This window comes from Lynx canadensis, chromosome C1 (genome assembly GCF_007474595.2).
Source record: "Lynx canadensis isolate LIC74 chromosome C1, mLynCan4.pri.v2, whole genome shotgun sequence".
NCBI lineage: Eukaryota > Metazoa > Chordata > Mammalia > Carnivora > Felidae > Lynx > Lynx canadensis.
In genome coordinates this window covers 22,575,435-22,717,560 of record NC_044310.1, presented here as the reverse complement: position 1 = coordinate 22,717,560, position 142,126 = coordinate 22,575,435, and positions in this window count along the sequence as shown.

Genomic DNA, 142,126 nt, shown 5'->3' with positions numbered 1-142,126 from the left:
TGTTCCTTTCAACAGAGCAGAAGTAAAGAAAGAACACAGAGTGCCAATTACTTTTATTTGTTGGGGGAGGATGGTTTTTATTTTGCTTTTGTATTAACTCACCGCGAGCAGTCAGAACCGGTGATTACAGTTCCCATCTCTGGTTTTTGCATCCTTGCCTCTGCCCTTGACCAGAGGAACCATCTCCTAGCCAAGCAGTAGCGGAACCGAAATACTTTCAGGAGAGTAGGCTCGTGTTGGGGTGTAGAGTTTAATTATCCACACTGTTAAGAAGATTAGGGAGGCTGATCTGAGGGCGGGGCTGTGGTCTTCTGTTGACATGCCAGGGAGCCTGAGCCTTACCTGCCACACCCTTGTCCACACCTACTATATCTTGCCCACTCCCGTCTCTGCCCCCAGACTTTCCCTGGAAGGAATAACAGCGGCTGATCCCCAGAGATGTAATTAGCCAACCCCCGAGTCCTCCTCAAGGGAATTCAGAAGAGCCAGAGGCTTCCTGGGTTCTCTCCTGCAGAGCAGGTGATATGGCAGGAATACAGATTGTAGGGGACGGTTCACAACATCTGTGGATTGTCAGCCTCCTCTGCTTTCCCAGTGGGGACAAGATATGTCCCCCACCAGTGTTCTCCCCCCATTAAATCCGTTCAATTCAACCAGTGTTCGCTATTTTCATTACCATCCTCATCACTGTCACGACCATCATCGCCCTCGTTGCCCTGTTCTCATCCACTTTTGGGCTTCCTCCCACTTTCAAATTTTAGAATTTTAGAAACAGATCTGTGCTCTCCCCACTCACAGTTCATGGGTTTTCAATATCCCCTCCTAGCTCTCAGCCTGGATTTTTGACTAAATAGAAAGAGTGATGGGACTGAGGTTCATCCCACAAATCCTGGGGCCAGTACAGGGTGGAACAATGGACCATGAGGGCATCTCTGGCAAAAAGGGGGAAAGAATGAGGAAATCCTGGCCCCCGGGACCTGACTTTGGTTACAGTCTGCTTGGGCTGCCACAAGAAAATACCACAGGTGAGGAGGCTTAAACAACAGACATTTATTTTCTGTCAGTTCTGGAGGCTGGAAATTCAAGATCAAAGTGTTGGCAGGTTTGGTTTCTCCTGAGGCTTCTCTCCTTGGGTTGCAGGTGGCCATCTTGCTGTGTCCTCACATGGCCTTGTCTCTGTGTGCACACCCCCAGTATCGCTTCCTCTTCTTATAAGGACAGGAGTTGTGTTGGCCCCACCCTTATGGCCTCATTTAACCTTAATCACCTCTTTAAAGGTCTTACCTCCGAACACGGTCACATAGGGGATTAGAGCTTCAATCTAAGAATTTGGGGGGGGGGGCACAATTCACTCCATACCAGTCCCCATCATCTTCTTTACCATCACTACTCTCATCTCTATCATCATCATCATCATCATCATCATCTCCACCTCCACCATCATGCTTACCATCGTCTCTATCATCATCTCCACCATCCTCTCCACCATCATCCCTACCATCAACTCCACCATCATCTCCACCAACATCCCTACCATCATCTCCATCATCCTCTCCACCATCATCTCCAGCATCATTTCCATCATCATCTCCACCATCCTCTCCACCATCATCTTCACTGTCATCTCCACCAAAATCTCCATCATCTCCACCATCATCCCCACCATCATCTCTATTGTTCTTACCAGTATCCTGATCACCATCATCATCATGTTCAGCATCCCCACTCTCATCATCACCACCATCATTGCCATCAACTCCGTCATTATTGTCAAGGTCACCTTCATCCTCACCACCATAACTATCACCATCACCTCCATCATTACCATCACCACCTCCATTATCTAACTCGTGTTAAACACCCGCTTCATGCTGAGCACAGAGCTCTACACGGTCATCTCTCATTTCGCCCTCTTGACAACTGATGAGGCAGGAACAGCTGTTGTCCTCATTTTCATACGTGGAAACTGAGGCACAGAGAGGACAAGTCACCTTCCCAGGGTCATGTGTTGAATAAGAAGGGGAGATGGACTTCACACCTACCTTCTTAACCACTATACTGTCTCCAGGGTGAGAAAGTTCTTCTCTGTGTCTAACTGCTCACTCTCCTGCTGCAGCCACAGTCCAGTTCCCCCTTCTGACTTCAGAGGAGTCCGTGGGCAGAATCCAGCCAAGGATTCCAGGGCTCCCCTTGGTGAAACTTCCCCTCATCTCTTCTCCTCTAACACTCTTTCCTAGGGGACTCGTCCACTCTCGAGATTTCAATTATCACTTTCCTGTTGCTGATTCCCAGACTCTTCACACCCAGGACTCTGCCTGCTGCCAGGCCTTCCAACAACGGTCACGTGGACGCCTGCCCTGAGCTCCGGTGTTTTGCCAGTTTGTCACCGATGCTTCCGGCAGCCCTGCAAGGTGGGCCTGACCCCCACCCCGTCCCCCACTTACAGATGGGAAGCTGGGGCCCAGTGAGGGGGACTAGAGCCCAGTCAGGGCCACTGGCATCTGGGTTCAGAGCCTGTGCCCTCCCTGCCCCTGCCGTCATCCTACCCGCCGCCTCTGGGCTCTGTCCCCCGGATCACTAATGTCACCGAGCACTGGCTCTGGGCACCTGGAAGGGCACGCGGTGGGCTAACTCCCTCAGTCCCCACGCACCTTCTGGGCGGGGCCATCGGGGTCTACGGATGAGGTGTCACCCAGCACCGACCACCAGATGTCACCTCAACTGCTGACTCTGGCACCTGTGCTCCTGACCCTGAGCTTCAATGATGCACCTGCTGTGTCCTCTTCTCAGGGTGGCCTCCACCTGCCCCACGGCGTTTCCATCAGGGAAAGTACGCTCTTGGTTCAAGGGCCACACCAAGTGTCACCTGCTCTGGGAAGCCTTCCCTGATCTCTGCTCCCAGAGCCCCATCCCGGGGCAGAGTCCCTCTGTGAAAGCATCAGTCTCCCCCTTGCTTAGGGTGCATCCATGTGTCCTTCTCCCCCTCTAGACAATGGTCGCCAGGGAGTGGTTCATGGTGACATCAATCAGCCCCGATGGGGGAATCTCTTTGTGTAATAGACACTGCACTGCCCCAGGGAGGGGCTGGTTGGGGGCCTGTGGAAAGTGGGGAGAGTAAACACTGAGCTGCCTCCAGCTGGGTTATGGCAGGGCCTGGGGGATGTAAGTGATCTCCTGAGATCTCTTCCAACGTGGGGTTTACGATTCTGTTATTTCTACCAAGTGCCCGTTCGAGAGGAGCTGTGTGGGGGATATGGTTGGGGGTAGTGTGGAGGAGAAGGCTGGGGGTGGGGGTGGGGAGGAACGGTGGCTGCAAAGGTGGCGGGGCTGGACCTGGGAGGACCACTGATGTCAGGCTGCAGCCGCCAAGCCAGGCTGGGCTATTCTGGAACCGGGGCAGGCAGACGGCCACCCTCCCGTCTGCACCAGGGAGGCTGGGGATGAGCGGGGCGCCTCCGTGCCCTGTGGGCTGGCCCAGTGCTCAGGCCCCACAGCTAGGGGGAGGGCTGCTCTTGGGAACAGCTGGCGGGACCTGGCAGGGAGGCCCCAAGTGGAATCAGGCCTCAGGGCTCAGACCCCGACCCTGACCTGCCGTCTGCGGAGCCCTTTGCCGTGTCCCCTTCAGCCCTTGCCACACAGCGCGGTCAGAGGGGAGGGGACCGGGCCCACGAAGTCATGCCAGAGGTGTCCGGAAGGCCATGCATCAGGAGGGGTGAGCAGGACAGCGCTGGCCCGGAGGAGCGGCCTTGGGGTGTCTCCCACACGAGGAGCTGCGTCCCCAGGGTTTCTCCATCTGCACACTGCTCTGGCCACCTTCTCCTTGGGCGCTGGCAGGGCGGTGACGCCCAGGCTGGAGAAGGCTAGGCCCAGGGAGGCCCCAGGAGCCCTGGAGGGCACCGTGAGGACGGGCAGTGCCCACAGCAACCGGAAAAACACTCACCCCTTCTACCCACGCACCACGCACCAGGGAGAAACACGTGCTTTGAAAACGCAAGTTGCCTTGAAAACCAGATTAGTAGTGGTTATTGCCAGCAGTTTAATTAGGTGTCCTAAATACACTGGAACCTGGGCATTTAATTTAGATTTATAGGGATAATTTAGGTTTAGAAGACCAGTTATTATGCGTTAAGTATAGAAAAATGCTGTTTGAATTTCACAGGCGACATTCCTTGAAGTGTGAAAAGAACACTTTGTAAACTTAGATTCCCCCCCCCCGCCCCCGCGCGGAGGCTGAGAGCAGACAGGGAGTGTGGGAGGGGTGGGCACCCCCCATCTCCTGGCGCCCGCTTCTTTGGGGCATCCGGGTTTCCTCCCCTGGGTGGTTATGTAATCAAACACGGACACCGCGGAGGAGGCGCTCACTTTTGGGAGCTGACGGGCGGGGGTGGGCAGGCCGGCGGGAGCTCCCAGGATGGGAGTCTGGAGCCCTGTCTGCTCATTGCCCCTCTGCATTTTCTGGCCCGTGACCTTGGGGCGCTCACCTCTCTTCTGAGCCTCCAGAGCTCAGAACCAGGAGGGGGCAGGGGCCGGTGGTCCTGAAGCTCTCTGGCCCTGACGGTGGGTGGATCTGGCCCCACGTGCTCTTGGGGATGACCGTGTGGTTCCCATTGGCTGATGGATGCCGTGGCCATGACTTCCCGGGCCACCTCGCTCTGTCACACACACAGCCCCTGCAGTCCCGCGAGAGCTCTGTTCTCATGACACGGCCTCCGGCGACGCTGTGGGCTCTGGGTGGGGCAGGCCTCCCCGCAGGCAGGGTCAGGCCCAAGCTGCAGGGCAGGTGGACAGAAGGGAGGCGGGGAAGACGCCGGCCTGGGCTGGAGGCACCCCTGGCCTGGGGGGACGTGAGAGGCCAGCTCCCAGGAGAGCCCTGAACGTGTCGGAGACCACGAGGGATGCCAGGGAACCAGGGAGGAGGCCTTCGGGGTCCTTTACTCAAACTCCCTTCATTCCAGGTGGGGGCCCTGTGCGGGTTCACACGGCCTTCTAGTGACAGGTGGGGACAGCGGGAGCTGTCCTCACCTGCCAGAGGAGTGCCGCTCAGAACCACTCGAAGGTGTAGGCTTGGCTCCTGCCAGGGTCTCTCTCCTCACTCTCGGAATCCCAGAACCTCACACTCAGTTCCTAGCTGTCCCTGTGGCTTCTCACCCTGTACCGATTGTGCTAACGGATCCCGAGAGAGGCTGGGGCAGGACAGTCGGCTTCTGGAGTCCAGGAAGAAAGGCTCGTCCCAGACCTCGGGTGGTCACTTTGCCCGAAGATTGGGTACCCATCTGTTCCCTGTCTCACTTCCCGGTGCCCCTGCTAGGACTGCCTGCACCACCCGATAAGCACGTGTCCCTGTATCCTTCCCTCAAGTTCTGCTTCTGGGAGGGGGCCCACCCTGTCTTAGGCTGGGTGAAAACCAGACAGAGGGCACACGTGATGATAAGGGCTACAGAGGATAATAAAGCAGGACCAGATGGCCGACGGGAGGGAGGGGACGTGTTTTAGCCAGAGCGACAAGGGGAGGGCTGTCGGGGACAAGGGGAGGGTGGCCGGGGCGTCACATTTGAGCAGAGACCTGAACAGAGCAAGAAGTTGAGACAACGGAGATGTTGGGATGGGGTGGGGAGCATTCCAGGCTGAGGGAGGAGCAAGGGACGGGTAGGGGGCAGCGGTGTGTTTGGGGACCAGCAAAGAGCCCTGCAATGGTGCAGGTGGGCCAAGGGCACGGGTGACAGGCCAGGAGCAGGAGCACGATAGGCAGGGCTGGTGCGGAGACAGGCGTAGGGCTTGTAGGCGGTGACCTGAGACTCTAATCCGGGTTATGGAATGTAAGGGACTCAGTGGTGCCCTTGTCCAGAGGGTGACGTGGTCCCAAGGATAAGGGTCCAGGGCTTGAAGTCTGGCTCTGTCTCTGCCCCTTGGCTGCTGTCTGATGTCGGGCATCCTCTGAGCGTTGGTTTTCTCTTCTATAAAACAGAAATAAGGATACCCACTGGCCGAGCAGTGGTGAGGGAGGATGAGGGGCACATCACGAAGCCCCTGGCTCCCGGGCAGTATTCAGTAAGTGCTGATTCCTCCACTGCCAGCTGCACATGACTGGAGAGGTAAGGTAAGGAAGGGTCAAGTTCACCAGGCATCCGTGTGAAGGTCATTCTCACAGCCCCAGGAAATGTGCGGCGTGATCTCATTTCCCACATTTGCCATGGAAGCTGTGTACATGGGGCCTGGAGCCACATGGGAATGAATACCCCCCCCCCCCCCCCCCCCCCCCCGCGCCTCGGGAAACCCACTGAGCCTCCCTGGGCCTCAGTTTCTCCTTTGTGACATGACATCATTATGGAGGAATCACGCATGAGGATTGAATGAGATCATGCGTGAAAATGGAAATCTAGCTACTACTCGACATTTATCAGTTCCTGGAGGGTGAGGACGAGGTCGACCGTGTCCCCGACCAGCGTCCCTCCTAGAGCACTGCCAGGCCAAATCCATGTGTCCGGCGTTCTCAGTCGAGCTTGGTGGCCCCTCAGGGCAGCCGCATGTGAGGACATCCATACCTCCCCCGGTTTCCAATCCTGTTTTTTCCATGATCCTGATCGTATCTCCAATCTGCTGCCCTGGAACCAACGTAGACCTTCATCTCTGGCCATCTGTCTGCCCAGGCAGAGGGCACACACACATAGATGTGCCGCTCCAAGTAAGTTCTGACCGTGGGGAGGCCCTTCCTTCCTTGTGGTTTTTCAGGGACACTGCTGGGTGGGGCTGAAATGCTGCAGAGGGTCCGGCTGGTGCAGAGCGTCAGGGGCGACCATCTGAGCACTTTCCCTCATTTGACTTGGCATCGGGAGCCTCACATGAGGTCACCGGTGGGAGTGAAGGGAACAGCAGCGGGGAAGGGGTGGGGGCTGGCAGAGTGTGAGCCGTCTGCCCATGCGACTTCCTTGAGACTTCCAGGTCTGCTAGAGTATGAACCTGTCATGCATGTCCAGCTTTACGGCTGAGTGGGTCAGGTGACTCCTGTTTTCTGATAATCCTCCAGTGTCTCAGGGTCACCTGATGCCACACGCAGACTACCTTTTAAGGGTGCAAAGATTTACTCCAGTTCCCTGAGGACCTGGGCGATTGGGACCTGTTGCAGGTTCCATAGCTACCCCGTCTATCGTGGACACTTTGTGGCTTAGCCAAGGAAGACCGTGCCAGGAGGAGCAAGCTATCTCTCATCACAGAGGCGATATTCAAACATGCCCACCGCGTTGGACCCCAGCAGCTTCACCTAGGTGGCGGAGCCGTGAACTTGGTGGGGTTTGCTCCCACCAGCTGGTACGCGTGTGCCTTATTCAAGCTTCTGGGGGTGTTGTCCGCTTCCTGGCCAGCAGGTCCAGAATGCATGGCGTCATTGGCCGAGTCAGCATGACGTTGTGCGACATGCTGACCGTCGAGGCCCTCTGGTGTAGATCACGTCCTAGCAGGAGAGGTGACACAGTTGCAAGGCAAGACAGGGTGTTCTATTCTTGTTGAGCTGTAGCGAACTCCTTCTGCTATTGCGAGGACAACAGCCACCCGCGGGGTCGGGAGCAGTGTTGACTTTCTCCGCTGGAAGAAATACCACATCTGGACTAGCAGGTGCCTTCGGAAGCACCACCTGAGTGAGTTTATAATAATTCATGGTCATTCTCCAAGATCGATCTGCCTTCAGCACACGAGGCACAGGCGAGTCAGATGCAAAATGCAGAGTTGGAGTCACCACGTCAACGTCTTTTATCGTTACAGGGTCTTCAAGCCAGGGAAGGGTGTTTTCCTCGAAGAGGGAGCAGGGTCTACCGTAGATGGGGAAGGAGGCTTGGGGAGACTCGGGGTTCAAGGTCCTCAGATTCATCTGAGTTCTCGTTCCAGTCCTCAGGACGCCTTTCTTTTTCGATCAACGCCTGATTGATTTCACCTACGGGATTCGGCAAGGCTGGGGGTCGAGTTCGATTTACACCGTAATTCTGCCATCCGCGGGGCTGGACTCCAATGTGCTTGGATTAAATTTTGGGCCTGAGTTTCAGCTGTGTCTTCCCTGTGTCTGCAGAAGGTAAAACATTTCTTTAGGGCCTCATAAAAATCTCTGTTCTCCGAGGGTACTTTGATCTGAGAGTTCAGAGTCCTTAGCTTGTTATTTTCTTTCCACACTCTCCCTGGAACAGTCAGAAGTGGCCATCAAGCCCCAGGCTTCTTGTTGTGGGCAGCACTAACGGTCAAGTGCAGCGGTCACCCGGTGTAAAGCCGTGCCCTCAAGTGACATTTCACCCCGAGCAAACCCAAGGTTCATTCCGGAAAACAGAATCTCCGACCAGCCCACACAGAGAGGACGGTCCGCAGAGACACGGGTGGTGAAGGGTTGTCGGGGCCGACGGAGCAGGAAGGGAAGGGAAGGGCCCCCAGGGCTTAGGGACTCGGCACGCTGCCGCCCGGGGCTGGGGAACCCGGGACGAACCCTGCACCTGCTGTGGCCTCCGGTGGAGCTGAGCGCCACGGCCGCGGAGATCCCCGAGTCCCCGCTGCTGCTGGAGCCACAGGCCGCTGCTGAAAGGACGAGGGAGGCAGGAACAGATTCCTTACCTCTGCCTTCCCGGTCCTGGGCCAGCACCTCTCATCGTCCGAACCTGGCTGGAACCGGCAGTCAAGGGAGGCAGGGACACGTGACTTGCGGGTCCGGCATCGCACAGACAGTGGCCACCGAGCAGAGAGCCGAGACGACTGGACAAAGGACGAGCACATTGAGACTTGACTTTTGTACCAGCCAAATCTGTTCTGTGGCTTCCTGCTGGATCCTGAGAGGGGGGCGCTGAGACTCAGTTTCCCCATGAATCATCACAGATTGAAGACTGAATTAACTGAAGTGTGGACGTGCCATCACGGTGTTTGGAACAGAACACCCTCTTCCCTGGGGTTCCTTGCTTTGCCCTTAACTCACTCTCCGACCTCGCACGCGTGCCCGGGCCTCACCTGTAGACCGAATGGGGTTTGGACTGAGGTCCCGCTGTGCTGTGTCGTGCAACATCCCTTCAATGAAACCGGCAGGTTGGAACTGGAAGGAGAGGTCAGGGAGGCTCTGGAATGTTCTGAGCCGTGTGCTTCACTGGAGAACGTGTTCAAATATTAGCTCACACTTCAGCCACTGCCCCCTCTCCCCACCCCGTGCTACTGTCACCCCGGCCACACCACACTGGTCTCTGTTCCTTTCGATGTGCCCCCCTCGGCCCTGCCTGGCAGACAAGGAGCGGCCACCGGCAGCATGCTCTGTGCCCTGTGGGGGCGGCTGAGGGGTTATGGTGGGGACTTCAAAGCAAATCCGTCATGAAGATTAGGTCGGTAAGCTCCAGGACCTTCCAGGGGCTTGAGTGTCTGAACTTTGGGGATTGTCTTCTTTGGGCTGGAATTAATGAGTTTCAACCTTTCGGAACTCAGGTTTGGGAGGTGCTGGGGACGTGGTCCCAGCTGGGGTCCCTGGGAAGACTTGTAGCTTAGCAGTGAAGGGATTTTTGAGTTCCTGTTCTGCCAGCTACTTGCCTCATGGAGTCCCTGGGGCTCTTTAAGACTCAGTTTCCTCCTTTGTAAAGTGGGATTAATACTATCTACTGTAACTGACATGCGTTGCTTTGTCCCCTTGTCACCCCCTCCCCTGTCTGGGTATGGCACTCTCTCCCCTTCCTTTAGGAAACTAAGCCTCCTGCACCTGCCAGGCCATGGGATTCCAACAAGCCTCCTAACATACCTCCTGTCCACAGACACAGTGAAAGGTCCAGCCAGACCACTCCTAGTATCGCGACCCCTGGAAACAGTAACTGGTCCAAGGAGTCGGCCCTGGATCCAAATTAGGCCAAGAAGAATCCTTGCCTGGGTTTTTATATCTGGGTACTGGGAGGGAGCAGTGCTTTCTTCCCTAAGGAGTCCCAGACAGGGTGATGCAAGGTTACTGATGCCAATGGTTATGACTCCCTTTCCCCCTCCCTCCTTTGCCTGCCCCTTGACAGATTCCAGCAGTAAGGGGGAAGAAAGAGCCACCCCAATTCTCACCACAAGGGAAGGGAAGCACAGCAAAGAGATAGTAAGAAAAAACAGAGACCCAGTTTTCTAGTTTGAGCCCCTGGATCCAGCTATGCCTGAAGCAGGTGTATCTCTGCTCATTCTCGTTCTATGGAACACTCTTTAGTTTGACAACTTTGGATTTAGTCTGTGACAAAAGAATCCTAACCAACAGACCTACTTCTCTGGGGATGGTGGGGAGGTGATTAAACAGAATACGTAGTAAGGGGCTTAGCAGAATGCTTAGGAACACAGGTTTTTATGACTACCATTGTCGCAGTCATCTGTGTGTTTGTTTCGAGCACAGGAGTGGCTGCCACTCACCTCTGTGGTCCCTGTTCTTCACATCCCTTACCTGGGAAGAAAATAGGAGGCTTTCCAGGCGAGAGGAGCAGCTCGAGCAGAGGCGTGGCTGGCTGTGGGCAAGCAGAGACGAACCTGCAGGCCCTCGGAGCCACCGTTCCTTTCGCAGCCCCTCTCTGGGTCCCGACGGGTCCATGCATCCTGACCAAGCTTCTTCCCAGAGAATAGAATGACCTGTTTGTTCCAGCTGGCGTGCGAGGGGATCACAGCTGCGCCAACCACCTGCCAGCCTGGCCTTGCCCGGAGGTCCTGCTGCTCATGCCGTGCAGGTGCACTGAGCTCCACACCGTTTCCACCACAGGCGGTAGGCACCTGGCCCCCCTTGACCTCTGGAAGGTGCCCAGGCTGGTGGAACGAGCTGGGCTGGCTCAGCTCCTCCTCCTGCTTCAAATGCAAGAAGCTCAGTATGGTGAGTGACCGTGGACTTTCAGGACAGACTCGTTTGTTCTACAGAAGGGGAAAGGGGCTTGTCCAAGGTCACCCAGGGAGGTGGGGGCACTGCCATTAATGTTCTTAGCTTTCTTGTGGTCTCTTCCCCCTGGCGCAAGTCAGGATTTATCAATTTCTCCATCCATCCATCCATCCATCCATCCATCCATTCAGTTATAACTCAGCTTCTACTGAGAAGGTAGAGACTGAAAGGACCCTGCCCTCCTGGGGCTCCAGGCTGGTCCCCTGGGGTCTGCTGTCTTCCGTTGGATCATGCCTCACTGTCTGACCTGGGCTGTGTTGAGGAAATTTCGGCAGGTGTATCTCACACGACCGGGAGCGCCTTGCGGCCACACCCATATCACCCCTTGTGGCCCCGGAGCCAGTTCAGCTCTCAGTAAGAGCTGGTGAGCCAGGAATCCACATGGAACAGATTCTGGAGCAAAGCCATGGATTTTGGTATCAAGAGGCCTGAGCCTCAGTTCCCCCATCTGTCAGATGGAAACTATAAGCCCACCCCCAGGAATCATGATATGGAATACCACTTGTAAACCATCGGGACCCAGCCGGAGCCACTGTGAGTGTCACTGCTATGGCCTGTAGCTCCCTGATCCTACTGGTCCCCCTCACCTGGCCGCGGGCTTCTCTGCAGGGGCAGGGGTCTGATGGGCCCAGTGCTTAGTCCTGTCTCAGGGCCGGGTGCACAGGAGGTGCTCAGCAAACCTCTGACGGGCATGAAGGATGAAGCGAGGGGCCCGTGAGCTCCTTCTCTGCCATGCTGCCTTGGCCTCAAACCACCTGCGTCCTCAAACCACCCTGTAACCACAGGGAGGCCTTTGCCTCTCTTAACTCTCCCTATTGCCCCTCACTTGACTGGGAGATCTTCACATCCATCCATCCATCCATCCATCCATCCATCCACTCATTCCCGTCACGAAGTTTATTGTGTGCCTACTACATCCCAGTTTCTCTTCAAGGCACTATGGATACCAAAGGGAACAGAGTCACATCCAGAAAGTGTCCTGCCTCATGGCACTTTCAAACTAGAGGGTCAGATCGATGGCTAACCAAGCAGTCTAGCCCATAATGCCAGGGGGTGAGGGTGCAAGGGGGAAGGGGAGGGAGGTGGGAGGGGTTGGGGAGGAGCAGGTGAGTGGAAGAGACGCTGTCTTTGTCATCACCTCCTCGACCATGACCCCTGGCCCTGCACAAGCAAGCGGAGGCCTGGCCTGGGAAGCAGAGCCCCTCGCCGAGGTGAGGTGAGGTGGGAACAAGGGAGACAGCAGCAGCCCCCCTCCTGTGGTTGGGGCCCAGGCGGGGATGAGCATGAGGAGGGGAGGTGGGGAGGGTCAGGCTCCCTTGTAGGTGGAGCCCAAGCTGTGGCCAGGAGGGCAGCCAAGTCAGCCCACACTTCCTGGGGGTGCCTTTTCCAAGAACTGGCCTGGTCCCTGTCCCTGTCCCTGCCCTTCAAGGCGCAGGACATTGACATCCAGGGCCAACAGAGAATGCAGAGGGCAGGGCCTTGGAAAGTTGAGTCCCCACAGTCAGGAAGCAGCCCTGATGGTCTGTTGCAGGGTAATTAATTATTGAGTTACATTGCGAGGTGTGCCGGCCCTGCTGCCCCACTGATCAGGCTCACCTGGAAACACACGGTCAGGTTGGGGACAGGTCTGAGTCTGTCACGCGGACCAGGCAGAGCGTCATCAGTCCCACTGGTGACAAAGGCAGAGGCATACGGGACCAAAGAAAGAGCAAGCACAGGCCTGGGGGGCACACAGACTGGGCTTTAAATCCTGGCTTGGTCATTTACCGTGTGACCCTAAGACAAGAAGCCCGAGCCCCGAGCCCCAGTTTCCCCATTCGTAACGTACGGGTAACAAATGCACTCACCTCACAGGCTTGTCTTGAGGATGATACGGAATGGTTTGCTCCAAGTTATTTATGCTGACGCTCTTTGGCTCCTTCCTTTTGCCTGTAATGCCCATCCCCTTGGCTCTCTAAGGAGCTCCTATTCATCCTTCAAAACCCAACAAAGCTATCCCCTCCTCTGACAACATCCACTGTTTCAGTTTGGAGTATCCATTCCTCTTACGGCAACAGTATCTCGGTTTCTCCTGGGGAGTCACCTGTCGCCCCGCAGTGGTGGTCCTGAAGAAGCTGGAGCAAAAGTGCCCATTTGCTCCCGGGGAGACCCATGGGGCTGACACTCCCCAAGCTCTTCCCACGGGCCAGGCTCTGTGAGGAGTATGTTACATGCCATATGTAGGTGTGTATTAAATGACATATCTAAATGTCGCTAAAAGAGAGAGTGAATGGTAATATTTATCACGGAAAGACGGGTAGCAGGATCTCATCTGGATAAACCACAGTGATGGATATTTATGCTGAGGGCTGACGTAGCAGTCAGAGCTCCCGGCGGGAAGTGCATTGGCTCTGGGCGGTTCAAACACAGAGGCTTTCATGCCGGGGCTGCTTGTGGAGGTGACGGCGGGGTGAAGGGAGCAAGCGGGGAGGGCAGGCACCCCAAGAGCGGCGGCACCGGGCAGCTGTCAGCACCCGCGGATGAGGGGACGAGGACAGGGAGCACTGTTCCTGGGGCCCCGTGAGAGCTGGGGCCGTGGAGGGGCCGCCCCGGGAGCGGTGGTCGCAGGGAGGGCGCGGGCACTCAGGCTGTGGCCGCAGCAGGGAGGAGAGACCCTGACCTCCCTCTCCTTCCCCGCCCGGGCTCCTGGGGGCCTCCCGCTGGTCCGAGACCCAGAAAGCCCGTCTGCCAGGAACCCCCCCAGTGCAGCCCATGGGGGTGGGCTTCCTCCGGGCACAGAGCAGGACGGAGCGGGTGGAAATGGGTCAGGGACGGGGGCTAGTGCGGCGAAGCGCCAGGCATGGAATATTCCTGACCGGGTTAACGGTGTTACTTGGGTGTCTTGTAGGGATGTTAGATTCTTTGTATTTTGGTGTCATTTTTTGCAGCAAGAATGAACCACTTGAAAACGGTGAAGCTTTTTATTTTAAGGGATCAGAAGGAGGAAGCTGGGGAGCCATAGAGAAACCCTGTGATGCCTCCACAGTCGGGGCCAGAGTGTGGGTGAGGCACAGGTGAACCTGACTTCATGGCCCCCCTGGGAAACGGAGTCTCAAAAGCTCACGGTGGCTTGGCAGGTGCGATCATGCTGCAGGGACAAGTGGGAGGGAGCCCTGCGTGGCCTCGAGCAGGTCCCGCCCCTCTGGGCCTCAGTTTCCTTGTGACCAGAGACTAATGACTCTGAACCTGTTTATCATGGGGAAGAGAGAACAGACACACGGCCCCAGAAAGTGCTTGGGGTGCTTCCGGGATTATTTGAGCCTAATGGTAAAGGCTCAGAGTCAGCGTTCTTTGGGACAGGTCAGAGTCGAGGGCTAGGGCTACTGGATCGGTCTGGGAAGGGCAAGGGACGCCCCCGGGGCAGCAAGGAGGAGCCTGGCAGCTGGAGGTGATGCAGAGACCGGGACTGGGGCTGAGGCAGAGTACCCCCTGCCCTTACTTGGATGCGTGATCCCTGAGCCTCAGTTTCCCCGGCTATAAAACGAAGGGGTTGCAGAGATAATCCCCGTGGTCCGGTCTAACTCTGTGTCCGCATCGGGTGGGGAATCTGGCAACAGGTGAAACTCAGGGACAGAGGTTTCCATCGTTGCCCTCGTCACCAGGAGAAGCCATCTCAGGTCTCACTCACTAACAACAGCGTGAAGAGCTTTGGTCGCTTCCGTTCACTAAGTACTGTGGTCGTACCCAATTCATGGCTAAGGAAATGGAGGCTCAGAGAAACCAGATGGTTTGCCCAAGACGAAGCCACTGAGGGACCAAGCTGGCAGGGACTGGAATTAGGAGCGCCTGACTCCAGAGCTCATGACGTCATTTGTGCACGGCGTCCGCTCCTGTTTGTTTGTGTGACTTGCGTCGGGTCTCAGCAGAGTCCTACCCGTCGACAGCAGGGACCACTTCCAAGCCCATCGTGGTCCAGTGGGGGAAACTGAGGCAGAGAGGAGAAGGGACGTGCTCCAGGGCCCGGAGCCTAGTACCTGGTGGCTCACATGTCCCAACTCTGCCCCCTTGGAAGCAGAGTTGTCCTTGTCGAGGTCCGCAGCCTCCACCCGGGCTCAGCGGAGGGAGAGCAGCTGAGCTCATATCACGGTGGCCCCGGAACCCCAGGAGCTGAGCAGCCCAGGGGGCCCGGTGTCCCCTCCACAGACGCACGAAGGCCATTGGGACGGGTTTCGGAAGTAAACACACCACACTGAGGTCCCAGTAAGTACCTCCTGTCACTAGGAAGTGTGCCCCAGGCCCCCCAGCTCATCTTGCTGACCCTCCGCTTCCTATTTGTCAAGTGCACTCAAGACACCTGCCTCCTAGGCTGCCCTGAGGACAAAACAAAAAGACGTCATCTCCTCCATCCAGAACCGTCGTTTCTTGACACGCTGCTGATAATCCCAATCCTCCAGACAAGGTGGGCGCTGTGACTGTCCCCCTTTGCTGGCGGGGAAGCTGGGGCTCTGCCGGGTGAGTGGCACATCTCAAGTCCACGGCTACGGGCGGAAAGGCTAAGACACACAGCCAAGCTTCCCGCACTCCTGCCTGTGCGCCCCCCTGCCCTCGGCCGTGTCCTTCTGCAAAGACAAAACGCCTGTTGTTAAGGGACCTTATTTTCAGCAGAGCCAAAGGCAGAGCTTCTGGACAAGCCTTGAGCCAGGCACAGCTCGGTCACGTGCGGCTTTTATGACTGCCTTTGCTCGTCATGGCCACCGGGAGAGCCAGGTAATCTGGTTACATGCGTTGCAATTCTGCTTGATGTTGCTTGATGGTCCCTCTGCGAGGGGACAGATTGTCTTGACATGTTGTCGGTGGGAAGAGAGAGAGAGAGAGAGATACGGAAAAAGACTGGGACAGAGAGAGACAGAGACCAAGAGAGACACAGAGAGACAGACAAAGACGGAGAGGGACAGAGAGGATATGCGCAGACTGGCCTGTCAGGACATGGTAAATACTGAAATGAGGGGCTTTTTGCAAGACTAGACTATCCAAGGGATTTTTTAAACACAAGATCTCCCAGATCCGTCCCCCCAGCAGAGACAGGAGGGCACATGCAGGTGTAGGGCCCATGGAGCACGGGGCCTCCCTGCAGATGCTGTGGGCCGGGGACCCCATGAGGACCGGTCTGCAGAGACCAGGGTAAGACCCAGGTGACCCAGGTAAGTCAGTCCTGTGCAGAGGCAGGGGTTGGGCAGAGGGCGAGGAGATGGCCCCACTCTTCTGTCCCACGCGGGGGACTCTGGGATGGTCCTCCGAGCACGGAACAAGAGGGGACGCCTCTGTGAGCTGGCCGAGGGGTGGGGGGCCCCTGCCTGCCTTGCAGCTGTGAGCGATGGGACCTCCCTTTCAGAGGGGTGCCGGGCACACACCGCGCCCTCCTCCTGTGCGTCCGTGCAGGAAACGTCGTGCGGCGCGTGCTGGATGCTGAGGACGGGGAGAACTGTCACCGGGACAGTGCGGGAGCAGCGGGAGAGACGGGCGCACCCAGGGCAGTGTGACAGCGCGCCCGCCCAGCGCCGGCAGCTCTTTCCAGGGCACCTGCTGTGTGGCGGCCAAGGCTCTGACTCCCAGTGCACGACTTCTCCCGGCCCCACCACCCCGGGACGGTGCTCTGTGCCCTCCACCCGGCTGCAGGAAAACGGGGCTCAGGCAGGCTGCCGCAGCCGGGGAAAGGCTCGTCTACTGCCGTGTCACAAACCGCCCCCAAAAGCACAGCTTAGAAAACAACACTCCACGGTGCGTCAGGATTTGGCAAGGCTTCTGTGTGCTCCCTGCCACATCAGTGGGGTGGCTCACCTGGGACTGTAGATCGTTTTCTAAGTGACTCACTCGCCTGGCTGGTAGCTGGCAGCTAGGAGTTCCTGGGCTGCAGGGGTGGGGGGAGGGGTGCTCTGAGAGCTGCTCAGGAGTGAGGAATGCATTGTCTTTCAAGGTGTAGCCTGGGGAGTCACCCAGCATGGCTTCTGCTCTGGGGAGAGGGGGCCCGGAGACCCCACTTGTCACCCTGCACGCAGAGCACGCGGGAGGCAGCCATTGTTGGGGCCCTCGCGGGCGACACAAGGTGCCTCAGGGGCAGAGCCGGGACTCGAACCCAGATCTGCCTGGGCCCCGGTGGGACCCGAGTGGGAAAATCCTTAGACCTGGGTATCTCTGGACAAGCCTGGATGGCCTTTCTAAGGACCAGTTAAACCAGATTCCCCTTCCTGAGGCTGCTTCCTCATACCAGGTATGCAGAAGGATCGAGATCGAGGTGACCCCCAGGGTCCCGGGCTTCCCGAGGAGGCTGGAGCCAGCTGCCGGCACCACGGGCCTCTCTCGGGGGGCCGGCCCGTCTGCGCAAAACCTCTGCTTATTAGCCTTCCCCCTCCGGCCTCAGCGGCCCGTCCCATTCCCCACACCTGCCTTGCAGGACGTCTAGGGGTAAATAAAATGTTTCCAAAGAACTAGCATAGCCCGGGTCCGAGGTGGGGGCCTCTCGGACAAGGCAGCCTGTAGCACGAGAGGACGGAAGGTCCGGCCTGGCTCTGCCCCGGGGCCGCAGGCCTTGCAGGTGTGGGGTAGGAGCCCCCGCCCACCCAGATCCCCGCAGAAAGGGTTTCTAGAAGTGCAGACGGGCCGGCTGCCTAGTACTGCCAGTAGCTGAGTTTGCTTTTTTTTTTTTAATTTTTTTTTTTCAACGTTTATTTATTTTTGGGACAGAGAGAGACAGAGCATGAACGGGGGAGGGGCAGAGAGAGAGGGAGACACAGAATCGGAAACAGGCTCCAGGCTCCGAGCCATCAGCCCAGAGCCCGACGCGGGGCTCGAACTCACGGACCGCGAGATCGTGACCTGGCTGAAGTCGGACGCTTAACCGACTGCGCCACCCAGGCGCCCCGAGTTTGCTTTTTTATGTCCTAATCAATCTGGCCGTGGGAGCCGGCCCAGGCAACGATTACTTCTCACGACCTCTCTGCCGGCCCCTGAGTGGGACATGTTATACATCCCGGGCACCCAGAGGACGGAGCCGTGGCTTCGATGGATGCGAAAGCCGCTTGTGAGGCCCTAATTGAGAGCGGGGCCTGTCACTGGGCCTCTGCCCCCGCCCCTCCCCCCGCTGACCTCTGATGGAGAGGAGCTTAATAGACACCCCATGGCCAAGGGCCGCGCAGAAATGACGGGGCCGTTGCGTAGACAGAACCTACTTTGCCATGCGGTGGAGAGAGCGGGGACCGTGGTGTCAGGCCTCGGTCCGAGGGCCTCGTCCTCGCGGGGGCGCTGAGGCGTCCTGACCTTCCGCGAGCCTCAGTGCCATATCTGAGATGTGACAGGAGAAAAAGGCAAGGCGTGGTGGTGCCCCCGGGGCAGGGGAGCCTGGCTGGTGGGATGGGTTGCGGGGACCTATGGTTTCAACAGGTACGGGCCAAGCTGTGTCCTGTCGGTGGAGGACGAGGGCTGGGGACGTGGGGATCTGAACGAGGGAAGCCTTACTGGGCACTTACGGTGCCGGGGGCATATTGCCAAGAGCTCTGTGTGGACTGTCACGTGTCCGCTCTGTGAAGCCTGAGAGGTAGGTACTGTTATCCCCATTTTATAGATGGAGAGATCAAGGCTCAGGGAGCATAAGTGACTCGCCCAACGTCACAGAGCCCCCAGGTACCACACACACTGCAGCAGCCACAGTGACTGAAAGAAATACGCCAGGTCACATCACTTGCGGGCTCGGACCTTCCAGGGACCTCCTAGCGCTCTGTAAGTAAAGGCTGAGCTCCTGGCCGTGACCTCCAAGGCCCTGCCCGACGTGGCCTCTGCCCTGTCTCTGTCCATGTCCCTCCTGCCCGCTGTCACCTCATCAATCCGAGCTCTTTGGATGCCCTTCTCCAGCCTCTGCCTGGCCGGTCCTTCTTGGTGTGTAGGTCCAGCTCAGATGGTCCCTCCCTGAATGTTTGTCCCTTGTTGCCCTCTCACAGTGGGTGACTCGCTGGCTTTCCGTTGATTGGTTTTGACTGCCTCCCCCACCAGACTGTGAGAGGCCCGGGGCCATGTGGATCTGGTCCCCTGTGTCCCCTGCCCTGAGCCCAGTGCCTGGCACATGCCAGGCGCTCGAGGACTATTTGTTGAATGAATGAAAGATGCGGAGACAGGACTCAGACCCACATCTGTCTTCCCCCCAAAGCCCTTATTTAAATTTTTTTCCCCCAGCTTTCTTGAGATATAACTGACATAACATGGTGCAAGTTTAAGGCGTACAACGTGATGATCTGGGACATGCGTATATTATAAAGTGATTAGCACGCTAGGCTTAGTTAACACATCCCCCACCTCAGATAACGTCCATTGGTTTGGGATGATGAGAACACTTAAGATCTATTCTCCTAAGAACTTTGAGTCTGTAACACAGCATTGGCACCTGCAGTCACGATGCGGCACGTTAGGTCCTCAGAACTTTCTCATCTTACAGCTGGAAGTTTGCACCCTGTGATCAACCTTTCCTCGTTTCCCCGCCCTCCTGCCCTGACAACCTACAACCCTGACTCTCTGTTCCTATGAGTTCAGCTTCTTTAGATTCCACATGTAAGTGAGATTATGCAGCCTTTGTCTTTCTCTGTCTGACTTAATTTCGCTCAGCACGGTGCCCTCCAGGTTCACCTGTGCTGTCACAAGTGGCCGACTTCCCTTCTTTTTAGAGCTGAGTAATATTTCATTGTATGTACATTTCCCTTTTCCATTGATCCATTGATGGACACCATCTCCCCTCCGTGTCTCGGCTGCTGTAAATAATGCTGCCGTGAACGCGGGGCTCTCTCTTTGGGAGAACGATTCTGTTTCCTTAAGCCAGACACCTAAGGAGGTAGAATTGTTGGATCACATGGTGGTTCTATTTTTACTTTCTATTTTTCAGCAAACTCCATACCTTTGGCCACGGTGGCTGCACCAACGTATACTCCCACCGACACTGCACGAGGGCTCCCTTTTCTGCACGTCCTCGCCAGCCCTTGTTGCTTCCTGTTTGTTTGTTTTTTAATACTAACCATTCTGACAGGTGTGAGGTGATACCTCATCGTGGGTTTGATTTGCGTTTTCCTGATGATGAGTGACGTTGAGCATCTTTTCCTGCGTTGCGTCGGCCATCTGGATGTCTTCTTGGAGAAAAAAATGGCCATTCAGAGTCCCCTGCCTATTTTTAAATCAGATTATTTGGTCTTTTGCTGTTGACTTGTATGAATTCCTTATACCTTGTGGACGTTAACCCCTTATGGGTATACGGTGTACAGATATTTTCTCCCATCCCGTAGGCCGCCTGTGCATTTTGTTCGTTGTTTCTTTTGCTTCAGTTTGACGTAGTCCCACTTTTGATTTTTGCTTTTGCCGTTTGTGCTTTTGGCGTCATATCCAAGAAATCATTGTCAATTTTTTTTTTTTTTTGCCAAGATCAATGTCAAGGAGCCTTTCCCTTGTGTTTTCTTCTAGGGAGACCTGGTTTCAGGTCTTATGTTTAAGTCTTAAGTTGAATTTTTGTGAGTGGTGGAAGGTAGGGGCTAATTTTATTATTTTGCCCGTGAATATCCAGCTTTCCTAACAACGTTCATCAAGAGACCATCCTTTCCCCAGTGAGTGTTCTTGGCTCCCTTGTCAAATGTCAGTTTATTTCTGGGCTCTCTATTCTTCTTCTTCGTCTTCTTTTTAATGTTTATTTAGTTTTTGAGAGAGAGAGACAGACAGAGCGTGAGCAGGGGAGGGGCAGAGAGAGGGAGACACAGAATCCTAAGCAGGCTCCAGGCTCCGAGCTGTCAGCACAGAGCTCGACGCAGGGCTGGAACTCACCAGCTGTGAGATCATGACCTGAGCCGAAGTCAGATGCTTAACTGACCGAGCCACCCAGGCGCCCCATGGGCTGTCTATTCTGTCCCACTGGGCTATGTGCCTGTTATGCCACAGTCGTCCTGTTTCGAGCATGATAACTTTGTGATGTAGTTTGAACAGGAAGTGTGACCTCCAGCTTTGTTCTTTGTCAAGACCGCTTTTGCTATTTGGGGTCTTTTGTAGTTTCATATAAATTTTAAGAGTTTTTAAAAAAATTTCTGTGAAGAAAGCTATTGAAGTTTTGATAGGGATTGTATCGCGTCTATAGATAGCTTTGGGTCTGTGTGGACATTTTAACAATATTAACTGTTCTAATCAATGAACATGGAATTATATATATATAATATATATACATAATTATATATATTATATATGCATATATAATATACATACATGTGTATATATACTATATATGTATATATAAATGTATAAAATATATAATTACATATAATTTAATTATATATAATTTATTTATATATAAATTTATAAATATATTTATAATTTATTTCTGTCTTCAAATACTTTGATGAGTGTTTTATAGTTTTCAGTATATATATATACACACACACACACATATATATATATCTTTCACCTCCTGGGTTAAATTTATTCTTAAGTATTTTATTGTTTTTGGTGCTATTTTTTCATGTTTGTCTATTTATTTTGAGAGAGAGAGAGAGAGAGAGCACGCACATGTCATATGCAAGAGTGTGCTGAGTGGGGGAGGGGCAGAGCCTGATGTGGGGCTGGATCCCATGAACTGAACCATGAAATCATGACCTGAGCCGAAACCAAGAGTTGGATGCTCAACCAACAGAGCCACCCAGGCTACCTTTTATTTCTTTTTTAGATAGCTCATTGTTAGTATATAGAAATGCAACTGAATTTTGTATGCTGATTTTGCATCCTGAAGTTTTACTGAATTTGTTAATTGGTTCCCACGGAGGTTAATTTGTGATGAGGGGCCACTCTAATCAGCCTCCAAAGGACTTCTCCCATCAAAACATTAATTGATGTGATTCTCCTGGGGACCCCTGTGAAACTAGCTGGTCAGGTCTCGTCATCTCAATGAATAGATGTGGAAACTGAGAGGGGAACGGACTCACCCAAGGTCACGAAGCAAGTGCCAAGAGTCCAGTCCTCTAACTCCCAGGTGGGATTTGCCTACCCCCCCTTCCCCCATCTCCCTGGACCTCAGGTGGCAGAGGCGATGGGGAGCCAGCAAGATCCCGCCCCAGATCACTCACCCACCATTGGCCGGTGTCCTCTCTAGCTACCCATGTCCTTCCAAGCCCAGCAGAGGACCAACGTGACCATTTGCTTTCGCCTTTCTGGTCCTGGAATGTGGAGGGGGCTGCCTTGGAAACAACTGTGCTGCTGTGAAGGAGCAGATGCCGACCTCAGCTGGCACCGTCCCTACTCTGACCTTCCTGTGGGGGGTGTCCACCGCCCTACTCCTCAAATGCCATTTTTGGCCACCACCCTCTTGAAGCCCTCTGTCCAGTCATCGGCCCCCTCACTCTTGGCATTGGATCGGACGTCCTCCCCACGTGGAAAATAGCGCCCTGACGCGCCCATGCCCGTCTCTTCACCGATGAGTGGTTTCGCATTCTCAGACATCTCTGGACGAGACCCGCTTCCCCCGGTGGAAGGCCAACCATCCGTGGGTCAATCCGCTTCCCCCCTCTGTGGGGGCCTGTCCGTGCGGCCATCTCCTCTCTCCCATTCCCTCAGCTTGTCCAGCTCTACTCCCACGGCTTCTCTGCTTGACTTTCCCCACATGGAAGCCTGAAATAAATCCTTCCCTTCAAATCCCCTGGCCCCCTGAGTTCCTTCCATTTCCTCCCTGCCCACCCACTGGGTGTTCTCTCCAAGTGTAGGGGGCAGTTAGTGTCCTGGGAGTCAGCAGGTAAGTGCTGTTTCCCCCGCTCCAGGAGGGTGGCACTGGGGTGCTTTCCACATGGCCCTGGGTCCCGGGTGCCCATCGCTGTGACTCACTCACAGCTTTTCTCCCTTCCCTGCTCGGTCTCTCCATTCTCTTACCTGGGCTCATCTCCCAGGTAAACTATTGGTACCAGAGCCCTTGTTTCAGGGTTTGCTTTTGGGGACTTACCCTCAGACCCCCACCTGTCCTACCTACCCACACCTGCCCCCCCCACCTGTCCCACCTGCCCCCAAGGGAGTTCATGCTTCTCCTGCTCCCTGGTGTCTATTATTGTATTTCTTGAGGCAGAGTCTAACTTTTGTGACAGACCCTGAGCCCTTCGAGGGTAAAGAACAGCTCTCACCTCTGTGTCCCCCTTCACCTGCACATCCCTCGGCCATCCCTGACCACAAGTGTTTGTTGAGCGAGTGCGTGAGAAAGTGAATGGATGAACGACAGTCTCCAGGGCGCCCATCCAGGGTGACAGACCCTGCAGAGTTAGTCATCCCATCAGTGTGGCCCTTTCAACCAGCCTCTCCTCCCCCATCAGGCCTATCCCTTGCCCCCTGCCAGGCTCCGTGGCTCCTCACCCTGCTAGCATCACGGGTTCCATCCTCTGTAACACAGTGGGCTCCCAGGACCCCTCCTCCCAGAAAAAGTCCCAGACAAGGACGCGCGCCTCTCGAGGGGAGATTCCGACGCCGGTTAAATAAAGGTTACTGGAACTGAGGGAGAAGCTATTATGATGTGACAGAATTCAATGCCACCTTCCAGCAGATGTCGCTTTGGAGGGATAGATTTGTCCCAGCTGGACTCCGGGGCGCATTCAGAAGCACTCAGAGCACCCACCTGCTGCTTCTGATGTGAGCAGCCCCAGGAAAGGGTAATTTCTACAAATCAACTTATTCAGCCCAAATGCATGGAGCCAACTTTCCAGCAGGAGGAATGAAAATCGTTGCTGGGGAAGTGGAGCATTGTGCCAAGCCAAGCAGTGGTGTAGACCACGTCCGGCTTCGAGACCCCTGGGGGAACGGTGCGCTCGGAGCACATCCAGAAGGCCAGAGCCGCAGACTCAGCTCCTCGGTCCCGGGAGAGGTTTTACAGATGAGAAAAACGAGAAAACTGAGGCCTGTGGAGGCAAAGGAGGGGCCGTCCAAGGTCACACGCCCCAAGGCAGTGGCCGACGTGGATCTGAATCCAGGCAGATCTGCCCCCGCCCCCACCACCCCTTTCCGGCTTCTCAGGAGATCAGGCAGGCTGGGAACCTGCTGAAGCTAAAGAACAAAACCAAACAAAAACCCACCAACATCCGGGACTGGCCCGCGGGATGCCTGCCATTCTGTTTAGGCAACGGGCTGGGGACCGAGGGAGCCCGGGATCTGGTGCCAGCTCGGCCCCACACTCTCTGGTCACTGCTCTCTGGGTTTCAGCTTCTTTATCTGTCAACGAGAAGCTGAAGGAACTCTGGAGTCCTCTGGCTTCAAAAATCACTGTGAGCCTGTTTTCCCCGTTCAAGGGGCCTAAGTGAAGCTCTACTTCTCAGGATGCTGTGAGGGTCACAGACGCCCAGAAGAGATGCTCCTTGGAACAAACGTGTGACAGTAACCCCGGGCACAGCGTGATCGTCAGTCACACATCTGCAGCAGGTGATGCTCAGGGTTACCCTGGGTGCACGTCTGAGCTGCTAGAAGTGAAGGGAACACCCGTGTGTCATCCCCAGACAGGTGGTTCCCAAACCAGGGGTGGACTACGGATCCTGGGGGCGCAGGTGCATGAGGTCAGGGCATCTCCAAAGCCAGGTTCCTCTCACAGTCCCAGCAAGTGACACGGCATCTCAGATCCCCAGCTGCCTGTCCAAGGGGCGCTGGGGGTGCTGGGCTGTGGGCGAAGAGCTGGGGAGGAGACAGGAGGAACGGAAGAGGGAGCACTTCTGGCCCCATATGTCGGTGAAAAACGTGGGCTCTGGAATCGGAAAGACCCGAGGCCAACGGCTGGCTCGTCACTCAGTATTTGCAGGATTCTGGTCAAGTCGCTGGCCGGTCCGAACCCTGGGTTGCCGTGAACACTGTCCGGACGGTGATGTCGGCAAGTTCCCAGCATGCAGCAGCCAGGAAGGCAGCGGCAAAACCCACGCAGGGTTTCCCCTCCTTCAGGGAGGGGCTGTGGACCCCGCCCTGCGGACCGGACCGTGGGGACCGGAGGACAAAGGGGCTTGTGCGTGGGGTGCTGCAGCAGGACGGATTCCCAGACCACCGAGCCCGAACAGGTTGCATCTGTCTCCTTGTCACGGTGTTAGTGAGAACAGGAATTATTTGTAAGTAACAGCCGTTCCAGGGGAGAGTTCGGTCGGGGGTTCACAGTCCAATGGTGATGATAACGATTATCGTGACGATAAGTCGAAGGCGAGCGTTAGCGTCGATAGAACAATCTGGAAGAAATGTCAAGGTCAACCACGAGTAAACGACGGTCACATGTGGAGACGGGGGGGTGACCATTATTTAGATGGGCGAGGGGGCGACAGGCACTGGCCACGTGGGGTCATGAAGGATATTGTTCTGTAGTTTTCTTTACGGCAACTTTTGGTATCAGGTTAATACTGGCCTCGTAGAACGTTTCCCTTTCTATTTCATCAGCACCATATGTCCTCGTTGAGTAAAAATGGGCGCTCACACCAATGAGGGCCTTGCCCCCTCCCCCACCCTCCCCTTCTCTGCAGAATAAATACTCGCCCTTCTTCCTGTGATCCTGAACTTGGCTGCCTCGCCCACAGCTGACACTGGGGGCTAAACCCCCCCCCATGCAGACTGGACTCCTCCCTCCCCTATCCCTACAGTCCTCCCTCCCTAAGTGCAGAGGCTCTTCTACAGGATATCCTTCCCTCCCCTTTCCTGGGTCCCCTCTGTCCCCTCCTGCTCCCAGACCCTGCTCCTCCCTCACCCGTGTTATTGCCACAGCTTCCTGTTGGGTCTCTAGTGTCCCCACCTCCAGCCCCTCTTCGGGGACAGGTTTCTGAACCCTCCCCCCACCCCCACCCCCACCCCCACCCCCACCCCCACCCCCATTAGAGCAAATCACAGCCCTGCTCTTTTTCCTACTCCTTCATTTCCTGAAAAGCAGGGATTCCCAGATGATTCCCCTGGGGCACCCCTCACGCGGAGGGAGGGCTTCTGTGTCCCCAGAGTGTCAGGAGGCAGAGACTGAAGCCACCAGCCACCGGCATACTTGTTGTTCGAACTTCCCAATTGAATGATATTTCAAAACTAAGCAACTTTATCCTCTAGGACTTATCCATGGTATGTTGAATACAAAATAACGGGCATTTTCCTAGATCTTGGAGTAAAGGCAACGCCCTCGGAAAACGCCCCTCCTCGCTCCACCGCTCACGGCTCGGCATTCCCGGGTGAGGCCAGGAGGCAGAACAGAGGACTGAGACATCTTCTAGGGTGTCCACTTCGCTCCATGTTCAGGAAAAACAAAATGCCCTTTATTTCATATTACAACAATCGAGAAGGGGTGCCAGGCTCGGTCGGTCGAGTGTCCGCCTCTTTTTTTTTTTTTTTTTTTTTTTTCAACGTTTTTATTTATTTTTGGGACAGAGAGAGACAGAGCATGAACGGGGGAGGGGCAGAGAGAGAGGGAGACACAGAATGGGAAACAGGCTCCAGGCTCTGAGCCATCAGCCCAGAGCCTGACGCGGGGCTCGAACTCACGGACCGCGAGATCGTGACCTGGCTGAAGTCGGATGCTTAACCGACTGCGCCACCCAGGCGCCCCTCGAGTGTCCGACTCTTGATCTCAGCTCAGGTCTTGATCTCAGGGTCGTGAGTTCAAGCCCCTCGTTGGGCTCCATGCTGGGCGTGGAGCCTACTTAAAAAAATAAATAAAAAAAAACCATCACGAGGGGCACCTGGGTGGCTCAGTCGGTTAAGCAGCCGACTTCGGCTCATGATCTCGCGGTTCGTGGGTTCAAGCCCCGCGTCGGGCTCTGTGCTGATGGTTCGGAGCCTGGGCCCTGCTTCGGAGTCTGTGTCTCCCTCTCTCTCACTGAGGCTCCCCAGGGTTGCATAAGCCCCGGGCTTCTCTGAGCGTGCCCCTGACTCCCTTCCCCATGTCCCCACCTGCCCCCGGCACCCCCTTCCTCTCAGCCTCACCCTCAGATCTCAGACACCACAGAGGTACTCATAGTCCCTTCCCAGTTAGTTTTACAGATGAGGACACAGAGCAGAGCCCTCTCCGGAGATGCCTCCTAGCACACAATGTGGGTGGCTTGCACGGGATGGGGCCTCTGTCTTCTACCTCTACCCTTGACCCAGCCCCATTTTTTTTTTTTTTGCTGAAGAGAGATTATCAAAGGAGCAGAACCTTCTAATTATTAGCTTGACGAATGGAATGAGCGGTGAATGAAGCAGAGATGATCTCACCGCGGGAGAGGGGGCTTGGCCTCAGCTGGATGGAGAAGGAGGGGCAAAAGCTGCTTCCTGAGTTCTCTGGGTGGGAGCCCCCTCCCTCTCTCAGTGCCACCCCAGGCCCTCCTGCAGAGAGGGGAGGAGGGAGGCAGGGACGAAGGGAGGAAGGCCTAAGACCAGGCTTAGTGTGAGTCCCAGCTCTCCCTCACCGGCTGGGTGACCCGGGCAGGTTCTTCCTTCTCTGATCGTCAGTTCCCTCATCTGAAAAATGGGTTGGCAAGAGTCCCCTTCATTCACGGGTCACTGTGAGGAGATGAGGCTTACGGGAGGACAGGCTATGTTCCTGGCGCATACAACGTGTGGCTGTTGTTGTCACTTTTCTCTATAGGGTCTGATACCCCAGACTTTCTAAGCTGGACTCTGGCCACGGGTCCCAGGTGGTAGCTGGGGTCTGAGGGCTGCTTCAGAATCACGTGTGAGGCTCTCGGAACCGCAGGTCTCTGAGCCCCACCGCAGGAGAGGCTGGTTCCTTGTTCTGGGATGGGTTGGGGAGACTTGACTGTCGTCCTCCCCTCAGCAGGTTCAGGCTGGTCCCTGCCCCGGGGGGCCTGAGGACCAGCTCTGGGAAGGCCTTGATTGGGGGCCTTCCCCTGCCTCTGGCCCTTCTCCAAAGCGTTGGCCGGGCCGGAGGTTGGATGCCTGCCACAGCACGTCTGGCTCTGGCTGGGGCCCAGGCTTGGGCCTCTCTCCTCAGTCCCTCGCGTCTGGTGGTAGAGAGGGTGGGAGCTCTGGAGTCAGGCTGCCAGCGGTTCGAGCCCTGCTCCATCATTTACCAGCTTCTGAGGCAGCTTTGCTGCCCCTTGGCTGAAGCATCAGCTCTGACATCGGGTGGCCCCGGGGTTGATGCTCGGCTCTGTCACTGACAAGCTCTGTGACCTTGGGGCAGTCGCTGAACCTCCCTGTGCTGGTGTTTGCTCATCGGTACCATGGGGATCATGACAGTCCCTCCCGGATTAGGTGGCTGTGTGGACTGAGTTAACACACACAAGCCACACACCTGGCAGAGAGCCTGGCCTGAGCCAAGCACCCCAGCTCAGACAGGGAATCAGCTGGCTGGCCTCAGGCATGTCGCACAAGTGTCACGGGCCTCAGTTCCCTCATCTGCACGATAGTGAGGGCAATCCTCGCCTTTGGAGGCTGGTGCGAGGAGGGACAAGATGAGGTCTGTAATGCACTTGAACTCCCGGCTCCGCCGCCGGTGAAGCCGCGAGGTGGGGCTGTGAGTTTCACCTCCTCCTCCCCTTCAAAGACTCCGAGTCTGCCTGCCACTCACATCCGGCCTCAAACACCCTGTCGTCTCCACGCCCTTCCTGGCGGGTCAAAAGAGAACCCCGTGAGCAAATGCCAGCAAAACCCCCTAGTGCAGGGCTGAGTTCCCGGAAGCGCCCAGAGATGGGAGCTGGGAGTGTGGATCCCCCCCCCTTAGGAGGCTGCAGTGAGAGGTGGGGGCCCTCAGCTGCTGGTGCCAGCTCTGCCCCAACGGGGAGCACGGTCCGGGCGAGTCCTGTCCCCCTGCCGAGTCTCAGTTTCCCGATCTGTAAGATGGGGCTGGAGCTGGTAGGAAAGGTTGTCCGGCCTTGACCCTGTGGACACAACACTCAGCGAATCACCTCCAATCTGTCCCTTTCTTGACTTATCCTTCCCCTATCTCCCCACCCCTGCATTAGCCCAAACTGCGAATGCCATTTGGGTCCCCCAGCCCACAATGGGAATGAGCCTATCGTGTCCCCACGAGCATCCATGCAGGTTCCCAGGACAACTAGCTGGAGGTCCATCACTGTGGGGCCCCTCCCCACTCTCCAGTTAGTTTTGTCTCAGCCTGGATTCAGTTCACTGCTTTGACTCACCATGGGTACGGGCTCTAGAATGGCTCAGCAGAGGGGCAGAGATGGGAAAACCAGGCTCCACGGGGTCTAGCTGAAAGTGAAGGGGGCGGGGAAACCCGTGATGCTGTGCCCCATAGCCAGGCTCCACATTGGTGATGAGCGAGTCTTCACATAGGAGGGAAAAGAGGCTCAGAGAGGTTGGGTCATTTGCCCGAGATCACCCAGCTAGTAAGAGATAGAGGCAGGAGACAAACCCAACCACACTTTCTCTTCCTTGAAAGCCGTTCTGGGATTCGGCTACGGAAGGCTGACAATCTGCTCTTTGGAGGCTGGGCTCTACGATTTTCCTGCCTCCAGGGGACTGGTCACTGAGTGAGCCGCACGACTCCCCGCAGCCAGAAAGCAAAGCCTACCCTAACAGGCCCACCTTCTCTTGATTCTTTGGGGCTGCTGAGTTGGGACAATTTCTCTAGATGGCAAATACAGCTCCAGACTGGGTCTCATGCAGAAGAACATCACTCTCAGGGCCAAGTCAGAGTCCCCAGGTCCAATCCTGTTAGGAGGTACTGTGGACTTCTCCACCGCGGACTTACCCTCTCCTGGGGCGGGGGCTGGGGTGCAAGAGGGAGGGGCGCTCCTGTGTGCCCCTAGGAACACAGATCTAACTTGTCAGGGGTCCCAACATCGCCACTTGTAAGCTGGGTGGCCTTGGGCAAATTGCGAAACTTCTCTGAGCCTCAGCTTCCTGTGATCGCCCCTTTCTTGCTGGCTTACTGTGAGGCTTGAGATACACGCACAATAAATGTCGATTATGTCTGCCTTAACATCTTCCAATCCTCTATAATTGCTTTCATGATCCTTATTACAACTGGGCCATTATATATTTTCGTGGGATTCTCTGTTTGTGGTCACCTTCCTCACCAGCAACCGGAAATTTCTGTGCTGGTGAGGCGAGACAGTGAATAAACGAAGGAATGAGTAATGGAATGTTCCGTGACGACTCTTCTTACCCTTATAACCCTCCCAAGGCCACCGCACCCCGCTTGGAGCCCTCCCCCTCTGCGCTCTGCCTACTTCCTGCTGAGGCACCTGAGATGACCCAGAGCCACCGTCTCTCCGTGCCTGGCCTCTCTGCTCAGGCCTGTGAACGCAGACATGTGTCCCGCACTCTGATGCAGCCCATGCCCCCGACCAGGGCAGAGTGGTGGCTCTGCTATTTTAAGGGAAGAATTCTGGGTTGGCCTCCAATGATTTATTTCATTCTTTGAGTCTCGTCCCCAGGCATGGGCCCTCATTATGACTTCCTTCTCCACCCCCACTAATGAGTGGACCAAGCAGAGAATCCCAGAGCTTGGCTGCCCAGGTCAGCTGCAGCTAAAAAGTACATGGCTGAGCTCTGGGGGGTGGGTGGGGGGGGTGGGGGGGATTTTTCTCACCCTGCAGTATAATTGTGGCTCAGTGCGCCTTCCAAAGCACTAGAGACTCTATGTGAACTGAGGCCTCCTCCATGCAGCCTGCATGCTAATTCTCCTGTTACATCACTTCCTGCTGGGCCAACACGGGGCTGGGGGCTCCAGGAGGCTCTTGGGGGTGGACACAGGAAGAGCAGCTGGTCCCTCTCAGCGTCACACACGGTCCTGACCGTGGGAGGTTAGAGCAGGAAAATGCAACTGCCACACCGACTGGTCAACAGCCCCACTGACACCTGCTCTTAGGGGTGCAGGGCTGGCTTGGAAAACACCCTGCCCTTGGGGAGCTCCGTCTGGGGGCTGGCGGGTGAATCACCAATGGAGGCCTAGAGAGGGTGTGTGGTTCCACTGGGCCTTACAGTCCGACAGAGGATGCGTTAGAATAGAACCCAGGACTGCTGATGCTGGCCTGTCCCACCAGGACTTGCCATCCAAGTGCCCTGCCAGTGTTAGGGGTCAGGAGATGTTTCCTGGGGAAAGAGCTTCACTCATGATAAGAACTGTACCTGGAGGTGGAATCCAAAGGAAAGGATTTGGCCAACCCCGCCAACAACAAGCCTGGAGAGGTTGGGCTGCTTGACCAGGCCCTGTGAAGGAGGGAGTTTCCTTGAGGAGGGAGCTGTCAGGCCCAGAGAGGGTCAAGACCTCACCCAAAAGCCACACAGCACTGTTTCTAATGGCAGCTCTACCCCCGTCTCATGCAGTGGGGGGCTGAGCCTCTCTCCCCACCCCCATGCCCCTGGTCAGGGTGTAGGGCAAGGGAGGCTGAGTTTATAGAAGTCAGATCATATCACCCCTTGGTTAAAGGTCCCCAGAGCCTGCTGAGGGGGCGTGGCCTACAGTGCCGAGTCAGGTTCCTGACCGCCCCAGCCAGACCCATGGGGTACCAGGACAGCGGCAGCCTCACGGTGACCTGGAGGCCCTGGGAGGCAGGATGCCGATCCCCACGCCAGGTCCGGCTTCTTCGCAGCATCTCTGGTCGTCGACGACCCCTGCGGGGTGCACGGCCGGGACCCCTTTTACAGGGGAGCGGCTCCTGGCGGGGAAAGGGCCGCACCCAGGCTGCACGGCTGGGAACAGCAGTCCCTCGATCCATCACCGGGAGGCAGAGCTGGTGACGCACAGAGGCGGCCGAGGGGACAGCCTGGCAAGCATACGCGTGGAGGTTTGGCTTGGCGACAGGCTCTGCCGTCCTCCATGGTGAGAAATGGCGATGCTGGGGAGAGCTGCCCGGGCTAGAAACGGGATCCCCCCCACCCCCCTTTTTTTTTTTTTTTTTTGAGAGATGGAAATAAAAACTGAAATTCCTTCTAAGATCATTCTTGGCTGCTGGACTGTTTCTTCGAATTGGGCACCTCGCTGAGACTGGACTTGCTGGGCGACCAGTCGTAGTCAGGTTATCCTGCTCTTCGGGGACGCAGATGCTGTCAGTCCTCAAAGGGCTGGTGTGGGCCAGGACAGGGGAATGAGGGGATTCTCCAGCACAGGGGAATATAGGAAAAATATGCACTGCGTTAACGAAGAAGCGAAGAATAACGGCAAAGAACAGTGCTTACTTTGTGGGAGTTGAATCCGCACCAGAAATATCGTGGATGCCCCAGTAACAAAGGAGAAGGTGGTCTAAGAGGGGTAATCAAGTTAACATTTATTGAGAGTCCGGCTACCGGCTGGTCAGTGTGTGTCACCTCCTGCACCTCCCAGATGAGACTCAGAGAGGGGCAGCGGTTCGCCCAAGGTCACACAGCCAGGCAGGGCGGAACTGGGTGCAAACGCCACCTGCCTGGCTCTGCCTCCATGGTCTTTTCTCCCACCCCCTGGGCACCTGTGGCTTTGGGGAATGGTGTCGGGGGGGGGTTCTCCCCCTAGAAGCCAGAAGCCCCTCCAAAGTCATGGCTCTGCACAGCTCCCCCAGCCAACCGGAGCCCAATGTGTAGAATTCATTTGTATATTATGAGCCACCAGCGCAGAGGCGGGAGAAGAGAACAGGGGTGCAGGCTGAGGGGTGAAGGTCCAGCAGAGTCGGGTCCCTGAGAATCCCAGGAATGGAGCCACCCAAGGGCAGTGCAAAGCCGGGGCTGTTTACCCCGGCTGGAAGCCCACGCCCCCCCCCCCGACCCCTGACCGGCCACTGCCTCTGTCCCCCACCTCCCTACCACCCCAACCTTCATTCCAGAGCTTAACTCACCCTCCTGGATTCTCTCCACTCTTACTTCTGATTCTGCGCCCCTCCCCCCAATTCTGGAACCCCCTTGCAAAGGTAAGATTCTCCTAGGAGGGCAAAAGAAGGGAAGAGGCAAAGTGGGCAGAGGGGACATTCATCCTGGGCATGGGTGTGGATACGTGCACGATCATAAGCCTGGCCCCGACACAGCAGGTAATCAATCAGTCAATGCCAAGATTAAGGATCAAGGAGGGCCAGCCCCAAGATGCTGTGATTCTGTGGATTTTGAAACGCAGAGCTTGGTATTCCTCAAGAGGCCAGGGATGGGCCCCTGCCTTTCCTGAGAATGCCGTCAGTCCTGGGCAATTCCAGGCAGTTGGTCACCTGACTAAGGACGGAGTTGGCCAGGAAATGGGTCTGTGTTTAGACAGATGGGAATTAGGAAGGAGCCTCCAGGACTGAGGTCTCCATCAGCCTCCCACTCGTGCAGGTGACAGGGTCCAGGTGGGAGTTTACCTGAGTACCTTCCAGGGTCCAGTCAGGGCTGACAGGCCCAGCGAAACCCGCACCTCTTCCTTGAGCGGAACAGCCAGAAGCAGGTGCACGTGGGCAGACCTAAAATAAATTCAAAGCAAAATAATTCTGCCTGCTCTACAATGACCTCATGGTCGATGTCCTCACTTATGCTGAAAATAAGTATGCTTTACAGAGCCATAGCTTCTCAAGAGTTCGTGACTTTTCTAGATTCATCTCTCTTAATGAGTCTTCCGCACGAATGAACAAGAAACACTGTCACGAAAAAGAAAAGAAAGAGGAAAAGGTGACCAGCCATTCTGACGGGTGTGAGGCGACATCTCATCGTAGTTTTGATTTGCATTTTCCTGATGTTGAGCGATGCTGAGCATCTTTTCATGTGTCTGTTGGCCAACAGACGTCCAAGAGATCTGGACGTCCTCTTTGGAAAAGGGTCTCTTCAGGTCTTCTGTCCATTTTCTTTTTTTTATTTTTTTTAATTTTTTTTCTTTTTTTTTTCTTTTTTTTTCCTTTTTTTTTCTTTTTTTTCTTTTTTTTTCTTTTTTTTTTTCTGTCCATTTTCTAATTGGATGGTTTATTTTGTATTATTCAGCCGTGTAAGCTCTTTATATGTTTTGGATATTAACCCCTTATGGGGTATATCATTTGCAAATATTGTCTCCCATTCCGTAGATGGCTTTTTGTTTTGTTTTCACTTGGTGGTGGTTTGCCTCGCTGTGCAAAAGCTTTTTAGTTGGATGTGGTGCCGTTTGTTAATTTTTGCTTTTGTCGTCCTTGCCTGAGCAGACTGGTCCAAAATAAAAAAAAAAAATGTCACTCAGAGCCACGTCAAAGAGCTTACTGCCAGTTTTCTTCTACGAGTTTTATGGTTTCAAGCTTGCACTTGAGTCTCGAATCCCTTTCGAGTCTGTTTTTGTGGAAGGTAAGCAAGTGGTCCCAGTTTCATTCATTTGCATGTGGCCGTCCAGCGTTCCCAACACCATTTGTTGAAGGGACTGTCTCTTCCCCAGTGTATATTCTTGCCTCCTTTGCTGTAGATTAATCAATCACATACACATGGGTTTCTTTCTGGGGTCTCTATTCTTTTCTATTGATCTGTGTGTCTGTTTTTGTGCCGGGACCATACTGTTTTGATCACTATAGCTTTGTGGTATGGAGGTTCCTCAATACATTAAAAATAGAACATACTGCAAGATATTTATCTGAAGAAAATGAAAGCACTCACTTGAAAAGATATAAGCATCCTTATGTTTATGGCAACATGATTTACAGTCGCCAAGATAAGGAAGCAACCCCAGTGTCCATCAATAGATGAATGGAGAAAGGAGATGTGATATGATATATATATATGTGATATGTATGATATATAAGTGATGTATGTGATATATGGATATAACTCAGCCAGAAAAAGAATGAAATCTTGCCATTCGCAACAACATGGATGGAACTAGAAGGGTGTCATGGTAAGTGAAATAAGGCAGCCGAAGAAAGGCAAGCTCTGTATGATTTCCCTTTACATGTGTCATCTAAACAACAAACGAGACAAGCAAACGGAACAGAAACAGACTCTCATAGACAAAACAAACTGATGGTTGCCAGAGGGGATGGACGAAAGAGATGAAGGGGATTAAGAGGTACAATATTCAGTGATGAAATAAATAATTAACGGGGATATAACGCACAAGAGTAGGAAAAATATAATCAATCGTATTGTAACAACTTTGTGCGGTGACAGATGGCGGCTAGACTTATTGTGGTCACCACTTTGTAATGTATATAAAAATAGAATCACTGGGCCGCCTGGGTGGCTCAGTTGCTCAGGTGGCTGACTTCGGCTCAGGTCATGATCTCACTGTCCATGAGTCCATGGGTTCGAGCCCCGTGTCGGGCTCTGTGTTGACGGTTTGGAGCCTGGAGCCTGCTTTGGATTCTGTGTCTCCCTCTCCCTCTCCCTCCCTCCCTCTCTCTCTCTCTCTCAAAAATAAATAAACATTAAAAAAATATAAAAAATAGAATCACTATGTTGTACACCAGAAACTAATACAGTATTATGTGTCAATTATTATTCAATAAAAAACATGGAAAAAATAAAAGGCCCCTGCAGAGCCCCAGCTCGAAGGGACACCAGCTGCCTTTGATCCGTGCATCTTCTGTGCCCAGCCCTGTGCCAGGCACTCTGCGAGGATTATCTCACTGAGTCCTCACCATGACTTGGAGGGAGGTGCTGCCATGATTCCCATTTTGCAGATGAGGAAACTGAGGCCCAGGGAAGGGGAGGGGGCTTCCCATGCTTCCTATGGTCCCACAGCCAGGAAACAGTAGAGCAGGGCACAAGTCCCAGAAGTGTGACCATGGAGCACACACTCCTGCCCCGGGGGGTGGCCAGGAGGGAGCCCTGTCTCTCTGGGACCTTCAGTGCCAGGCTCTGGGCCGACGTGGTGCGTATTTCAGGGCACATCACTGGGTCCTGGGACTGCGGTCATCAGGGGCCGTTGTCGTTATCCCCTTCCCTGGCTCAGAGCAGTGAGACAGCTGGCTCAGGGCACAGAGAAGTGTGGGGTGAGCAGACCGCTCGCCCCACACCCGGCTCGTCCCCGCAGAAGAGTGGAAACTGGGGTGCCGCGTCCACCTGGCACCTGCACCTGTCTCCCTCGGGTAACCCCCCTCCTCCCGGGCTCACTGGGCCTCGCACTGCCTGCTGACCCTGCCCCCGTCACGCAGCGTCACTGCCTGGTCCCAGATGGACCCGCTGGGGGCTGATGGGGAGGGGCCGGCACAGCCCTTCCGGGGAGTGGGGAGCCGCTGGCAGGGGCCTCCTGAGACGACACACCCGGTGGGAGCGACTCCTCAGAGGGAGACCTGAGCTGTGATGTTGTCAGAGGCTGATGCCCCGGTGGGACGGAGGCACCAGAGGGTGTCCCTTGCTCTCTGCGGGCGGCCTGGGCTTTGGTCCGGCTCAGCCCTGACTCACGGTGTGAGCTGGGACAGGCCCCGGCCCCGTCTAGACCGCAGTATCTCTGCCTGCCAGGCTGTGGGGCCGGCTTCTGTGCAGGGGCTTCCTGAGCCCCAAGTCTCTGGGGGCCCCTGAGCCCTTGACAAGAGGTTCTGTCACATTTGCACCATCCAGGGTGGCCTGGACCCCGCAAGGTCAAGGAGCCCAGGACTCCTCCCGAGAGAGGCCTGCCTTCCGGCTGCCGGCACCCTACCCCCCATCCCCCTTGACCGTCACACACCTGACTCATCACCCAATGCCCATCGGCCTCACCGCCTCTTCTCCCTGAAGCTTCAGAGGCTGCGACCTGCGCTTGAGCCCGAGTCTGGCCCGGCCTTCCCAGCTCCCACACCCTGCCCGTGACTCCGGCCCTGGCTGTGACTCAGCTCTCTCTCCACTCTGCCGGGGACCCCAGGAGCACCACATCCCAAGCACAGGGGTCGGAGGGAGACCCAGCGCTCTCTCCTCCAACCGCACGCGAAGGAAGCGACCGCAGAGTCCGCCCTGGCAGGCCCGGCCACGGAGTCTCTGGACCGCGGTGATTTGCCGGGGACGCCCCGGCAACAAGCTGTGCCCGTGGCTCAGAGGACACACGCCTTGTCTCACTGATGACGCAAATCCTTGTGTGCACGGATGAAAAGCCTTTGTGCGCACAGGACCACTTTGTGCGCACAGGACGCAGATGCCCCTGTGTGCTCTAGAAACACCCTCCCGTGAACACAGCGAGTGCCTGATCTCAGCTGTTCCCAGACCCAGCCTGGAAGGGCAGCCTTTGGACTCTGCGACGGACCCTCTTGCAAATACACCCACTGACGCCCTTCACCCGTGCCCCACTCCAAGCCCCGGGGGTGTCTCGTGACACGGTCCTTGACGGAGATGTTCTTTGCGTACCCCCAAACCCCAACATAGCGACTGCGGGCACCAGGGGACCCGCAGACCTCTGCTCCTCCCTCCCCTTAATCTCGTTTGCCCTTTTACACACCTCGTCCTCACACGACTGCCAGCCTTCCGCAGTGCCAGAGGAGAGAAATAGACGGAAACTCTCAGGCTTAATCAGCTCTGGCGTGAGGCATCCAGGCATCCATCTGGCGTGTGGAGGGGGCACTGGGATGCGAATTACGAGCTCCCCTCGCTTCATCATCCTCCGATACTGTCCTATCTTTATTCAGTCTGGCAAATTAAATTAGCACTGTCTTCCCAACCTTGCTCCGCGCGGAGGATGAAACAACAGTGGCAAGAGACAATAGGCCGGAATGGGGGCGTTTGATATGCTTCCGGACCTTGACTCCCTGCGTTGGAAAGGCCCGCCGTGCTGGAAGAAGCCAGGCAGAGCTCTTGGGGATGCAGTTTGGGGTACTTGGGGTTGGCCCTTGGCCTCTTTCATTTTTTCCCTTTACCCTCAGAAGAGGAGGGGAGTCAGCAGCTCTCCTCCAATTCTGCTTACGCAGCTGTAGGAGCCCCTGTGAGAGGTAGCCACGATTATTCCCATTTCATGGAGGTGGGTGTTGAGGCTTGGAGAGGTCAGGTGACTCACCACAGTCGTGCGCAGGAAGGGGCATTGGAGCCGGGGGTGCCCGCCTCTCAGGTGGAGGCTCCCCGGGGCGGGGGCTGTGTCTCGCCCACGGTGGGCGCCCGATAGAGGCCCGCTGGGGTTTGCAGGTTGCACCCACCTCTGGCCCCTGTGGCTCAGAAGTCAGCAGGGAGAACCAAGTGACTCTGAGGCCTGGGCCGGGTGAGCAGAAGGGAGCAGGTCTCTCTCCTTCCATCAGGGCATCGGGTTCAAGGTGAAGAAGGAGAAGAAGCCCCTGCTCCGTGCAGAGGACTCCTTAACACTCTCTGTGTCAAGGGCACTCTGGCTTAAGGCAGATGCGGGCCGGGCCACTGGGCCTGGGAGAATTAACCTGTCACCTGGGGCCGACGTTTTGGGCTCTCGTGAGCCAGGACAGGAGGTGGCGGAGAGAAGGGGGTGCGATGGAGGGGGTAGGGGGAGAAATGTGTGAGCTCCAGCCTCTGATGATTGGGCTGCTGGCTCCTGCCCCTCTCCTGCTCTCTCTCTCTCCCTCTTTCTCTCTGTGTATTAATCTCTCCCTCTCTTTTTTTCCATCTTGCAGTCTGTGTCCCTTTTTCCTTCTGTGCTTCCATACCCCATTTTCCCCTCGGCCTGGCTTGTATCTGTCCGTCTTCAGCTCCGTCTGGATGGGTGTGTTGGGGCAGCGGCAGGGGGGGTGGGGCGGGGGGGGTTATTCCTCTCTTTAAGCCTCTGCCAGGCTCTCATTTCCATCCCCTCTCCCAAAGGCTCCTTCTTCGTCTGCGTGTGTGGGTATGTTTGCGGGTGTATGTTCTTGTGTCTTTCCCTTTTTATGTATTTTTCTGCCTTTATCTCCCTCTGTGTGTCCCCTCCTCCCCCCCCCCCCCACCTCACGAATCTCTTTCCTTTTCTCTCTGTGCTGGTGGCCTCTGTCTCTCCCCGCTCATCCCTCCTTGTACTCGCCCCCTTTCTCCAGCCCCCCACCCCATATTTGCTGCTCATATCCGCAGGGAAACCTGAGAACCTCTGAGGGCTCATGAGAAGGCCTCATGTTGCCGGGCAGAATCGGTCATGATCTGGGGCAGGCGGGTGGCAGGCGGGTGGCTCTCTGCGGATACTCAGGGAAGGGACTGGTGCTGCTGAGACCCATCACGGGTCAGCACCGAGGGGTAGATTTGGAAGGCCTGGGCTCCTTCCTGCTCCCTCCCTCCTGCTCCTGCCTTTTCTGGGCCTCAGTTTCCCTCCTCCATATGATGGTGCTGCTTGGACCAGAGGATTGTTGTAACACTACTAACTGGGGTCAACCAGTGCCTCCAGTGTTTGCTGGGCCCGCACCTCACCGAGCTCGCCCCCGGGGCACGGTTAACTGGCCCTTGCAGAGGAGGGCCGGCCCAGAGAGGTTAGAGGGCTCAGCAGGCTGACTCCGTAGGCCCCAAAGCCCCCAGCCCCTTCCCATCCCATGTGGGACCCCTCAGTGGCCTGAATGGTGGTCACCTGCCCTCGTGTTACCCTTTAGGTGGCTGAGCTGAGCCTTACTGATGTTAGGGGTAGGGGAAAGGTACAAAAGCAGGGGTGGGGAATCCACCAATGGGGGGCCCTTAGGTCGGCATCCGCGGCACCCCAACCCCTACCCCACGGGGTCTTCCCACCCGTCCTGTAACATGAGTGCTGGCAGAGCTCACCTGCCTTCCTGCGGTCCTGTCACCTCTGGGCCTGGCAGTGCCCCTGCCCGGCCCCTCTTCCTCTTGGGGCTTCTGTCTCTCCCCGAGCGCAGGACCACCTCCCTCCCTGGTCTCTCTCTTTCTCCCCCTTTCCGGGCCTCTCCCACCATTCCGTCTCATCCTGGGTCTCCCACCGTCTTTCCCCGTCTCTATCTTCTTGCTGTTGATCCACTCTCCGTGTCCCTCGGAGTCTCTCTTGGAATCTTTCTGGTTCTCTGATGTCTTTGTGGGTGCGCATGTGTGTGCATGTGCGTCTTTCCCTCCCTCCCCTGCGTGCACGCACACATGTGCACACACATGTGCACACACATGCACCCCCACCCCTGCCCCGCCTCCAGCCTCTGGTCCCTGTCCCAGCAGGCAGCAGGCAGGGCTGGGCCGGAGGAGGCGGAGGGCCTGGCGGGCAGGGGTGCAGGGGGGGTCTGGAGGAGGGGGCTCTTCTCTTTCCAAGCCAGGCCTGCCCACCCCCTCTCCTCACTTATGGGGCCTCCCTGTCTGCTTCCCAGACTGTTCCAGCACCTTCCCTGGAGAGGAACCCCAGGCCCCTGAGTCTAAAACTTCTTACTAGTGAAAGGAGGTCAGGAGTGGTCCTCCCCTCCCGGGCTCTAGCGGGAGGACCAGAGCTCCACAGAGCGAGTGCTGGCTGGCCAGGAGCGGTGGCCGCTGCAAAGGAAGGAGCTCAGTGCCCCGCGCACCGTGGGTACGTAATTCGCAGCACGGTGAGCGAATGAATGTGTGGATGGATGTGTCCGTGGCCGCCCTCCATTCCAGTGTTGTGGGGACCCCTTAAAGTGCAAGCATGCCTCCATGATGATCTACAGAACAGTCCAGGATTGGCCACTCCTGACTACTTCCGGCCAGGCCTCACAGACAGAGGGCAGAGGAGAAGGAGGAGGGGGAAGGAAGAATCCAACCAGCTTTGTCCAGGCGCCGCTGGAGGCCAGGAGGGAGACCCAGACAGGCCACAGAGTTCCACTGAGAGGTGGAACCAGGCCCGGGGTCCTTAGAGCTCAGTCTCTCTGAGGCTCCTGGCTTGAGTACCACCACCTCCCCAGTCCCCCAGCTCCAGGACAGAGGCCGCACCCTCTGCAGGGCGCTCCCAGCCCCTCCTCCACCCAGCCCTGCTAGCCTTCTCTCCTCTGCCCCTGGCTGCACCTGCCTCTGAACCTGGCCAGCCCCCCCCTGCACCCTCGTCCTTGGTTTCACCTGTCCTTCAGGACCCACCTCCTCCAGGAAGCCCCCACTCCTTGTCAGTCTCCCCCAGCAGAGACCGTCAGAGAGAGTCCAGAGGCCAGCCCAGGGGCAAACGGAGCCTCCCGGACCAAGTTCATCAGGTTCAAGAGCAGGCTGTCCCCAGCCCAGCTGTGTGCTCTGCAGCAGGTTCCCCAGCAAAGTAGGGACCATGATATGCCCTCCCTGGGCTGCAGGAAGGTTCAGTGAGGTTTGACAATGCAACCCACCAGCACACAGTAGGCCCTCGACCTGGGTATGTCCGCCCACCCCAGCCCAGTCTGGATGAGGAAACAGAGGACGGAGCGAACTTTCCACGAGGGGAAAGAGCCTGTCTTCGGTGACCCTCTAGCGATGACCCTTGCCCAGATACTGGCTGGCTTCCAGCACCAGCTGGGCCTCCTGGGTACGGAGCCCGGGCAAAGCCTTACTGTTGTTTTGGAGCGCACAGTAGGAGCTCACGAAGGCCCACTGTTATTCCTACCTTAGAGTAATAACACATACCAACCCTGTATTGAGCACCGGGCTAACTGGTTCACCAGCTTGCCCAGTCGTGTAACCTCTCCCAGCCTCAGTTTCCCCATGTGTACCTGGGGATCATGACCCTGCATGCGTGGCTGCTCTAAGCGGTGGACGAGGGCGTGGTCTGCCACACCAGGAGCTGGACCCACATCTCTGTTGGTTCCCTGGTGGGGCCCGGCCCCACCGGCCAAGCTCAAAGGCAGGGCCTTCCCCCCACGCTGGGCCCCTCTGCCCTTGGCACTGAGATTTTGCTCCCTGCCTCGATGGCCTGGGGACCTGACTCAGGCGCTGCCCCCTGGGCCCCGAGCAGGCGAGATCACCTGGCTCTGAAGCTCCGTCCAGAGCCTCCCGCAGCCTGAATCTGGCTCCAGGAATGACCGTGATGACAAGAGTCAAGGTCGTAAGGAAAGTGAGGGGTGACCCAGGCAGAGCGGTCACTCCGCAGGGCTCCGTGGTCGGTGCCCTTCTGACCCATCTCACTCGGTCCTCACCTTACGCGTCTATTATTGTCCCCGTTTCAGAGCTGACGCGACGCAGGCTCAGAGACGTGTTTGCTGCCCAAAGTCACACAGCCTGGAGGTGCCTGAGCAGGGCCCGGGGAGGTGGCCCGTCCTCCTTCCTCACGCCGATGACCCACGGGCTCCTGGAGAACAGAACCCATAACCGCTCACCTCTGGTCAACAGCAATACGAGCAAGGCCACCGAGGGCTGGGACTGGGGGACGAGGGAGGGCGGTCTCCACACTCTGGACTCCGAGGAGTCAGGCTTCCCGGACTGGGCACGAGGAGACCCGATTCCGGCTCAGATTTGGCTGCCGTTTCTCTGGGTGACTGAGCAGGTCGCCCTCCCTTTTTGGGCCTCACTTTCCCCATCTGTAAAACGGAGGCGTCAGCATCCAGGATATGCTCCTCGGTTTTCTAGGTTGAATATCTTGGTCTCTGCGTCTGGTGCTGGCGGGTGACAGCCAGACGATCCCCCTTCCCCCTAAAGCCCAATCCTCCGGAGCCTCTAGCCGCAGGACAATCGTGCCCTCCCTCTGCCCCTGGCACCTTCTGCCCCATCCCCAGACAGTGCGTTGTGTCTTGCTAGGACGCTCAGTCTGGGCTAGCTCACCCTGGGGGTCTGCCCTGTACCAGAGGGGGCGCCTGAAACCATAGAATAAGCAGAGGCACTTAGTTTTTATTTTTGGTCTCAGGTGGCAAGGGATATAAAACATATTTTTGGATTAGAATCAAGATAGAGAGATCGTGGAGTAGATTGCAAAAGCCACGTGACTTTTACGAGCAAACACCAGACTTCAAAGGTTCTTCTCCAGGAAAAGTTAAGACGCTTTGGAGGAAAAAAGATCTTCGGAAGCATGGGGCCGGGGCTCCCCCCACCCCTCCCCACCCCTCCCCACCCCACCCCACCCCGTCTCTACTCCTCAGCACCTGCACAGCCTTGGACAACTTGTGGCACCTCCCTGAGCATCAGTTTCTCCATCTGTTAAATGGGCAGAGGTGTTCTGGGCGGATTGGAATTGGGTCCCTGTTCTTTAGTGGGTAGTTAGGCATCATCCTGAGTACGTGTTGGTCTCAGTTAAATGCGTTGGAATAAAGGAGAAGGGAGTTTATTTCAGGAGGCAGGCGTCTGGGCAGAAAGACGGAAGTGATGATGGGGGACGCGGGGGTGTTTATCAAGCTCTTTCCCTCCCCTGCGGACGGGACAGGGTTCTGATTTCCTGGGCAGAGGGGTGAGGACCGGAGCCCGTTTGTGTCATGAGAGGCCACGTGAGCCCCCAAACCCAAGCCCTGCTGTGTGGGGGCCCAGGTCACATCCAGTGTGGGGATGGGTCCTTCTCCCCAGAGCGAGCCACCGACTCAGCACCACCCGGGGCTTTCTGGGGTCACTGCCTATCCGACAGGGAGAGACCCCAGCCCTCAGCTCCCGGGGACCCCGGCACCGGTGGCAGGGGTGACGGGCCCCACTGATGGCCCGGAGGGGTCGGCAGTCCACGAAGAGGGCAGCGTGGACGGCTGAGGGTAGACGGAGGCCTGAGCACGAGTCCCCCACCCCTGGTCGCTCACAGATAATCGGGGGGAGACCCGAGCAGGGAGCGAGGTTCTGTGCTCCTCGGGTGGGAGAGGGACTGTCGTCTGACGTTAACCACGCCCCTTTATGTCTTGCTCTGAGCCATTCTGATTGCGGGAGAATAATCTCCCCTCCCAGAGCAGCAGCTCCGAGGGACGGGGTGTGCCGAGAGACGCTGACAGGTGTTTCCAGGAAAAGGACTGCCTTGTGAAATCTGCTTGGCTGACTGTGTTAGTTCCTTCTGTTTTACTCTTTGCTTTTCCTTCAAAACAACCTCAAACATCTCAGGGGCTGATAGCAGCCCCTGCTCTTTCTCAGGCTCGGGTCTCGGCTGCCTGGTAGGGCGGAGCTGCTGCCGGTTTTGCGTGCGCCACAGGGCTGCCCCGGGGCGGGGCATCTCTCAGGGGCACCGTCTTGTCTGGTCATCTTGTCTCGCGTTCTTCTCAAGGCCCACGGGCCGGGATGCAAGAACAGCGAGCACATGAGCCAGGGACGTCTCTTAAGGCCTCAGCTCAGAATGGGCAACTGTCACCGCTCCCCATGCTCCTTTGGCCGACACGAGTCCCACAGTCGCATCCGACATCACAAGGTCAGGGGAGGGCAGGCTTTGTCCACTGCAGCATCCTCTGGGGAGTTGGGTGGCGGAGGGCAGAGGGCAGGGTGAGGAGCTGGGAGCAAGTCCCACCTGCTGTCTCGGGCTCCTCCTGAAGCATCACAGAGCACCCAGGCCCCGCGTGTCTCCAGTGCGTCCCCAAGGCCCCGGCTCCTCGTCCTTTATCCCTGGTAGTGTGGCAACTGCCTTGAGCCCCATCCCGGGTGCCGTGGGACATCCTAAGTGCCAGCACGTCCCTGGGGCTGAGGGTCCCTCTGGCTTCCTGGTTTCGCTCCATGTACCCCTCTCCCCCTGGCCGTTGTCTCTACACCCCACCCTACACAAAGCTTAGGGCCCCGGGTCGAATGTTCCAAATCCTCCCTCCTGCCCGGCTAAGCAAAGACCATCTATTTTGAGTTTCCATCCTTCAGTAATTACCACACACTATTGAAAGTTGATTATTGTTGTTGTCGTTGTTGTTGTTTTGCCTCAAACACAACGAAATTCTTGCCCCCAGCCGTAAGCCAAGGAGAAACTCTGTGAAGCTTCATCTCCGGCCAGCGGTCCTGCTGGAGCAGGTGTCCAAGCCCTTGGGACTGGGTCTTTCCATCCTGTGGTGCGTGTTCCCACAGGAAGCTGCGCTTGGCCCGGGGAGCCTCTGGGACTAGCGCCTGTCACCTGCCAGTGGGCGGGGCCGAAGGAGCCCCACGGGATCCAGGATGCTAGTGACGGATCGGTGACGGGGGCTGCGTGTGCCTCGGGCACTGAAGGAGCCCGGCCAGTGTTAGTTCTCATCCCACCTTAGGGTGACCCACGATGACCGTCCAAGCCAGGACATTTGAGAGTGCAAGGGGACACTGTTCTTAATTACAGAATAAACAGACTGCTCCGGGCCACATGGGACTCGTGGCTGCCTTACCCCTCCCTGGACCTGATTGCACACTCTGGTTCCCCCAGCCCTGCCCTCCCACCTCCGAGGCCCCGTGCCCACCCCCAGAGCACATGGCCGCCTCCCAGCCCCGGGGTGAGGCCCTGGGCTGGGTGGGGGTTGTGCAAGCCAGTCGGGACTCAGACTCTGACACGGCCTCCAGCCTTGTGTTATGCCTCAAAGGTCAGTCTGCACTCGGGGCTGGACCACGGGCGTGTATCCGCTGGTCTCCAGCCTTCCACCGCGCTGCCCTGAGCTGACCCTGAAAACTGCCTTCCTGGTCCTTGCCAACGGTTCGAGAAAGACCCCTGGGAGAAGGCTGCGTCCCGAAGGGCCCCTTCTGCACAGCCTCCCCCGGTACACAGAAACCGATGCCCCCAGGCCTCTGTGGACAGGCGACCTGACTTCCCCAGATATGCTGGGGTGAGAGTGGGCGACGTGACCTTGGTCAGATCCTAGCTCTGCCACTGTGTGACCGAGGGCAGATCACCCCACCTCCCTGAGCCTCGGTTCCCTCAGCCGCAGAGTGAGAACAATTACACCTTCTCCCAGGACCGTTAGGAGAACTCATGGGTCCCTTGAAATCATAGAATCTCATTTCTGCCCCCATAATGCCCATCACACCAGTCTCTAAGCAAACACACACACACACACACACACACACACACACACACAGGAACGCATGCACACACACATGCGCGTATGTGTTCACTCTCACACACGCACGTATGCATGCATTCATATGCATACATGTGCATACATACGTGCACACACATGCACACAGTTACATGTATGCGTGCACACGCACACACACACACACACACACACACTGGGCGCATATGAGGTATGCCTCGAATGCATCTAGAATACATTCCCCTCCCCTCTGGTTCCCAAATCCTCTCAGTCCTTTGGGGGCCCAGCTCAGACCCCTTTCTCCCGGACGTCTCCCCAAGACTTCTCTGGAGCATCCCACCCCCAGCTCACCCTGGAGTAGGTGACCCCATCCCATAGTGCACTCCCAAGGCCGGGGATGGGCCTCCTTGGCCCATGCATCCCCTTCCCCATCGATTTATGTATATATATATAAAATTTATCCAATTAGGCAAGAAACATGCACTAGGTCCCTACAATGTGCCAGCACTGTGTTGGCTTTGGGGATCCAACCTGAATGAGATTTGATTCCCGCCCTCAGAGCTCTTGGTATAGAAGCAGAGATGTCTGCTCACTGAACAAAGAACAATCCAGAAGGGTCTTCTGGTGGTGGATCTTGGGCTATAACAGAAAAAGGACCCCACAGCACTGAGAGGCCTCAGCGCACCTGCACGGGTTCCAGCAACTTCCGGGCTGGAGTCATAGGGAGTTGGCAGAGTCAGGGCCACTTCCTTCCCTAGCCTGGAGCGCTAATCGTGGCTCACCTGCCACTCTGGGGAGTGATTACCCGTCAAGGTTCCTTCGAGCCCTTGGCCTCCCAGAGGCCCCTCCCCCCAACCCACCCACGGAAAGCCCTGATGGCTGCTGAAAAGCTGCTCCCCTGGGGGTGAGGGGAGAGAAATCACTTTCCTCCCCCTACTTCCTTGTTCGATCTAGCAGGTGGGTGCAGTGACATCCCAGTCCTGCCAAACCTAATAATGGAACTGTCACGGTCAGACTGGCCCTGAGGTGAGCAGCGAGGGTTCCAGGAAATTGTGGAGATTGTCTGCAACGTGGGCCATCTCAAATTAGATTGGCTCAGCGAGCAATTTCAGCCTCTGCAAATTGCATTTTGAGCTCGTCTTCTCCCCCCCGACCCTTCGCAGGGCCTGTCACTTTGCTTCTCTTAGACTCCAACTCCTAAAGCTCTCTCCGAGACCATCACCGTTAGAGACAGCCGGACCCGGGCTTGAATCCCAGCAACTGGGCAGTAAGTGACCAGTGTGCAAATGGCAGCAGGTTACCTCATGGTGCTGTGGGCAAATGGGGATAATAACTGTTTTAATTGGGTCCGTTTCTGTTATAAGAAGATATTCAAATTGGCTTAAGCCAGAAAAGGGAATTTATAGGCTTCTGTAGCCGAGAAGTTCAAGGGAATTCAGGTATGGCTGGATCTAGGTGCTCAGATTGGCTTTCCTTTGAGCGAGCTTCCCCTCCAAGCAGCCCTTCTCCCGGAGGCCCCCGGCAGCTTCAGCAGGAAAGAGCACTTCGCTTGCTCAATTTTCCAACACAGTCCCAGGATGAAGTCTCACTGGCCAGGCCTGAGTCATGTGCCCATTCCTGAACTAGTTATACAGTAGATATACAGTATGTATACAGATATACAGAACTAGTTATACTAGGCATACAGTAGGGGCTCAATAATTGTTTACTGACAGAGGGAAGGGTGAGGGGGAGTGGAAGCTCTGGCACTTGTTCAGAAGGCAGAGAATTAGGGTTTGTCCTGGGCAGCGGCCATGGGGAAGGGGGGCGCTCCCCTAAGCCACATCCAGCAGGAAACGGGTGGCCATCCCAGCCACTCCCTCCCTCTGAGCGCTCCAGATTCTGCTCCAGGAAACTGAGGACTGTTCAGGCAGCTCTACCTCGCTTGGCCTTGAATTCTCAGTCACCCACCTGCCATTCTTCAGTAAGGTGTCAGCCTCGAACCTGGGCTAGAATTCCTTTATGCATCGGGAAGGGGAAAAGACATCCACTCCCTGCAGAGAAGGGAGGTCTGGCAAGGACAGCATCTCTTTCTGGGCCCTTGCAGGAGCCCAGGGGAGGGGAAGAGAGAGAGAGGGAGAGAGAGAAACCCAAGTGGGCGTCCTGCCGTCAGCTCAGAGCCTGACACAGGGCTCGAACCCACAAACCGGCAGATCGTGATGTGAGCTGAAACCACGAGTCGGATGCTTAACCGACTGAGCCACCCAGGTGCCCCTTCGTTGTATCTTTTTGAGGGACAAAATGCAACCCATAGCCCCTCTCCGTTGGGTTTGAGATAATTAGTGAGGTCATTACCATGGGAGCACAGCCCAACTGGGGCCGTCCCTGGGATGCGGAGCCTGGACTGGCCACCATGCCGGGGTCCCTGCCAGGCTCTTGACTCGGTGCCTTTTGCTTTCCCGGCTCCAGAAGCCTCCCGGGCAGGGAGCCCCGGTCACTCAGAAAGATTAACACCCCTCGGGTGAGGAGACGTGGTGAATGGGCCACGTCTCCTGGTTTGTTTGCTGTGACATTTAACGCAGGCTCCAAGCCCAGCCACTCGGTCACTGTCGTCGGAAACCCCACCTGGAGCCACCCCCCGCCCCCAATCCTTCCCACTAACGAGGCTCTTCTCGGGGACTCCAGACCTCTCTCCAGACTCGTTTCTCTTCCCCTCCCTGTCACGTCCAGGAGAACGGTGGTGTTCAAGGTGTCTGTCACCCAGAGGAAATGCTAAGCCTTGCTGAAGTGACATTCTCCAACGGGCTGCCTTTCTGGTTTGGCCCTTTCTGGGCTCCGGAATCTTGACTATAGTCATTATGTGGCACCTCCCCCATCCCTACGGACGTGAGTGGCACTGCCTGTAGCAGCTTCTTGGCTTCTAGATTTGAGAAATGGCTTGAGGAATCCTCGAGAACAATGAAATCAAGTCAGTCTATGGGAAGAAAACTATAGACAGTTCGCCACGTGGGTGATTTAATGCAACCCACTTTGAATAATACTCATTGGAGTTGGTGCCCGAGACAGGATGCGTCAAATATCCCTGTTTTCCTTCCCCAGCAGCCCCTATAGTCAGGCTGTCACCATGTGACTAGTTCTGGCCCATGAACCAAGAGCTGACGGCTCATTATTTTTTTTTTTTAATTTTTAATGTTTACTTATTTTTGAGAGACAGAGCGAGAGAGACAGAGCACAAGCAAGAGAGGGGCAGAGAGAGAGAGGGAAACACAGAATCCGAAGCAGGCTCCAGGCTCCGAGCTGTCAGCGCAGAGCCCGACGCGGGGCTTGAACTCACGATCCGCGAGATCATGACCTGAGCCGAAGTGGGACGCTCAACCGACTGAGCCACCCAGGCGCCCCTACCTGGCTCATTTCTGGCTCAAAGCAGTTAAACATGAGTGTGATGCCTCCAGGCCTCCTGTGCTCTGCAGTGGTTACTACAGGGACCACATGTCCCGGGTGGGAGAGACGGACCTTGCCTACCTCGTCCGCTTCGGGCCCCAGCACATAGGAAAGTAAGAGGCACATGGCAGGTATCCGATAAATGCACGATGCATGAACAGATGAATGAATGAAGTGTCTACATACATTTCCAATGTTTCTTCACTAAGCAGTTGGGAAAAAAACAAAACAAAACAAAACAAACCCTCCAAAACCCTTCATCCAAGTGTGACGTGAAAAGTTTTCTGTCTTCTTCTATCTTGCCCGGTTCAAGTTCCATAAACCCTTTCCTGGGGAGTCCCAGCTCCCACTCTGCGTCCTTGACCTTGCTTAAAAGGCCCTAGTCACACTGTCAGAGAAGCCTTCTCACATGGGTTCTTCCAAAAGCAAAGATGTTATTTCCAGGGAGGTCGCCATTTATCAACATCTATATTTTTTTGTGGATCATCATTTTGGTGTGAAGTCTAAGAACACATTGCCTAGCCTCAGATCGTGACGATTTTTGTCCCATATTTTCTTCTAGGAGCTTTCTATTTTTATGGGTTTCATTTACGTATATGATCCATTTTGATCCATTTTATGTCTGAAGATGGGTTGAGGCTAATTTTTTTTTTTTTTTTTTTTTGCCTCGGGGTGGGTAATTGCTCCTGCTTTGCTTGTCGAATAGGCAATTCTTCCTCCACTGAATCGCTTTTGCGCTTTTGTCAGAAATCAATTGAGCATATCTGTGTGGGTCTATTTCTGGGTTCTCTCTTCTGTTCCATTGATCTATGAGTCTGTCCTTCCACCAACACCTCAGCGCCTTGATTAATGCAGCCGCGGCGTAAGACGTAATGTCACGTAGAGCGATTCTTCCCATTTTCTTTGTCAAGATATGTTCACTGGTCTAGGGTCGGTGTTTTCCCCTAGAAATATCACAATAAGCCTGTCTATGTTTACAAAAGCTCCCGGTGGGATTTTAATAAGGATCGTGGGAAACCTACAAATCAGTTTGGTGAGAACTGACGTCTTTACTAACGCCGAGTATTCAAATCTATGAACATGGTTTGTCTCTCCATTTATGCAGGTCTTTTAAAATTTCCCGTGTGGCTAATTTCTAAAATTTACAGCCTGCAGATTCCGTACATGCTTTGTTAGGGGTATGGCTCAGGGTTTGGCTTTCTGTGATGCAACGGAACTGTGCTTTTAATTCTGGTTTCTGCGTGTTCTGGTAGCTTGTGGAAACAGCTGCATGCTTTTTCTTTCTTTTTCAGTTGACTTGTTGCTATAAATTCCAGTACCACGTTGAATAAGAGAGATGAGAACAGGCATCTTAGCCCCTGTTCCTGATCTTGGACAGAAGGCATTCAGTGTTTCGCCGCTAAGTAAGTTAACTACAGGCTCAGTGTAGATGTCCCTTACTTTCTCGAAGAGACTGTGACGTGTTGCCATTAATTCTTGCCACAATGGGTAGAAGTCTCCGGTGAAGGCATGGGGGCCTGAAAGGGTTTCTTTCTCGGGAGTGTTTAGCATTATAAATTTAACTTGTTTGATGGCTGTAGGGTTGTTCAGACCATTTATTTCATCTTGGTTTACCTCTACCAGTTTGGGGTTTGGGGGAATCGGTCCGATTCTTCTTTTTTTTTTTTTTTTAAATTTTTTTTCAACATTTATTTATTTTTGGGACAGAGAGAGACAGAGCATGAACGGGGGAGGGGCAGAGAGAGAGGGAGACACAGAATCGGAAACAGGCTCCAGGCTCTGAGCCATCAGCCCAGAGCCCGACGCGGGGCTCGAACTCACGGACCGCGAGATCGTGACCTGGCTGAAGTCGGACGCTTAACCGACTGCGCCACCCAGGCGCCCCCGATTCTTCTAATTTGACTGGGAGGTCGTCCATCTGGTGGCTTCATGGCTCCCACTGGCCTCTGCCGGGGCTGACGGAAGGCGCTCAGGGGTTCCTGCGGGCTGGGCTGCTAGGGGGCTCTTGGTGGGGGAGGGATGTGGTGGGATTTCCACACCACCTGTCCACCTGCTGTCTCCGGGCCGGGGACGGCGGTGTCGGACCCTCAGAGGCGGGGAGGACTGACGTGAGATTTGGATTCACTGGGGTGTGAGGAGTCTCTGTAGAGCTGTGGTGTGGAGAGAGTCTGCTGCAATGGCACTCCCGAGTGAGCACCCATCCACTTGTCCTCCCTCTCCCGACAGATGACAACCACTGGCTTCTGAATGGCTTGAAGGGCTTGGCTCTTCTGACCCTCACATCCCGTCCCCAGATGCGCCTTCCGAACACTCCTTCTGAACTACATGCTTGACCCTCGTATTCCTCCTGCGGAAGAGCAGTGCAGCCCCACCACTCAATGGCTGTGTGGCCTTTGGTAATTTACCTCACCTCTCGCTGCCTCAGTTTCCACAGCTGCGAATGGAGAGGATAGTGACCCCTACCTCCCGGGCTTCTCGTTGGATGGGTTCACGTAGGTCAGGTGCTTAGGGCTGTGCCTGGAGCATAGCAGGTATTCCACAAACCTTAGGGAGAATCAATGCCCTACTGGCATCAGGAATATGTCGGAATCTGGCTTGGCTTTCGTGGTTCGTCATCATCCAGCCCCGCAGACTCTCTACCGTCATTCCTGTTACTTCACGAATTCCACCTGACCCTGCGGCGGCCCTCTAGTTCCTGAAACACCTGGTCTCACCGTCACCTTGGACTTGACCGGTTTCTCCTGGCTCCCCTTGAAGATTCAGCCCTCCCCAGCTCTACCCTCGCCCTTCACACGACTTACGCGCCCCTCTTCTGTGTTCCCGGAGCCCTTATTCACAGCCCTGTCATGGCGGTAAAATTCACTTGGTCAGCATTGTTTATTGAACATCTACTCCATCCTGGTCTCTATGCTCGGCTGGACTGGCAGCGGAGAAGACACATGTTGTGGTTCCTGCCTCCGAGGAGTGTATGTTCTAGAAACAGAGACCTGACGTCAGCTCCTTTGTCTGTGCCGTCCGAAGCTCTCAGCCGTTGTATTAATAATGCTTGTGCTTTAAGGGGTGGGACAGAAACATCTCCCGCCTTGAATCTGAACCAACCAGAGGATCCAGGGCATGGCCGGTGGAGAAGCAGTGTCCCCTTTATCACTGACAAAGCTGCGGGGCTTGTGGACTTTTACTGTGGACCATAGGGTTAGACAGGGCTGACCTTACCATCCGAGGCAGCGCTGGACCCCCGGGGCAGGCTTCCCCGGTTTTGGGGTGTGGGTGTATAAGCCTCTGGCAGTGGGAAAGCAGATCGGGCGGGGAGCTCCCCTCCAGCGGCCAGACTCCCAAAGAGAGAGCGAGAAGGGTGATTTTCTCCTGCTCCTCCTCAAACTCGCTCAGCTCTGTGGGTGGGGAGGCCGAGGTATCCGGGGGACACTCGGGGGACACTCGGGGTGGGAGGAAGCTTCCCCGACACCGAATAATGAAATCACAGCATGACCACTCGCTAGGCATGGCTGTCACCATCCCACAGAGGAGGAAACGGGGAGCCGAGGGCATCACGTTAACTCGCTCGTCCAAACAAACCCCTGGGAAGTACAAGTCGGGAAATGGACCCAGCTACGACCCCACAGGGACCACACCCAGCTCTCTACTCTGCCGGCCTACGCTCTCCCTCTGACATCAGAAAGTGCTCCTTCCCTTTTGAATTCCAGCCTGCCTTCTGGAAGATTCTCCCAGCGGGCCTTTGTTTTGCCCTCTGGAGCAGCACAGTGAGCTTCATCTCCTCAGTAACTGCAAAATAAATTCAATAAAGTCCACTAAAGTGTGTAATCTCACAGCCAGGGTGGACAATTTCTGTGCTTCAGATTTTTTTTTTTTTTCATAATTACGAACGCCATGGAAATTGCAGGGATTAGAGACTCGGCTGGAGACAAGGATGGGTTGTGTCACCAAGAAAACACAGAGGAGCCGAAACCCCGGCAGGATAAGGTGGGCTGGGATTTGCATGAAATTAGGCGGCAGGTCTGCGCCCAGTAACTCCACAGGGGCGGACGGTGACCTTCTCAATTGGGCAAGGTGATGGGGGAGGTTTGAGAGCGGCGGTTTAAAAACATGATTTGTGAGATGCCTGAAAGGCACATCGGAGATCTAGGCCAACCCCATTTTCCAGGTGGGACGACATTCCTGCCCTACCATCCCCCCTCCCCCGCCCCCACCGGGGGAAGGGCCTTGCCCCCCCCCCCCCCCAGCTCGCAGCCCCTCAACCTGGTGATACAAGCGGGCCCCTGGTGTTTTCCTGATTATTTAGATGGGGAAATAGGCTCCAGCTCTAGCCGTAAACGCCGAAGCAGGTCTGCCGCGGCCTGTGAGGTCTGGACAGCAGCCGCACAAATTTCCTCCAGCCCGTGTCCTCAAGGTCCCGTATCCCAGACGTAAGGGGTTTGTCTGAAGCCTCTTGGCTCGGAGTTCTGAGATCCAGAAAGACCCTCCCCCCAGGGCGGTGGGGTATGTGTCCTCCGTGGTGACTGCAGACGGCTCCGGGGTCACCAGTGCTCACAGTGGGGGAGACAGTCAGCTAGCCCTGTGCCAAGGGGATGCGGGCGACGTGGGCACAAGCCGGGAGGAGGGGGGATAATCCCAGTCCACATCCCCTCTCCTACCACCTGCCTCGCCAACCCCACCCCGCGATGGGGAAGACACTGGTGTTGGGCTTCGTCATCGGGGTCTGAGACGCCCAGTGGGCACAGTCAGCCTCCTCCTCCACTTCCTGTCGCTGCCGGTGATGCAGCCCGAGTGGACAAGGGGCCCTCAAGTCAAGGTGCAGAGCAGAGGGCACTGATGAGAGAGTGGTCGCTCTGGTGGACGGGGCAAAACACCGTGGCACCATCAACGAGATGTCACCATGATGGCCTTGTCGTGGGGAAGACTCGGTGGCCTTTGAGGCTTTGGGCACCTTCAGGCGGGTGGCTAAAAACTCCACAGAGCCGCCAACCCCAATACACGGAGAGGAAGTGCTCAGAGCCACGACCTTGGCAGGGTCGGCAGGTGCCCCTTCGCTCCTTCTCTCTGGGCTGTTCCGCTGCAGGTGGTGGGGGGGGGGTGGTACTCCAGGGCGAGGTGACCCTGCGAGGGTGCCTCCCCGTGCTGGGGGCGGGGCGCCCTCCTGACACCACCCTGCCTCCTCCGCTCTCCATTCGCAGGCTGGGCTCTGGCCCCGCAGAGGTTAATGGAGGCGTGGAGGGAGCGCGCGGGAGGGGAGATCTCCGGTCGCTTTCCTTCTCTTCCTTCTGCTGCCCCGCGCTGTCCTCCCCCAGACGTCAGGCCTGGGCTCGGGGCTCATGATTTCCAAGTCCTGTTCACTTTTCTAGGTCAGATTTTTATTGCTTTTGGCCAGAGGCCGCGTCAACATTTACCGAGCACAGCGCGGGCCCCACGCGGCCTCCGGAGCAAGTCACGGGGTCGGAACGGAGCTCGTGGGTCCGAGTCGGTGGCACCGTCAGACCGGACTTTCACCCGAGCTCTTCCGGCGCCGGGATCCCCGGTGCAGACGCGTCCGCGAGGGGGGGGGGGCGGTTGCACGTGACCGCTCGTTCCCAGGGGTGCTCGCGGTGGAGCCCCGAGATCTCTGCCCAGAAGCCGTGGTGGCTCCAGGCCCCGCACAGCGGGCGGCGCCAGGACAGCGCCGCGGGGGCGGGGGGCTCGGGGACACTGCCTGCTGCCTGTGGGCCGGGATCCACGCCTCTCCTGCCTCAGTTTCCCCATGCACACCATGGGCGAGTAACAACACCCCGGTGGATCTTGTGATGGTCGGGTGGGGTGAGGCAGGTGAAGTCCCTGTGCCTGGCACAAGCTTTCGGGGACCTTAAACGGAGGGGTTCCAGAACTTTCCATCAGACCCAAGTCTCCTGGTAATGGACGGTGTGGAGGCAAATAGCGGTGGTTAACTTTGTCTCTCGCCGAACCGCACACCTGGAGCCGGGTGTGATCGGGGAGCGATAATGGAAGGAGGAGGCGCGGGTCGGGCTCTGAGGGTTCGGGCAGGTGCTGGGGGTGCGGCTCCCGCGGCTGGATCCGGTCTTGGCGTGGACGGAGAGGGGCTGTGGACGAGCAGGTGAATCACTGCGGGGTCAGCTGAGCTCCAGACCCACGGAGGGCTTCTGGATTTCGTTCTGCTGCTGCAGGACTGAAGGTCCGGGCCTGGGGGCTTGAAGCTCAGCCCCCCGGTCCCTCCTGGGGAGCCGGCGTGAGAGTTGGCGGGGCCTCTCCACTCGGGCCCCGCCCCCACCCCAGGGGCTGTACCCGTCTGTGCCCTCGGGCCTGAACGTCGGGGTCCAGGGGGAAGGTCAGGGTGATGGGGTTGAAGCCAAGGGCAGGGACCCGACAGTGGCAGAAGGTGGCGGTTTGGGCCCAGAGCTGCTGGGCGGATGGTGTGGGGCAGCGGGGGGTGGAGGTCAGCCCAGGCCGGCAGCTATGGGGAGGGTCTGGGGGTGAGGTGGGCAGGGAGGCGACAGACTCAGACAAGGTGCTCTCTCAGACTTTGGAGAGCATCAGACTCACTCGGGGAGGAGGTTAAATACGGATCCCCTGGCCGCACCCCACCCTTAGGGGTCCCGGTTCTGGGGTCCGGGGAAGGTCCTGGGATCAGCATGTTCACAAGCCCCTCTCCCATCCAGGAGGCTGTCAGCCACACTGTGGGGACCCTGAGGTGTCATCTCAGGCACGGGGCCGGACTTGGAGGACCAAGGGCCAAGGCCAGTGATGGGTGAAGGTGGCGGGGGCAGCAGTGGCCTGGGGCAAATCACCGTCCTTCTGAAGCTCACTTTCCTGACCTGAGAAATCAGAGATAACACTCTCCCTCAAGGGTGGCCTGAGGACGAAACGCAGGCCGGGCACCCTCACATCCAGTCCGGAGCCGGTGCTCCGTAACTGTCGGCTCTTTCTGCTCTAAGTGCCCTCCCTCTGCTCGAGGTCAGCCCCAGGGACAGCGTGGCCGGTGCCTGACGCTGGCACCCTCCATGACCCTCCAAGAGGGGAGTAAGTAGGGCCGAGCGCCCGCCGGCCCAGCCCGGGCCATGTCCTCGAAAATAAATCATTTTCCGGGCGAGCCAAATGGAAAGCATATTGCTCGGAAAGTGCTGTTCAAACAGAATTATCTGAACGTCGTATTGCTGGAGCGGGCGTCACACGGCAGACATCTGGCGAAGGTGTCAATTAGCATAATTAATTAGACTTCCCCAGGTTCCCGACAGGACGGCCTGTCAGCAGGAGCTGCCTGGTCTGCGGGGTTGGGGACAGGGGACAGGCTGACCGCGCGCACCTGGGTGCGCCCCCGCCCGTGGGGGCTCAGGTCTCAGTCTCCCCCGACAGCCCCGGGGCAAGAGGGGGCGGCTCTGTCCGAGGGGGGGACGGCGCTCACCCCAAACGCCCCTCGTTGCCGGTTTCTGAGACTTCGAAACAGCGGGTGACCGGGCAGCACCTGGGTCCAGACAGAAGTAACCAAAGTGCAGGGGTGACGGCGGGGAGGACGTCACAGCTCTCGTGTCCTGAGCGCCACACTGGGTTCAGACATATGTGCATGAGCTCGTTTAGCTCTCTTGGCAAAGGCGACCTCCTGACTTATGTCACATCTGGGACACTTGGGGACAGTGAGGGGCTCTGTTAATAACGACCCCCCTCCGGCCCGCGGGCTCCTTCACGTCACATCCCAGCTCATGTGTCTTCCCTCCCCCCCCCCAGCCCCTCCTGACCTCCCTCTGAGGTCCCGGCCCCCTCTGGTCACCCAGTGCCCCCCACACTGTTCCGTGTCCCCGTCCTGTCCACGGGGCCTTTCTCTTGTCCTGTCAGAGGCAGAGTCCTCCTCACATGCTCCTCACCAGCTGGCCTGTTACGGAGTTGGCCCATCGTTGGTGAGTCTGTCGCCTCTCCCGTTACCGCGTGGGCCGCGAGGAGGGGCCGGGTGCCTTCTGTCCTCTGCCTCCCTGTCCTGTGCCTGGAGCAGTGCCGGCCGGAGCAGCTGCTCGTCAGTGATGGGAGGGCGGGCGGAGGGGAGGCGGGGAGGGCGGCAGGGTCGGGGGTGAAGATACTTGTGTCTCAAGCGGATGCTCACCAAAGGGAATCCACGGTGGATGAGGTCCCAAGGGATCAGGTGGACCCGATGACGCTTTCCACACAGCCCTTTGCCCCACAGCCACCCCAGTGCTCGCTCGATGGGCACATGAACAGAGTGGTCACGGTGGCAGAGCCCGAGGCTGTGCTTGGGCTCTGCGGCCCTCACCGTGTGGCCTGTGCTGCCCCTCACCAAGGCGAAGGTCACCGAGAAGAGCCTAATCCCCCACCAGCAGAGAGCCACATTGGGGCCCGGGCCTGGCACTGTCTCGCACCTGGGAGCAAGGGATGCCGTGAGACCCTGTCCTCACGGAGGGGGCAGAGCTCATCCTCATCGGAAGGGACGCGTGTTCTGGACCCGGATTTGTCTTCCCCGCCCGCAATTCTTCCAGCGTCGGCCCGTGTCGGCTCCCAGGATGCCTTGGCCACCATCGTGGCGTTCTTCAAGGGAAGAGGGGAGCTCAGGTCTCAGCGAGGGAAGCATGGTCACTGTCTCGTGCCCATGGAATTGTCCCATCTCACCACGTACCCAGAGGGGTTGGCCTAACTGAAAGAGGGAACTGTGGGTGGAGACTCAGTTGTGTTCTCTCTTACAGGACGCGGGAGACGTTGTGAATCTGAGACCCGTATCTGGGCTGTCTCCCCAGAACCCGGAGCCCTGGGTTCAAGAGACGAGAGTCTCCTGTCACTGTCATGCCTAATCACCCACTCACAGACTCTGTTCTCATGGTGCCAGCTCGCTACTCTGCTGGCTCGGAGGGCTTGGCTCCCAAGGGAATAAGGCTTCCACCGGGGGACACATTAAGATGAAAACTGTCCCTTGGCTTGGGGCGGCTGGGTGGCTCAGTTAAGCGTCCGACTTCGGCTCAGGTCATGATCTCGCGGCTCGTGGGTTCGAGCCCCGCGTCGGGCTCTGTGCTGATAGCTCAGAGCCCGGAGCCTGCTTTGGATTCTATGTCTCCCTCTCTCTCTGCCCCTCTCCCACTCGCTCTCCGTCTCCCTCTCTCTCTCAAAAATAAATAAACATTAAAAAATAAAAAACTGTCCCTTGGCCATTCTGGACTTAACGCTGTTGAACCAACAGTCAAGAAAGAGGCTCGTCTACTCTCTGGAGTGATGGATCTTGATTACCAAAGGGAAATGAGTTGCTGCTTCAAAATGGGGCAGAGGGGCGGAGGCTGGAAGGGGAACTCTGTCTGGGACAGGGGATTCTGCGAGGTGCCCCTTACTGACCCCATAGCGAAAGTTAATGGAAAACTCCGGCAAACCCTCCCTGCAAAGAAAGGCAGCCTGATGGAGGGCTCAGACTCTCCAGTACCAAAGCCTCGGGTCACTCCACCAGGCAAAGAACTCTGAGCCCCTGAGCATTTGGCTGAGAGGGGGTGGGTGGGTGGCGGGGAGGATATGGAACGGGTGACGGGAAAAGGAAATCAGAGATATCAATCGTGGCCTCGTGGCCAACTGGAAAAAAACAAGCGTTGGATTAGGGTTGCGTATTTTCCATTTGTTTACTACCCGTCCCTGTTTGCTTACGTATGCCAGCCACTTGCTTCTCTCTCCTTTTCTTCTCACTTTATATACCAGAGGTCGCGAGTTAACACGGCAATTCAGTCCTTGGTCAGTGAACTGTGATGAACTTGAGGGGCGAGTAAGTTACAGCCAGCCGTGGAGGCAGTGAGTCTCGGGGCTGCGGGTCTCCTCGTTTTAGGGGAAGATCCGGTCACTTATAAGACACAGCTGCCTCTGGCTGGGTGCCGATAGAGCGCCCTGTTTGCCGTTGCACGGAAATTCAGAGGTGGGTCCGAGCACGCGTGGGGAGGGGGAGTAACCAAAGGAGTGGACCATGCCGCTCACAGTCCCTTTGTCGCCTGATTTGTGGAAATAGAAATGGGCCCCACTCTCAGTATCTCCTTTTCTCAGTAGGCGTGATGTTAAACGCAGTCAATAGGGGGCAGTGGAGAGACGTGGCTTCCCAGGTCCCCAGGACCCCCTTGCTGGGCAGGCTAATGTATTACCACAGCACTGGCTTCCCCCCCTGGGGGCCCAGGTCCCACAGGGCACGGGGATGGGCTGGCCACAGGGAGCCTCTGTGACACGTGTGGCTTTTCCGGCACTCACCTGCTGTGGCCTAAGCTTCACCGGGACCCCGCTCCTGCAATACGGTCATGTTCCCCGGGGTCCTGCGGTGCAGGGGCCGACCCCCCGGCAGTGCACAGGGTAAGCAGCCAGCAGCTTCTCCCAGCAACCCCCTAAGGTGGTTTCATAACAGGGACACCCAGAGTCACCTCCCTATCAACAGTTCTTACGGGCATCCGCTAAAGAGACGATTTCTGGCAAGATCTGGAGGGCAGATTTTCCGGCACGTTCCATGTGAATGGCATCACAGTGACTTCTTTGCCACGCAGTGAGCCACACTGTGCCCTCTCGGTCCAGGTCTGGATTTTGGCCTCTGGGGTCGGGGGTTCTTCCTCGGGTGCCCTCCCTCAGCCTGAGCTAACGGCTGGCCCCTCATATTTGCTTTTTCGGATTCTATAGCGTTCACGTCTTATTAGCTAATCACTTGTTGTTCTGACCCACGGTTGCAGTTAAATTTGTGTTCAGCTTTCGCCATTCATACTCCTATGTGGTTTCTGTCTCCTGGGGGGACTGTCACTTAGCAGGGGACTGGGTGACAGGCGGAGTGCCCCGGAGGGTGGTGGGGAGGGTGGGGAAGTGCTCAGGGACGCTGAAATCAGAGCGTGTTCCACCACCTGCGCAGGTGGGGATGACGGACGCAGGAGGACTCAGGGGAGGGGCCCCTTGTCCCAGCTCTACCTGGGGCCTGTGACCTCCCCTCCCCGGGGCCCGCTCGTGTGCAAACACAAACAGCCTGGTCCAGGGAGGCCCGGGGGGGGGCGGGAGGTGGCGCTTTGAGCCAGGGCTGGGGCTCCAGGAGGGGAAGGGGGTCACTTTGGCTCTCCCCACGCAGAGCTCGGTTACAGGGCTTGACCCACCAGGCAGGCCGTTAACGCCTGTGTCAGCCGGTCACTTAGCACCAGATGTGGCCAGACGGGGAGTGGGAGGCAGCTGCTGGGGGCCAGGATGAAGAGGGGGGCATAATTCCTCTGGGAGACTCAGTTTCCCTAAGAGGTCTCATCCTATCCCTCTCTCACAAGTTTTATTGAGCGCCTATTACACGGTGGGCACTGTGCTGGGCGCTGGGGTGTCGTGAGCCGTGGGGCAGACACGGTCACTGGCCACCTGGAGGCTGGGAACCAGTGGGATGGGCAGACGTGAATAAAATAATCCCCTGCAGGGGGAGAGATGACCCTGGGAGATTAAAAGGTAGTAACAGGGCTGGGGCGCCTGGGTGGCTCAGTCGGTTAAGTGACTGGTTACAGCTCAGGCCGTGATCTCGTGGTTCGTGAGTTCAAGCCCCGCATCGGGCTCTGTGCTGACAGCTCGGAGCCTGGAGCCTGCTTCTGATTCTTCTCTCTTCTCCTTCCCTGCTCTCACTCTGTCTGTCTGTCTCTCTCTCTAAAAAATAAATGAACATTAAAAAAAATTTTTAAAAAACAAGGTAGTAATGGGGATGACCCTGGACCGGGTGCTGTCCCTGCACCTCTGTCTTCTCATCTGTGACACAGGCTGGCATGTATTCCCCCAAGGAGAGGTTGAGGGGGAAGTGAAATCTCACCAGCTAGCGCTGGCCCACAGCAGGTGCCCAAGCACTGGCTCTTATCGTGATTATTATTCTAAGTACCTTCATCAGAAGCAGACACACTAGTAAGAGCTCATCGTCACCAATTTGTAAGCTGCCTTCCTCACCGTCCTGCTTCCCCCCTGGAAGGTGTAAGGGGGCTCCCTGCTCAACCATGGGGTCAAGCTCCAAGTCCTGGCAGGTGCCCGGGCTCCTCCCCTAGCCTGGAGCTCCAGAGGGCGAGGTCACAGCAGACCAGGAGGTTCATGGGCAGACCAAGGGTGGGGTGGGGCACACGCCTGGTCTTCTCTGGAAACTCTCCCTTGTCTGGGGGGTGAACCCGCTGGGGAACCACCTCTCCCTCCTCGATCCGTCTTCCACGGCCTCTTTTCAACCCACTTCCCAGACGCCTGTCGGGCCCTTGGCTGAGCCCTTAGCCTGGCCTCAAGGAGTCGTTGTAGAGGGAAGGTTCCAGGCTGGCTGGAGAGGCCCCCGGACCATCCAGGTGATCCCCCCATTTTACAGAGGAGGACACTGAGGGTCAGGGTCTGGCTTTGCTCACCGTGGCGTCCTTGCACCTTGCACGGCGCAGGGCACTCTGCAGGGGCTTACTGAAGATCTGTAGAATGGCTTGGTGAATTAACGAATGACCGAGGGGGGACCTGAGCCAGCGGCCGAGAGACAGAGCCGGGCCGGGAGCTCGGTCTCTCCGCTCCCACCCCTCGGGCATCACCGATACTCTCGGGTGGGCACAGCACCCTGCAGTTTGCAAATCCTTTGTGTCCACTGTGCCGTTGTTATTCTTCGTTAGCTCTCAGAACGAGCGTCACTGAGCCCGTTTTACAGAGGAGGAAAGGGCAGCGCCGAGATGGGAAGGGACTAACCCACTCAGCTGGGCCAAGAGGGGCTGGGAAGGAGCAGCCAACAGACCCGCCCAGCAGGCAGGGAGGAAAGGGGGCCTGTCCCCGCAGGGGACAGTCCCTGCTGCTTCCTGGGCTGACTCTAAGTCCTGCAGGGGCCTCTCTTAATCCTCAGCTCCCGGCTTTTCCCCCTCACTGCCCACGCTGCCCTGGGCCTTGTGCGTGCATGTGCGTGCGTGTGTGTGTGTGTGTGTGTGTGTCGCGAGAGGTGCAGCGGCAGGCGTCTAGCCCTGAGAGCTTCCAAACTGGAGGGAAGCAGTTCTGGGGGGCGAGGCGGGGGGCATTTAATTGGGGTGCGGGGGGGGTCGTCTATGGACCTGCTTTGGGGGAGCAGAGCCGCATTCCTGAGGGTTGTGTCCCTCAGGCCACCTGTCAGGGCAGAGAGAGACAGAGGTGAGGAAATGAGAAAAGCAGGAGCTTGGAGAGAGGGAGAACAGGAAGGGGAGAAACACACACACACACACACACACACACGTACAGACAGTCATAGGAGCTTCCTCCTCCAGGAAGCCTTCCCTGACCTCGCCTCGGGCTGGCTCCTGGAGTCCTCCCTCTGCCTCTCCCTTCCAATTCCTTTGCTCTGCCTGGTGCTCCCAGCTGGCTGCCTGTGCCCGGGTGTGTCCCCCCGACCCCGTACCGGGAGGGGAGGCACCATGGCATGCCCCACCACCCTTATGGTGGATGGGACTTTGAATGAGCACCCACGAGTGGTCATCTGTTCACAGAGTGGGAGGCGGAGGTTCAGGATCTGAGTGACCCGCCCAGGGGGACCTAGTGTCAAGAGGAGAATCGGGATTCGACCCAGGTTGGGCGGACTGAGCTGAGGCCTGGGCTCCGACCTGTTCATCCTGACACCCGTTGAACGGAACCACTCAATGAATCGTTTTCAAACGGGCAATGGCTTCTTCTCACGGTGGCCAGGAAGAGATAGGTGGCTTCCCAGGGCCCCAGCATAGCAACCTCGTCTTCAACGCCAAGCAAACTCCTACTTATCCCTGAGGACCCAGCTAGCTGAGACCCACTTCATCCCTCCAGCTCCAGGGCCCTGCCTCAGCCTGGCCCACAGTGGGAACTAGAGGGGTTTTCATCTTTCCTCCTTCCCTTCCTCCCCTCCCCTTCTTCCTTCCTCCTCCTTCCCTTCCTTCCTTCTTTCCTTCCTTTTCCTTCCTTCCTCCCTTCCTCCCTCTCCCCTTCCTTCCTTCCTCCCCTCCCCTTCTTCCTTCCTCCCCCCTCCCCTCCTTCCTTTCTTCCTTCCTTTTCCTCCCTTCTTCCCTTCCTCCCTCCCCCCTTCCTTCCCTCCTCCCCCCCCCTCCTTCCTTCCTCCTCCCTCCTTTCCTTCCTTCCTTCCTTCTTCCCTCCCCTCCCCTTCTACCTTCCTCCCTTCTTTCCTTCCTTCCTTCCTTCCTTCCTTCCTTCCTTCCTTCCTTCCATTTCTTCCTTCCTTCCTCCCTCCCCTCCCCTTCTTCCTTCCTCCTCCTTCCTTTCCTTCCTTCTTTCCTTCCTTTTCCTTCCTTCCTTCCTTCCTCCCTCCTCCCTCCTCTCCCCCTTCCTTCCTTCCCTTCCTTCCTTCCTTCCTTCCTTCCTCCCTCCCTCCCTCCCTCTCCCCCTTCCTTCCTTCCTTCCTCCCCCCCTCCTTCCTTCCTTCCTTCCTTCCTTCCTTCCTTCCTTTTCCTTCCTTCCTCCCTCCCTCCCTCTCCCCCTTCCTTCCTTCCTTCCCTCCTTCCTTCCGAAGTCTGTACTGAGCACGCACTATGTTCAAGGCCACGTTCTAGGACTGAGGCACTGAGCTAATCGAATGAAACCCTTCCCCTCTGAGGAGTCTATTAAGCAAACCCACAAATTTGTGTGTAATTACACTTGTGTTAAGTGCTCTGGAGGAGAGGAAATGGATTTGAGGGACAATCTGAGGAGGGAGAAACTAATTTAGGACAGGGATGGTGGTCAGAGAGGGTTCTCTGAGGAGGGAGCTTTAAATGGAAAAAACCGGAAGCATGGGGAGGCATCAGCCCAGCCAGGAACAGGGTCAGGGCGCCCTTCACCCTAGTCCTGGTGGCCGCGGAGGGCCGGGACGTGGCCTGAAAGCAGAGAGAAACACTGAAAGTTCTGAGTCAGGAAGTGATGGGGGCAACGTTTGCACTTTGGGACCATGACTCTGCTGACGGATGGGAGTAACGAGTAATGGGGGGGGGGACAGGCGCGGAAGTGGGGAGGCCAGTGAGGAGGCCATGGTCAGGTCCGGGGATGGAGGACAGGGTGGGGGGTTGGGTGGGGGGGGAGGAGAGACAGATATCAAATGCGGCTGTTGGCTGGGCTGATGTTGGCAGCCACGACAGATGGGGGCGATGGCGAAGGTCGTGGGCGAGGGGACCACAAGCTGCCCCCTGCCCCCCCACCGTCCCTCCACGACCCCTGTCGGCCCAGGTTCTGCCATCATCTGGGGTCCCTGCCCTCATGCCTGCAGGAGCCCCGGCCCCACGGGTGGCCTGGATGATCCCAAGCCCTGGACACTCCCCACATCATGCCCTCTCTCAACCACGCAGCCCCCATCCTGGCCCGGCTGGGGGAGGGTCAGGAAGGAGCCTGGGGGATGAGAGACGGGGCGTCCCCTGACTCTGCCCTGATGGGGAAGGTGACCTTGGGCAGGACTTCTCCCAGGCTCCCCACAGGACAACGGCTGCAAGAGGGCAAAGGGGTCCGGGTCAGGTGACCCCGGTGAGGTCCCTCCCCTCCAGGGTGGCCCCCAGAGCCTCGGCCCTGCCTGCGGGGCCTCGGTGAGGACACAGGGGTTAATGTCTGAGATGCTCTGATGGCTGCCGGAGCCTGTCTGCCCCTCCTCACCCGTGATTAATTCAGTTTGGTAAAGCGGTATTTACGCTGGAAATTTAATCGTCATTTCTGATGGTAAAGGAATTGAAAAATAAATTGAAAGTGTCAGACGACGCATTAGGGTGGGTGATGGAGTGAAGAGGGGCCGCCCACCTGGCCTCCCCATGGGTTGATTTTTGGGCCCAAGAAATTAGCCAAATTGCGATCCTCCCACTTGTAGGAACAAGAACCAGGGGGGATGGGGTGAGAGGGGTGGGGGCGGGGGGACCTGAGACAAGGGGAGGAGAGAGATTCTAGCGTGGGGGTGGGGACAGCATCAGGTCATGTCCGGCTCAGCCCCAAGTCACAGATGAGGAGAGGGGCCCGGAGAGGGGCAGGGGGCCTGTCCATGATGACACAGGACGCTGGGGGCCCAGTGGGGCTGGGGTCCAGGCTCCCTCTACCAGGCCAGGAGAGGACACTTCTGGGGCCTGTGTCCCTGGGGAGACCTCTGCTTTAGCTGGGAGGTTTCTCTCTCTACCTGCAGTGCCCCTGTGCCTCTAGGCCAGAGCCAGAGGGGGGCGTCCGCCTATAAGAAGGGCCACCTCACCGATGGTCTTTGTCGGGACAATGTGAGCTCATGCCTCTGTGAGTCTGCAGGGGCCCTGGGTCCCCTCAGGAGTTCCTGGTCCCCCTCGGAGGGCTCATGATCCCAGAGGGGACGAGGACTCTGCCAGCAGACGATAGCTTTGTAAAGGCAGGACTGTCACCTCTAGCAGCCGAGTGTCTCCTCAGGACGGGCCCTGACTCCCCCGCGAGACTGGGGCCTCCTTAGTGTAGGCCTGTGGGCGAGCCTCCCCCTTGGAGTCTCCTCTCCTGTCCTCCCACCGTGCTGGCTGGAACCCAAGGCAGGCGGTCCGTGGAGGTCCCGGTGGCCAGGTCAGCTGTGGCCAGGCCTGCGAGACCTCTGGGGGAGGTAGAATGATACACGGGGGAGGACATGCCGGGAGGACCAAACCCAGGCAGTTCCCAGGAGACAGGTCCCCACGGTGTCCTCCAGCCCCTGACCAGGACCAGATACATCCATAGCTCCCAGTTACCTTCACGATGAGGTCCAGACTCGTGGATCCGGCATTTAGGGTCCGGCAAAGTTACAACTACCACTGCCCTCTCCCGCCCTCCCTCCTGTGGCAGGAAACTCGTCGGCGTGTCTTCTAAACACAAATTTTTATTATCCTGCTCAGCTCAGGGTGGAATGAATGCAGTGGAGCCTCGGACTTGATCACCTACGTGCTCCTTCGTCCCCACTCGTCCCCGGAGCAGCAGCTAATTAGCACGGGGGTAGGGGAGGGAGCTCAGACCCAGAGTTGTCCCTTGTTTTCTAGAATTTAGGGTATGAGGCTAAGGGGCGGGAGGGCTCTGGGCCCTGGGCAGAGGAGAACAGGTGCTCGGAGGGAAGTGAGATTGGCCAGCAGTGCCCATGCCTGGGGAGAGCCAGTTCTGGTGGGCGGGAGGGGGGAGGAACAGGGACAGTGGCACTCCCCGGGCGCGTCCCCAATAAGCTCCCACGCACTCCATCTCCTTTCAAGTGCTGTAGAAGGGGCCGAGTCCAGAGCCACTCATTCTCACACCGGGCCTTGCCCTGTGTCCGCCCACAGCCGACCCCTGGCACACCTCGGTGTCAGGGACGACATGATCACGCTCCTCCCGGTTTGACAGCTGGAGGTGAAGCAACCAGCTCAAGGCCACCACGTGTGCTGAGGGCCGGGTCTGAACCCAGGCCACTGGGCTCCGTGTCCCAGGTGTAAACACTGCACCACACGCTCCCTGTGTAGACCCACTGCCCCCCAGGAAGTGGGGGGGTCCTCGTCCTCACGGGACAGGTGAGGAGACTGAGGCCAAGAGGAGGGCAGGGACCCACCCAAGGTCATACCGGACGGTCCTGCAGAGGAATCTGCACCCCGACAGGGAGGGAGTCCCTGACCTCCTCACGATCTCTCCGCCACCCTGACCCTTTAGCGAGAGAGGTGGCTCACCCAGGGACCCCGAGGGAGTGATCAGTGGAGGGGCCCTGGGAGGGGAGCAGGCCCCTGTTTTCCGACAGACGCCGGCTCATGTCCCCACCCTGCTATTTAGTGGCCTGTGACTCGGGGCCAGTTACTCAGCTGCTCCGAGCCTCAGTTTCCTCCTCTGTAAGATGGGACAGCAGGAGCTTGAGGGGAGGATGGCAGCCGAGGCAGGCACGGGTATTTAGCACATAGTAGGTCCACCTTGGAGGTGGGAGGCTGGGCTCTGGACCTGGGGCCTGATGGTCCCTTTTGTGGGGCCCTAAGCCCCTGCAGGGAGATGCCGAGGGTGGGAGAAGAGGCTAGGCTGGGCCTGGCACAGTGTCCCTGTGGCCTCAGGAGGGCTCCGTTGTTGCACATACACTGCACGAGAGGGTGGCCCTGTGCCTGGCTCGGGACTGACTCAGGTACCTGGGGGTCCAGGCAGCCTCGTGGGCACTTCCCAGTGAATTCCTACTCTACACGGCTGGTCCCATGAGGGCAACACTGGGGCAAGATAGGGACTTCCTGTGGATTTATGCGGAGGACAGCTAGTCCCCAGTCAAGCCAAGAGGCCTTAGGGCTGGGCCCCGCCACCTGGACCTCAGGACCCGAGTCCTCATCACCCACCGTCATGCTCTGTCACCTGCGCAGTCACCACACTGACCCTCCATCCCGCCGAAATTACTGATAACTAACCCCCTCGAACACTCACCCTGTGCCGGCTGAGTTCATGGCCCATGGCACTTGATTCTGACAGCTGATAGTCCTGTGTGGGAGGAACCATGATTGTGCCCATTTGCAGGGGGGGAAAATGGGGTTTGGAGAGGGGAAACTGACAACCAGGAAGTGGGGGAACTGCCGGCCTCCAGGGCCCCTGCTGACATCTCCAGGGACAGACCCGCACCGGCTCCCCGCCACCTGACACCATCATCCGTCATCCAACCCACGACCAGCCCCCTGCCGCTCCCCCTCCCCCTCCCCACACATGCCTGCTCGCGGAAGTGCACATGCACACACACCCTCATGCACAAACTCACGGACCCTCACGTGCACACACACATGTGCCCCTCACCCTCAGGCGCGTGTCTGCATTCACCGCACAGCCTCCCCTCTGCAAGAACGTCCCTCTTAGTAACCCTCGTTTCCAGGTGTGCTATTAAATTCACCATCGGATTTAAAGTCGAGAGGAGAGATGGGCAAGGAGGAGCCAAATCTCATTTTAATTATCTGTGGCAGGACCCAATTTTTCAGGTGATAATTGTATTAATTAAAAATTCTGTTATCAGCTCCGGGGGGGGGGGTGGGGGTAGGCACTGTCTACACAGCGTGCTTGGGATGGAGAGTGGGCAACGTGTTATGATAATGAGACTTGGCTCCTTACCTCCCTGCTCCAGCCCCGTCCCCAGGTGGTTCTGCTGGATGTTCTGGAACAGCAGGGGGAGGACGGTGAGCTCAGAAAGAGGAAACGGAGGACTATTCTTGTCCGGGGATGCACATGGCCAGGTGACCCTCACCTGCACAGCCTGAGAGCCTGCATCTGAGTCCGAGGAGACAGGGGGACCCAGGCCTCTCAGCCTCCAAGGAGAGCTGATGCCCTAGAACTTGGACATTCCGGCACGAGGGGGCGTCCTCACTGGCTTGTGGGTCTGGTAGTCTACCCTGTGGGTCTCATAGCAGGGGTGAGTCACGAGCCTGGCCGGGCTCTGCCGATGACCCACCCTGTGACTTTGGATGTGTCACCCACCCACTCCACATTGCCCTGCCTCTTGGTCACTTACAGAAACCTTCCCTGCCAGCTCCTCGCCGTGGACACCTCCAGCCCACCACGATGGAAGCTGAGAGAGAGCAGGGCCTCGTCCCTACTGCCCCCCTCTGTGTCCCCAGCACCCATATCAGGGCCTGGCACCCAGGAGGCTCCCAGAAAACTTTTAAGGACACGGGGATGTGTAAACGCACAGGACAAATCCATGAGGTGGGCATTCGTCTCCCCTTCGACAGAGGAGGGGACCGACGCTCAGAGACTTGAAGGTCTTGCCTGAAGTCACCTGACTGGTGAGGGGACAGGGATTAGGAAGGGAGGGGCGGTGGTGGGGCTGGGGGAGCAGCATGGGTCCTGGGGACACACAGCCAGAGAGGTCCTGCCTTTAGACAGTAAAGCCCATGTTTTCCAGGCTGCAGCCTTTCCTGGGGAAACAAGCCAGTACCCTTGAGGCCCAGTAGCAGTGGCCTTGGGGGAGAAGGGGGGCAGGGAGAGAGCTGCCTCATCTGCATAGAGGCTCCGCCTCCTCCAATCAGCTGGGCTCTGAGGGGCGGGGACGCCAGGGCTTGGCCAATCACCAGGAGGCTGGGCGCAGAGGCAGGTGGGGCAGGGCCAGGCCCGACCCCTGTGCTCCTGAGGGACCTTCCCCACTGGCTTTTCCCTCCTGGACCGCCTTCAGTCCTCCCAGCAGCCCCCCCATCCAGAGCAGGAATAATCATCTCCACTGTGCAGATGAGGCAGCTGAGAGAGACCGGAGAGGCCCTGTGACTTCCCCAAGGTCACACAGCCGGTGAGCTGCAGAACCAGAACCGACCCAGGCTCTGCCTCCCAGCCCAGGGTGGCGTCCTATCCCTCTGGCTTCGTCCCTGGCCCAGGACCCTGGCCGGACACCCCCACCCGGGGCGTGTCCCCTGTGGCCCCCAACCCCCTCTTCCCCACCAATCGCCCCCACCCAGGGCTTAGCTCCGAGATGCTGCCGACCCCAAGCCCCCTGCCCAGCCTCATCCCTGAGCCCAGACCCTTTGCTCCAGCGGCTCCCGACATGGGGTCAGGGACCCGCAGAATGTCGGGGCTGACAGGGGTCCCAGGAAGGTCCGGTCCATCCCCCTGGGGGACGCGTGGGGGCAGTAGTCCCTCACTGGCCACCCCGTGCCCCCCTCCATCCCACAAGCCCCCCAGGGCCTGACTAGGGGCTCTGCTCTTCTCCCTGCGATTCTCCCCCGCTTCCTGCCTCACTTCCCCGCAGCACAGGCTGCAGACCCAGGTTTAAGGTTTGATTTACAAACTTCCTGGGGGGGGGGGAGGGTGGCTGCAGGGCCGGGTGATTTACTGTGCCGGGAAGTGTTTGCTTCTCATGAAGGATCTTCTCGGCCCCTCCTCACTGAAGGCTGGGATTTACTGAGGCTTCCCTCTCCCAGGGGCGGCCCGGTGGCTTTGGGGCGGCGACAGAGGTAGGGGAGCCAAGGGGAGCCCCACGCAGTGAAGAGCAGACCTAGATGGTGGTTGGGGGAAGCAGAGGGACTTGGGGTCACCAGGGGCCTGGGTTTGAATCCCTGCCGGAGCACGGACACACTATGTCCTTGGGCAGATTGTTTAACTTGTCCGGGCCTTGATTTTATCATCTGCAAAATGGGCAGAATCACGAAGTCGGGTGGGTGAACACATCTGCCTCCCAAGGTGAGGAGCCTGGGATGAGAGGGTACGTGCAAATGCCCGGAACATAGTAGGTGCTCGGGAAAGCTGAACTGTCCCCTCTGGCCCATTTGGGGTCTCCCCGTCCCTGCTCACATCTCCCCCTCCAGGTCTCCCACCTAGATTTCCTCTGAGTGTGCCCTTGCACCTGACTCTGCCCTTAGAGAGAGCAGACCCCGTCAGCCTCACAGATTCTACATCTTTGCAGCAGAGGAAAGAGCGAGGAGGCCTCGGTGGCAGGACTGGGCTGCATGCCAGGGGGCCGGGCACAGATGGTTCGTATGCCGAGGGACTGTTAGCAGGGCGGCTGCTTCCCTGCTAATGAGTTAACAAATCTCGCCTCTGGAAAAGGCCCTGGATAGAGAAAAGAGCCTCTGGGGCCCAAAATTCTGCTGTGATCCAGGGGTCAGCAGAATCCTTTTGTGCATGTAATTTCTAATAAAGCAATGAGGGTCTGGGGAGGCACTGGCCTAGTTAGTTCGGTTGATCCAGGGCTGGGGCAGGGGTTGGGGCCTCACCACCGGGCTGGGAATGAGCGGGGGGGGGTGTCGTGACTGGGCCCAGGGTCTCCAGGCAGCTCCAGTCGCTCCTGAAGGCATCTCCAGCACCCCCAACTCTGATTAGAAATGAAAACAACCCCCTCCTCCATTTTCCGGGTACCATACAGGAAGGAGGGGGCTCTGCAGTCAGACCCCAGAGGACCACCAGAGACCTAGGCTGACCCTTGAGAAGTCCCAGCAGCCTCTCTCTGTCTTCTGAGCCTCTGTCTTTGCACCTGCAAGGTGGGCCTGGTGGTCCCTCCGTCACTTGGTTGTTGTGAGACTCTAGTGAGGGGACAAAAGTGACTGAGACAGGATGGTGCCTGACTTGTAGCGGTTCCTCCGCAGGGGACGGCTGTCACCACATTGAGGCAGGCAGAATCATGACCCTCAGGGATGTCTGGGTCCTAGTCCCCGGAACCTGTGGGGGCAATACCATACATTCGACGTAGCAAACGGGAATGAAGGTTGTAGATGGAATTAAGGATGCTAATTAGCTGACCTTAAAAATACCGGGATGAGCCTGGATTGTCCAGGTGGGGCCAGGGTCATCACAAAGGTCTTTAAAGTGGACAGAGGAGGCAAAGCAGGGTCAGGGCTGTGCGACGTGGGTAGGATCCCTGCTCTTGTTGGCTTCGAGGGTGGAGGGAGAGAGCACAAACCAAGGAGCACGGGCAGCTTCTGGAAGCTGGGAAATGCAGGGAAACGGCCCCCCCCCCCCCCCAGGGAGCTTCCAGAAGGGGGCGCAGCCCTGTGGATTTTCTGTTCAGCCCACTGAGACCCAGTTTGGGCTTCTGATCTCTGGAACTGCGAGACAATACATTGGTGTCCTGTGAGCCCCTGTGTTGGAGACACTTCGTTGCAGCAGCCAGAGGGAAGGAGCCCGTAACTGAAACCGTGTCCCAGCTTCAGGAGGCGCAGAGCTGGTCAGGTGTGGACCTGGAAGGCCAAAAGCCAGGTCTGATCCCTGCCTGGCTGGTACCCGCTCTGTGCATTGAGCACGTGAGCTGACCTTTCCGGGCCTCGGTTTTCTCATCCGTCAGGTGGGGTAATGCTCATACTTCCCACATAGGGTCGGTGTAAAGGTTAAATGAGATAACGCGTGTAAAGTTCTAGACTAGAACTGGACACACAGAAATCGCTTGATGAACTTCAGAATATTTGGAACGTGAGGACAGATGTTTTGAAATACTAACACCAGTAAGGGGACCCTTGCGTGCTGTGAGCTGTCCGTTTAAAGGGGGAGGTGGAAGGGCGCACCCGTGAGGCCGTGGCGTTGGCAGACCTGAGACCGGGTCCTCACCGCCCCGCGTTCTGGCTCCGTGTCTTTGGACACGGTGCCCGATTCCTGAGCCTCAGTTTCCTCACCTGTAAAATGGGGTCATAACCGCACCTACCCCCCCAGAGGTGTGGTGAGGATTGAGGGAGATAATCCAGGTCAACTGCTGAGCCCGGTGCCCGGCGCGCAGTAGGTGCTCAGGGAGGGTGGCCTGCTGGTATTTGATCGCTGCCCCGACCGCCACGGGGAGATCCCAGTGACGGAGGAGGCGCGCCGCGGACCGAGGCCACCGGGAGCGCAGAAATGCTTCTCAGTAACTTGCTCTGTGGCCTGGATCACGGTAGCGCGCGCGTGTGACAAACTGGAGCTCTGTTACGTGCCAGGACAATTGTTCCGTCCCCAGACAGGGCTTGGCACATAGGTAAACTCAGGGGCCCCTACAGTCAGCACCTTACAGATTAGGAACCTCGGCCACGGCTCCAGTCAAAGCCATAGGGATTCCTGCCCCTGGAAGTTACCGCGACAGCAGGGTAAGGGCCCCGTCTCCCCTCCACCCTCCTGCCCCAGCAGGGGCAACCTAGGACCTTCCCCAAGGGGGGCCCTCCTCTCTCCGCGCACCCCTCCACCCCAGGCACTCGGGCTTGCGGGCTCTCTTTCTTCCCATTGAATACATAATCGCCTCCCAAGATGGGCCGAGATGACGGTTGCAATAAAACCGCTTCATTACATCCCTCCACGCAGCGCTGTTTAATGAACACGCGCTCCTGCTCCGTGGCCCTTTTGAACCAAATGCAAATGAAATACATTCCGTGGCATCCTTTAATTAGCATCCAGAAGGTGGAGAGGGAGGGGTGGGGGGGGTGATACTATGGGACAGAGGCAGAGGAAGAGGAGAGGGCGAGGGAAGAGGAAAGAAGGGGTGAACAAAGAAGGCGGAAGAGGAGAGACAGGACCGGTTTTTGGTCTTTGAGTCTCCACAGTGCCCCCGGAAGGGAGGGCGGGGTCGGGGAGCCTCCATCTTCCTATGGGAAAAGCGAGGACCCCAGGAGTACTCTGTGCATCGTGATGGGGGCTGGGGACCCCGTGGTGGACGGGCCGGCAGATAGGGGCGTGGTGGTCTGGACAGAGGTGTGGGGCCGCCTGGATCCGAGGGCCTGCTTTGCTGAGTCCTGGCTGTGCGTCCTCAGGAAGGGCTCTTACCCACTCTGGACCTCAAATTCCTCGTCTATGAAGTTGAGATGAAAAAACCCCTACCTTCGGGGGCGCCTGGGTGAAGGCGTCCGACTTCGGCTCAAGTCATGATGTCGCGGTCCGTGAGTTCGAGCCCCGCGTCGGGCTCTGTGCGGACAGCTCGGAGCCCGGAGCCTGCTTCTGATTCTGTGTCTCCCTCTCTGTCCCTCCCCCGACTTGTGCTCTGTCTCTGTCTCTCAAAAATAAATAAATGTAAAAAAAAAATTGGAGAAACGCCTACCTTCTAGGGATGTTAGAAGTATCACTTTCACTAGTATGTCTAAAGCACTTAGGACATGCTTAGTACTCCGTTAATACACACGGAGCACTGCATTGTGGGTCGTGAGAATAAGAAGACCTAAAAAGTACAGGAAAAGGATCGGTGGGTCCCCCCATACCAGGGGTGGGGGAAGCTTCTCTGAAGAGGTGCCTCTGATGCTGAGACCTACCCCACACCTACCCCACCCCTTCCCTCTGCTTCCGGGGAGACCACTCCCAGTTTTCTTTTGCACACCACTTTTTGCCCACCGTCAGTCCGTCCAGGGTTGACCCATCCCGGCTCCTGCCACCCAGGCCTGGACTGAAGTTAACGTCACCTGCTGGCTGCAGCTGTGTCGGGAGGGAGCCGATGATTCGATTCCGGCCAGTGAGCATCCTATCAGAGGCTTTGCTGAAACTGTCAGGAAAGAGGGGTGTATAGCCGGGAGGACAGAAGCCTGCCACCATCAGTATCCATTTCCCATCTAAAGGGGAGAGAGTGGCTGTGGGAATGGTGCCTGGACAGAAGAGATGGCAAGACCATGTTCTGAAATGATGTCACATGAATCCCTGCATCCAGCCATGCCTGACCCTAGCCACTCCTCGATTTGTCAGGCGAACGAACCAACGCATCCCCCTTTTCCTTTATTTTGTTTAAACTGGTTGCAGCCGGTTTTTGGTTGAATGACGGGACTCTGAGTGGTACTGCATATTCCTGGCAAAGAGCACAGCCTGTGAGAAGGCTGGGGGAGAAGGACGGTGGGCAAGTCAGGAGACTGAAACAATGCCAGCGTGGCCAAAGCCACGTGTAAGGGTGGCGAGAGCCGGTGTATCAGGGCTCAGAGGGGCCAAAGCTTGAGCACGGCAGGGCAAGTGCGTGTCTGGAAGTGCATGAGAAGAGCTAGAAGGCTTGGCATGCTCAAAACATTCTTTCTCGATCATTCTTTAGAGTTGGGGTCCTCTCCGGGCCTGCCCCCCATGTTGTCCTCACTTCTCATATAACCACCCTGTCCAGAAGTCCTGAATCCAAGACCCCAAACAGGTAGGGCTTACAGGGACCCTAAATGCCACCTGGTCTAATATTTTTCATATTTTATTTTGTTTTGTTTTGTTTTGTTTTGTTTTATTTTATTTTGTTTTATTTTATTTATTTTATTTATTTTATTTTATTTTATTTTATTTTATTTTATTTTATTTTATTGTTTTATTTACTCTTCCAAATGATATATGAGTACATTCTCTTGGTAAAAAGATAAAATCTAATAACGTGGAAAGAGGGAATACCTTCATTTTACAGAAGGGGAATGGGGGGCAGTAGGTGACACGGCTCATCTAAAGTCCTGTAACAAGTGTCTCGGACAGCTGGGTCGTAGACATCTCCTTGATCCTTTCCATCTTGCGCGAAAAGAAAAAGCTCCTGGGGATACTAATACTAATGAGAACAATAAAAAGAGCCAATGTTGTAGCACTTAACCACGTGCCACGTTATTATGTTACACTTTTCCCTTCCTTATTCCAAGCGCTTGCTCCCGGGGCTTTTCCTCTCGTGCTACGCTTGGACACATGGGAATGAACTTCAGCTGTCCTGCGGGAGGGTGAGAGCCCAGATGGAGGGCCGTGGAGGTGCCCCAGCTGGTAGCTGCTGTCCACCGATGTGTGAGTGAAGCCAGCCTAGACCATTCCGCTGCCATCCACAGACCCACGGGAGAAGAAAAGAAGAGAGAAGTCCGGCTGACCTAGACCTGATCCATTGCACGGACCACGATGGAATTGCGAGATAAAGAAACGGTTGTTATTTAGCGCCAAATTTGTGGCTTGCGGCCCAGCAAATGCTGATGGAGATAGCTCCGTGGTAGGTCAAGGAGTCAAGTCAAGAGGCTGAAAACAACGCCGGCCTGGCCAGAGCAATGAGAGGGTGGTGAGGATCTGTGCGCGGGGCCGTGTATGGACGCGTGAGGCTAGGGAGCCTCCCCAGATCAACAGGCAGCGTGATTGTACTACCCCAGAAAGTTTCTTTGCTCCCCTTTCTACTCGATGCCCCAACCCAACCCTGAGAGATATCTGTGAGATATTCTGCCTTCTATCCTATAGATGAGTTCCTATTAATGGAATCGTAAGGTTTTTTGGGTTTTTTTTTGGTCTGATTTCTATTTCTTTGCTGGCCGTGTCGTGACATCCATACATGGTTCACGTGAATGAGTAGCTTGGTCATTTTTTTTTTTTATTAAAATCTTTTTTTAAGAAAAATTAATGTTTATTTACTATTGGGAGACAGAGACAGAGTGTGAGCAGGGGAGGGGCAGAGAGAGGGGGAGACACGGAATCCGAAGCAGGCTCCAGGCTCTCAGCTATCAGCACAGAGCCTGACACGGAGCTCGAACCCACGAACTGTGAGATCGTGACCTGAGCCAAAGTGGGACGCTTAACCGACGGACCCACCCAGGCACCCCGAACCTTGACCTTGGGCTTCCAGCCTCTGGACGAAGAGAGAATAAATTTCTATTGTTGAAGCCTCCAGCCTGCGGTATTTTGCTAAGGCCGCCCTTGCAAAGGGGCGCAGCCCGTGATGGACGCTAAACACCCGCCGAGCGCTAGGTGCCAGGCTGAGGGCTTTATGCATCTCGCTGGATCCTCGCGACGCCCCGGGAAGAAAGACACCAGCAGGATGTCCACGGTGCCCATGAGGAAACTGAGGCTACACGAGGTTCATACAGTTAGTATCCGTGGACGTCTGCGTGGCTGACGCATTAGGGCTCAACACTCGCCACACGATACTTGTGTAGTTTGGTTGAACGTTGGTCGCCTCATGACGCGGTGAGCTCCTGGAAGCTGGGGACCGCGCCCCCCAGTGCCCGGCACACGCCTGGTGCTGAGCGGAATCCTGAGACCTAAACTCCCTGCCTCCTGCCGCCTCCTGTGATTCCCAGCTCGAGAGGGAGGCGGGGAGGGGGCCTGACAGGGAGGCTGTGGACCTCTCTGCAGACAATTTGGGGAAGATGGTTTCCAGAAAGAGCAGCTGAAATTAACTCAAATGAACTGTAAAATTGTTTTTGGTTTAAAGGCTTTGCTTACTGAGGTATTGGGTGGTAGGGGGGAGGAGAGAGGGGGGAGAGAGGGGGAGGGCGGAGGGGAGGGCCCTAGCAGTCAGCCGGGCTGCTGCCCGCACTCCTTGGCCACTGTTCCCCGGCCAAGTGGGCACTGTTCCCTGGCCAAGTGGCCACGACAGGCCTGGCCCCACACTGGGTCTGGGGATTAGAGGCAGGTGTGACCCAGAGTGGCTGTGGGGGGCTCACAACCCATACCTGATAGGGAGACCATGAAACAGTCAGGCAAATGCTTGTCTGGGACACATGGGAATGTGCAGGAGGGGCCCCTAACCTGGGAGGGGGTGGTGAGACGGGGAGCGTTGACACCGTGCAAATGACCTGGGTTCAAATCCCAGCTTCGCTGCTTCCCAGCCTAGTGACCTCGGCCAGGTGCTCCGTGTCTCTGAACCTCAGTTTCCTCTTCTGTAAAATGGGGATAATAATTATCCCCCAGGGTCGTTGGAGCATTAGATGAAATGATCATACAACGCCCACAGCCTGGAGCGTAGTAACTGCTCAATACACACGAGTCATTAGTATCGAGCACTGAGCGAGGCTGTGAAGGACGCTGGTGTCGGGCGGGGGAGGCCTGGAGAAGGTTTCCGGGAAGGAGGGCCAGCACCTGCGCTCAGCTGGGGCTGGGGGTTCGGAGTGTGAGCAGGGGTGGTGGGGGGATGGGACTGGGGAGGCTCAGGAGGCCCTGTAGTCCACGGGAATTGTTGGGACTTTCGTCCTCAGAGCAGGGGAGCCATGGCAGGTGTTTGAGAGGGGGCCTGGCATGTTCATATGACCTGGGGACGGTGCACTGGAAGCCGGTCAGGACCCCAGGTGGCTGTGTGGCGTCTGGGGAGAGAAGATGATGCTCTGGACTGGGTGGGGACAGGGGACAGAGCTGGGAAGAGACAGCAAGGAGGCAGGGCTGGGGACCCCCAGATTAGGGGCTGCAGGGAGGCATACTGGGGACGCCCAGCTTTGTGGTGGGGGCAACGGAAGGGAAGGAGGTGCTGAGCTCGGGGCCCCTGTGGGCAGAGGTGCCCAGCCTGGGCCACAGGAGGACAAGGCAGCCAGACCCTTTGGTCACCCTGCACCCCAGCACTGCCAGCCCCACCCCTCCCCTCACAACCAACCCCTTTCTCACAGCCGGAACCTCCCTGAGCCCAGCAGCGGGTGTGGCCCAGCCTGCCCAGCGCCTCTGTGGGTGCTCAGGCCCACCGTGGGTCCAGTGACCCCCGCCCCTCAGCCCCCGGCTGCCAGGGACGGTGACCTCGATCAAGTCCCACTGTGCATCTTCTCTCCTATTCATGCGGAGTGAGCATCACTGTTAGGAATGTGGGGGAGCCCCCAGCTGAGCCCCCGGCAGAGAGAAGGGGTGTGAGGAAAGGGACCCCCCACACACAGTCAGGACTCACACCTGGGGCCACAGAAGCCCAGACCAGGTGGGGACAGGGGCAGACGGAGACACTGAGAGGGACTCGGTGACAGAAAGAACAAGTGACAGGAGAGAAGCAGAGAGGGGAGGTCAGAGGGAGGCCGGGGAGGGCTCGTTGGGGGGCCGGGGGGTCCCCGGGTCTCAAGCGGCCGCTTCTCTGTGGTTCATATTCTCAGAGAAAAGAAATCACTCTCCACGCAATTAATCTAATTAGATGTAAGCCAGTTGTAGAGACTGCGGCAGGTGGGTGATGAGGAAAAATTACTTCCCTGCAAAGAGTTTAAGCGTCATTTTCGGTCCATGATCTAAAAACTGAATAGAGTGGGCTTTCTGCCCTCTGCTCCCTCCGGCTCTCCCCACCTGCCGCCAGCCGGGGACCAGAGGGTTCCCTGAGAAGGGGCACCGGCTCAGACAGCGGGCCGGGCTGGCCCCTGAACAGTGACTGTCACGACAGCTGAGGACAGCCGTGTACTCACCTAACACGCACGAGTATGCGCACAGACACACGGACGCGGGCGCCCAGACACGATCTGACAGGGACGCCCGGGCACACGGGAGCCCTGGCTCCGCCCTGGCTCGCCACTGATCGGCCGTGTGACCTCTGGCACTTTCTGTTTCCCTTTTTTCAAATCGAGGCTGACCGAGAACGTACGTGTTGGGGGCAGCCCAGGAGAGTCCAAGGGGACGCCCCGCATCAGGTGAGGCCTCCGGCCACAGGCCGGAGGGCAGGGAGTCCAGTCTCACGGGCAGCCACCCGCACCCACGTCTCACCCGGGACACTGGGCTCCCAGCTCCGAGGGGCGGGATTTGTCACCCGGCCCCAGGCCCAGGGCGCACCGTCTGTTCCCTGAGTGTTTCTCCGAGATTTCAGCTGGCGAGGGAAGGAAGAGGAAAGGGCGGCTGGAGCCAGAGGCCAACGTGGATTCCCTGATGCCTGTGGCTCGTCAGCAAGAGCTGGGCCCTGGGGACAGTCTGGGGGAACGTGGGCTCCCTGAGGGGCCTTGAGTCCCAGGTAGGAGCACAGCCCAGAGGCGAGTCTGGGAGCAAACAGAGGTGGTGAGCGTGTCACTGAGGGTGACGGAGTCCCTCCTATCCCTGAGGGGTGACCTAAGGCCCTGCCTGTCACTGAGGGCCCTGCCAGTCACTGAGGGGCGATCGAAAGGCTCTGTGTGTCACTGAAGGGTCACCTAAGGGCCCCACATGTCACTTAGAGCCATGCCTTGCTGCTCCCTTTTCTGCATAACTGTGGCCACCAGAGACCCCCCCCCCGATAGGACCCGACAGCCCCAGGATCAATCCTGGCCCAGCCCAGGGAGTCGGAGAATTCTGGGGGCAGGTAACGGGGGCGGGGGTGGGACTTGGAGTCCGGCCTGGGTTCGAATCCCAGCCGCCGACTCACTGTGGGACCCGAGCACCTGCCTCCTGCCTCTGGATCTCGGGTCCTCACCCTCCCAACAGGGCGAGGAGCCTGCCCGGACCCCACGTGGGCAGACCGAGCACGGGGGCATCCGCAGGTGCTCGGTAGATGTTTATTCTCATCCCCTCTGTGGCACCCACGTGCCTGGCAAGCCAGCACCCGGTAAATCTCCACGAACCCGGTGAGATAGTGAAATGAGCTCATGTGTGGGTCTGGGTCTTACGGCACAAAATCTAAAAGCGAGTCGGGCAACGCAACAACCAGAGGGCCAGCTGGGTGGAGCCGTGAGGGGTTTGGCTGTGAGACATCAAGGAAGACTTCCTGGAGGAGGCGGGCCTTGGGCCAGGTAGGGTATGGATGGAGGAGGGGAAGGCAGGCTAGGAGGGGAGACTGCATGTGCACAGGCAGGGAGGTAGGAGGCAGGGGGTCAAGCTGAGACCACTCTGTCTTGTGAGGCTGACCCCGGGCAGTGTAGTGTGTGTGTGTGTGTGTGTGTGTGTGTGTTGGGGGGGTGTCCCTGCACAGTGCTGGGCTTCCAGGGGAAGCTGTGTAACAGGGGCTCCCTCCCCTCTGTCAGCTCACCCAGGTCACCTGCTCTCCTCTGTCCCCAGGGCTGGCCTCCCCACTGGGGCCACAGGTGACAGGTTTCGGTGCACAGACCTGGGAGACATGGATGCATCAGGCCTCTCGGGAAAGACCACCAGGCCCTGCCTGCTGCGGAACACGGACCCTGGAACCTTAGACCTGGGAGGCCCACCCAACCCCTCCACCTGTAGGAAGCCAGCACAGAGAGGTTAAGGGAGTGGCCCCAAGTTGCCCAGCCCCCAAGGTGGGTCCCCCAGTGCTCTGCTCTCCAACCGGCCTCAGGCTACAAACACCTGAGCCCAGAGCCTCAAAGGTTCCTCTTCTCCCTCTGCCCCCCCCCGCCCTGCCCCCACACCCACCCACGCACTTCCAGGCGGAGAAGAGCCGGGAGAGGTTCCTGAGAGTCCAGGCCAGCCATCTGTGGCCCCATCGGCCGAGGCCTGGGCTGGGAAGGGGAGGGTTAAGCCCTGAGCAGCCCTTCCCGGTTGGTGTTTAACTTGCAGTTTCTAAAGGCCATCAGGAGCTCCACAGAGCAAACGTTTTCCCTCTTAATGACACTGCAGCAGATTCGGGAGGGGCCCATCTCTCAGAGAGCATTCAAGAGACGCCATCCATTACCCAGAATGGTCTGGCCTGGCAGCTGGAATAACTTTCCCAGAGCCCAGGGCTCTGAGGGGTGAGGGGTGGACACCCAGATACGGGGCTGAGAGGACATTGACACAGGCTGGGATTTAGCTCAATGTGAGAAAGACCTCTTGCTCCCACCATTCACCTCTACAAGCTTTGTTATTCTTAAAGTTGGCTCACCCAAGGCCCTGTCCCCTTTGGATTCACATCGGCAGAGGTTTCTGGGGACCCAGCGATGACAACCCCGCGTGGAGACCAATGTAACATCTTCCCTCCTCAGTTCGGCATGTGGCTCAAAGGCAGGTGACACCCAGAATATGCCATTCTGCCTCTGTGACCTTGACAAATGACTTTCCTAACAAGGACCCAAAATATCACCGCCTGAACACCCACAGTGCGTCCAGCTTATACCAGCCACTTCCCATCTGCCCTCTCATTTCATCCTGCCCTCTGAGGCAGGTGTCTCTATCCTTATTTCATACACCAGAGGGCTGAGGCTCAAGAGATCAGACTGGTCAAGCTTCCCCGGCAGCAGAGCTGGGATTTGAACCCACGTATGTCTGTTTATGTTCTTTCCACTGTACTATACATGCTCTCTGAGCCTCAGTTTCTTCATCTGTAGAATGGGAGGGACAATGCACATCCCGCATAGCTCACAGGATAGTTGACTATGTATCCGTGAAATGGTGAGTGGGGAATGTGCGGGGTACACGGGAGAAGGTTCTGGGGCCTTGTGTGTGCACGCACGCGCACACACACACACACACACACACACGATTGTCCACCCAGGAGACATCAGTCAGTTACTACCCAGGGATGAGAAGTTACACAAGGGGCTTTTCTAAAATGAACTTCCATTCTTTAAACGACCACGTGATCGGTAACACCCAATGTTTGGAAACATGGTCCAACAGGGGAGTAGTTTTGTGACCCAGCGTCTGACCTTGTGACGGACTATTATGCAGCCAACCAAAGTCGTTGTGAAGCACGTTTTGTGACACAGGGTTTCGTCGTGCAGAACCGACACCTGCATGGACCGCGCCATCCCCAGAGAGGCCTCTCTCTGAGTAAGAGGACGGGCGGTTTTGAATTCTTCTGCTTATTTTTCCGCATGGAATCAATCTATTTTGAAACGAAGTGAAGTAAATATAGCTCGCATTCTCCTGTTTCCAGGGTGGGGACTGTGGAGCATAATTTAAGCTTTGCTCTGTGTCTTGAGTCGTGACCCTCCGTGTTCTAACCCCAGGGGGCCCCGCCCCAGACCGTTCATCCGGCACTCAAGGCCCTGCCCGGTCTCTCCTGCAGTTCCTGTGTCTGCTTTCCAGTGTCTTCCAGTCTCCTGACTGCCAGATGTTTCCCCCTGCTGGTGTCGGTGTCTCTGCTCCCAGCGGAGCAGAGACCCTCCCCGTATCCTGCCTCTGACCTGCTGTGGGTGGGAAACCAGGCCACCGGGCATGTGAGCACCGTGTCCGGGTTAGGAATCCCTGATCCCTGAGTGAGGACGCAAAGGGAGCGCCTTTTCAAAGACAAAACAAAAACAAACACACACAAAAAAAACCTTGTGCTTTCAGACATGACCCCTGTAACTTGCATTTTGGTAATTCCTGGGCCTCGTGAATTTTCTTGCTGCATTCCAGAGAGCTGAAGCTGCCAGCTGCTTGGCTCTGGAAAAGTGAGAGGTGGCCACGTGGAAATACACAGCGGTAGCCCATCCTTCAGTATTTACTTCTTCAATCAACTAATATGTATTTGGAGCCCTACTCGGTGCCGGGAGCCACTCTAGATCCTGGAGCTACAGCAGAAAAGAAAGACCAAGGGTCCCATAGAGGAAGGCAATCATTGGCAAGCGGATGAATAGAGGATGTTACAGATAGCGATCTTGACTATAAAGGGCAAAAACAGGGATGACCGGTGTAGCAGAGAAGCACCAGCATGGGTTGGGGGCAGTCAGGCTCCAGGAAGCCAGCCCTGATGCGCGGACATTATTAGCCTGCTCTGTCTGTGGCCCGAGTGCTCTTGCCTCCTTGCCCCTCCCTCCCAGTTTCCCTCCTACCTCACTGGCCTCCGTTTGGCCTCTCCTGCTGATCTCCCCTCTTCTCCCTGTCTGTACGTGTTGGGAGGGTGCGAGGGTGGGTCTCAGAAAACTCCACGAAGCTCTAAGCAGTCTGAACCCTCACTAACCATCTGTTCCTACTGTCAGCCCCGTACCTGTGCTCCAGTCACACTCCCACCCCAGGGCCTTTCATTTGCTGTTCCGTCCCACTGAGATATTCCTCCCCCAAATATCTGTGTGGCTCACCCTTTTCTGTGTGTGTTAACAGTGCCCCCTTTTCTCTCTATTTAAAACTGTGGCCCCTTTATTTCTGCACTCTACGCACCCCCCACCTTGCTTCTTACCCTCAGTTGCTCTTATCAGCATCTTGCATTGTATGTATTTTATCTATTGGTACCGTGTCTGCCCCATCCACTGAATATAAGAGCAGAGATATTCTGTGTTCTCCGCTGACTCCCAACACTCAGGAGAGTGCTCAGAACATAGTAGGTGCTCAGCGGTATCGGTTGAATGCATGTATGAATACCCGAAATCGTTATCTTTCCTTTCAAGGAGGTAGACATACAAAGCTGAGGAGGACAAGCAGGACTGATTCTAAGAGGGGTGGCCTGGGGATGGGACAGGCCTGGTGTAGAGATCAGAAGCCAGTAAGAGCCAGACATTGCTGGGAGAGGCAGGCAGGGGAGAGGTAAGAGGAACACCAAGCTTGGTGTGCAGGCAGTGGGATCTGGGTAGCCCTACTGAGGGGGAAGGGAAGGGAGTCACATTTGGTGAGCACCTACTGTGTGCCATGTTCCTCAGCCTTCACCATAATCTATAAGGTGGCAATTATTAGTCGTTCTACAGCTAAGCAAATGGAGGATCAGAGAGAGAAAGCCACAGAATGGCCAGACGTCCTCTTGGCTTATACATACCATCACGTTGACTTATTTTTACCCTGTCTTGATTCAGATAGGTTTAAGGTGACTATCAAAACGATGTATTAAGCTTATGAATGTTGACACTGGCAGAGTGGCTGGTATTGGACCCCTTATAAACTTTAGACAAAATGTTTTTAAAAATGCAAAGACGATCGTTTGAAGGAAACCAAGAGAAACCAACACTTGGCAGAAACCTCAGCCGTTATTACCCTTAGTAGAAGGGAACCGTGCTGGGAGGCATCCGTGCTTAGATTCCTTCCCTCCTGAGGGCACCCACTGTCCGTGAAAGAAAGCTATAGTCTTAGTGACTTAAGAAGTTAGAAGACACAGTTTGGGCCTGCTAAGTGGCTGGAAACTGAAGAGAAAATCCCAGAAAGGATGGACCACAGAGGAAAATTTCCCAATTCTGTGTATAAACTCCCTTCAAATCCTTGAACTTGAATGTGAAGGCAAGAATAACTGGAAAGACGGAATTGCCAAACAGAGATGTCAGAACCTGCCTGGTTCAGGGGAAACCCAATTTGGAGTCTGACTTCTGCTGTGAGTGATGGCATCCTAATACATCCTCGGAAAGGCCATGCATTAGGGATAAAGAACACATCTCATGATAGAGGGACTCATTGATCAACAAATGAAACAATAACAAATAACTAGACATGTGAGAAAAGAGGAAAATGGAACCCGAAGTCAAGGGAAAAACCAGCCAGTGAAAAAGACCCACAAATGACTCAGACGTTGGAATGAGCAGACAAGGACTTTGCAGTAACTATGACGAATATGCTAGCCTCTGCAGATGCCTAGCTTGAAAAAAAAATGGCCAAAGCTTAAAAAGTTTGAATAACCCAAAGAAGTCATATGGGGTTATCACCCAAAGTATAAGATAAATATCCATGAGTCTATGTTGATGTAAATCAAAGGTTGGATAAAATAATAAATTGTGGAGAAGAGGCAAATCTCTTGGGCAGGAGAATTCCACAAAATGTATGTGGCTACTTTTCAACCTCAAGGATGTGGAGCATAACTCTCCACTCCTTATGTGTGGGCTGCTTGTAGTGAAGTCCTTCCAAAGAGTGCAGTATGGAAAGAGTGGGGAAAGAATAACGTAATGGTGGGGAAACCTGCAAACACTACCTCAGCCAGGTGGTGAAGGTCAACGACAATAGTTGTAGGTAATGTTGATAGTTGTGCTCTTCTTATGACATGAGGAGCATTTACCTTGTGATCTTCCTCCCTCAAACCCATACCCCCCAGTCTAATCGTTAGAAAAAGTCAGGTAAGTTCCAATACAAGGCCATGTAACAATATACTTGACCAGTACTCTTCAAAATTGTCAAAGTCACCAAAACCAAAGAAAGTCTGAGAAACCGTCAGAACCAACAGGAGCCCAAGGGGACATGACAGCTAAATGTCTGGTGATGGGATCCTGCAACAAAAAAGGAGCGTTAGGCAAAATTAAGGAACTCTGAATAATCTACGGACTTTAGTTAATAATTATGTGTACCTATTAGTTCACTAATAGTAACAAACGTACCATACTAATGGAAGATGTTAATAATAGGGGAGGCTGTGTGTATAAAAAATATGGAAGAAAAAGAGAGCCTCAGTGACCTTTGAGAGGAGAAAAGGCAAATATTGGGAGTGAAAGGCAAATATTTGAGTAAATATTAGAAAAATAATTCCAAAAGTTGATAAAAGACAGTGACCATCTAGATCAGGAAGCTCAGTAAATCCCAAGCAGGTTACTTCCAAAGAAAATCATGTCTGACACAGCATAGTCAAACTGCTGCAATCCAGAGATTAAGAAAAGGCACTCAGAGGGGTGGGAGAGATACACATTAATATCAAGGAACAGGAATAATAATGAACGCTGATTTTATATCAGATAAATGAAAGCCTCAAGACAACATCACATCTTTAAAGTTTCGGAAGGAAAAAATAACTTTTAACCTAGAATATTTATTATCTGGCAGAAGAGAACATTTTAAATTAAGGTGAATTAAAAACATATTAAGATAAATGAAAGATGATAATATTGTTGCCAGCAGATCCACAGGACAAAATATTTTAAATGAAGTTCTTCAGTTTAAAAGGTAATACTATCTGATAAAATTTCAAGTCTACGGAAAATAAAGAGAAGTGCCAGAAATGATAAATATAAAAAAGATTTTCTCTTCAATTATGTAAAAATTAGCTCATGGTTTAGAGGATATATAAGAATCATGTATTGTGGAGTTTACAACATGGGCAGAAATAAAATATGGGACAATAACTGCCAACGAGTGAGAGTATGAATAGAATCGTGTTGTTATAAGGTTTCGGCATAAGCAAAACAGTATATTAATTTGTGTTAGACTGAGAGAAATTTATGATGCATAGTGACCCCTGAGTGGGCATGTGCAAGCAGACCTCAGTGAGCCCAAGGGGAAAAGAACATATTGTAATCTGTAGCAGAAATAAAGGAATACACAAAGAAGTTTAATTAGAACATCAATAAAGGAATTAGACCGGAACACTAAAAAAAATCCCAGTTAACCCCAAAGAAGACAACAAAGGAATGAACAACAAGTGGGGCCAATCGAAAACAGGTGGAAAGATGCTAATAAAGTCAACACAGGTACTATCTTTGAAATGAAAGCCAGAGATTTTTAAATTATTAAAAAGAACAAGACCCAACTAGATGATGATTACAAAACACATACTTGAAATATAAAGATACAGACAGGCTGATGGCAAAAGTGGAAAAAGATGTGCTAAGCCTAAGAAAATTGGTGTGGCCATAATGTCAAAGAAACATAGTCGACGGGTAGATTTATCAAGAAGACATGTTCTGTGAAATGAATTGTGCCCTCCCAAATACACATGTTGATATGCCCTGATTCCTAGTGTGACTGTACTAGAGCTAGGGCTTATTAGGAGGCAGGGGAGGTTAAGTGAGGTCATAAAGGTGCAGCCCTGATTCAATAGGAGTGACAACTTCATGAGAAGAGACACCAAAAAGCTCGTTGTCTCTCCTCCATGTGAAGTAAGATGAAGGCCGTCTCTCCTCCATAGTCAGATGAAGACCGTCTGCAGGCACAAAGACCCCCTTTCAACAGGTAGCAAGTTGTCCAGCACCTTGATCTTGGACTTCCCAGTCCCTAGAACCATAACAAATAAATTTTTGTGGCTTAAACCGTCCACTTTATGATGTTTTGCTATGTCAACCTGTGCTAAGAAAGCGTAAGAAAAATACCAGGAAACGTAAAGTACCGATATCAAGAATGGTAACAGAGATGTCCTATCGATTGTACAGATATTAAAATGGTAAAAAGGGAATATTATGAGCTGTATGCCAATAAATGCAATAACTTAGACAAACTCAAAATATGTCTTGAAATAGATAACTTGCCAAAACTCACCAAAGAAGAAATAGACACTCTGAATAGCCCTGTATCTATGAATTGAATTTGTAACTAAAAATCTTTTCTGCAAAAACCTCCAGGCCCAAGTGGTGAATTTAATCCAACATTTATGAAATAAATGATATTCATCTTCCACAAATTCTTTCAGGTAACAGAAAAGGAGGGGATAATTCATAATTTCGCAATTCATTTTGAGCCAGCATAACCCTGACATCAAACCCTAATGAGGACACTAAAAGAAAGAAAATTAACTCGAGATGGATGCAAAGCCACTAAAAAATATTACCATAAAATCCAGAAATACATATAAAGGATAATACATCGTGACAAAGTACAACTTATTCCAAGAACGGAGGTGTGGTTCAACATCTGAAAATCAATCCGAGTAAGCCACCACATTAAAAGACAAAAGCCATATGATCATCTGGATAAATGCCAAGAAAGTATCTAAAGCAACCGACACCAATTCGTGCCCAAAACTCAGCAAACTAGAAATTGAAGGACATTTTTTTAGTCTTGTAAAGGACTTCTACTATGCAAAACCTGCAGCTAGCACCAGGTATAGGGTCAAAACCAGAAGGTATTCCCCCATCAGGAACAAGTCAAAATGTATATTATCAAAATCGTATTGGAAATTCTAGTTTGTTCAATAAGGCAAAAAGCCTTGGAGTTTGCAAAGGTTGAATTAAAACTCAATTATTCACAGACGACATGAGCAATTGATAGAAAATTCTAAGGAACCTACAAAATACTACTAATGAACTTAACAGATTGCAGGATACAACTACAAGCAACATGAGAAAAATAAAGCTGAATTTAATAAGTTGCTGATATGAGTAAAAGTAGAAAAATCAATTGATTTTTATATGCCAGAATTTGGTAAACTATAGCCTATGAGCCAATCTGGAGGATCACTTGTTATGGCCCTTGAGCTAAGAGTACTTCTTAAAAATTTTAAACAGTTGAAAAACAATTTTAAAAACTGTGACAGGGGCGCCTGGGTGGCGCAGTCGGTTAAGCGTCCGACTTCAGCCAGGTCACGATCTCGCGGTCCGTGAGTTCGAGCCCCGCGTCAGGCTCTGGGCTGATGGCTCAGAGCCTGGAGCCTGTTTCCGATTCTGTGTCTCCCTCTCTCTCTGCCCCTCCCCCGTTCATGCTCTGTCTCTCTCTGTCCCCAAAATAAATAAACGTTGAAAAAAAAATTGTGACATGTAAAATTATACAAAAATCAAATTTCAGCATCCATGAATAAACTTTTGTTGGAATGCAGCCAAAACCCATTTGCTTACACATTGCCCATGGCTATTTCCATGCTACCGTGGCAGAGTTCAGTTGTTGTGACACAAAGTAGATGGTCTGAAAAGCTTACAGCGTTTACTCTCTGGCACTTTACAGGAAAACTTTGCTGACTCCTACTCTATACCAAAAACAAACACTTGTTTAAAAATATTAAAACACAGGGGCGCCTGGGTGTTGGTTAAGCTTCCGACTTTGGCTCAGGTCATGACCTTGTGGTTTGTGAGTTTGAGCTCCGTATCGGGATCTGTGCTGACAGCTCAGAGCCTGGAGCCTGCTTTGAATTCTGTGTCTCCCTCTCTCTCTCTGTCCCTCCCCTGCTTGCGCTCTGTCTCTCTCTCCCCCTCTCAAAAAAAAAAAAAAAATTAAAGCACAATACAATTTCAATCACATCAAAAACGTAGTATTTAAGGATTTTTTTTTGTATGTGCAAGACCTCTGTACTGATGAAGACTATATATTATTTCATAGGAAAATTAAGGAAGATGTAGAAAAATATATCATGGTCATGGGTTAGAAGACTGAAATGTTAACCCTCCCTAAACTGATCCTTAGATTTAATACACACACACACACACACACACACACACACACACACATGCATGCACACACACAACACTGTTTTTGTAGAAATAAATGAACTGTTTCTAAAACTATACACAAATGCAATAAAACTGATTTCTATGAAGCTACAATAATCAAGACAAAGCAAGAACAGACAGATGGATTCATAATAGAGACCCAAGATAAAGCCATACATATATATGTTGTTAAAGACTGAGAGATATTTCAGTGAGAGAAAGGACCGTTTTTTCAACAGATGGTGCTATAACATCTCTATCCCTATGGAAAAATTATGAACCTAGACTCCTACCTCATACCCTATATAGAAATGAATTTGAGATGAAACTGATGTAAATATGAAAACTAAAAAACAAGACAAGAGAAAAATCTTAGGAGAACATCTTTGCGATCTTGGAGGTAGATCAAGATTCTTAAGACACACACACACAAAAGCACTGTCTATAATAGCCATTAAAAATGATAAATTGGAGTTCAGTTTAAGAACCTTTTATTCTTCAAAAGATATCATTCATGATAAGAAAATGAAAACCACAGATTAGGAAAAATAATCACAATACACATGCCTGACAAAGGACTTATACTCAGCATATATAAAGAACTCCTACAAACCAATCGTGAAAAGAAAAACTCCAAAAAAATGGGCAAAAGACTTAAACATACACTTCATTAAGAGATGCAAATGGCCAAAGTATACCTGAAAAAAACTGCTCAACATTGTTAGTTGCCAGGGATCTGAATTATCAGTAAAATTAAACAGACTGAGAATACCAAGTATTGGTAAGGAATGTGGAATGAATGGAAACTGTATACATTTCTGGAGGATGGCAGAATAATAAGGTCATTCTGGAAAACAACTTGTCAGTTTGTTATCATGTAAAATATCCACCCACTCTATGACCTAGGAATTCCACTTTTAAGTACCAGAAAGTAATGAAAACTGGTCTATAGATAGACTGTGTGAGTATTTTAATAGCAACTTTATTCATCATAGCCCCCGAGTGGATTTAACTCAATTGTCCATCGACAGGTTAATGGATAAACAAACTGTGGTATACTGGACAAACACTGAGCAATAAACAAGAGTAAACTGCTAATAAATACGCACATAGATTAATCTCAAAATTAATTTTTTTTTTTTTTTTTTTTTTTTTTTTTTTTTTAGCAAAAGACTCAGGACGCCTAGATCGGGATTCCATTCATGTGAAATTCCAGGGTTTGCAAAATTGATCTACATGGCAGACAGAAGCTGGGGCATTGACCCTGACCGAGCACAGAGGTTTATTGGGGTAATGGAGTGAGGTGTTGGTTAGATGGATGTATTGTATGCAAATTTTTTGCATGAATACACACACACACACACACACACACACACACACATGCGCGCGCGCAGGAAAGGATCTCCATTCACTTGTTCATCAATCTCGCTCGTGCTGACCTCTCCCTCTTCCTCCCCCTGCATTCTGCCCATCACTGCCCTGCCCTCCCGTCCTGAGTATCTCTCCCAACACTCCACTCTACCCATCCAGCTGCTGCTGCTCTGGAGTGATCCAGCGCCGTCTGAGTTTGGGTCCCTCCGTAAGTGCAGGTGGCTTATGTGGCTGCTGATCCCAACAGTCACGTGAGGAGGGGACACGGGTCAAGAGGGAGAAAAACCCCAAAGGCTGAATCAGAGCGCAGATCACATTGTAGGTTCAGTCTTGCTTGGGACCCTCCGAGAAAGTGTGCAGAACGTGCCTCGGACCTGCCCCTCAGAGGGAAGCTGGGTATTTATCTATGTTTCCAATCCTTCCCATACCTCACTGGTTGAGAGGGGCCCCTGGGGTATGAATCCCTGGCACTTCTGGGCTGCCCTGCCCATGGCTGGTTAAGCCCCCAGGGCACTGGAAATAGGGACTGAGGGGCAGTGGGCAATGCTCTGGGACCACCCACCACAGGTGCAACAGGGTGGGGTATCCAGAGCTGCTGCCACGGCCGTCATCCCTCACTTGGGCAGGGGGTCTACGTCAGCCCCCTCCCGTCATTTTGCTGCTATCCTTCCTGCCCCTCCGTGCCATCCCCCCCGGGGCAGGTAAAGGACTGTCCAGCAGATAACTCCTGCCTGAATCCCTTCAACAGCTCCTCTTGGCTTTTGGGAGAACCAAAATCCTTGTCTCTGCCTCAGGGATTGGACCCGGCGTGATTTGTACCCCAAGCCCCTCTGCACAGCCCCCCTGTACAAGCCCACCTGCACAGGAGCCACACGGGAGCCTTTCGGCTCCACAGACACCCCAGGATCAGAATCACAGTGTATCCGGTGAACGAGGCAGCCGCTGTCCTCCTCTCTCCCTCTCCCACCCCACCCTGGGACACCCGGCCGGGACACGGGGGCAATTCTGGACCTCTGATGTGCTGAGGGTCCCCCGCCGGGAATGACGCTTTCTGAGAACGGAGCCCAGGCCGCCCACCCGGCCCGTGCCGGCATCGCGGCTCCCGCTGTCAACAGCCAAAGCCTAGCGCCACCGCCACCAGCAAAGCAGCCCCAACTTCACGCTAAATACATAATTTACAGCAAATTAAACTTAATGGGACTGGAGTAATTATGTTGACTTTTTAAAGCACTTGGAGATAAACACCTGATTAGATATTTCAGAATATGAACTTTTCCATTGTCTTCCGAAGGAGACGGGAGAAAGGAGGCTGAGGCGGGAGTCAGGGAGAGGTGCGTGGGCAGCACCGGGGGACCCATTCGAGGGCGCTCCCGAGTGGCACCCAGGCCAGCTTTCCAGGATGTCCGTTTCACGACATCTGTCGAAAGTCTTAAAAACGTCCATACCTTTTGATCTGGCGAGACGGGAAACCTGCTATAAGGACGTGATCAGAGACGGAGACAAAGCTCTACGTGTGGGGTTAGCCACCCAGCACCGTTCATCACAGCCAGATTTAGATGGGGGTCATCTAACTGCCTCACGGTGGCGGAGGAGTCGCACCAGGGATGGGACAGTCCTACACGCTGCACTGTTGTGTGGCCGTTAAGATTGAGACCTCCAGGGACACCTACCTGGGTGGCTCAGTCAGTTAAGCCTCTGACTCTTGATTTCAGCTCAGGTCATGATCACACGGTTCAGTGCAAAACCTACTTGAGATTCTCTCCCTCTCTCCTTCTTTCTCTCTACCCCTCCCCCATTCGCTCTCTCGTTCTTTCTCTCCCGCTCTCTCCCTCTCAAAGTAAATAAGCATTAAAAAAAAAATGAGACCTTCAAATGTAATGCATGATGGGAAGGTGCTTATAAACATAAAGGCAGGAAATAAAAGTAGCATATAAAACTGGACATCAAGTAATTTTGCTAATATGAGCATAGGAAACATAAAACCCAGAAGGATAGATGCATAAATACCAACAGATGTTAGCTCTGCATGGGGGGTTATAAAGGATTTTTCTTTTTTTTTTTAATGGTTAAAATTTTTCTGCTGTAAGCACCTATTGCTAAAATATGACTTTTAATTTGTTTTGAAATGGAGCAGGGTATGAATGGATCTCTTCACCCCCCTTTCCACTAGGAGAATTCCTGGATTCAGCTCTGGGGCTAGAGCTCTGATCTTGGAATCTCTAGGTCCTTATTCAAATCTTCTGGTTGCCGGGTGGGGTCCCGGCGGCAGGTTGTCACTCAGAACCCCGTCTCCTCTTCTTTAGTAGCAAGAATAACAATCCTGTTGGGGGTGGATGGGTGTCCTGCTTAAAAGCTACTAGTCCTCACTCCTTTCCTTTCAGACAGGATGGCCAGTGGAATGTGGATAGAATTGTTAAGTGTGGCTTCCAGAAAAGCTTTCTTTAAAAATTTTTTTCAGTGTTTATTATTTATTTTTGAGAGAGAGAGAGAGAGAGAGAGAGAGAGTGAGTGAGCAGGGGAGGAACAGAGAGAGAGGGAGACACAGAATCCAAAGCAGGCTCCAGGCTCTGAGCTGTCAGCACAGAGCCCATCCAGGGGCTTGAACTCATGAACTGGAAGATCGTGACCTGAGCTGAAGTCGGAAGCTTAATTGACTGAGCCACCCAGGCACCCCTAGAAAAGCTTTCTAACGGGAGCTTTTCACTGAGCAAAACCCTCTTGGCTCCTTTCCTTTCATTTCCTTTCTGTCTGGAATGCTGCAGTAATTTCTGGGGATCCAGCAGCTGTCACACAACCAATAGGCGATCTTTAGGATGAGCTCATGCACCGTGGAAGGCAAAGCAAAAACCAAGGAGACTGGGACATTGACAAAATATGTGGAGTAATGGGAACGTCTATATCCAAAATTCTCTTAAACGAGAGAAAAAAAAATAATTGTAATCTTCAATTTGTTTAAGCCACTACTGTTCGGATCTGTTTCTAGCAGCTGAAATGCAATTCCTAAAAGATACACCGGGGGACAGTCAAGGATGGCAAAACTGGCAAACCCACAGAACTCTCAAGGAAATTGGCAAGGAAATAGCTACTTCTACCTGAGTAAAAGACAGCGGGCCTGGACTAAGATGAACTAAAGCAGAGAAGTAGAGAGAAGTTGTCAGGACAACGGGGCCGAGAGGGTTGGTGTTGATTTCTTCCAAGAACATAAAGTCAATAGGTCAAGTATAGTGAGGTAGAGAGTTCACCCAGCAGTCGGGGGACACGGACGTTGCTCGTAACTTTACGAAAGTCATTCTCCCTTTCTGGACTGTGTCTCATCTGTTAATGGGAGGGGATGGTTGCCCCCAAGAATCTAAGGTTTCTCATGACTCTCAGGCTCTCTGACCATAACCTGAGCTGGATGACTGTCATATGTGGGAGAGTGGGAAGTGTCCACAGAGGTGAGCATCTTTGCCCCTCCCCCCGCACCCCACACCTCCACTTATTCAGCAACCCAGCCCCCCTCTGGTTTCCGGAGCTGCCTAGGGTGTGGGAGGTGCAGGGTTGAGCACGGGTTGGGTCAGGGCTCGCCAGTCCAGGAGCTAAGCCTGGGGGTGCTGCTACCGCTCCATCTGGGCTAATGACTTCCCAGGGTGGAAGTCAATAAAGGGACGGATGATGTCAAGAGACAGAACGAGCTCTGCCCGACAGCGATGAGCCACCTTAGACGGCGTTTTCTCATCAGATTTTGGAACTGGAAAATACCTTAGTGGTCTTCTAGCCCATTCCTTTCCGTGATGCTTGAATTCCTTCTTCAACAGCCACTGATGACGTCTTCGTCACCATCCCCGTCACCCTCATCACTATCGTCATCATCGGTATCAACACCATCACCACCAGCCCTATATCCCCGTTATCACGGCCACCGCCGCCGCCACCATCGTCATCACTGACGTTTATCGAGCCCCTCCTTCGTAGCAGGCACAGCGCTGAGTGCTTTATGTACCTGGTTGCACTAACCTCTCACCATAATGCGATTAGGTAGGAATTTAGAGGTGAGGAAGCCAAGCTCAGGAAAACGAAGTGGCCCAAGGCGACACAGATACTAAGCGGGGTGGGGGGTGGGGGGGATTCAGGTCCAGCTCAATCTGATCACAAAGGCTAATCTCTGTCCGTTGCACGTCGGGACCCTGAGAGCTGACCTCTGCTGTGCACCTGCTGCGGTAGAGAGGTCCCTGTCTCCACCAGGAAGCTCCGCCTTGAGGCAGCGGCCCTTACCAAAGGAAAATCAGCCTTCCGTGGCCTCACCCATTGGTCCTGGATCCGATCTTTGGTGCCACGCGGAAGGAATCTGACCTCTAGTCCATGCCACATCTTTTCTGATATTCGAGGGCAGCATTCATGCTCACTTTCGCCTCTTCTTTTAGTGGCTAAGCACTGGATCCCTTCAATAATCCCTCAGCGAGCGGCCACCTCTCCAGACTGTCCTCCGGCTGCACCCGGGTCCATCTGGACTTGTGCGATCCCTCCTCCCGGGTCTCCTGATTCCACTCTTACCCCCCCGCCAACCCCCCGCCGCTGTCCCTCTCCTCCACCCAGAAGCCACACACAGGATAGGTCAGCTCATGTCAGTCTCATAGTCAAAACCGTGCAGTGAATCCCCTCAACATTAAAACGAAAACCCAAAGTCTGCCGTGACCTATAGACCCCACATGATCTCTTCCTCCTGCTAACTCTTCACGTCTTGCCCCCGTCCCGCCTCTCTCCCCATTACCCACTGTGCTCAGCTTCACTGGCCTCCCTGCTGGTTCCTAGCGCACATCACGCTTATTCCTACCGCAGGACCTTTACTTCCGCAGCTCCCTGGGACGTCTCACCCCTAGTCCCTTCGTAGTCACCACTTTTCCTCATAGAACTTACCACCTCCTGATTTATTTGTTTCTCATCTGTCTGTGCTACTCGAGTGCGAGTTCCAGGAGAGCAAGGATGTTGTCAACCTTCTTCAGTTCTCTATCTCCAGGGCCTAGAAGGGAGCCTAGAACCTGACAGAATTCTAACAAAACTGTTAAATGAATGTATATATTAATTAATCCATGGGACCTCGTTCACGGGCTCTTCTCAGGCAGGGCTCTCTGCTTTTCGACAAGCTTATCCATGACCTTCTACGCTTGTTCCTCAGAATGACAGAGGAGTCTGCACCTCCCAGTTGAATAGGACTTTCACCTCCCTTTTGCTAGACTCCACACCTCTACTAATATGGCCTAAAAGACAGCAAGATGTGCACAGGAGAGTGTTTGCTGCGGAGTCGGATAGGCTGAAGTTCAAGTCTCAGCTCTGCCACTCACTGGATCCGTATTATTTAGCTTTTCTAAGCTGCAACCTCCTCTTGTATAAAATGATGTTTATCATACCAACCTTGCAAGCTTGTTGTGAAGACAGGGATTATGTGAGTACATAGTGCAGAGTAAGCATCCAGTAATAAATGTTCAGAGGCAAAGGTAATTTTATCTATTGATAACATTATTTCCATGGTTGCCAATATTATCGTTGTTGTTTTATTAAGCTGGCCAGGTCTGGGGCCTCTCTGTCTCATCAGCGGGGCTTTGGTTGGGAATGGACCGAAATGGGGTGCGGGAAGGGAAGGGACAGGTGACAGGAGAGCCGCGTCACCTCGTGGGCTCATCCTGAGCTCCCTGTCAGCTCTCATGTCAGGCCTGTCTCTCGCCTCTGTACCTGACGGTTGATTTATTTTGCTCAGCTCAGCTCAGATTTGCGCTGCATGCTAAACTCGCATTTACATATGAAATCCCATCCTGTGAGCCTTGCTCTGTGGCTCCAGTCTGTGGGGATTTTCTTCCTACCCTGCCTCTGCCTTCCGAAGCGTTTGCTCTCCCTCTAAGAACCTGTCATCTGAAATCTGAAGGGCCCCCCCCCCTCCCTGGCAGAGGTAACGCTGATCATGCCACGGGTCTCCCTCCTCCCAGAGGATGTAAGTTTCCGGGGTGGGGGGCAGCACTTGGGGCTGACGCTTTGCAGACACTCTCCCAGAGCCTGAAAAGAGCCTGGCTCAGAGAGGGGGGACAGGCCAGGACTGTGGGGCCGATGGGAAGTGATGACGTCCATGGGAGGGGCTGGGGGTCGACAGGGCAGGGAGCTGCAGGGAGAGCTGAGGATGAGCCCCCATCACCCCAGCCTGGTGGCACCGGGTCCACATCCCAGCTCCGCCCTTCACAAGCAGCTGATGACTTCGGGCGAGTCCCCTCACCTCTCTGAGACTCCGTCCCCTGTCTATCAAATGGAGATGATACTTCCCACCCCAGGGGACGCCATGGATGGATGTGCTGCAAGGGTGCTGGCAATACTCACCGTGTGCGAGGCGGGTGATGTCACAGGGGCCATCTGGGTGGCCCTGAGGTCACGTGGTGCCATGCCGTGGTAGGCGGTGTAGGCTCTGGAGTAGACCTGGATTTGAATCCTAGCTCTGCTACCTCTGGCTGGGGGACAGAGACAAACTGCTCACCCTCTCTGAGGCTCTGTTTCCCCCTCTGTGTCACCAGCTCCCTGGGGGGGGGGGCGGGGAGGGGGACCGAGGGCATCACTCTGCAATGGCAGTGCACCTGCTCTGGTAGAGGCTCCGTCGTCCTCAGCTGCCCCATCCCGCTGGCTTCCCAGTGAGGCCCCCACCTGGAAACACATTCCCGACGGGGCAGCCCGGCTAGATAGGTGCAAGGATGTGCCCGGGTGCGCGTGTGCAGGGAGCGCCCCGCTCTGTGACCGGCAGGTACCAGCTCCAGGCACTGACTAGCACACAGGCATCCCCCGGGCCCCAGGCACAGACCTGACCCTCCGCAGCGCCGTCCGAACAGGAAAGACGGCCGTGCTTGTGGACTCAGTGGGGTAAGTGCTGGACGAGGCAGGCTCTTAGCGCCAGGCAGCTCTTCTTACCCTGTTCCTATCTCCGCTCAATTCTCCTGACCCATGGAAGGTCTAGGTCATGGCCCCCATCCCCCTACCTGTGGGGAGAACAGGGGTCCCGGTGCACCCAAGACACAGGCCCAGGATCCACCCAGCACTGCCCGGACGGCCTGCACGCTGAGTGGTTTCTTGCAGGGGGACGGAACTGCACCCGGCCCTCCGCACGCGGACCGGGCCCCTGAACCGGCAAGGAAGGCTGAGTCAGCCGGATGGGGGAACGGGTCAGCCTGCGGCCTGGCTGGTGGGTTCACGCCGTGTGGAATCAATTCTCAATTCCCGTTAAGTGGTAGGGGCTCATGAGATAGTTTAGAACGGGTCGTAGCCTCTGGCCAGGGGGGAAACTGAGGCACAGAGAGTCAGCCTCTGGGTGGATATACTCAGCCCATCATAGACCTGGAAGATCCTCACCGAACCGATTTCGTGCCCGGACACCGATGCTCAGAAGCAGGAAGCTGTGACAGAGCCGCGCCTCCTCGCTGCACCCTCCCCCAGGAAGCCTGGGGTGGGGAATGGGCTGAGCTGGGGCCCCTGGCTCGTCCCAGCTGGGGCGTATCTGTTTCTGCTGCGTGTTTGTAAAGGCAACCCTTTCAGCACGCCTGGCACCACGCAAGGCACTTAACCGCGGTCTCATCTGATCCGATCAGGGTCATCCCCATCCTGCCGATGGGAACCCAGGCCCAGAGCGGGCGACTGATTTGCCTAAGGTCGCAGTTGGTGAGGCCCGTCCACCTGCGACCAAAGCCTGAGCCCTTCAGAGGTCTCAGGATAAAGCCCACTGCCTGAGGAAGGGAGGGCATCTGGGAAGGTCTCGGGACCCTGCTGGGGGTCCTCCCTGACAGAGGACTGTGGGGTGATCTATCCCCCGGTGGCACCCAAGCCATCGCTCTCCCTCAGGTATGACTCTTGGTCTGAGTGGAGGTCTGGGTGGGCGAGTGCAGGCAGGGCCAGCCTGGAGGGGAGACTTGCTCCCTGATCCTACCCTGGCCACCATCTAAGGACTCATTTAGAAGCCCCTCTCGTGCCCCCAGCTCGGGAGGCTCTGCCTCCTTTACCGGGTGTTGCAAGAAACACGGAAGCCGAAAAGCCCTCTGGAGGTGCGTGTGGAGGAACGGTGGTCCCTCAAAGAGAAGGAACTTCAACGGCTGTTACCAAGGGCTTCCTGACATTGGCTGGAGGTTGGTGGGGCGGCTCCAGCCACCGATGAGAGAGGGGGAGAGGAAGATGGGTGGGGGGAGGTGGGAAGGGCCCATCCGTCGCCGTAACTCCGTCTGGTGGGGAATGTGTGTGTGTGGGGGGACAAATTCCAGTTGGGGGTCCTGGAGGGGTGGCCTGGGGCGCCGGCACGACTATGGGACTGAAACTTAGAAAACTGTGACCTTCCTTCCAGCCCACTTGTTGGCTTTACTGTGCCCCTGTGCACATGGGGGCTGGGGAGGAGGCTCTCCGGGGGTCCCATGAGTCTTTGAGATGAGAAGGGTCACCCTGGTGGCCCCTGGCCCTGGGAACAGGGAGATAGGGCCTGTGGGGTGGAGATGCTGTTGGGGCGACTCTGCCCCCTCCTGGGGTCCTTGAAACTTGATCCCAGCCACACGGATCCTGTTGGCCCAGGAGCTGGGGGTTGCTGAGGCTCAGACTGAACAACTCAGGGAGGGAGGGGCCGCCTGGGTCTGCTGTGAGTGATCGCATCCACGGGGGGGGGGGGGGGGGGTGTCCCGTCCATTGCCTGGTGCACTGGTACAGGAGGATTAGTAATGAGGCCTGACACTTCTAGCCTGGAGTCAGAAGGGACTCAAGGGATTCATCCGCTTACTCAGAAATACCGATCGGATCGTTTCTAGGTTTCTGTTATTGCAAACGAAGCCGCTGTGAACGTTCTCGTACAAGGCTCCAACGCACACGTACAGGACATTCTCTGGGGCCCTTTCTCCAGTTGGAGCTGCTGCATTAGAAGGTGTGTGCGTGTTTGACTTTACAAGACGTGGCCGCGTTGACTTGCAGAGCGCCTGTATCATTTCCGCTCCCAGCAGACGTGTGGGGGAGGGGCCGTTGTTCCCCATCCAGACGGCGACCTCGCTTCTGCCCACCTAGCAGGTGTAAGATGGGGATTCTCAGCGTTCTAGAACGAGCATTTCTCTGGTTACTAATCAGATTGCACACAGTTTCAAATGATCACTAACCATTCAGCTTTCTTCTTGAAATACCTGTGTATGTCTTTTACCTAATTTTCTATTTTTTTTTATTGGTTCCTAGTCTTTAGGAAGTCTATATATAGTTAGGATAGAATCATATATTGCTTGTGTGTTATAATGTCCGGGTCAACATGCGGCTTATCTGTCCATATTTATAGTGACATTGGATGAACAGAAACTCCTTATTTAAATCGGTCAAGTTTACCAATCGTTTCTTTATGGTTGGCGCTGTTTGTATTTCCGGAAATACGTCCTCTTCTGCCCAAAGTCATAAAGTAGTTTATATGTTCCGCCAAAAACATAAAAACAAAAAACCACAAATGGTGGGCAGTGACTACCGGTAGTGGGGTGAGGGGACCCGGCGGTGCCCTGTTCTTGGTCATGTTTCCAAACTCAAGCCGTGACTCCCTGATGTTTGCTCGCACGGATGGTTTATGACATATATAGATAGAAGGATAGGTAGACGGCCCAGATGTGTGATACAGATTCTGTTGTACGTATGGAAAACTACACGGTGAAAAGAAGCGATTTAACGAAACTTCTAGCACAGGCCAGGGCCCACAGATGATAATGCCAGCTAGGAAGGCCCGCACGCTTTCCGCAGTCAAGCGGCTTACGTGCACCGACTCATTTAATCTTCACAGCAGCACTGCGACATTTACCCGTTTTATGGGTGAGGATGCAGGCACCAGAGAGGGTAAGTGACTTGTCCCGGGTCACACAGCGGAGGGGGTCTGAGAAGCAAGCCCGGTCTAGACTCCAGGTCGGTCCCTCGCAGCTGTTGACTGCCTGCCACTCATGCAGCAGGTGCTCAGTAAATGGCGAGGCTGCTCTGACGCCCTGTTCACACAGCAGCACGCCCCCACTCCCTGCCCGACCCGCAGGCTCTGGGCACTGTCCTCACATGGCCCAGGGCACAGCCGAGGATCCCTTGTGGGCAGATGAAAAGCCTCTGTGCCTGTGACCTTGATCGTGGACATAAGAGAAAAGTGGAGGAAGAAGGAGGGAAGGAGAGGGAGGTGAGGAGGGGGCAAGGGAGTTAGGAGGGTAAGAGAAGGAGGAGGGGGAGAAGGAGAGGCAGTAAAGGGACAATGACAAGGAGAGAGATGGGGAAGGGGACAGAGAGAGGGAGGGACAGGCAGACGCCAGCAAACCACAGGGAGGGCAGACAGAGGGCCATGGCCAGAGGACAGCCGGTCACGCTAGAAGGCAGTCTCCGTGGTGTACCACAGGGCTCTGTCCCCCGCCCAGGCCTCTTGGTTCACTGGGAAGAACTACAGCCACCAACCGAGCAGATCCACAGAGGACAGAAGCCGGAGGGACACGGGACACTGCCGGCCTCCAGCTGAACTCAGGGCGAGATTCGTGCAGCAGATGGGACGTAATACGGACACTTGGAAAAGTTCTGCATTTCAGTTCGAACATTAACTGCACAAGTAGAGGGGGAGGGAGACCTGTCTTGTCAGCGATTCCTGTAAAAGCCCGGCTGGAGGCTCCCCCTGACTTGCCGGGGGAACGGGGGCTTGGTGGCTGGAAAAGCTGGTGTGACACTGGAGGACGTCCATGCAGGTGGAGGGTTCAGGGAGGAGGAGGTGAGAGCCCACCATCCTCTGGGCTGTCCTGGGGCCTCCTGAGCCTGCTCTGTAAGGAGGGAGAACAAGCACAGGTGCAGGGAACGTTCCGGAAGGCTGGCAGAGTAGGAGAAGACAGAGGCAGAAAACAGTAGCATCAGGAGGCCGATGGGGCCTGGGTGGTAACCCCAGCTCTGGCTCTTCCTGGGACCTCTGACAAGTCCCTTGACCTCTCTGAGCCTCGGTCCCCTTGTCAGTAACACGGGAGTGATCACGGTGCTGCTTCTCTTGGTGGCTGTGAGGATCCTGTGTACAGACAGAGCCCAGAGGAAGCACCCCAGAAACGGTGGGTCTGAAGAGCCTGGGGCCACCTGGCTGGAGAAGGGGGTGGAAATAGGACTCAGAGGACTTCTTTGCATCCCCCAAATCCAGAAGCCTTTGAAATGAGGGGCCAGCAAGAGGGGAAGGTGGTTTTCCCAGGTCGCAGAGCAAACGAGTGGCAGATACAGGGCTAGAACTCAGCCTGAGCTGGGTTTTGGTCTCATCGGCCTGCCTCTTCTTCCTGGCCAGAAATCTGTCTTCTCCACACCATCAGCTCGGCTCTCAGCCCCATGCTGACCCCAGGGCTCTTGGGGTGAAAGGAGGGGGACATGTGACTCAGTGTGGGGCCCACGGACACACTCCTGTGAGGCTTGGCCTTTCCCCAAAAGACCCCAATCCATCTCAGTGTGGGAGGAACGGGGTCTGAGGGTAAGAAAAGGGAGCTGTGTGACTTTGGGCAAGTCCCTTGACCTCTCTGCCTCGGTTTCTTTGTCTGTAAAATGAGATAATAATGGTCCCTCCCTCGTGGGGTTGTTGTAAGCACCCTGTACTGCAGGTCAAGGTCCCAGCACACAGAGGAGCCCAATAAACGTGGGCTGCAGTGATTAGGGCCAGTGTGCAGTCTGCAGCTGCCTGACCTTGAGGAAGTCATCTCTGCACCCCCCCCCCCCCCCCCCCCCCCCGCCCTTATCCACAGCCCAAAATGAGGATCATTCCGACAGCGGCACCACAGGTCCCTGGGAAGATCAAATGGGATTGTGAGTGATTAAAAACAGCCCAGGATGTCTGATGCGGATCCAAACACCAAAGTCAGCCGCGACGCGCTGTGTATTCCTAGCCGGTCTCCGTGGCTCCCCCTTCCCTCCCCACCCCGTCCAGTGTCTGCTCCGTCAGAGGTCCCCCAGCCCCTCCAGCTGCCTTCTGACGAGCCTCAGTCTTCATTAATGAGGCCGCTCCATCACCGAATGTGCTGGAACGGCCTTTGGAGGGTGAGGGACTGGGAGGGGGAGGAGGGAGAGGGATGGGGGCCAGAGTCCCTTGCTCAGGGATCCCCTCGGGTCTGCAGTGCTCAGTAAGAGAAGACGATCTTGGCCCAGCGGGAGGGTGGCCATGGAAGTCGGAGTCTCCTGAGTAAGACCTCACCTGTGGAATCAAGTAGCCCTGAGAAAGTGGAGGAGTTGGGATTCCTGGGTGTCGGGCCTTTATTAACAAGCCCTGTGCCCGGGATAATGAATGCCAAGCCCTGGGTTCCCCCACCCTCCTGCGGGCAGCCAGCGGGCTCAGAGATCCTGGCCAGGCAGCAACATCCAACCTGGAGCTGGGCCAGGGCAGTCTTGGGGGCAGAGGAACAAAAACCAGACCCGATAGAAGGGGCTAGTGGGGTCGGCCCACTGAGGCCCCACTGAGCAGGTCTGGTCAGAGGGGCCTGTGGTGAAAGGGGAGTGGGCCTGGGGAGAGGGATGTGACCAGAGCCCCGTATCATGGAGGGACCGTCGGGCAACGGCTGGGGGAGGCCACAGCTCAGAGGCTTAGACCTGGTGGGTCTGAGGCTGCTGTTGTGTCCCCTGACCTGGTCAAGCCTAGCACTGTCCCCCGGGCTGGCCTGGGCTGGGCAGGGTTGGGGGTCCAGAGGCCTATGGGGCCCGGCCACCGGATTTTCCATGAAAGCAGCAAGTGGTGGGGGGCATTGCCAAGGCAAAGTCATTTGCGAGGGTGGAAGGGAAGGTGGGGGAGTCTTCGCCTGGCGAAGCCCCTGGCACGAGGGGTCTGGCAGGAGGAACAACCTGGAGACTGGACCACAGGCACCGTGGGTCCGAATGGGCTGAGTTAGGGCTCTGGGTTGCAAGTGACAGAAACACCACACCAACCAGCTTTAGCGCAAGAAGGGAGTTGATGGGACCCAGTGACGGAAGGCGCTGGCGGAGGGGCTGGGCTCCGCGATGTCGTCAGGCCGCCGGCTCTCCGCACCCTTGACTCCGGTCTCCACCCCAGCGGCCTCACCTCCAGATGGCCCTGCGACCCCAAGCTCACACCCCCCGCCAGCTCTGTGTCTGGACCTTGCTAGAATTCAGTCCCCGCTGGCTCCGATTGGGTCCTCCCTGCGTCCATCACTGTGTAAGGAGGACGTGAGATTCTGACAGGCCACGCCCGGGGCTCTGCCCACCCTCTGTCTGGGGTGGAGTGACTTCTGCAGGGCCCCAGGGACAGGCAGGGCTAAGCAGCGGTTTCTCCGGTTCTCCGAGGAAAATGAACAGAGGACCCCTGCCAGGGCGGGGTCCAGATGCTGGGTGAATAGAGACTTCGAATTGTCTGCCATGGGTGGGGGTCTGAGGCGGGAGTGGTGGAGTTTTGGCCCCACCAGATGCCCGAGGCCGGATCAGGTTCAGTGCACCTGCCCTTCAGCTGCCGTGAGTGTTGGCTGTGAACAGCTCCAAGTTGGGAGAATTGTCCTCAGCTGGGGGGAAGCTGACTGCTGGCTATCTGGAAATGCCTCGAAGGTTCCACTCCCACTGGGAGCAGCCTGCAATCAATGACCCGGCTGACGCAGGGTACAGAAGGGCCGGCTCAGTCCCCGAGGGGCCGGCGGACGTGCTCAGGGCTCCTGGTACGCTCAGGCGGAGGCTGGACTCCAGCTGAACCCGCACCCCTCCCCTGCTCCCCCTCCCGAGGAGTCGCCCCCCAGAAGCCACTTGCTCGTGGGTCCCCCTCTCACTCTGCTTCTAGGGATCCCCACCTGCACTGGCTCCCTGCCTGGAACAGCCTTGCCCTGGGCCCCCCGCCACGTTCTCGCCTGTGCGGGGCAGCGTCCGAAAGGGACCAATCTCGTCACACTCGGAGGAAGGCGAGGGCCGGCAATCTTGGGGACTTCCAAACCCCAACTCCCGCCCCCACCTCTTCCCATTCTCCCCACGTCTGCTGTAGGTCCCCCCCGCAGCCCACCCTCTCACGTGATTCCGCGTGTTCTCAGATCTCGCTTTGATGAGCAGAAGGTTATGAACAAATCCGGGAAAAAGAAAACCCGCGTGTCCCAGGGCTGTCGTGGTCTATTGGCAAATGGCAAGTTGCTTTGCAACCATATTTTTGTTTTGTTTTTTGTTTGTGTATAGATAAACAGGACTAAACTACTTAGGGTTTCTCCTGTCCTGCCTCAGGTCCCGGACTACACAGGGAGGAGGGGATTGGTTAGCAGCCTTCATTGAAGGGATTATCTTCCCCATTACGGTTCATTAAGGGACTTACAAGAGAGGGAAGATGCTGTCCGCGGTCCCAGTAAGAGGACTGTTGGGTATTTTCCTCTTTTAATTACATGCATATCTCCTGGACCAAGACTGTGTGAAAAACAAGGACAAGGAGACCCAACTGGCCCATCTGTTTGAGATGCAAAGGCGATCGATGTGGGAGAGTGGGCGTAGGTGCTGGGGGACCCTCGTCGGCGGAGATGCTCCTGGCTGGGAGGCTCCGTCCCCACAGCCCGGGTGGCATTGGGTGGGCTGGCCTGGAGGGGCTGTCCTGCTCCTGGATCGCGGTACCTGCGGGTTTGGGTCAGGACAGGCTTGGTTCGCTACGAGCTACCGTTTCTCGGGCGCCTACTATGTGCCAACGGCGTTGCATGGGTTTTCTAACTTCACAGACATCATTCTACAGACGAAGGAAACTGAGGCTGACAGGTGTGTGTAGGGCACTGGGCTGAGCGCAGAGAGGGCAGGGGACGCAGAGGAGGCCCAGAGACAGCAGGATGTGCCCGCGGCACACGAGCTGGGAATGGGAAGCCGGGCCTGTTGTCTCAAACGCGTCTGTTCTGTTCTCCCCTCTTTGCTGCCCTCTGGTGAACCTTAGACTCAGTTTCCCCATCTATGAAATGGGCCCTAGAAGCCAGCTAAGATGGGCTTGAGGGCCTGTCTGGGTTTTGGGACGCTGCGTTCTAAGAAGGCAGGGGAGGGAGGGACGGCCCCTGGTTCCTGGCAGGAGGAGGAGGAGGAGGTGTGGGCGTGACCGGGGAGGTCCGCTCTCCTCCGTGTCGCCTGAGGGACAGGGGCAGACAGAGTCAGTCCCTTGGACTCTCCCTACCGAAGGGGATCCCTAGGTGCCATCTCTGCTCTCCCTGGCCTCCAGCTGTCCCGAGGCTTTGCACACTAGCGTGGGGTAGAGGGGGGAGGGGGGAGTGCGGCCCAGACCTGACTGTGGAGGGGGGGTGGTGGGGGCTAAGCAGGAGCACCCCCCAGGAGGTGGCTTCTCTTTCCCACTCCCTCGATCCCTTATTTACAAATGGCCAAGTTTTGACCCCAAATCAGGTCTCCAAGCCAAATTGTCAGGAAAGAACTCCAACATCCCCGGGTCGGGAAGGAGCCACGGACTTCCATGAGAGCTGGCTGTTGCCCTGTCTGCAGCCCCATAGGAGGTGAGAGGGGAGACCTGAGGGTCCAGAGCGGCCGGAGGAGGTGACCCACTGCACGGCTAATGGCCCCGGGGCACACCGGGATAGGTGTGGAGTCCACATGGGGACGGTGCACATGCTGGGTTGCTCCGTAGCTTGAGGAGTGCAGGACCAAGGGCTCAGATGCTTTCTGGGCAAACAGCAAGGCGGCCAGACCCCTCTCCCCGGGAGCAGGGGGTCACCCGGCAGCCGCACTGTGGTCACCCCAACCTACACAGGGGATGGTTAGGCCTTGTGGTTTGCACGTGCAGCAAAGATAGGCAGGGGCTGCCTCTGCCCGCACAGATGCATCCACAGCCTGCCCAGGGTAGGGCGGTTGTTGGGAAAGTCCTAGTAGAGTGTCTGAGGGGCCCCCAAAACAGGTGCCATGAAGAGAACATGAAATCCACAATCCAAGGAGCTGGGGGTGAGTCCCGGGACCCTCCCTGATGGGTTGCATAACTTGGGGCACCTGACTGCCCCTCTGGGTCTCAGTTTGCCCACCTAGGAAACGGGGAGAACGTTTCCCACCTCTCTGGGGCGGTGCAGCCTGAAACGAGACACCAGGGGCAGGACGAGGTGTCGTCGGGGCTCAGGACGGAACCCCATCTTTGCCGGGTTTGGGCCCAGGTGACCCCCTGGCCATAGGTCTGCCACCGGGGCTTCGGGAGGAGACAACACCTCCTCCAGGTCAAGAACTGTTCTCTCCTCCCTTATGGGAAACCTCCCACAAGTCAGAACGTGTCCCCTCCCGTGGTCCCCTCAGGTTAGCAGGGCCTGAAGTGGCTCCTTCCTGTCTGTCCCCTCCTGTAAAGTGCGGGTGGCTGCCTCCTCAGTGACAGAGCCGGGGAGCGTGGGGTCTGCAGGGGAATGGTGTAGAGAGCATCAGGGGAGGCAGGGCAGGTGGCGGGAAGGATGCGCCAGCACCCCAGACAGGGTGGGAGAGCAGCGTGGGGGTGGCACGTGAGAGAGTGCCAGCTGTCCTGGAAAGCCACGTGTGGCGGTCGTCGGTGCTGGGCCTGGGACCTGGCTCCATGCAGGTGAGGGGATTTCACACTCCGGGAAGGTCGAGGTTGGAGAAGACCCTGGCGGTGCCCAGCTGCTCCCTCCTTGGGGACTCCCTAGTGTGGGCTCTGCTGTCCCCCAGCCCCCTGGGATCCTGGACCCGGGCGCAGGATCCTAGTCTGCAATGGGCGGGAGCCTTGGGACCTGCTTTTAAGCCGAGCCCGGGAGGTTCCAGAGGCCACCTGCCTCTGCCCAGGCCTGGGTTCGGACCAGTCCAGCGCCAGCACGGGGGATGCTGGGGCAGCCCCTCCCTTCTCCGAGGCTCCCTGTCCAATCTCTGGGGTGGGGGGTGGCCCCCGGCCTCCCCAGGTGTCCACTCACAGCTCTGTGACCGGCTGCCGCAGGACGCGCCTCGGCCGGGGCTAGAAACGCAGCGGACACGTCATCGGTGTGAGCGTCCCTGACCCCCAGGGTCCCTTTTGGGTTAAGTGACGCAGAATTGTGATCGCTCACACATGGTATTCCTCGCCTTCAGGACGCGGCACCGTTACAGCCCATTTTACAGAAGAGAAGGGTGAGGCTCAGAGAGCAGGGAGGGGGGCGAGCGGGGCCTCCCCACAGGCCTGTTTTGTCTCACGTGGCCGTCCGCCTTTTCCCCTTTAGGTGGAAAAACAGCATTCCAGAGCCGCCCGGGTCGCCCTGGCTGTCTGTGCGTTACTATGGCAGCCACCTCAGCTCCCGGGGAGGGTGGGGAGTGGAAAATAGGCCAGAGCAATAATGAGGCCGAGTTCTGGTCCGTCTCCCATTGGGATCTGGCTTCACAGGCACCGCCCCGTAGCGCGGAGGCAGCTGGTGTCTGGGGCCCCAAGATCAAGGGCCAGCCCGCCTCTGAGCCCAGGACACTGGGCCTGGCTCAGTCCTCAGAAGGTTACCCCCTGATCTTCTCAGGTGAGTCATGCTGTCCCTGGCACGGCCCCCTGCTGTTCCCTGGGGGTGTCACTTAGCTGTGGGACTTGGCAGTGAGCAGAGGTCCCTGAGACGGGCTCCCGCCAGGCTGCCCGAGACCCTGCCTTGGGGCTCATTGCGGCCTCCTTCCGAGCGGCAGCTCGCAGGACAGGGGTCTTTTCGTTTTGGCAAACGGGGTTCCAGGTCCCGGCTTCTGTTGCTCCGCGTGGGGCCCTGGTCCCTGGCTCCACCCCCTCCCTCGTTCAGGTGGGGGGGGGCGGGTCACAATGTCCTTGTCTCAGTTTCGGGGCCAAGACCCTCCTGGGGCACCTGCGAGGGCCTAGAATGCGGCCGGATTGGACAGAAATCCTGCCCCTGCCTCACGCCGTGTGACCGTGGGCGCAAGCTCAACCTCTCTGAGCCCCCGTTTCCCCCTCGTGGTGTGACAGTGACACAAAAAGACAAGTCTTTGTACAAACCTCGCCTTTTCAGAGAGAGGCTCCTCGAAACGCCTTATTTCATCCTGAGTCCTGCCCCACTGCTCCCGCCCCCTCATTCTGTGTAACTTAGATGTTGACTGTGTGTTATCTGACGGCCGCTCCTCTGGCATGAAGACAGGGATCTCTGTTTTGTCTTCCGGTGCCTCCCAATTACCGTGTCCTGCACGCAGCAGGCAGTGCATGAGTGAATATGTCTGTTCCGGGTATGGGGCCCGGCCCTCTCTCAGTGGGGCTCCATCGGTGGCCTCCACTATTTTCTCTTTGGCGCCCTCTCCCTTTCCTGTGCTCATCTGGGCACGTCTTTCCATCCGGCAGCAGGAATGGGGGGGGGGGGGCAGGAGGGCCTGCCCAGCACGGACGGGGCGCTGCGGACCCGTTTCCGCACAGGGGCACGCACGTCCGGGTACCGTGATTGCGCACGGCCTTTGTCCTTCTACCCAGCGGCTACACCTTCATGCATCAGCCAGACCTTGTATGTGCCTGCCGCGTGTATCACAGGGCCCTGTCTGGGCAGCTCTGAGGGAGGAGGGTTGAAGAAAAGCCATTCGGACTGACGAGCCTCTGTTCATGGATGCTGGGGTGCTGGTCCCTCCAAGAGGAGCTCACAGTCTAAGTGGGGTGGTTGGGGGACACATAAACAGGCGGGGGAAAGGTGAGATCACAGGCCTGGGGGCCGGGCACTGGTGGGGCACAGAGTGTGGGTGCATCAGGAGAGGGCTTCCTGGAGGAGGAGACTACTGGGCGCAGAGGCTGGGGGACGGGAGGAAGAAGCGTGTGTGTGTGCGCGCGCTCGCGAGCGCGCGCGAGCTGCGCGCGCGCGTAGGGCCTTGCTGGTGGGTAGATCACAAAATTCCTCCCCAGGCCTTTTTCCCATCCCCCAATCCCCATATTCACACCATGTCAGGTCCCTGCGGTGGGAAGCCCGGCAGAGAAGAGGCAGCCGAGGTCCCTGAGGGGAAGGTGGGGTCAGCGGCCTGTGGCTCCTTGAGGTGGAGCCATGCACAGGCCTGCCAGTCCCCTGCGCCTCAGACGGGAAAGGCTGGAATACCTGAGCTGAGAGCCCACGGAACCTTCTGCCTCACCTGCCCCCTGAGGTCAGAGCCCCCCTTCCAGCTCATGGGGGCTTGGGTGACTCCAGGGGTGTATTTCCAGGGAGGCTCCTGGGGCTCAGGGAGGGAAGTGGCTTGTTCCAATCCCCAAGGCCAAGTCTGCCAGGCTCTGGGCTCCGGGTTCCCTCTGCTGCAGGTGCCCGGGGACCCCAGCCTTCCTGGTGGGTGAGGAGGGGCCCCTGGGCCATCCTGGAGGACGGGACCCATGATCCGGCCTCCTCCCAGGATTCTGCCCACCTGCCTGGTCTCCATTTCTTCCCTCCCCGGATCATGTTCCTTTCCCGAGAAACCCAGTTGAACCCAACAGGACGGGCCGCTGCTCGGAGCCCACGGAGAGCCCCCCCCGGATGAACAGTGAACGGGGAGAGACCTCCACGGTGGAGCAGGGCGAGTGCATCAGGAAAAACAACAGGACTGAAACGTAAGCGGGCTCCTGATTTCCCATCCCCAAGAGGTTTGTACTGAAGGAGATGCACCAGAAAATTCCCACTTAGCAAAGGCTGTGTCCCCACTGTGCACCTCATAATCAACCCAGCAGGAAAATGACGCGAGAACAGCGACGTGTGCGTCTGTGAGCACGTCCACCCAGGTGTTGGCCCCGCCGGCTCTGTCACCTGGGGCTTCAGGACCCAATGTAACCCTCTCGGCATGAGGGGACCTGGGGGGGTGGGGGGGGCGGAGAGTCATGTGAGGAGACGGGCGCGTGGGGCCAGGGGCCCCCGGGGACCCACACTGAGCACGGAGAGGACCTTGCGGGTCGGGGCCCAGGGTCCTCCCTCTGCAGACAGCGGACGTGGGCGGGCGGTAGGGTCGCGGAAACCTTCTTCCATTTTCACTCCGCCAGTCCTTTCACGCACTTGTGACGCACAGGAGTGGGAATCACAGCGTCTTTCATAGATTCCAAGGCGCTTTCTGAAAACCTTTGAATCACAGAATGTGAGCATCTGGTCCCTTTCACAGAATCCTAGAATTCTAGAATCACAGAATCAGCCGTGGACTCACGGCCTGACGGTCCGAGAATGAAGGAATCTCTGGAGGAGATCTGGAACCCCCCCTCCCCCAGCCGCCCCCCTCCCCCGACCACTGGGGGACACGTGGAGTAGAAACGGACAGCTGAGATCAGAATCTTAGCCCAGAGAGCCATGCTGGTGTAACTCTCCCCTTCCTTACACAGGACGCTCTCCCTTCACTGCCCTGAAATAACTTGAACACTTGTAGGGACGGGGAGCTCACCACCCGCAGAGGAACCTGCCGGGAGATTTTGAGCACATCTGCTGATACTGAGCCTAAATGTACCCCCACGTGACCCGCCCACACACCCTGCACACTTCTTGCCATCCCACTGCCCCGCCATCCCGCCCCCACCAGGAGCTAAATATGGAAACTGGTGAACTTGACATCATCGCGTAAGCTGTTTTCTCCTGGCCACAGGGATGGGATCGGCCCTCGGGCTGAGAGCTGTCTTCCTCCAGGGTGGAGCCTGGCACCGGGCCACGGGGATGCTCAACCCACCTCATTTCACCAAGGCAGGGAGGGAAAGAGCCTGAAACCACGGAGATGGAAGGAGAATTCGAGCGCTCGATGATGCCCGGTGCCGGAGGGAAGGAGGAGAGGAGCCCCTTCTCAGGGGTCAGGATGGCTCCAGAGCCAGGGGTGCGTGGACAGGGCTGGTCTGTGTGTCGGCCGACTTGGTCCGAGTTGTGACCACGGGGACATTGAATAAGTAATCAGTGTTTCCCCTCTGTAAAATGGGCTAGTGAGGCCCACTCTGTGATTGACGCCCGGCTGGCAGGGGGACCCACTGAGAGTAGTGCCCCCCCACACCCGCCGCATGGCCCTGGGTGCATGGCTGGCGGGCAGAATGGGTTAGCTCCCTCCCTCCCCCCTCGGTGCTTTGGCCTTGGGGGATGCACGGGATTCTCCAGATGGAGAAGACGTGGAAAGGACTCCCGGTAAGGGAAGCAGCTTGTGCAAAATCTGGAGCCGTGAGTGTGTCAGGAGGACTCGGGGAGCGGCCCGTGGTGTTCTTGTGGTGTTGGGGGGTTCTTGTGGGGGTGAAGCTGCAGGCACGGCCTGGGGACAGAGGGCAGCTGCCGGCCGCCTGGGACCCCATCGCCAGGCGGGGCAGAGAAGTCGGGCGAACTAAAGCGGTATCAGAAACGATCACCAGAAAAGAAGGCTCCGCTCGTAGCCAGGACCTGGCCCTCGCCGCGCGGAACCATCTGGGGATGAATTCCAGCACAGAACATTGGAGCAGTCAGAAGGATCTGGCAAAGGTTTTATCCTGACTAAAGAGCTGGATTGGATCAAGTCAGATGTCAGACTGGGGAATCGAGGAGGGCCAAGTCTCCTGAGGACTCTGGGCCAAGGCACCCGTCTAGGGCAGATTCTAGAAAGCAGCCTGAGGCACGGGGGGGGTGGCCCAGTGTTGGGCGGGGCCTCAGTTCCGTCGCAGAAGCTGTGTGACATGGGGCAAACTACCCAACCTCTCTGGGCTCCACATCCTCCCGCGGGACGTGAAGTGAGACTTGGAGCTCCCACAGGGCGGTCACAGCGACGGAAGGAGGCCGCGGGAGGCCCTCCTGGGTCTGTCATCCTTTCTCGGTCATTCGCTGCTGTGCTCCCTCCCTCCACGTCCATCCCGGACCCCTGCGCTCGCTCGGTCATGCCCCGGTTACTACCCTCCCGTCCGTTCTCACGTGTCCCCCGCTCCGGGGGGGACTCAGCCTCGGCTGGGACACCCTGAAGGGGGCAGGCGGTCTAGACACCTACTCGGGGCGCTGGTTTCACGGCGTCAGAACACAGAGCACAGGAAGGCAAGAGGTACGGAGGGGGATGAACACGGACTCAGTCCGTCCCTTGAGTCCGTCCCTTGAGTCCGTCCCCTGGCCAGGACGCAGCAGCAGAGGAGGGTCGGGGGCGGGGTCCCGGGCTGGTGGGCTCTGCTGGGGCACTGATGTGGCTCCTTTCAGAATCCCTTGCTGTCACTATGCTCCCAGGGCTCCCGTTTCCAAACACCCACTTGGCTGAACTCGTTTCTCAACGGGTTTTGTTTCGGTTTTGTTTTACAGCCGGTACTTAAGGCCTCTGGAGCCAAGGCCGAACCCAAACCCCGGTGGGTGTCCGCCTGGATTGGGCTGATTCCTCTGCTCGCCTCTCCTGCTGTAACTGACCCCCGTTCCCACCCCTGCCCCGCTTTCCCAGGGAGCAGGGGAGTGGGGACGGGAGCAGGGGCCTGGGAGCCAGCAGCCTGGGTTGGGTCCTGGCGCCACCTCTCACTGCCACGTGCAGACTTGGGTGGGACCCTCGCCTCCCAGTGACTCTGTCCGGGCAGCAGGGATGAGGACGCTATCGTGCGGGGTTGACATGCGGGTGTCGGGGAGGGGGGACCCTGAAGCGGGTGCTCAATGCACCGAACTCACGTCACTGCTGGAAGAAGCGCTCCTGCTCGGCGCGCTGCTCGGCTTCGCGGCCCCGGAAGAGCACGTGCTCCCGGGGGAGGACAGTGCCGTGATCCCCCTAATGGATGGTACCTGCTCCTTAATCCGGTCCTCACCTCCGCTTCCTGTCCCCCCTTCTGTGTTTTAACGCGCGACCTTTGCCAAACGCGGCCATTTCTCCTTCGGGTGCGGGTGAATTAGGAAAAAGATGGGAATTTAAACATCCTGAAAGATTCATTCTGTGTAATAATGGAGCGACCCCACAGAAAGCGCACAAATTATGCTGGGAGCAGGGGGGCAGGGGTGGCTGGAGGCCGGGCTGGGGCCTCGGAGGGAGGGGTGAGGCTGCTTGCGGACAGAGGATTCACTCAAAAGCTCTGATTGGATGCAGCTTACGGTTTGCCCCGCCTTTGCGGGGGAGGGGCCTGACATTTGCTGAGCACCTACTGTGTGCGGGGCCGTGCACAGCTGGACTCCATCATCCCTCGCTCTGTCCCCAGGTGCGGAGTTTGGGGCCCCGAGGGATGAACTGGCCTTGTCCCAGGTCACTCGACTCATTGGTGGCAGGTGTGAGCCCAGGCCTGGCTGACCCGAGTCCCTGCTCTTTCCCTGACCCTGTGCAGGAGGGACACGGGGATCTGTGCTTCAGGGGAGCTGGGACTCCTAGGCATCAGTGGTGGGACTTGTCGCTGATCCGAATGGGACTGAGTTAGGAGGGTCAAGTTTAATTTGGCTGAGCAATTTCTTGTGAATCGCAGGCCCAGGCATTTGGGGAAGGCCAAAGGTGGATATGTTGGTGGCCGTGTCACAAGCCGCCTATCGCACAGATATTTATTGACATAACATGAAAGGTAGGGGTTCCCTGTGGCCTCAGGCAAGTTACATCACCTCTCTGAGCCTCAGTTCCTCATCTGCACAGTAGAGGTGACAACGGTCTCTGCCTCGCAGGGGGTGGTGAGGACTAAGTGAGGTGGCCCCACGGAATGGGTGAGGACAGAGCCTGGCGCGTGTTACGGGCTTCAGAACATGTTCTCTACCAGCTGCTCTGGGGCAGAGCTGAGAGTGATTAGTTCTGTCTGGAAAAAAGCCTTCACCAAGAGACTGAATTGTGGGCTTTTGACGGACGAGTAGGGCAAGGGGAAGGGCAAGGAGGGAGGGGAACGACCGCAGGAACAAAGCCCTGGCAGGGTGGAGGTGGGTTGAGGGTCATTGGGCGCCCAGGCTGAATGACCCGCTTTTGCCTGGGTTCCGGGGGGGGGCAGGGACGGGAGAGCGGTGGTGGGTGGTAAAGCTGCCGAGCAGGGAACGTCACAGATGGCTTCTGAGGCAAGCCCGTCAGCGAAGGAGCACAGCAGGTTCCTGGATGCCAGTGATGCCTGTGATGTGGAGGACAGCCTTTCTGCCTGGTGCCCCGATGATTTGCGTGGGGGAGGGGAGCAGGGGCAGAGGCTTCAGGACTCATGAGGAGCCAGCCATCTTGGCACACGAGGCTTTGTGGGGGGCGGGAGGTCAGGGCCCGGCACCCAGTAGGGCTCCTTGTCCAAGCTCCTCACTTCACCAGGGGAAACTGAGGCTCAGGGAGGGCAAATGACTTCCGCAGGGACACACGGTGGGGCTTCCTCTGGATCCCAGGGGCTGCCTTTGCCTTGGGGGTAGGAGAGGAAGGGGAAGGGGCAGCCCAGGGGGGGGACACGGGTCTGGGGGCCCTCGGACCGTCTGTGTCGATTGTAATCCAGTTAAAAGCACCTCCTTCCCAGGGAGGGAATGAAAGCTGCTCAGAAGGGGAAACTTTTGAACTGATGGTTCCCTCACCTGAACCTGTTCCTCCCCCTCCTCCTCCCCTTCCTCCTTCCTCCTCCTCCTCCCCTTCCTCCTCCTCCCCTTCCTCCTCCTCCTCCCCTTCCTCCTCCTCCCACTCCTCCCCCTCCTCCTCCCCTTCCTCCTCCTCCCGCTCCTCTTCCTCTTCCTCCTCTTCCTCCTCCCCCTCCTCCTCCTCTTCCTCTTCCCCCTCCTCGTCCTCTTCCTCCTCCTCCCACTCCTCTCCCTTCTCGTCCTCCTCTTTCTCTTCCTCCTCCTCCTATGGCTCCTCCCCCTTCTCCTTCTCCCCCTCCTCCTCCTCCTCCTCTGCCTCCTTCTCAGGGCAGATGTACCTGCTGCTCGCCCCCAGGCCCCAGGGCAGACAGGCTGGGTGAGGACCCCCCTCTGGCTCCCACACGGCCTGTGCTTCCCCATCAGATCCCACCTGTGGTCATCGTCTGTCCCCCACGGACAGGGGGCCTGGAGGGCCGCGACGGTGGTGTCTCGGTCCCCGCGGTGGCGCAGGGCCTGCCTCCGTCAGCTCGTGAGAGATTGGCTCTGCGCCTGGCTCGCTAGCCGTGGGGCTCGGACGTCTCCTGACCACTCGGACCTCGGTGTCCTCATCCGTGGAAGGGGATGACAATCCTCGTCTCCCAGATCGCTGTGTTATCAATGACCCGCCGCAGGGCCCGCTCCACGATTTGCAGGGCCCAGTGCAAAATGAAAATATGGGGCCTCTTGCCGAAAAACCATTAAGACTTCTGCACAGTAACAGCAGAGCGTTAAACTCTGAGTCGGGCCCTCTGCAGCGAGTGCCTGTGTGCCCCATGAGGCCACCCCCCAGGGCCTCCTGAGTCCGCTGGGGCCTGTCCTTTAGGAGACCCCTCTGGTGGCCTCCCCACCACAGTCTCCGAAGGGCTTTGTATCACCTCATCTCCTCCCAACCTTCAGGCACATGTTAGCGGGCACCTTCCCCAGGCCTGACATTTGCTAAAGCCCTGTGGCTGCGAGCACGTCCTGCCGGCTGACGTGTGTCACGAGGGGGACCACAGCCGCTCTGTCCCGAGAAGCGTGCAGCGCGGTGGCAGCTGGCTTCTTCCAGCCTATCCTGGACTCGTGCCTCCACTCTGCCCGTGTGCCCGCACCAGGTCTGTGGCCCCACGGCGTTTCGCTGGGGTTCCGGGCGGCGACGGCTCTCGGCTGTAGAGACTCCAAGGGACGGCCACCCAGCCGTTCCGTGTCAGCACCAGAGTTCAGATCTATTACCTAATTAGTTAGCTCTTCTGGCAACCGTAATTGAGGCTCACTGTGCACCGGATCCTGGAATCATTCACGGGCCCGGAACAGACGGGCCCAGGCGCCGATCCTGACGCCTCAGTCCTGGGCCCGCTCCCGGCTTCCTTGGCTGCACGATTTCGCCGCAGCCCCAATGGTTTGTGGAGGAAGGGGGCGTTAATCCTCGGTGGGGGAGGAAACTGAGTCTCAGAGATGGGCCGCCAGCCAAGGGGGGGCTGAGGGGCCCAGCCCTGGACTGCAATGCCAGCCGTTAGGAGACAGATGACCTCTCTGCTCGAAACCCCTCCGCCCGGCCATTGCCGAGGGGAACATCACGTCTGCCTCCAGAAATGACTCTTGCCTCGCTCCAGGTTTGGACAGGGGCGCATTGCCTCACAGGCCCCGGTGGCCTTGAAGCGTCTGTGTGTCCACCAGACGATCCGAGAATGCCAAACTAGACTGTTTGGGACCTCTCCAACCGAGGGGCAGGTGTGAGCGCCACAGTAGGTGCTCAGTTCGGTCCCCCTCTCCTCTCCTCTGCTGCCTTCCACCCTGCTGCCCAGGACAGCACCCGGCTCCTCTCAGCCCTGGAAGTCGCGGCTCCGGGCCACCTCCCACCGGATCACAGCGACATCCTATATCCGGTCCCTGGCCCCAGGCTCCCTTCCCATCCCTTCCCTGCCCGGCTGCCACTCTATAGCAGGCACCCACTGCTCTCCCCTGAGAGAAATGCATGCACGCACCCACGCACGCAACTAACCCCGCCCCCGGGGCTCCTCTCGCTTTCAAGTTAAGCCTGAGCCCCTGGGCTCGGCATTCAATGTCCCATCCAAGCCAACCTCAACGCTCCTCCAGCCACATTTCCTGCTGCTCCCCCCAAAGTGCCCTCCCACTCGACCCCCTAGGCTCCTCCCTCATCACACCTGGGCTGGAAGAGATTCATCCAATCGGAAGTAGGGTTGGTTAGAGGACTTGGTCAGGACCGCTGCTCCCCTGGAGGCCCCAAGCATCCTGTTGTCCTGGTAGTAGGGGGGCCAGGCTGGCTTCAGCCCCTGTCCTGGGGTCTCTCTAACCCTGCTGCAAGGCTCACCCTCTGGTCTCTCGTCTGGGCGACCCTCCCCTCCTCTGAATTCTTGCTTTGCCTCGTGGGGTACCTGGCTCCCAGCATCTCGCATGCGGAAGCTCCCTAAAAAGAAATCCACGCCCTGGAGTCATTGCAGAGAGCAGGGAAAATGTTAATCACCACCAGCGCCTTCCTTGTTTCTTGCAACCCTCCGTCTCTGAGCTCTGTGATCCAGGAATCAGGTCCTGGGTAAAGGAAGGCCACACCGTTCTGAGATGCTTTTCCTTGTCCTCTGAGACGACAAGCGGCCGGAGGATGAGGAAGAAGAAAGAGGAAAGAAGGTGGCTGGCTGGCTGAGTGGGGGGCGGGGCAGGGGCAAGCTGGGGGAGCAGGAGAGACAGAGGAAAGTAAGAGAGAAAGCGCCACCGGGTGTTTGTGCTAGGGCCAAGCGGCAGGCTTTGAGGACACAGCCGGGCCTTAGGGGACGCCAGAGGGACAGCAGGTTAGCGTGGGCGAGGCCAATAAAACATGCAGATCCGAACATTCTTTTTCTGCGGCTGATGCCGGGCACTGAAATCTCCGAGCTGCTTGGCTGGGGTAGCAGGTTGATTTGATCAAAGACAATAAAATGTGCCGTCACACTCCCCTCTGTGTCCTGGGTACAGATGTGGGTAGGTCACACAGCCACTGTCCGGCTGCTGTCGCCTGAGGGCCCAGGGCGGGGTGCTTGTGGACCCCCGCCAGGGCTGGAGGCGCTGGGGCCTTTCAACCAAAATGGGCCACTGTTTTCTTCCTGCCCGGAGCCCACTGACTCTGTGTTTAGGGCACCTGATGGCGAAAGGGTGAGGATCCTGCGGGGGGAGTGGACATCCCAGGCTGGTGGTCCCTGCCTGTCCCTGGGTCTCACCGGCCGTGGGTGGAAAAGGGGGCATCTAATAGGTAAACTTGGATGTTGCCACAGCTCTGAAGTTCCTCCCGCACCCGAGTGCACGGTTTCTTGCAATCCCTCCTCCCTCCCAATGTGAGTACCCCTGAGTGTCTCCTGTGGGCTCAATAGCTCTGGTCACCGGGTGAAGGCTGCTCTGGGCCCCCTCCTGCTGTCACTGATCTCCACTTGGGAAACCTCATATGGGGCCCCTCTAAAGCTGCTCTGTTGGCCGTGTCCCAGCGGGGATGGCGAGGCCAGTGGCCGTGCCAAGGGATCAGTCTCACCAGCCACAGCGTTGGGCCCTGAGCCCTGGGAGGGTTGGGGAGCAGGGAGCCAAGCCCTCAGTCCAGCTCAAGCGGCCTCTGCCCCCGGAGCCCCTTCGGGCTCTAACACTCTGAGCTGCAGAGTCAGCTCTCCTGACAGACTGAGCGCATCTGCAAACACGGTGAAGGCTCCAGGCACCAGAACGCCTCCCCGCTGTGCCTGAAATCCCCGTTAGCACATTGTGCCCCTTGGGGTCGGCAGTGCCTCTCCAGAGCCCCTGGGGGGGCACCACCAGCCCTTAACCCAGTGTTGGCTGTGAGCACCCCTGTGGGTCCTGCCTTCCCACCAGAGACACGCATCCCGCCTACGCTGGGGGGAAATTTACACCCCGATTTCAGCTCAGCGCCCTCTGGGTCATGTCCCCCTCCTCTCGGAAGGGGATTTGGGGCCATGTTTCCCCTTGGTGTTCTACAAGAAATGCAAGCTTCCTACCTGGAGGAAGCATTGCGGGCCCTGGCAGGGGGGTGCACCCTGTGAGCCCCCGGAGGGGTGAGCTGGGGGGGCTGGAGAGCGGGGGTGGGGGCGCCTGCAACTTCCTAGCACCCACCATAGGCAGCCCTGGCCGGGTCCGTCCCCACCAGTGAATCTTCCAGCCCCACGGCTGTCGTTACTCTTACCGTGGTGCTTGTCTTCATTATTTCCTCAAGAAGGCCAGGCGGTGTTGAGAAAGAATCTTCTGGCCCCCCCTGCTGACCCCCGTGCGTGACCCCGGGGCGCCGCGAACCTCAGTTTGCAGAACCTTCATCTGCAAAATGGTGGATATAACAGCACCTGCTTCCTCAGGTTTGTCTGAGGACTGAATGAGTTACGCACTTGGAAAGTGCCTACTCTGGTTTGGCACTTTCGGGCCCTGACTTGGTAGCACTTGGATCAACCTGCTCCCCTGTGCATAAATGAGCTCCACAGGACTCAAGTGATTTGTGGGGCCACAACGCTTCCCGAGCCCTTCTCTGTAGAAAGCTTCTATTTCCATTTGGGGAGCTCCCTCCGCCCCCTGTTGCCAGTCCTCAAGAGCTGAATGAGGCCACCTGGGCCCCAGCCGATCAGGAAGTCCCATCTGCCACGGCCACAGCCACGGGTCTGAGGGGCATGTAGTGAGGCCTTGGACAGTCTCCACCCCAGCAGGTGTATTCTCCCCCTTTGGAGGGTCTGGGCGGCAGCCAGCCCGGCTGAGTCAGGAGTGTGGAAGAGGGGGGCGGGAAACAAGAACCTGGGGAGGTCTCGGGGACCCCCTGCCCGATGCCACATTAGAAACTGAACCCTCGGGGGCGGCCTGGGTGGCTCTGTCGTTGAAGCGGCCGACTCTTGATTTCGGCTCGGGTCACGATCTCACGGTTCGGGAGTCGCAGCCCCTCGTCAGGCTCTGCACGGAGCCTGCTTGTGATCCTACGTCTCCCCACTCTCTCTCTCTCCCCACCTCCCGCACCATCAAAAATAACATAAACCCTTTAAAAAAAGAAACCGAAACTCTGTGCGGATTTTTCAGTTACTGCGGCCATGATTTCTATTTTAGTCCGTCTCTGAGTCCGTTTTTCTGTCACTGGGTGACCCACCTGTCACAATGTCTGCAGGGAGGGCCGTGGGCACGGGACACAGGAGGCCCACATTTCCCGAGCTGCTCAGAAATGGGGGCTCCGGTCTCTTCCCACATCATCACACAGGCCCCGCCCCCCACACCCCTGAGAATCCGTGTAACCCATTTTACACAAGAGGGCGCTGGGGCCCACGGAGGTGGGTTCTTTTCCCCAAGCACCCAAACGTGCGTGCTTGTCCTGGCTGATTGCCTCAGGTCCCTGGGATGTCAAGGTCAAAGGCCAGGTGACTTTGGTCTGGCATCATGGCCTTCTCCAGCCCGGAGAGCTGTCCAGGTGAGTCAGAGCCCCAACCCTGGGGGAGGTACATTGGGTGGGGCCGAAATCTGAACCGGTGGAGAAGGGACAATGGAAAACTTAGGATTTAAAAAATGACGATACTAATTGTGATTTTTTAACCTTTTAAAAAGTTTTACATTATTTATTTGAGGTGAGGGGGGGGAGGGGGAGGAAGGCGGGGGAGCGAGAGGGAGAGAGAGATTCCCAAGCGGCTCCACACAGTCAGCGTGGAGCTCAACTCAGGGTTCCAGGCCCGCGAACCGTGAGGATCATGACCTGAGCCGAAATCAGCCGTCAGAGCTTCACGCGACTGAGCTGCCCAGGCCGCCCCGAGAAGGATGATCGTAATTTATTTATTTAAAAAAATTTTCTTTAATGTTTTATTCATTTTTGAAAGACGGGACAGAGCACAAGCAGGGGTGGGGCGGAGAGAAGGGGGACACAGAATTGAAAACAGGCTTCAGGCTCTGAGCTGTCACACAGAGCCCGACGCGGGGCTCGAACTCACGAACTGCGAGATCATGACCTGAGCCAAAGTCGGACGCTCCACGACTGAGCCACCCAGGCGCCCCAGAATGATAGTGATTTTAAAAACAACTTTATTCAGTTGGTGAGCTGTCAGAAATAGTAAAAGAAAACACACACTGAATTACAGGGCCAAGTTCACTAAAAGGACTAACACCCCCTTTCTCCGCCTTCCCCCTTTCCTCAGCCCTGCTCATCTCCCCTTCTCCTTCCCTTCCCAAGAGCCGTGGCCCAGCAGTTCCTTGTGACCACAGAGCCTGACACCCTGCTTGGCCTCCAGCTGGCAATGTGACGAGTTCCCCCCACTGCCTGCACTCTTCCATGGTGAAGGTGTCACTCGTGGTGACACTCAGGGCCGGAACCGGCAGGTCCTGGAGGAAAACATAAGGGGCTGAGCTGGGCCTTCCATGAGGACAGAACAGAGGTGGCTCAAACGGTGGTGGGGTTCCTTGCCCACCCCCTCAGTAACAAGCCCGTGGTGCCCAAGCAGAGTCCTGAGCCCCCCACCCCCCGCGCCTCCTCTCACCTGCCGGCGGTCAGGGGGGCGGAGACGACTCTAGAAATGGCATTAGGGAGAAGGACACGGGCTGAGCTGTATCTTCTTATTCGAAAGGAGAAACAGCATGTACCCTCTCAGGACAGCGGGCAGGGGCTGGGTGCCACGGTGTGCCAGGGGGTCCGACATCAGGCCCGGGCCATGGAGTCGGAGATAAAAACAAACCCAGGTCTGTCCCCCTGGGGGCCCTCGCTCTTCCCACTGGCCGGGGGTGGGGGTTCTGAGTCTTTGTCCCTCACTCATTCACAGACTCCTTCAGCAAAACACGACTGTCGCACCAGGGGGCCGGGGCCTTGGGAAGTGACAGAGGAGTCAGGGGACCCAGAGGGTTCAGAGGGACTCTGGGAAGGGAAGCCATGGGGGAAGGTGGGGGTGGGAGGGGAATCGAGGCTCTCTGGTTTAAGTGACAAACCAGGAGCTCAAGGCGTGGACAGTGGGGGTAGGGAGGGGCACAGACCCCCGGCTGAAGGGCGGCTGGGCTGTGGGAAGGGCCGCCACCAAGAACCCTCTCTTCTCACAAGCCTGCACCTCCCCCCAGCCCTTCACAGGTGGCCTGGGGCTCCGAGGTCCCCCTCCCCGCCCACTATCAGCAGGGACAGGGACTGGCAGGGGCTCAGGCTGCATCCAAACCTGATTGCTCTGGCCTGGGTCAGTTGTCCAGCCCTGGTCCAATCGGCTAAGGCAAGGGTGCGGTGGTCCCATACCTGGGGAACTGGGGGGAAGGGAGGAAGGAAGGAGCTAGCAACAGTGCTAACAGGGAGAAGTCTCACAGGAGAAGGAAGTGACAATCCCTGTTTTATATTGTATCCAAGCAGTTAGAAGTATCTTCATCATGAATAATAAAATGATATTCATCGCTCACTTCTGTGCCGAAGGGGTGCTGGGAGCTTTCCACGCAGCGTCTTATTTGACCTCTGCCCACCGCCCTCCGGGAGGGGCGGCAGGTGCTCTCAGGCCTGACGGAGGAGGGAAGGGGACCTCGGAGGCCCAGTGTGGGGGCCACGTGGCTGGCAAAGAGCGAAACCTGGACTCTGGGCCCCGCCCGTCTGACTCCAGGTCCCTGCTAGGGACCACAGGCTGTCTGCCCTACTGTGTGCAGGCCCCGTGCTGGGTGTGCCCTCTAGAAGCCCACAGTGTATCGGGACGATAGGTGTGTCAACAGTGAAAACACAAGGGTCTGGGGGTAGGTGCCCCGTGTGGTTGCAGGGACGGGCCTGGGATGGGGGAGGCCTGAGCGTGGGGCCAGTCTGCTCAAAACCAGCCTCCAGGCTCCAGGGTCAAACAGTAGAACTAAGACTCCACGGTAAAGCTCATCCAGCCCGGATCTGGGTGTGTGTGTGTGTGTGTGTGTGTGAGGGACTGCACTTGGGGTGCCCCTGACCCTGGTGCGACCTTGGGAACGGGTGTCTCTTCCAGAGCATTCTAGTGGGTGCCAGGGAGGCCGCGCTGAGCGGTGGGTCAGGGTGGGCCCTCGGCTCAGGCAGCCCGGGCTCCTGTCCTGACTCTCTGCCTTCCCACAGGTTAGGTCCCGGTGGGTGACGTGTCTTTGTTGAGCCTCAGCTCCATTTCCTGTGTGATAGGGCCAGTAAATCATCCTGCTTTGTCCAGCGGCTGTGAAGGTGAAGAAACTAAGTGAGAGCTCTTTGCACGGGGTGGGCCTGGGAGAGCCCCCGGGACCGTTACTTGCTCTGTCATCACCAGGATGCCTGTCCACAGGGAAGGGGTCTCTCCTGGCCGGGCACACAGCAGGTGCTCGGAAGTCACCGCCAGTGGCGATGGGGGTGGGGTCCCCTCTGCGCGGCCGCATGCAGCCTCCCTGACCCCCCTCCTGCCACAGGGACAGCAGCAGACCCGCGTGACTCTCAAAGAAGGCGCCGTTTCTGGAATTCTCGATCTCTTTTTCCCTTTCAGCCCCGATCCATTTCCTTATTGACTTCAGTGGCTTTCCGTGCTCTGGCGGAACGACGGAGGGCCAAGGTCTCGGCGCCCTTGGTCTCAGCTGGAGAAATGTTGCAACTATGTTCAGTCACAGGATGCAGGCAGGTGACAGGACAACACTTGTCACCCGCCTCTGCTGGTCCTCTGGCTCCCAAGCCCCTGGTGGGGAGGGACCATCTTGGCCTGCCTCAACCCCATGATCATGGCTTTGGCCCTGGAGGTGTTTTCTGGGGAGGCGAGTGGGCGTGGCCGGCACAGTCTCCCACCGGCCAGGCCAGCAGTCTCCCCACCCCCCGGGCAGTGCTGGGGCGCAGAGTCCAGCAGAAGAGATGTTGCAGGCAGTTTGCTGGGCCAAGCCTATGTCCCCCACTTATGGTCACTATTAGTGTTTCTTTTTAATTTTTAATTTTGAGAGCGTCTTAGTCTGCTTGGGCTGCCGTAACAGACAGCATTAGATCGGGTAACTAAAACCAGAAATGTGTTTCTCACGGTTCCGGAGGCTGGGAAGTCCAAGATCAGGGCGCCAGCGAGTCAGGGTCTGGTGGGAGCCCTCTTCCTGGTTTGCAGACAGCCACCGACTCATGGGGTCCTCACCATGCTGGAGACAGAGGAGGGAGCGAGCCAGTGAGGTCTGGTGTCTCTCCTTACAAGGGCACTGACCCCATCTTGAGGGCCCCACCCTCCTGACCTCAGTGGAATTTAATTACCTCCCAAAGGCCTGTCCTCCAAATACCACCACATTGGGGGTTACGACTCCAACACAGGACCTGGGGGAGGCGGGAGACACAAGAATTCAAGAATCGTAGGCGTATAGAGAGAGTAAAAATGCCCTGTCTCTGCTACGTCGTCATACATCTCCTTCCCAGGTGACGCATTGGATGAGAACAATAAAAAACAAGCTGGCTATCTTTTTTTTTTAATGTTTATGTATTTATTTTGAGAGAGAGAAGGTGTGCGCGCATGCATGAGCAGGGGAGGGGCAGAGAGTGAGAGAGGGAAAGAGAGAGAATCCCAAGCAGGGGCCACACTCAGCACAGAGGCCAACCGAGGGGCTGGATCTCATGAAGTGTGAGATCCTGACCTCGAGCTGAAATCAAGAGTCGGACGCTTAACCGACTGAGCCACGCAGGCGTCCCTAAAAAGCAAGGTGGCTGTCATATGTCCTCCATGGTAAGCCTCTGGCCACACCAATTCGATGAATACCTCACCCGCATGAGGTAGGCGCTGCTGTTTCTCTTGTTTTCAGGATGGTAAACTGAGGCTCAGAGCTGTGGAGTGAACCCCACGACGCTCCGCTGATCACGGTCAGAGAGTCTGAAATCCGGGTCACTGAGGTCGCAAAGCCCCGCTCTTTCCGCTATGCCTTGGATTTTTCTGCACATCGTCTGCATTTTCTTTCTTTGGCCAAAATAGGAGTGTTCGGTACACGCTCATTTGTAATCTGCTTTTCACCCGAGAGCACCTCCCCCTGTAACTTGGCTCCATCTTTCAATGGCTGCCCCATGTCCTGTTGTCATGGGCATCATCATTTACTTTAGTCCGTTTCCTCTGGATGGATTTTTGTAGTTGGGTGGCTACTGGACAATTTTTTTTTTCTATTGCAAGCAATGGTGCCTGCCATTTTATTTTCTCTCATTCATTTAAAATTGTTTCTAACTACCCAAGGGCTAAACGCAGACACTCTCATTGCTTTAGATTCAAGCAGGTCACCTAAAGAAAAAAACACCTCTGTGCTACCCGCCAAATCCCTCCAAATCCCTCCCTGCCTCCATAGTAACCACCGGCATCAGCGTGGTATCGTATTCCTGACGGACCCCTGTTTGTGCATTTGTACACACAGCTATATGCAAGCTTGATTTTTAAACAGAGAAAAGGTGCCATGTTACATTCATTTGTGCATCTAGCTTTCTAATCACTTAACAGTATTGTAGACCTCTTTTTGGGTCAGTACATCTAGGGGGACCTCTTTGGTTTCCATGAAGTGATTTCTCTCAAATGCTTGGATGTTTCTCCTTTCTGCCTCCTCTCCCTCCTTCCCTCCCTCCCTTGCTTTTTCCTTTCTTTCCCCCCTCCCCTACTGATGGGTATTTAGGTTGTTTCTCTTTTGTTCTCTATGTAAACATCCTTACGTTGAAATACACGTCCTTATGTGTGCCTCGCGGTGTGCACGTGGGGGTGTGTCCAGATGTGGAATTGCTGAGCTGAGGGTTTGACAGGCGGGGCTTGTCTGTGACCACAAGAGGCCAGGGAAGATCTGGGTTGTGGATGTCTGGTGGCCCGTTTGCTGCAGGCAGCATGAGGGAGACGGGAAGGGGTCTGCCTTTCCCTTAATGGTCTACCAAATCAGGCTATGTTCACGTTCTTACCAGCTCCTGGGGTGTAGGTTTGTTACTATAGAAAGAGGTGGTGTAACCACTGGAAAGAGTGCCCTTCCAGAAGCTGTTTGGCCCCCTCCCTGGAATTTTGTCCTGGAGTTATTGGGAGAAGCTCTCTATTGCCTTTGGGATAATGGGTTGGCAACAGCTTGGGGCCACCTTTCTGTCCTCATGGGGCTTGCCCCAGATCCAGTGGGAGAAACTGAGGCCGCTTTGCAGAAAGAGGCAGAGGCAAGCAGAGATCAAAGGAGTCCCGGTGGCACAGAGACTCTGATTCTGGCCATTCTCTGTTCAGCCCCAGGAACTCCCAGCCTTTCTCCAGCCCTGGGGTCAACCATTCCCCTCTAAAGCCTTCAACTTCTGAACGGGGGCCTGAAGCTGCATGCGGCCCAGAATCCTGATAAATACTGGGAGTGGGCTCATGAGGTCATGAGGGGTCTGGGTGGGCAGAGAGTGGGTCCCCAGGCTTGTACAAGGGTTCCCTCCAGCCCAGTTTCCTGGCTTCAGGGTCTCTGATGTCCTCCAGTCTGCCCACTCTGCTTCCGAAAGCACAGGACTGGCCTTATCACGCCCTCACTTACCCCTCAGTAGCTGCGCCTTGCTCTCAAGGTCAAGGTCATGCTCTTCAGCCCCGGCGAGTGGGGCCCTAGAAGGCCTGGCTCCTGAACGCCTCATTTCTCACTCTGTCCCTGCACGCCTGATCGTCCTTCCAGCTGGATCATATACTCCGTGCATTCCGTGGCGGCCATTCTCTCTCTCCTCCAAACCTTGAACATGCTGTCTCCTCAGCCTGGACACCTTTCTTCCTCTTTTCCAGCACATTCGCGCTGGAGTAGGGTTTTCTAGATGACTCATCTTTCAGGCTTGGAACTAAATGTCTTCTTCCTCCAGGAAGCCTCCTCGCTCCCCGCCTCTGTGCTCAGTACCATGGACAGCACAGCAGCAGCTAGTTGTGGTGGTCTGGATCCTCCCGTAGCCTGGCACTCTGCGGACAGGCTTTCACCGCCATGGGTACGCCTGTAGTTACAGAATGAATGAGCCAGTGTGACAGGTGCCAGGCAGTGTGGAACACCACCGCCACGGAAAGAAGACAGACGTGGGACCAAACCCTGATGCCAAGCTTACTATATCCCCACAGGTCACCTTCCTTCAGGGCAAAGGCAAACCTTATCACCCACTTCTGTCCGGGGGGGACAAGATAATGAGGGTGACAGTGTTTGGCAAAGGCATTATGCAAATATCAGTCTTTAGAGCAACACTGGGTCACTAAAGTGCAACGTGCACAAACTGCTCTGACAAATCCGATGGTGTTTCTTCGGGAGGAAAACGCCAGCGTCTCAGGTATAGGGCAGAGGGGACCGGGAACGCACATTTCATGAAATGCTATACCATGTGTCAAGTTCACGTCAGGCACATCCAAATATTCATTTTCTACACACAAAAGGAAACCTCGCAACTTTTGTCAGGATGCTATTTATCTGGGAAACTTTGTAAAAAATTATTCTCTTGTAAATGGCACGTTCGTCTTCGTATACTGATTTCGAATGCAGCAAACACGTTAAACTCCCTTGTGATCTGTGGGCTCTCTTTCGGGCTTTCCGAGGAGTCGAACGCAGCGTGTGCAAATAGTGACAGTTTTTCCTCTCCCCTTCCCAATCTGTATACTTTTCATTTCTTTTTGTTGTTAAGTGCTTTAGAAAAGACCTCCCGTTGAATAGAAAACGATGTTGGCAGTCATGCTCGTCTAATTCCTGTTCTTAAAGGGAAAGTTTTCAACATTTCACCACCAAATACTGTTTGCTGTAGGCTTTTTTTTTTTTAGTAAAAATCTCTTTTATTCCTTTCATTTCTCGTTTGCCAAGGGTTTTGCCATGAATGGATGCCAACTTTCATCAAATGCTTTTTCTGCATCTATGCAGATGATCGTTTCCTTTTAAAAGATCTAATATGATGGATTACGTTAATTCACATACTAATGCTGACCTAACATCGTATTCCTGGGAAAAACCAAACCGGGTGATAATATAATTATCTAAGTTATTCACTGCTGGCATCTTCTTGCTGAATTTTTAAAAGACTTTCCGCATTTACATTTTTGAGTGAGCCTGCTCCATAATTTTCCATTTTTGGTGTGACTTTGGATTCAAGGGTTTGTTTGTCTCAAAAATAGAAGTATTAACATAAGACTGGAATAATCTCTCTTACATGTTGGAGAGACTTCACTTGTAAAACTGTGTGGATAAAGCACTTTATCTGCGGGAAGATTTCTACTCGGTTCGATATAGTGGTTAAGAAATTCTGAAGAATTTAGAAATTTCTCTTTGGGTCAGTTTTGACCGTTATATTTTTCCTAGGAAGATAGCCCATTAATCTAGAACTTCAAATTTATTGATGTGAAGTTGTTCACACAGTCTTCCGTGCATTTCCTCTTACTATTTCTGCAACAATTTCCTTTTTTCCATCGCTCATATAGCTTATATATTTGTGCTCTTTCGGTCGCTCTGTCTTTGTTCAGTTTTGCCAGAATCTCCTTTGTTTTTAATTTTTTTCAAAGAGCCAACTTTCGACTCTGTAGAGCCTGTCTATTAAATATGGGATTTGACCTCTCTGTGCCTCAGTTTCCTCATGTGATGCTGGGAGACACAGTCACCCAGGTAAACATGCCTGGAGAGGTAAGAAGGTCAGAAGTAGGTTGGAGGTTGGCCACAGCTGTCCACCAAAGCGACGACAGAGGAGGGACAGGGAGAGGTGGCTTGTGCTTCAGGAAGTGAACGGAGGGGAGGTAAATTTTCTTGGACCATGTTGCTATGGACTGAAGGTTTGTGCCCCTCCCCCCCCATTCACGATTGAACCCTGATCCCCAATGTTATGATATTAGGAGGTGGAGGCTTTTGGGAAGTGATTAGGTGACAAGGGTGGAGCCTTCGTGAATTGGATTAGTGTCCTTTTAAAAGAGACCCCCGACAAATCCCTTGTCCCTTCCACCCTGAGAGGGCACAGTGAGAAGAGGGCTCTCACCAGGCACCAAAATGCTGGCACCTTGATCTTGGACTTCCCAGCCTCCAGAACTGTGAGAGGAAACTTTTGCGGTTAAAAGCCACCCAGCCTGTGATAGTTTTGTTACAGCAGTCCCAAAGGGCCACGACACACGGAGGCCACAGACTTTCACTGAGCCTCGAGCAATCTTCTCGGGAGAAGGGGATCCCAGCAGTGGGGTGCACTGAACAAGGAGGACGTTCGGGGTTGGGAAGGGGCACAAAAGGTCAGCCGGAGAGAGCATGCCTTTTGTCAGGGAACTGTAATTCTGATGAACACATCTGCTGTGCCACAGGAGAGAGCTGGTGTGTGTGTGCCCACCGTGACCATGACCTCCACAGCCGGGGAAGACCACATATAACGCCAGTCATGTAAAGAACAGCTCCCCTTTTCCCGGAAGCTCCCCTTTTCCAGAGGAAGGGGAGGAGGAGGACACGTGGCTGGAGGAAGCACTTCACGTCCCTGACCCCTTCTCTGCTGGGGCCCCTGAACTTGGGTGAGACCCGAGCTGGGAGACAGGACCCGACTGGACCTTTTAATGCAGACGGATGGGATGGGATGTGCAGTCCACAACTCCACGAGATGCTGTCACAGATGAAGGGGAGCACAGGGCTACAGCAGATGCCGGTGACGTCCTTTAGGGGGCGTGGGTGTTCAGACGGGCTGGTTTGAAGGCAGGCCTGGGGGAATTGATAGCATCCCATTCTGCTCCCCATCAGATTCTACCCATCCGATCAACTAGTAACATACCTACTGTGTAGTTTTGGGGGGAGAAAAATGAGGACTGGGACTCTCATCTCTCCCCTTCCAGAAGCTTTAGCTTCTAAGGTTACTTATAATGGTAAAAATTTGAGAACCACCCAAGCGACCCAACAGGAGAGATGTGAGGAACTAAACTCAGTATCACTGCACCCCCCACCCCGCCACGTATATGTAAAACCCCGCTCCAACAGTGAGAAATCCGGCTCCACAATCCGCCACCGTTTACTTAATTGTTCCGTTCCAGCGTCTGCGTGCAGAGCCGCACCAGAAGGGTCCACGCGTAGCCCCGTGGGCACCGCTTTAGCAACCCGAGTACTGTTCTTACGTCCAGCTCCTTGCCTCTCTTTTCCAGAGCCACTTAGCTCAGCACTTCCCCTCCACTCCCTTTGCTAAGGCTGTTTCAAACATTTGTAATGCTCTTAGATTCTCCAACCGGTATGTTTTCCATCCTAGGATCTTCTAACCCCTGAAATGATGGTTGAACAATTCGCCTACGCGAATGGGGCGCCTGCGTGGCTCGGTCGGTGGAGCGTCCGACTTCGGCTCAGGTCATGGTCTCCCAGTTCGTGGGTTCGAGCCCCGCATCAGGCTCTGTGCTGACCTCTTGCTCAGAGCCTGGAGCCTGCCTCAGATTCTGTGTCTTCTTCTCTCTCTGCCCTTCCCCCGCTCATGCTTTGTCTCACTCTGTTTCTCAAAAATAAATACATGTAAAAAAAAAATAAAAAAAAATTTGCATACGCTAAGATTTACCTTCTGTGCTGCAAAATTCTATGGGTTTTCACAAAAGCACAATGTCGTATGTCCGCTGCTATAATATTACACAACGTCGTTTTGACAAAAAACAGAACCCTAAAAAAGAACCCCTGCCCTTCGTCTACTCAACCTGGGCCAGCTACTAGATGGTCTCTTTACTGTCTTAATAGCTTTGTCTTTCCCAGAACGCCACATGATTGGAATCACATTGTACAGCATTTGGTGCCGTCAGGATTTGGGGTTTTCACCTTTCTGATGGGTGTTCTGGTGCCTCACCCTGTGGTCTCCGTGAGCTTCTTATTCTCCAGCTAGCCCTCGCTCAGCCTCCCGCGGTTCCTCGAAATCACCACCAAGAGCTCCTCCTGGCGCGTTATGACTCTGGCTGCTTCTGAGGAGCGTTTAATAAATGGACTGTTTTTCTTTAAAAAAAATTTTTTTTAATGTTTATTTATTTCTGAGACAGAGACAGAGCATGAGTGGGGGAAGGGCAGAGAGAGAGGGAGACACAGAATCCGCAGCAGGATCTAGGCTCCCAGCTGTCAGCACAGAGCCCGACGCGGGGCTCGAACTCACAAACTGCGAGATCATGACTTGAGCCGAGTCGGTCACTCAACCGACTGAGCCACCCAGGTGCCCCACTTTCTTCTTTGTAAAGGGAGAGAGTCACCCCCTTCTACTGAGTTGCTGTGAGGCCGAGATAAGCATGCCCAGGGCCCCATATATAGCCAGTGCTTAATTAGAAGTGAGCACAGTTGGAAATTGGCCCCGCTCTACATTTTGGGGACTGATTTCTGGACCTGTCTTCCGGTGAGCATCTTTCCGTTCCTGTCGGGTCCTCGCTGGGCTCTGGGGTTGTGAACCAGAAGCTGAAGAAAGGCAGCAGAGGTTGGACAGACCGGGAGCCCCTCTCCCTCCACTTCTTAATTCGCTGTGAATCCTTGATAAGCTACCCACCCTCTCTGAGTCTCAGTTTCCTTCTTTATCACCTGCCAGATGCCTTGCCTCCCAGCTAACCCCGTGACCTTTACCCCGTACTTAGTCAAGTGCGCTGGGAACAGCCCTGACCTCGTTCCCAGGAGAGCTGGAATCCAACCCACCTCCCTCACTAGCCTGCTGTGTGTCCTCGAGCGGAGTGGTGTCTCTCCTTCTCCAGGACTTGGTTTCTCTATCTATCTAACGAAGGGATTATACTCGGGTCGCCCAAAGTGTCCTCCTACCCCCTTAGCTCTTTGATTCTCTGATTCTCCACTGCTCATCTGAGCAGAAGAACACCACCCAGGGGCTGCTTCATTGAAAGGCAGGGCACATCCACAGTTCCTGGTTAATTACTCGGCTTCTGTTTACTGCCTCCCCAATTCCCTGAGCAAACATCTCCATTACTGGGAGTAATTTACTAGCACCAGCTTCCGCTGTGAGGCGGGGAAGCTTCGAGACATGCCCTCACCCCAGCCGCCACAGCCTGGAAGGGCACCAACAGTATTTCAGGGCTTGGGGGCTCTCAAGCCTGGCCCTTCCAATCTGCGGCACACCCCGATCTCTTCTGGAGTCTGCAGACTGCCACTGGGCGTTAACTCAAGAGCCTGGTGGACCTGGGCTTGGTCCCACTGTGCCCCTCACTCCCTGGGTTACCTCACTCAGGTAGAGTCTTTATGCACGTGCCCTCCCCACCCTGCACACAGAGAGCTTCTGTCCGTCAGCCCTCAGCCCCCATATCCAGACACACCGCAGGGAAGGGAGCTGGGAATGAGCTCCACTCCAGGATCCTGCCTGGAGGAGGCCCTCAGGCCTCGCAAAGCCATGGGGCTTTGAGGCAAATTCCAGAAAGGGTGTTCTTTGGGGTAGTGTTTGACAAGAGACCTGTCTGCGGGGGAAGCTCAGAGTGGGGGGGGTGCTTCTCTGTCTGCAGGCTCCCCTGGGACTTTCCTCGGCCCCGGGTGGTGAGACCACTCACCAGGGGCTGGGACGGCAGCTGCTCACCTCCGAGGTTTGACATTTGAGGTGTTCCCGCTGCCGTGGCTCTGTGGGCCTTGCTCCCGCGGGTCCCGCTGCTCCCGGACCCGGGATAGAACCCAGGGCTGGGGAGATGGGGCCTCGGCCAGCCCCGCAGAGCCCAGAGGAGGCCTCTGATCCGTGAGCTACTGGATTTCGGTGGCTTAAACGACTGGGTTTCCAACCGATCCCCAGGGGGAGGGGGAGGGGACTATCAGCTCCCGGAACAGGCTTGCGGTGTCAAGGGCACGGGCACAGGCAGCGGGCAGGAAGTCCCAGACCCGGGACCCGAGGGGGAAGACAATGAGGGAAGGAAAATCCACCTGCGTGGGGTTCGTCCTGGGGCCCTCGGACGTGTAACTGCTACTTGCTGTGCGTGTGCACAGCTCTGCAGAAGCAGGGGTGAGGACGGAGGGAGGGTGGGCCTCTCCTCCCCTCCCCTCCTGGCTCAGAGGAGACCCTCGTTTGCAAAGGACGAGGTCTGCAGGGTCCTGACCGCTTCAGAACTCGGCGGTGATCTCCGGGGACCAGGGGGCAGGCTGCCCGGCCCACCTCCTCCCAGTCGCCTGCCGGCCCCTGCCCTGCAACCCCTCCCCTCAGCTGGACCCCTGGGTCCCCCTGCAGGCTCTGAACTAGGAAGGGAGGAGGGAACCACCTTCACAGTGGGTTTGGGAAAGGGAGCCCTAGGCTTGACTTCCACGGGCTTCCTCGGCCCATGGCTGTGGGACCCTGGGCTAGCTCTGTGCTCACCCTGGGCCTCAGTTTCCTCACCTGCGAAATGGGAGAGGAGGAGACGTCCCTCTGAGCACAGCTGTGGGATGACACGAGACGACGTGCGGGGGTGGGGGAGGGGACTGAACCCTGGGGTGACAGATCCCAGGTAGAGATCTGACTCTTGATGCCGATGGCCATCGTCTGTGTGATCCTGGATGCGTGTCTCAGCCTCTCAGCCTCAGTTTCCTCACCTGTAAAATGGGAAGGCTGATAAGGTCTCAGGCATGACTGAGGGACTTTCACAGGCCAGGCACTACTCTACATGCTTTGCAATAATCCTACGAGGAGATCTTGTCGTTTGCCCCGTTTACAGGTGAGGAAACTGAGGCTCAAATAGGGAGAATGACTTGATCAAAGCCAACTAGGAAGTGGTAGAGGGTTTGAATCCAGGTGTCTCTAACTCTGGAGTCCAAGTCCTTACCTGCCAGAAAGTGCCATTTCTTACCTTATTACTAAATATCAGCACAGGATTCAGGACATACTGCTGAGACCACCTGCTGTTTAAGTGGAAGATGGGTTGAGGTCAGAGTTGGGGTTGCTGGGGCCTAGAGTAATCAGGGGAGACTTCCTGGAGGAGGTGGAGAGGTGGGCGGGACAGATTGGCCTGTGGTCCAGAGACGGTGTCGGGGAGGCTGAGCTCAGGGAGCACAGGGAGGGCAGGGCCAGGCCGAGGGTCCTGCCCCAGGGCTCACTTTGGGATGCGGGTGGGATCTTTGGGAATCGCTTAAGTGACTAGAAAATGTTCAGAGCCGGCCTCCGACTCTGATGTTCCCCAAGTATCAGCCGTTAACACATCAGCTGGTTTCTGTCTCTGTTAAGAAGTCGTATGTTTCCTCATAATTCAATGTCATTGTTTTATCAATTCGGTGTTCTCAGACTCTATGATCAGGGGTGAGTTGTGGTTTTCTCCTCTGCATTTACTTACTTCTATTGACCCGTCCTTCATTATTGAGCTAGTCATTCTTTTCACGAGCTTTCATCGATTACCATATTGCAATATCTCCTGATGCCCTTTAGGATGAGAATCCTTTTCACGCGTCCTCACATCAGGGTTAAAGCGTTTTTCCTCTGAACTTACTTTATTATGAAGCAACATCAATACCTCACTGGGGATTGCTTGTGTTCCCTCCTCTTGGGGAGGCTCGCTTTATCTTGTCAGACCATTTTTGCCTTTTAAGATGCCATGTGATTTATTGTTGGTAGCTGGATGTGCTGTGTATAGTCCAAGGAACTCAGGAAAAGCCTTCTTTGATGCAAGGTTCTCTGTTTGTCCGGCTAAGAGTTAGGCTGTGCTTGTGTTTGTTGTAGCTGTGATATCGGAGTCTAGAGTTTTCTCCATTGTCCTTGTTTTGTCTCTCCTGTTGTCTTGGGTTTTCCTAGAGACTCCTTAAGAAGGGTCTGAGGCTTGTAGTTCTTTTGCCTGTAATCCTGTCACCATATGGGAGTCCTATTGGGGTGGTGGCGAGGCGTGGGAGAGGGCAGACATTTGATTGGGTCTTTCGGGGCGGCTGCGTTGGGTATTTTCTTTCCTCCACGTAGTGAGGCTCTGGTCAAATCATTTACCTGGAGGCCGGCCTTCTAAAGGAGAACAGATTGCTCAGTGCCTACTTCAAAATGGTTATTTTCCCTTCTCCCTGCTGGAGGCAGAAGGGGATTTTTCTTCTCTCCTCACACTGAGAACCTGCTGGGGCTCCTGGAGGTGAAACTCACAAAATTATGAGGAGCCTTCCAGGATTTGGCGGCTTTGGAGTTTTTAATCTCTCAAGCGAAGTGACACTGAGCCTCCAACAATCATCTCATATGGTTGAAAGTGTTCCAGAAGATGCCAGCTCCAGTGATGGGCTTCAGTTCCCCGTAAGCTGTGGTTGTAGGTATCTGCTTGGCTCTCTGGTTTTTGGGGGCACCGCTGTGTCTGTGACCTCAATTCTCGGATGGATCTAAGAAGATGAGCGTTGGTGTTCAGGGGGCTCAGCACGTTTTCTCACTGTGAGGATGGGAATGAGAACTTCCAAGCTGTTTCCAGCGATTTTCAACACGTGGATCTTCTATGTGTTTTGTTACATGTGTGGCTAAGTACATTATTTCCTTTGGGGATTGTGGTCATTGTGCTTTAAATTCCAGTTTCCACGTGTTCACTGCTAGTAGATACAAATACGATGAGCGGCTGTGTGTTGATCTTTTATCCCGTAACCTTGCGGAACCTACTTATTAGTTCGAGGAAGGCTTTTTTGTTATTACTGTTGTTGTTTTGATAGATTCCTTGTGGCTTCCTCTGAAGAGAATCATTCCATCTCCAAATAGAAGCAACTTTCTTTCTTTCTTTCTTTCTTTCTTTCTTTCTTTCTTTCAAATCTGTATGTTTTTTTATTTCTTTTTTCTTGCCTTATTGCAGTGGCTACATCATCAAGTAATAGTAATATGAATGGTGACAGTGGGTGTCCTGCCTTCTTCCCGATCGTAGGGGCAAACATCCAGTCTTGCATTATTAAATATGACGTCAACTCTGGGATTTTTGTAGCTGCTCTTAATAAGGTTCAGGAAATTCCCTTCCATTTCTATTTTCCCTGAGAGTTTTTTGTTTTTAACCACAAATGAGTATCAAATAATGTCAAATGCTTTCCCTGTGCCAACTGATATGACTGTGATTTTTCTTCTCTAGCCTGTTAATACCTTGGATTATATTGGTAGATTTTTGAGTGTTGAAGCAGCTTTGCAAACCTGTAATAAATTCTACTTGCTGAAGGTGCATAATTCTTTTTATACATTTATACATTGTTGGTTTTGATTCGCTAATACATTTTTTGAAGCTTTTTGGGTCTAAGTTCATGAGAGATACTGGTCTATTTTTCTTTTTTTCTATTCTCTTTGGTTTAGTAACAGGCTAGCACTGGTTTCATATATTGTAATGGAAATAGTTCCCTTCTCTTCTATTTTCTAGAAAAGATTGTATTGCATTGGTGGCAATTCTTCTTTAAAATATGTAGAATTCTCCAATGAAACCATCTAAGGCTGGAGATTTCTTTTGGGGGAATTTTTTTTAACATTTATTTATTTTTGAGAGAGAGACAGATTGCAAGTGGGGGAGGGGCAGAGAGAGAAGGAGGCACAGAATCTGAAGCAGGCTCCAGGCTCTGAGCTGTCAGCACAGAGCCTGATGCAGTGCTTAAACTCATGAACCTCAAGATCATGATCTGAGACAAAGTCAGACGCTTAATGGACTGAGCCACTGAGGTGTTCCTCTTTTGGGGGAACTTTTAAATTATTATCCTAGTTTCTTTGATGGTTATGGAGCTAGTCTGATTACCTATGTCATCTTGATTGAATTTGGTAATTTGGGTCTTCAAGGAATTGGACTATTTCTTCTTTTCAAAAAAATTTTTTTAAGTTTATTTTTGAGAGATAGTGAGAGAGAGCATGAGCAGGGGAGGGGCAGAGAGAGGGGGAGACACAGAATCTGAAGCTCCAGGCTCTGAGCTGTCAGCACAGAGCTCGACACAGGGCTTGAAATCATGAACTGTGAGCTGAAGTTGGACGCTCAACCAACTGAGCCACCCAAGCACCCCTGGACTATTTCTTCTAATTTGTACAGTTTATGAGGGTAAACTTATTAGTAGTATTTCCTTAAATCTTTTTAATGGCTGCAGGATTTATAGTGATATCCTCTACCTCACTTCTGGAACTGGGATATTGTCTCTTCTCTCTTTTTGTTTTCATCAGTCTGCCATAGGTTCATCAATTTTATTGGTTTGTTTGAAAAGCAGCTTATTGTTGCTGTTGGTGTTTTCATTGATTTTTCTCTATTATTTTCCTATTTTCAATTTCATCAATTTCCACTTACTTTTATAACTCCCTTCTTTCTGCTTGCTTTGGGTTTATTTTGCTGTTCTTCTTCTGGTTTCTTGAAATCAGAGCTTGGACAATTGATCAGAGGCTTTTCCTCATTTCTAACATAAGGATTTAGTGCTATGAACTTCCCTCACTGTGCTGACTTAGCTGCATCCTATATATTTTGATATGTTGTGTTTTGTTTTCATTTGTTCTCTGTAATTTTTTTTAATTTTTTTTTTCAACGTTTATTTATTTTTGGGACAGAGAGAGACAGAGCATGAACGGGGGAGGGGCAGAGAGAGAGGGAGACACAGAATCGGAAACAGGCTCCAGGCTCCGAGCCATCAGCCCAGAGCCCGACGCGGGGCTCGAACTCCCGGACCGCGAGATCGTGACCTGGCTGAAGTCGGACGCTTAACCGACTGCGCCACCCAGGTGCCCCTGTAATTTTTTTTAAATTACCTTTGAGACTTCCTCTTTGGCCCATGAATTTTGTAGAGGTATGTTGTTTAAATTCCACATACTTAGAAATTTTCCCTGTTATTGGTTCCTAACTTGGTTCCAGTATGACCAGAGAGCACACTTTATACTATTTTGATTTTTAGAAGCACATTGAGTTTTGTTTTATGGCCCATATGGTCAAAGTATGGTCTGTCTTGGTGAATGTTTTTTGCGTACCTCAACACTGTGTATTCTGATGTTGTTGGGTGTTGTGTTTTGTGTAAGTCAGGTAGATCCTGCTGATGGATTGTATAGTTTAGACCTTCTATAGTTTTGCTCTATAACATTATTTCAGTTCTTTTTTTTTAATGTTTGTTTATTTTTGACAGAGAGAGAGAGAGAGAGAGGGAGAGAGAGAGATAGGACATGAGTGGGGGAGGCTCAGAGAGTGAGGGAGACACAGAATCTGAAGCAGGCTCCAGGCTCCAAGCTGTCATCACAGAGCCTGACGCAGGGCTCAAACTCACGGACCGCGAGATCATGACCTGAGCCGAAGTCGGACACTCAACTGACTGAGCCACCCACTTGCCCCAACATCATTTCATTTCTTGTGTGAAACTTCTATTTCTTTGCTGAGCTTTCCTATCTTTTCATTTGTTTCAAGAGACTTTGTAATTAATCCTGGAAACATTTTGAAATCAGTGGCTGCTTTAAAATCCTTGTCGAATGAATCCCAGCGTCTGATTCATCTCAGTGTTTGGCATCATTTAAGTGATGTCTTTCATTCAGTGATTGTCTTTGCTCATTTCAATTTTAATCATCTTGGTTTGGGGTGGGATGGATATTTTTTCTTTTCATTGTAACCCGCACATTTTGTCTCTTCTGTTAAGGGAGTCTAGGTGCTATCTAAGTCTCATTTTTGCAGGCAACCACCCTGTTTGGGTTTAGCACATGAGTTCTTGGCGTGCTATAGTGGTCTGTGGTCCCAGCGGCAGTTTTGATTATCAGAGTCTTGTGCTATTTTGGTCTGCTTGGCTTATCTGGTGCTGACTTGGTTGCCTCTAGCTCCTTCTGTGAGCTGCCTATGGTGGTGTCAGGGGCTCTTCGGTCTGCTGTGATGAGCTGGGCTCGGGTGGGGTCCCCCTATTTAGTGATGCTTTCTGGCTTCCCTGAGGTCTCTGGCAAGGGACAAGAGCATCGTCGTGAAGCCAGAGAACCTTCTTACACTGGGATATTTGTGACAGCGTCCTTTTTTTCTGGTTCTGCTCACCCATCCTTCCCCCAGGAATGTTTTCACATGGCTAACAAAAATAAAGCATTACACTTTCGGCTATGTCCGTAACTCCATGCTGCTTGCAATGGATGCCGTCACCCCATCTCTGAGAGCGCGTCAGCACGTATGAACCCCGGGGGTTAAGGGCGGGGTCCCCAGGGTAAGGGCATCAGGGGGCTATCACTCGGCAGCAAGAAGCAGGGATTGGACACGTAGACACAGAATGTGTCTAATTGGCCACGTTAAGATGCCTGGCTGTGCACATGTCAGTAGGGTGGGTTTAATTACTCTAGTTTTTAAAAAAAATTTTTTTAATGTTTATTTATTTTTTATTTATTTTTGAATTGTATTACTTTTTAATTTTTATTTATTTTAATGTTTACTTATTTTTATATATTTTAATGTTTATTTATTTTTATTTTTATTTATTTATTTTTGAGAGAGACAGAGTGCCAGCTGGGAGGGGGCAGAGAGAGAGGGAGACACAGAATCCGAAGCAGGCGCCAGGCTCCGAGCCGTCAGCCCAGAGCCCGACACGGGGCTCGAACCCACGAACCGCGAGATCGTGACATGAGCCGAAGTCGGACGCCCAACCCACTGAGCCACCCAGGCGCCCCAATTCCTCCATGAACCCCTATTCAGCCACTCACCAGTTGGCGCCCTGGGTCTGTCTCCCCATCTCGTGACAGGAGAGTGAAAATCGCCTCTCAGCTTCGTTCACATGGTGCTGATGTGAAACGCTGCGTGCAGCCAGGGGCATCCAGCGGACCCTGCTCAGGAACCATGGGCAATTATCATGATCTGGCAATTTCGAGATAATGGGGATATCCGTTTTAACAGTGATAATGAGATAATAATGGCTCTTCGATTAGGACTAATAATGTGTTTAGAAGACAGGACTCGATGAGCCCAGCCTGGGTCCGGATCCTGACTCCAGCACTTATTCGCTGGGGGGGACACAGGGCAAGCCCCTTGTGGCTCTGAGTCTCAGCATCCTCGCTTGTGAAGTGAGCACAGCTCTCAGAGGAGCCGTGCAAAGGGCTCGGCAGATACTTGGGATGCTCTCAGGGCTCAGTAAATGTTGGCTGCGGTTTGCCACGAAGGCAGAGATCTTTGTGTCTTGCTCAGTGCTGTGCCCCTGTGTCCCCAGCGCTTAGAACAGGGCTTGGCACACAAACATGCTCTGTCCTGACCTGGTGGTTCCCTGGCCCAGGGCTGGGTCTCCGGAGCCCGCCTGGGAGCCTCACCCCTGCGCTGGGCAGCTCAGTGGCTTTAAGGAGTGTGTCTGAGCTGCCCCGCCCTGTGTGCTATTACCGGGGCGCTGGCCCCCTCTTGCTGTCACCCCCCTCCCCGCCCCCCAGCTGGACGTGAGGCTAACGCCTGTCCTTTGCATCCTCCGGGGTTCCTGGCCTTGCGTGTGGGCAGAATCAGCAGCCAGGAGGCGCCAGGGCCCCTTCTACCACGATCCTCTCTCTTTGCTGCGTGAGACTCTTAGCTCTCATTTTTCGGGAAGCAGAAGACGCTGCCGCGGGCACCGGGCACCTGCTCCTCCCCCTCCTCAGCCCATCGCTCTGTAGCGAGAGGGGGTTTCGGGGTCTTTCCTGGGGGCAGTTTTGATGGGGGAGGGACAGAGAGCACAGGCGCTGGAGGGCAGGGGGCGACAGAATGTTCTGGAAGGGAGAGGAGAAGGTGCTAACGAGTATCTACCTCCACCCACGTGCCCTCTGCATGTTGTCCTGTTTACTGGGACTTCAGATTCATCAGGGGGCCCTCCTGGGGGTGTCTCAGTCTCCTGGGACTGCCCTAACAGAATGCCACAAGGTGCGCGGCTTAAACAAGAAAAAGTGATTTTCCCTCAGTTCTGGAGGCTGGACATCTGACACCAAGGTGCCAGCAAGGCCGTTTCCCTGAGGCCTCTCTCCTTGGTTTGCAGCTGGCCATCTTCTTGCTGTGTCCCCACATGGCCTTTCCTCTGTGTGCCCTGATGTCTCTTCCTGTTCTTTCTTCTTCTTTTGTTTTTTTCTTTAATGTTTATTTATTTTTGAGAGAGAGAGAGACAGAGCATGAGCAGGGGAGGGGCAGAGAGAGAGGGAGACACAGATTCCCAAACAGGCTCCAGGCTCTGAGCTGTCAGCACAGAGCCTGACGCGGGGCTCGAACCCGTGAACCTGAGATCCTGACTTGAGCCGAAGTTGGACGCTTAACCGACTGAGCCACCCAGGAACCCCTTCTTCCTCTTCTTATAAGGACACCAGTCCTATTGGATCAGGCCCCGCCCCCCCAACCCTGTGACCTCATTTAACTTTCAATACCTCCTTAAAGGCCCCACCTCCAAATATAGTCACATGGGGATCAGGGCTTCAGGATATGAATTTCAGCGGGGAGATCATTCAGCCCATAATAGGGAACCACAACCCACAGGGAATGTCTATGAGGTCCCCTGAGTGCTAGGAAGAATGAGGCCTTGGAGAATGAGGCCCAGAGAGGGGCAGTGACATGCCTCAGGTCACACAGCAAGTAGGGAGAGGCTCTAGGAGGAGAGTAGAGCCTCCTGACCCTGGTCTGGAACTTTCCCCGATGCCGGTGATCAGGATTGCGGGGCTGGTGGGCAGCTGGTACCGGGCCACGGGGCCGCGGGGACCCGGTGTCGGTGCTGAGAGGTCCTCACTGCCAACTGGCTGCTTTTGTCTCACGTCTGGCTTTTATTTTGCTCTCTGAGTGGTTCAATTCTGGGACTTTTTAAAAATCTGAGTTTTTATTCTGTCTTCTTTCATTGAGCTTTCTCTCTGGGTAATCTGAGGCTTGCAGGCAGCTAAGTATGATGTGTACATTCAAACGAAATGCAATAAAAAATAATCGAACGTGTTTCTTTCATGTCTGAGCCGCGGATTAATTCTCTGGCACATTCTATTTCCTCTTCACTCCCTCTGCTTTTTGTCTGAGATTTTTCCTCCCGTTTTTAGAATCTCCAGGATTTGAATGACCCCATGGTCCCTGCTCACTGAAGAGACACAGATGGTCCCAACTTTACAGCCTAAGTCCCCGCGATCAATCGATGACACCGCTGGGGCAGAGAGGGACCTGCAGGTGTCCCATGAGCCTAGGAGGGGCCTGCCCTGGGGGCAGACAGACTTGTCCCTGTGCAAGCACGGGAAAAAGGCAGGTTCTTTGTGGCTCTAGAACTGAGCCTGGATGTTTGTGATCCTGACTTTCAGCCAAAGCAGCTGTCGTGGGTCCCCGGTGAGTGGCGGGATAGGCAGGGACACCGACGTGGCCATGAAGCGTGGGCTTAGCCCAGGAGCAGAGCGAGAGGCACGGAACGGAGGTGGCGGGAAGGGTTCTCCTGCCTCAGTTTTCTCCCCGCAGGACCTCGGGTGAGCGTCCCGACCTCCCGAGCCTCGTGTCCCCATCTGGAATATGGGCACATGTCCGCGCCCAGTATGAGGGGGGTGGGGGGGGGGTGAAATGACACGACACTGTAAGCCATCAGCGCGGTGCCTGGTGCGCAGCGGGTCCCGAATAAACGGGGGCCAGTACTGGTCGTGGCCCATGCTCTCCCTCCCTCCCGCCCTCCTTCCATGCCTCATCCATCCAGCTCTCTTTGCGAGCTGCTGTGTGCCAGGCCGAGTGCCAGGCGTCAGGGAGAGAGGAAGAAAACCTCCAGTCACCCCCAGTGGCTCAGGCTCCAGCGGTGACACTGAAACGAGCGCTTTCAGGGGACAGAAGCTGGGTTTTCCGGGGATGGAGGAGGGACAAGCAGAGCTGGCACCAAAGGGAAGCAGAGAGCCTCCTGGAGGAGATGACACGTGAGCTGAGCCTGGAAGGGGACTTGAGTTTCAGGGGCAGGGGAGGGGAGGGACCCTCCAGGAGAGGGGACACAGGGCAAAGGCCACAGAGCACGCAGAGTGTGGTGGGCTGGGGACCGGGTGCTGTTCTGGGGGCTACGGCTGGGAGGCCCGCAGACGACCCTCTCTGGCCCGGAGCTCACAGCCAGTGGGGGGCACAGACACTCACCCAACAACTGGCAAGCTGCCCTGTGAGCAGTGAGCTGAGGACAAGTTTCCCAGGTCTTGACCTTGTCAGGAAGGTGAGGAGGGCTTCCCTGAGGAGGGGACCCTTGCACTGAGATCTGAGGGGTGGGGAGGGGAATCTCTGAGGAGATGAGGAGGAGGTGTGCTCCAGGCTGCAGGGACAGCATGTGCAAAGGCCCTGTGGCGGGAGGGAGGGTGGTGAATTCAGGGCCCAAATGGTAGTTTCTGAGGCTGCGTGGAGACTTGAAGGGACAGAAGAACCTGGAGGGGGTGACAGGGGTTGAGGGTGACCCCAGGGTTCCTGG